This window comes from Cygnus olor, chromosome 14, assembly GCF_009769625.2.
Source record: "Cygnus olor isolate bCygOlo1 chromosome 14, bCygOlo1.pri.v2, whole genome shotgun sequence".
Taxonomy (NCBI): Eukaryota; Metazoa; Chordata; class Aves; order Anseriformes; family Anatidae; genus Cygnus; species Cygnus olor.
Window position 1 is genome coordinate 18389032 of NC_049182.1, and position 144179 is coordinate 18533210.

Sequence of the window (144179 nt, forward strand, 5' to 3'; positions counted from 1 at the left end):
CAGGCTTTGGCTCCTAGTTTGAAGGGAAACACTGAATTGAATTTTTAGAATCTATGAATGTGCATTGTCTTTTCAATACAAGCACACATATTTATTTAGCAAAAGCATGAGAAATTTGTGTTTTGTTTTGTTTTGTTTTGTTTTGTTTTTCTCTTTAATCCAACAGTCTTCAGCTAGGCTACATTCCCTTTAGCATGTCTATTTGACTTTCAAACAGATTATTACACAAGCTACAATTTTTATAGATATCATATAAAAATATTAACTGGAAAGATGTCTCTATGTGCTTGTGTCTCACTTTAGGAATGAAATGAGAAGTTTTTGTATGTGTGTGTTGTAGGTAAATTAAGGTCAAGCTTCTCAAAGCAAAATGATTGAATCTGTAGCTAGGCTTATAGCACATCAGAAAATTCTAAAGAAAAATAGTGATGTCAGGAAAACTTCTATCTCATCAGATAGAGATTTCAATACGCTAGTATCACAAAGCATGTGTCTGGGAAGATCAATATTTCTAATGTTTTTCATACTGGTTGAATTAAAGTTATATTAATGCTTCTTCATTTCTTATTTCCCCTTTTCTCATTTTGATAAAGGATATGAATTTTATGCAAGTTGAAATGAGAAAATCTTATCCAGTCTTATCATACTGTGCTTTTTATTTTTCCTATGAGAAAAGCAAACTTTTTTAGTATCTATTTTTCTGAACTAATTCAACATTCTGAAATGAATTTTTCAAGGGGGTTTGCTGGTGTGTAAGCAAAGCTTTTAGTTCATGTCTGTTATTCAACATCTTTTAAAGGTCATGAACTTTCTTTTACATATTCAACGGATATATTTTCCATTGTAAATCTTGAATGTAAAAGAAAAACATGCTAATGTGGAAGTAGCAAGTCCAAATCTTCTAAATAAGGAAGAAAGGCACATTGGCTTTTAATTTTTATAAATGAAACAATATATCTCTCATGGGTATAATAAGCTGATTTACCTGTGAAGTTTTTCATAAGATTTAATTGAGTTCTCTTTACAAAGCAATTGAAATTTTTTATGAAAGACAACGCTTGCATTTTAAAATGCTACTTTTTCCCCTGGGCCTTAATTAAGTTTCATCTAGATGGCTCCTTTATTTTTACGTTTTCTTCCATGTATTCCTTAGTTTATAACAGGCTTTTTTTCTTCCAGCTGCAGAAGCCTATGAACAGGCTTCACTCTTCACCTAGTTCTTATCTTGGACATCCCTTTTCATCTCTAAATAACATTTAGAAAAATGAAAAAAAAAATTATAAAAAATTTAGAAAAAATTTAGAAAAAACATCATAAATAACAAATGCTGATTCTTTATCTACGTAGACGAAATCTGACCCCTAAACATGCTCTAGTTGGTTCAGAGAACTGCAGCCTTCATTGTTCTGGCCCTCACAATCACTCTGTCCTTCTGTGGATTGTATTGCCTCCTACCTTCTCTTCTCTGCTTGTTGCTTTGAGCTGCCTCTTTAGTCCCTTAGTGTACCTAATTCAGTAAATTCTTTCAGTTGCTTCTCTAATTCAGTCCTCAGCTGCAGGCTTGATAGGGCACATTAGCTCGATATCGACCTCAGCTTTTGTGTCATATCATGCCTTAATTTCATTCCTCAACTACCATCTTCTCCCACAATGTCTGCATTACTTGGTCCTGCCTTTCCTCTGTTGCATGAGAAACACTTCAGCAAACCTGGAATTCTTTGTTTATCCTCTTTCAAATCCCAGTTTACAGCTCTTCTTCATGATCCTACAAAATCCAGCTTTTGTGGTAAAATAGTTCTTCTGTTTTTCCCCATTCTTTTACTGGTTCCATGTACAGTGATGCCAGCTACTAAAATCTGTGTAGTTAACAAAGCTTTCTTGTTCCATTACCCATGTTATTCATTTGCTGGAGTTTTTTGTAACTATTCTTTCTTTTTTCCTTTTTCTATGTTTTTAGACTGAAGGGCTTTCGGGCATAGTGTGAAGGAGGTCCAAATATTTGTACCTTCAGTGTACGCCAAATATTTGCTGCTATAGATGTGTCATTGTAACTGTTACACATAGAATATTTGACCAGTTCATTCATGTTACATAGATTTATGTGGCTGTGGAAAAACATGGTAGAAATAAAATACTCGTATATTGAGCAGGCGAGTGGATTGAAAAAGGAATCAAAACCACTTTGTGTGTGTGTTTGTATATCATGTGCTGGGAACAGCACCTTTAGGAGGCTTTAGCACTTTGTACTGTACAGAGGCTAAAATTCTTTGATACTGACTAGTTAAAATATCATCTGTCATTTGTGGTTGCCACATTTTGATGACAGGAGAACTGTTGCTGCGTTATGTTCTCTCTGAATATCACCTTTTTATGTAGAAACCTAGGACTATACATTTTTGAAGATTTAGAAAAGCTTTGAGGGTGTTCTCTGTTGATGTGATATGTCATTATGTCATATATGACAAAATCACTGGGATATCAATGCCCTGTCTTGGTCGGGACATCTACATACTCTTGGAACACAAATAATTTTGCCATTAGTGTATGCTTGACAAAACTCTTAACGACCATCTGAATATCCACAGACATATCCCAGAGCTGTAGTAGCAGTCTGCAGTGTGATGAACACATTTTAACAATTCTGCTGAGTGAGGACTTTCTTCTCTAGAATGCAGCTGGAATGGGTTAATGTGTATAATATATCAGTATATATAAATATATATATAAAAATATGTGTGAATGTCTTTATAGTTCAGTTTCTGAGCAGTTTTATCCTGAATAATAACCCTTATCATACCCAAATGGTATTTTGCGTGCTGTTTAGTTGCTTTGATGGCAGTCTAACTTTACAATACAAGGGTCATCTTTTGGTTCTGTGCTGAATAGCTAATGCAGTCTCTGTTCATAACAACACAAAACTTTTTGCTCAGACAGCATTGCAGTGTGCTTTGGTGTCACGTCCTTACTGGTAACTACATGTTTCGCCATGAAATGTCTTTTTGAGTCTCATGTATCTGCCCCAAGAGGAAATTAAAAATCACCTAAATCAAAGCGGTAGAAGCCGATGTGTTGGGTCATGAATGAGGAAGGGCTTATGTGCTCTACTTCGGCTAGTGATAGATGGTGAGAAATGGTCACTCAAATTCTTAACTACAGGGGTGGCATACTTTTCTGTAATTTTTAACTCAACTCCTTCCTTTCTGGAAGGAGGAGGCCACCTCGATCACTCGTTCCTCAGTACTACGTGCAATTCTGCCATGCTTCAAGCCTTCTACAGGCACATGCGGTCTGCTGGCTGAACTAGTATAAAGGATTTTGAGTGACTGAATCCTTAGTTTCACTGGTCTTGACAGAAAAAAAATATCTAAAAATGTTAACTGAAATGCACTTGACCTCAGCAAATTAAAGGTCTGATTAAGGCTGAGACTCATACTGATCTGTATAAAAGCTATTTGGTAACAAGAAAAAGATACAGGTAAAAATTGAATTCTTACATATTTAACATCAGCCACTCTCATTAAATGGAAGGAACTAACAGCAAGCTGTTACATCAATGACCACTGAAAAAAAATAATTATTCGTTGAACCTTCTGGCAGCAGCTGAAATGCACTTCCATGTGAAAGATGATTGAAACTCATTCAGGGAATGGAGACACTCAAAGTGGAGAAGGAAAAAGTTCTCTTTTTTTCCTCGGGATGATTCCAACTCTTTTTTTTTTTTAATTTATTTTTTTAAGAATAAGATAATCTTAAAAATGCTTTCAGAGATTTAGTCTCCAACCATGAAAGTTACATGAGTGAGCCATTTGACTACAAAATGAGACAATGCAGAGGGTTATGAGGATTATAATCAGTTATATTTAGGCAACTGATGAATCCAGCATCTTCAAGATGTCTGGTCCTTGAAGCATGATTTTAACAAACCAATTACAAGAAAACTGTGGAGTTGAGTGCAGCAGTTTTATTGGAAAAAGTCCACAGGTGTGTGCAATTCCTTTATTAAAAGGTTTTCAAATATATTGGACAAGGAGCAATTGATGTTCAGGTTATTCCTTTTTTATACATTTTTATTTCCAAAACTATACAAACATTGGAAAACTTACTTTTTTCTCCATTTTAGCTATTAGTAATTCTGTAATGATAATTAAATATCTCCCATTTCAATCTGCAAACCCACATTTCTGGAGGTGACATTTTACATCTTTGACAATAATTATAAAAGAAGTCAGTAATATTTACATGTGCTTAAGGTTGCATAATTGAGCATCATACTGGTTCTGAAAACCAGTGGGTAAGTGGGTTTCAAGATTCAGCCAGGTGGGCTGAATTTTTTAAATACACATAAACTGCATAAATATGATTTAGTAGCCAAGACACTCTTTGTTCCCTTTTATTTTCAAGGCTATCTATAAACTGTGTGCTAGCTATGGAGTTAGGGTTTGTTTAGTAAAGGTACTCACAGAGTGAAAAGCATCACTAGCAACAACTATTGCTGATCAATGACGAATGGGCAGAGAATTGTATGCATATACATAATATAAAACCTAATATTTCAAAACGAACTTGAAGTTCTTATGTAAAAATGTCTACAATAAAAGCTATTTCCTGACTGGATTAAAGAGGAAAGAAAAAAACCGTTGTGTGAGGAAAATAGAGTTCAAAGAGTTCAACATGGGAAAAAACAATGGAAACACATGGATTAAATTTAGAAGCTGATCTTGCAATGTATAATTACTGGAAATTCAGTTGAAATATAGCAACATTATCAATGGAAAATGAAGGCTACAACTGCAGCAGGCGTGTACAGTACACTTTATGAGCTATTATATTGGCCATACAGATTTGTCTACATGTTATTTATTTGAATCCTTAAGGCTTCTCTAATGTCTTACATGAAAGTGCTGTCTGCTTGGATCTTCCATGCATGAGGGAAAGGGGAAATTTTTCAAGGAAAAATGTTTTTAATCCACATTTCAATTACAATAGCACAGCCAGAGACACAAAATAAAAGACAATACTTTATGGTACCTTTGTTTCATTTATTTTGGCCCCCAGAAGATGCATGCACTAGACTTTATGTACTACAAGGTATTGAAATATTTACAGCATTGTACATGTGCTCTTAAAGGGATGGCAAAGGGAAAGGTCTGTTTTTATTTTGGTGGGAGTAGAAGTTACTTTCCTAGCTTAATAATACCTATTCAAAGTGAGAGATGACTCTTCCAAAAAGAAAAGCCCACAGAGAATAAAGCTATAGCATAATTATAGCCAATGTTAACAAACTGTACAGTACTTTACCTGGGAATTCTCTCTGTCACTTCTGTTTGAAATGGCAGTGCCAACTATTAAGTGATGTTGCCATGCTCCCCTTGCCCTGTCTGCTCTGTTTCTCTATTCCATCAGGTATAGCTGTATATTACCTATTTATAAGATTTTTATTTTGAATTATTTCAACATGTTGAACGGACATTTAATTCACAACAACCTGATGGCAATTTCTGGACAAATGATATGATTGGTATTTACTGGGTTATGGCACTAAAGAATTCAGACCACTATAAAGCGTGTCATAAATACTTCAAGTGGACTTAGGAAACCATCTCTCTAAGAAATTCAGTGAGTAAGGCTCATATCACTGATTTCCTTTTGCATTTAAAGGTAAAGATATGATACCCAATACACCAGGTTAAACAAACAGAAGGCAGTTGGGAAGAAGATGCGGGCATAGGAGTCCATTTTGGCAATGCGGATATGTATTCTTCCATGTCTCCATGCTCCTGTTCGACAATCCTCAAAGCAGCAAAAAAAACTAGCACAGTCCTTGCCATCGAGACACTCATACCCATATTCTTCGTCCCTTTCTTGGAGGTGTGTAGCATTGTTCATTTGAATAGTAGCTGATCGAGGTCGGATGTCAATTGTAGGTGCCTAAGGTGAAGTGGCAAAAAAGAAAAAGATGGCAGGAGGGAGAGACTCTGTTATTATCACCAGACCAACAGGGAGACGGACTGATGGGCAACACATGAATGATGGTTCTGCGTGGGGTACATGGCAAATTGCTAAGAAGTTCTAATGGTAATATTACCTTGAACTTGTTAAAATCAGTTGCATCATACACTTTAATTTTACAGGAAAGCAGCACAAATCAATATCAAGTTAACAGTTGTGGACGATTAGCTTTAATGCCGAAGTACACAATAGAGGTTGAAGTAAACATTCAGGAACGTAATTGGTGGTATTTTGAATTGATTTTGTTTTAGACTTTACATAGCTGCTTGATATATGAACGCAATTTGGGTGTTGCACGTGGACAGCACTGAAATAATCAATTGGAAATGCAGGATTATTTTTAATATAGGGCTGGTTCATGTTTAGACATGGGAAAATATATATATGGAAAAAAAAGGCAAAAAGTGAATAAGGTTCACTTTTGAATAAGGTTAGGAGAATCTTGATAAGACTCTCCAGCAGTTTGAATACATGCAGTTCACCATCTACTAATGTTCATCAACTAGAAGATTCAGTGTGTTCCAGATTTTATGTGGTAAGTATACATATACATATATTTGGAATGAATTGAGCAAATTAAACATTTAAAATATGATTAAGCAGTTGGTAAACACTAGTATGAAAAGTCTTATAATTTATTGGTGATAGATACTAGGGTAAAATTACAATAATTTGATTCCATGAGTATGTAAATTTCTTGGCTTTAATTTTTTTTTGTTTGGTTTTTGTTTTTGGACAAAATCTCTGCATTTCTGAATGAAGGTAAGATTTAGATGTAGAACATAGATATATTTGCTAATTTGCTAAGAATGTGTTGATCCATTGACAGCATTAATAAACATATGCATCTTAAACCCTTTCAAAACTCTGACTTTTTTTTTTTTTTTTGTATAAGAAACAGCATTTGATGATGACAATGAATTTTGTTCAGGTCAACATCAGACCAGATTTGGTTTTATAATTTGAAGCTAAATAGCAAAGGTTAAACAGAGGGATCAGAGCTGAGTTCTAAAAGGGTGTAGTGCAGGTTTCTGGTGTAGCTGGTGGCATTGGATCCCATGGGCAATTGAGTAAGAGACAAGCAGAAAGGTTTTCAACACATTAAACTCTCTTAATTCATGCAATCCAATAATGTTGGTCACTCTTGAACTTAGGGTAAGTTCAAAACCATAGTGAATCAGTATTTGGGCTGCTGAATCAACTCTACATATTATTTAGAAATACATAATCATTCTACTTAACTAGGAAGTTGCCTTGAGTAGAATGGATGTCTACTTAAAAACAAACAAACAAACAATAGCACTCTCATGTAAGCTCTAATAGTTAAATTCAGCAGTTGCATGCAGTGAATTTCCATTCCAAAAAACTTTATACCTTGAAGGAAAACATCCGAAGAAGCTTTCATTTTGTAGACAGAAAAGAGAATCAGAGGATTTTGTTTTAAATTAAAGAAAGAAAGAAAAGAAAGAAAGAGAAAAAAAATGTAAATTAAAAATATGTTTCTAAAACATAGTCAAAAAGAACTAAATTTGTAGAAAGGTTGGGGTAATAGCCATTTCAACAAGTATCTATGATATAAAACCCCACATTTTTGTCTTGTCACTGACTCGTAGCTACATCTGGGCCAAAGACAGAACATCAAACTTCAGTTGATCTTTTCATATTCCCGGTAGATTCCAATCTTTTATGCTGAACTGTTTTAAAAGAGGAAACTGATCACAATTTATGAATGTAAGTTTTAGAAGAAAATCTCTTTACCTGCAGACTGGGTGCTGAAGACTCTACTCTTAAGATTTCTAGACTCTTGGTTTAGGATTTGGGCATCTGTTATATTTCTGTTTGTCCCTAGATGGTCACAGATAAGTAATGTAAAGAACAATCTCTAACTCAACTCATTTTGAGTTAATCTTTGCTCTTTTGCATATGGAAAACATAGGTGCACACGAACAGCAACTTATTTCAACCTGAGCCAGGCCAGAATGTGTCACCCTCCAGAAGTGCTTATTTCTTTTGACCAAAAGAGAGCCTATGATGAAATCCAAATTGAAAGGAAGGTGAAAATTCTTCCATTAGGGATGTTTTGCTGACTATTTATCCACTACAGTGTACATCTGCTATTCTTTTTTTAGCGACTTTCTCAAAAAGCTTCTAGGGGTGAAATTATAAAAATAACGTGTAATAAAAGGGATTTTAATACATTTTGTTGTATTTATTTATATTTGCTATATATTATAACTGAGAGAATATCTTAAGTCCTTGAAGATTTTAGCAAAGCAAATCCAAGTGGTTTCATTTTTTCCCTAGATGTTTGAAAATATTCTTAATTAATATAAAACTATTGTGTCCTTCACATTTTGCAGAGGCATATTTGGCTTCTTTGAAGAAGATTGGGTTACTTTTTATTCCCTCTAGTATTTTACACTAATTCTTTTCACCTCACAGGTTCTAGACAACACACTTTTCTTCCCTTTTGCAATGGGTTGAAGTCTGTTCCGGACAAGACAAGCACATATTTCTACCTATCTGGGAAAGATCCCAGACCTCTACTGAGGGTATTTCCAGGATTTTTTTTTCGCTGTGGCTATTATTTGGGTGCATGCTACACAATAAAAAAAAAAGTATAAGTAACATTGCAAACTGTTGCCAAATCACCTTCAAAGAGAGAGAAATAGATGAAGAAGGGAGAAAATACAAGAAAAAGAAGATAAGGAAACAATTAAAAGGAAACAGATGCTAAAGGGGGAATTAGAAAAAAGCACAGTCCATAGGTTGAATATAAAAGATTAAATGTAGTCCTGATAATAAGAAAAACAGAATCACATCAATAAGACAGACATAAGTTAATGGCAGAGAATATTACTAAAGTTAAAACAGAGAAGCTGACAGTTCTTCCATAAAGGTCATAGCAAGAGCTCTTTCTATAACATAAATAAGGGTTTTGGGGATAGTTGTGATTTGCAGAACAATTTGGCTAAAAGGGCCCTTATTCTAAGAAATTAGTTTCTCTGGCATCCATACAACTAATATATGAGCTTTTAATTATCAAGGTGAATGTTTTTATTCATAATAGTACAAAAGAAGAGTATATATATAATAGCAAACTCTCAGATGAAAGTACAGGTGTGAGGAGGGATGTAAACCTAGTTGAATTTTATACCTTGCTGGTAAAAAGATACATACTGGATTTTTCTTCTTTTTGTCTTTATCCTTGCTTGGCTTTCTGTTGCTGACGAAGTAGTGCAAAGTTCCATATTCCACCAGCGCAGAGAAAACAAAAATAAAGCAGACTGATACAAAAAGATCCATTGCCGTCACATAGGAGACTTTTGGAAGAGATTTACGAGCAATTGTACTTAAGGTGGTCATTGTCAGGACAGTTGTAATGCCTGGTAAATAGACAGAAAACAACAGAAATGTTATTACTTCCTGTAACAAAACAACTTTGCCAGTTGTCTCTGACTGTTTCTGAAGGATGCCTGGAGTTCTGACATACAGCAAAAATGTCAAACAGCACATCCCAAGCAGTGAAATGTGGATACAACTGAGAGCTTCAAGGATTAACAGGGAGTGTGAATCATTTTTGCATAGTCACTGAGAGTGCTGCCCTGCAAAATACGTTCATTAGTTGGATTCTGGTTCTAAGAATGTATTTTATTTATTTATTTATTTATGGAGTTTATGTAGTTTAGGTTTTAGGCATCATTAGTTTATTTTTAACTGAGAAATTGAGTTTTAGGGTTTGTGTACTTGTCTACTTAGAGAGAAGAGAACTTCTGTCAGAGTGAGAAGTCAGAGCAGAGAATGGAAATAGGTCTATCACTTCAGTTCATTCTTCATTGTATTCTCAAGGCCCATCTAAAACTTTCCATGCTGTCAGGTTAAGTTTCATTTATTGAATTGATATTGGTAATGGTAACAGTGCCAGTAAGAAACACATTTACAGCCATTATATGAGAGAGAAATTCATGAAAATTCTCAAGAAAGCTTGTAACCAAGATGAAAATTTAGGAGAGGTTGTGTATATATCTGCATATGTGCCACATAAAGAAAGAGGACTGTTTCCTTTCTCCTCATTCAAATGCATTCTAAATGTTCGCAAAAGATGCTAGCCACAAATTCCCACACACATTCTTTGCTGCTGGTTATTTAAGTGATTTGTAAATAAAGCTGGATGGGAGAGTCTCTCAGGGCTCTTTGTAACTGCCATGCTGTGAGGTCAGATTTCTTGCAGTGCCAGAGGAGTGTTTCTTCTGGCCTTTGTAAGTGATTGTAGTCTATAACTGAGAGCTACAATGATATGCCTCACCTTCCCTTCTCCTTTCAGAACATTATTCCCTGTACTGTCATGAGAAGAGCATTAAAAATGCATCAGAACATTTAAAATCCATCACATTTTTTAGGGCAAATTTCATAACCACTGACTTCACCTCCTCAGAGGTATGAATAGACTAGTTCTCAACAGTGACCAATCTGTATTGTACATCTAAACAAACAAACAAAAAGAGCTGAATGCATTTATTAATTATCTACTTTTTTAAAGCTGATTTTATGACCTTGTTTTAGTGTGAAAAGGCAATAAAACATTTAAAACATTTTTGTTATGGGGGCCACTGCTTCTCTATTCCTCTGGTTCTTTCAAGGGAGCTCTTTAAGCAAAATGCTATCCTTAATTTTTTAATCCAGTGCTCTTTGCTGCATTTCTGTGAAAAAATATAACTGCAAAAGGAAAAACTAAAATGACTTTTATTTGCGTGACTTTAATTGAGAAGTAGAAAATCGAGTGTTTCTACCTGTCTTCACAGTCAGGTTTCCACGTTGTTAGTTCTTACAGATCCAGCTGATTTGTACAAGCAAGTGAATTTGGTAGCTCTTAGTTTATTTGTGCAACAGTATGCTAACTGTGTAGAAACTGCTAATTCTGATTAATTGCATGTCACATTTACATGTATAGGATTTTAGATACCACCAAATTCAGTAGATTTTGTGGTCTGAAGGCTACATTTGACTTTTGGTCCCTGAAGTAGAAGTCAGGTATTACACTCCTTCTTTCAACTGTCACACAGAAAGATTGTTTCATTCTTGGCATTTATTTTATTTGTATTGCTAGCCACTATGATATAGAAGTAGAGCAAATAAAACTAATGCATTGTTGTGCCTAATCCAGAAATGTTTTGGTGTTTATAAAATACTACTGTTATCAGAAAAGGGGCAAAAGCTTTTATTAGAGGCAATCTACAATACTTCTAGCTAGGGTCTGCCATAGTAAAATGGAAGAGAGAGAAATATGCTTTAAGCTGTTGTTCCTTGGAAATGATTACATCTCTCTAAATGATGAGAATTTGTGAAAAACTGTCTTTTCTCTTACATTTAGAAACCTCTATAGAGGTGTTAACTGAACATCATAATGCTTGAACAAAAGCAGGAAGGTAAAACAACTCACCCAGTGATGTTCTGGCTGGAACTGCATCCTTGTTAATCCAGAAAGAGACCCAAGACAGCACAACGATAAGCGTGCAGGGAATGTAGGTCTGAATAGTGAAATAACCCATTCTCCTGCTCAGGTTAAAGTAAACAGACATGACTACATAGTCTCCTGTAAAATAAACACATATTGAGATAGGATAATACGTTTAAAAACAAGTCATAGAATTTCTAGGTGCTAGGTAGGGCTTTCCTATTCTATGTCTGAAGTATATGTAAGTCATACATGTAACTACAATGTCAGATTGCAAGGGTAATCTCCCTTGCATACACAGCACAGCAGGCTTCTTCCTTACCATGTCACTCATCATAACATGGAGATGCCTGGATGGTCCTCTTGCAGCAACTGACTGACTGCTGGTGGTCCAGCACACCAGTCACCATCCTGTCCCTGTTAGCATACTCTCAGCTCTGCTCTCAAATAATGCATGCTTTCAGATGTACTTTCTAAATTATTCAAGTCTCAACTATTTTTCAGGGCAAGGTTGTCTCAGTAATTAATTTTTGATTTGCCTGCAGATCTTCTTTTGTACTATCTCCTCTAAGAGGATTGGAACCCATGTTTGCCCAAAAAGTACCCAAAAAGGCAGGCTATATATTACTCTGGTGTGCATACCACATAATTTGCATTCAAGCATTCAATAGCTTTGTGATTCTATTCTGTTTCTTTTTCCCTGTCAAACTATTAAATAAATTACATCTGGATTCAGGATTAAAGCAATGCTTCAGGTTTTGATGTATTTCTTCTAAACTAAAAAAAACACCTTAGATCTCATCTTTTCTTCAGAATACAGCACTCCTGGGAAATCTTGATTGCAAAAGAATTGCAAAACCCCAGGCTGCAAAAAACTTCATTGCAATTCTGTGAAAAACAGTCCAGAGAGAAGTCTTGAACTGAAACAGAATAGGATTTATAAATCCAGAATAAGATACTTTTCCACAGATATCAAAGAGACTCTGTGGATAACGTGTATTCTGCTTAGATCAGTACCATTACTTAACAGTGAGTTTTCTGTTTTCAGGCATAATTAAAATTTTTATTTCCCCAGAATAATCCCTTTAAATCTAGTCACAGAAGAAACTTCAGAGCTCATTTTTCAGGTGGTGCTTTTTTTTTTTTTTTTTTTTTTTCTTTTCAGAGTGAATGTCCCTATCCCAGGGATTAACTGGTTTATAATTTGTCATTATTATAAGAAAATCAGAAACTTAAAAAAGCAAATGGTGTATGTGTGATTTACAAGGCAATCTGGTTGAATATAAGCAACCAGCTTTAACAATTAGGTGTTGTCTGATTATCCCCTTAATTCACAGATAATCTTGTGTTTGTCCTTCATGTACAATAAACTTCAGCCATAAAACTGAAGCCAGAATCATTCTTCATCTCTGTAGGTCATCTGTTAATTTCCTAGAAAGTGACTATTTCATTAATTTGGGGAATTAATTTTTATTCATTCACCTTCATATATGCAATTTTAATAATTGGTATTTCAAATTTGTATGGTATTATTTCTTCCAGGTATATTATGGTAGAGATAACTCAAAGTAGTAATTGTATTACTTCAAAGCAAAGTCTCAAAGAAAAGGCCGTTTTCATGTGCAGTGTTGTTATGTTACTTTAATGAGACAAAGAAGTACCAGAAGAAAAATGGGAAATATAAACCCAAACATATATGAGAATGTAAAAATTTACAAAAGATAAGCTCAGCATTGAAATAAAATTTGGCTGTTTTCTCTCTGCTTTTACTTCTTTTTCTCAAGTTGTAAATGCTATAGACCGTCTTGTGGAGTAGCTGAGCAGATATATTGGATCCTAGGTAACTACTTCTTTCCTATATTTTGTCCATATTTTTTGTCTTGTACTTGGACAGGTCTTTTTGGTGGTTTTAAGCACTCTTGCCTTGTAGAATCTTTTCCTCAAAAGAATAGAAAATATCAGGATCTATTACAGAAGCCAAAGCTGCCGCTCAGAGGTGTTATAGCCACATCCAAAACTCAGCTGAAACCTGTGCTGAAAAATTCAGCAGATAAATCCAGCTGACATAGACCAGGGTGTTCTGCGAAGGCTTATGTAGACCTTCCATGTTCAGTAACACTGTATGCAACTCCAGTCAAATGCTGGTGTGAATAACACACAAATACACATATGTATACAGAGAGAGAGAGTAGCTTCAGTCCTTCCATTTTATAGACCATTTTCACAAACACTGTTTTACCATGTTTTCTCTAGAAAACCTTATGCAGATTATCTTGGCTCCATGGAGGTTTGTTTGGATTTTTCCCTTAATACAAGTAGTGTTTTTGCATAGTTAAGCTATCAGAGTAATATTTTACAACCTTTTATATATTATTTTAAAATATATATATATATTTTTTTCAAAATATAAAACATAAGAGCTTTAAAATGCTAACTAACTTGTAAAGGCCTTGGTCCATTCAGCAGCAGTGAGACATTACTTTGAATTCTCTATTAGCTCAATGACATGCTTCCAGTCCCTAATATTCTGTGATTCTGTGAGGACAATCCGTTTACACAGAGCAACAGCAGTGTCCTGACAGAGCATTTGCTACACAAATTGGAGACAGTCCAGGTGGAAATGTTTTGCATATAAATGAACACAATTCCCACTGCTTTTTTTATTTTTATTTTTTGTTTATTTTGTTTTTAAACACTGGACTTCTTAACCAATTATGTTTAGAAATAGTATATCTCTACTAAAATGTTCCAAAAGTTAAAAGTAATGCAATTGTTCTAGATTTTGTTCATCTCTCACTAATGTCATTGCAGTTACTTTTATGGAAGGACTTTGCTTCCTAATGGATGCAAAAGTAAAACAAACAACAATAAGAACCCACCACCACCAAAAAAAAAAACAACAAACCACTCCAGAATGATATGCACAGGAAATGTTTTTTTATCAGCTCCTGGAAATTGTAGAGAAAGCCCACAGAATTATTCTTACAGACCTTATTTCTTATACCTCGTAGAATCTGAAACATTTTAGTGAAAGCTCAAGGAATCAAAAGAACTCATAGATACTCTAATAGGCTTTAATATATCTATGAATGGAGAAGTAAAATCAGAGGAACTCAGAACCTCAGTGTCCGGTATAACTTGCCAGGCAGCATGGAGGTGACCAGTCTGAAGAAGCATTTAACGATATGTAAATTCTTTTCAATTAAATCTTGCTTTCTAATCTGAAAGCCTGCTGGAGCTGCAAACATTGTTGTGTTGTGGAGTAAATTCCGCTATTTCAGAGAATCTTACTAAAGAAAGGAATAATGTTAATACCACAGAGGAATTTTATTTATTCCTTACCTTGCTTGGTTAGGATTTTGGGAAGTTGGATGTGCTGATGATTTTTCTCAATAACGAGCATATGACAGGAAATGCCATGATGAGGCAATGCAGTAGTTCTTTAATGTACTGAATATATCTTCTAGCCTTTAACTAATATTAAACTAATTGTAAATAAAGCAATAAGGAAAACAGGAGTAAGTGGTGGGATGCTCCAGAGAATCATGGTGTTAGGTGTTGCCTAGTTTATGCAGGTGATGTAATGGTGTAACAGCAGGCCTTCTAGATGCTACACGGTTTTGAATAAGACAATCATTCTGGCAATAATAAAATATGTAACGCTATAGAAGCACACAAATTAATGCAAGACCAAAGACATGCAATTTATCACCTAATACCAGTTGTCGTAGAACACATGGTAAAGTGTATTGAGTCCTCTGTGGAACATGGACTTGGCAGTACATTGCTTTAATCCCACTTGTCATGAGTTAAAACCATTATCTCTTATAATGGAATCTTGCCCCAGCCATGTTTTTATCCAACTTTGCTCTTTTCTGACTTTATTCATGGTCTTCTCTGCTCTTCACCTGGGACCAATTTAAATGCTCGTTGTTATTTTCAGGTTGTCTCTGTGCCTGAGGTCATTTTCACTCCTGGTATGGTGCCTACATGAAGCTGTCAAGCTAAGACTCTATTTTAGTCAAAACTGACCAGAGTTGATACTTAGCACAGTGTTTTTCACTAGCCCTCATTTGGTAAATTGATATTTTTTTCATTATTACTTCATCCTCTTTCCCTGAGCTGTGGCTCTTGTTTATTCAATTTTTTCTGCCGCAGCAAGAGAGGTTCTCAGACTGCCAGATTGCTGTTTGGAGGACTGATAAACTTTCGGACTTTTCTAGAAATGACTGATAATGCAACCTGACAGTATCTTGGTAACACAGCATAACCAAGTACTTAACATTTGGCACCCTAATTAGAAAATTATGGATTTAGCCTTTCACTAGAGATCTTATCATCCTTCCCATTTTATGATGTATATACATCATTGTATATGTCTAGAAAATAGGTAGCTTTTTTTTTTTCCTTTTTTTTTTTTTTTTTTTTTTTGAGAAACACTCTATTGCCCTTGGAAAAAATAATCTTATGCTGAAGAGCATAAAAAGTCATCCTTCATATATTTAGACATTGTTCCCCTACCCTCCACATGAATATGCATATATCCTCTATTCATCTGTGTGAGTACATGCAGATAGATAGGCATAGTCTGAAGGTATGCTAATCAGTTGAGCAATTTCTTCAGTAACATGTATTTGAATTTTTAAACCAGAATGCAGTCCCTTGGGAAAACAGTATTCAGATCATACTTATATGCATGTATAAATACTCATATCATATTTTCTACTAAATGCATATTCCTGCTGATTATGTTCAGATCAGGAGACGCAGGGCAGGATTCTGACTTGAGGCACAGCCTCCTCATGCTGCTATTCTGAATGGGAAGCTGAAGATTTCTCTTGGCAATAATCCTTGTTACATGTAGAGAAAGTGCATGGACCTTAAATCACATCTACAGTAGGATATAGTTTGAAAGGGAGATGCATAACATCAGTATCAGTGATTACGACCTTAGTAAGCCCTTACAAAAGGTTATATTTCAAAGGGCCTTGTACCATTCTAATTTATACAGTCTCAAAGCAGTCTGAGAACTTTAAGCTCTTCCTTCCATATACTTGTGTGATACGGTGATTTGAATACTTGATTCAGGCTCTGTTAGACATTAGGGGAAGTGAATTCATGATTTGAGGAACCATCTGTGCATACATCCTGGCCTAAGTCCCAAAGGTTCAATAGAAGGAATTAGTCGTGCCAGGAAGCGTAGCTGGGGGGGCATACGCTGCACTTGGCTGATTTAATCAGCACAGTGGGTGTGATCCTTCACTGCATCCTGGTTGTGGAATTGCTTATACCTGTGCAAAGCAAATGGGAAATTATACCTATTAGTACTCTCTTTATGCCTGTTTAAGTGACTGTGCAAAGTGTGAGGTACTGGGGAAACAAGTCTCTAATTTGTGCTCAGAAGTGATTTGGAAGCTAGTACAAATGGTAGAGAAAAGAACAGCTTTCTAACATCCCAGGAAATTGGTGCCTTAATTATAGTTCAGGTAGCAACACTTACAGCCCAGATCATCTCACCCTTACTATTATAAGATTCTGTTTTCTCTTGTTTAAAACACCACTAGTTTTATATTATAAAAAGAAATGCAGAAAAGCTTCAGAAATTTTATATTGGCCACCTGACCAAGTTATTCGTATGTGTCAATTCATTCTCATAGTCAGTTTTGGAGTGGAGAAAATTGAATGTTTCATTTCTGTTAAACATATGGAGTTTGCAACAGGGAAATTCAATTAGGCAAAGGGCTGGCTTTTTTATATGTTGGCATTTCTGTGAAAATGCTTCATGGCTAAGTTAACAGTTTGGAAAACAACAAATGTGTTCACAGACATAGGAAGTTCTTTGAGAAGTTATAACACCTAGTTTTGTCTAGCTCCATGCTACCTCTGTTTCGTACCAGGCTTCGTGCTACCTTGAAGAGCACACCAAAAACAGATGGATGCTCACACAATGAAATGTCTCTTTCCTTCTCAAACCTTATTTGTTCCTTTAGACAGTGCAATACCTGAAATCTCCAGAAATTCTCTGAGTGCTGAAAGCATATAGAGCATGAGGTCCTTGCCTCATGCTGACTCTGCAGTAGAAGAGCTCTTCTGCCCCAAGAACTAGAGGTATTCTATCCCAGGGTCTGAAAATGAGTTTCCTGGAGTATTCGACTACATTGAATATTTTTGCCTGTGTATAATTTTATGAAAATATAGCTCTGTTTTAGTAATTCTAATAATATTTGTAATTTAGCACTTTTCATCCTTGCATGAAATGTAAGAATCTGTGGAGAAAACAAATTCTATACCAGAATATTGATGATGAATCAGTAACTGGCAGAAAAAATTCTACCAAGTAGCTTTATAATGTCTCTTAAAAATTTGAACTCTTCCTCTTCCAGGTGCATTTTGAAACTTTTTATTAAAAAAAAAAAAAAAAAAAAAGACAGAAAAGACAGTGGTATTATGAGCCAAAATCTCCCAGAATTTTTCATATAGGCCATAATTTGTTCTTTAAGGTCTGATCAAATTACTGGCAACTGGGATTTAACATAAGTCACTGTTTATGTAGTAAGTAACAGGCACGATTTTGTTCATGCAGCCAATAGCAGCCACATGGTGCATACAGACCCAGACTTACACCAGCTGTCCAGATTTCCACTGTTTTTTTTTTTTCTCTTCTTAATTTGAATAGAAACCAAATAGAAAAGAGCAAGAACCTGTAAAAAATTTGTTTGGGAAACCATATGAAAATATAGATAGAAATGGAACCTTTTCTCAGTTAACTTATATAAACGAGTACATAAATACATGACTTGTTATATATGGAAAACCCTTTTTAGTTCATCTTTCTGGATGGACTGTATATAGGAAAAATGCAAACGAAAAAAATCGTGCCACAGGAGGGCACTGTCACCTCAGAATGGAAATGAGCAACGATTGTAAGTCTGCCAGTGGAAAACTGAATCTTAAAATTTTCTATGATTATTCCTCATATTGATTTATATGGCCACTCGAATGGCCTGACTTCTATGGCTATATTAATACAGGAGCACTTATAAGAATATAACTAATTCTTGTATGATAGAAATATTAGCAAAGTAATATCACCTTTGTGCTACACATAATGAGTTTAAACTGCATAAATTGTTAATGAAGAACATCCATGGCAGCAGAATTTATTTTGTTTTGCTCATAAATAACTAATAGAAACATCACTGTTCTCTCTCTCTCTCTCTCACTGTTAACATGGCCAAAGGTCTCATTTTCTGTTCGGTGGAGATCACAGCTAACACTGTTTCGTTTTTGTTTGGTTTTGTTTGTTTAAGAAAGAACAGATAAAATGTAGTTTAATGGAAAAGACGTGTTTTCTTGTTTATAGTCATGGTACATGGAAATACCATTAAAAAAGTAACAGTTCTATATATACCTCCTTTAAGCTAGGAGTTGTAGTTGTAAACTTCTTGCCAGCAGCACTCTAGGTAAGCTCTCACTCTGAATCAATCTCAGTAAAAAAGACGCAAGGGAAGGTCACTCATATTGTGATGTATTTGAAAGATCAAAATTCAAACCCATGTCAGACTGTGGGCTGTACAATAGAGCTCTAATCTTGGATGAAAAATCATGTAAATAGTTTAAGATTGGTGTACGTGTTCTGATTCATCTTCACTTGGCTTTTGTCCCCATCTCTTTTCTTGCCTTGACAGAGCCTGTGTTTGGAATACTTTCTGGCATTTTTTGTTTTGGTTGAGGGTAGCAAGTCAGCCTGAAACTGCAATTCAATGATATGTCTTGCACTGTTACGGTGATATAAGGAAAACATAGTATTCCTTTCTGAACACACAATTTTCTATGAGTATTCAGATTTAACCTACACAAATGACTCTCTTGTATAACATCTAAAATGACACATTTTGATGTTTTTTTCTTTCCACTGGATCAGGATGTTCTTAGGTCTGCCTAGTTCAGTACTAATGAAATAGAACTTCTAAAATTGGTCATTTGTCACATGAGGAGATGCTGACATTAGCTTCTCCTTGCGGTATGTTTTTACGTATGTCATAGTAAAATCATTTGGGCCAAAGTCTTTGATCACAGTGTCACATAAATGAATTTTCAGCAAGATAAGACAAATTTAATCACAGTGCTGATTGTAAGCAGATATTTATGAGTTTTATCAGTGTCCACAGCCAGAAAGAAGAGACTCTGGGGAAAAGGCACAGTCAGACACTGTACCCTAGATATCTGACCATGACACCTTCTCATTATCTCATCCTTTGCCAGATACCTTTTTCATTGTTACTTTACTTCACAGTTTTTGTCCTTTCATTGACTCATTTTTGGACTGCATAAGTGCCAGACAGCTTCAAAAAATAATTAAGTCTCTTTTCAAAACATTCTCTTTCCCTCTGAGGTTTAACAGTGAAATACCAGTATTGTGTCACAGGAAGTCATGATGTGAAATAAAATACCTTGAATGTTTAGCCTGTGGGGCAAAGGAAGAAAGAAAGAAAATCTGACATGGCATTGTAGATATTTGCTTGCAGTAGTCTTGAAGCACTCAGAAGCAGTCTCATTCTCTACCTGACTGCTGGCGGTTGCTCTGCCTGGGTGTTATGTAAAGGACAAGGCGATTCATGGTCATCACTGATCCAACACGGCAGCTGTACTAAGTGACTTCCATCCCAATTCTAAATATCCATTTCTAATCTACGATTATAGCTTGATTATGTAATGGGGTAAAACAACATTAAGACTTTCACAAAGCTTGTACTGTAGTCCATTTATATAAGATTATCTCTGGGTTTCAGATAGCTGCAAGCCTGGTTTCCAATTTATATTCCAAAGGATGAATCCTAACTACATTGAACAGCAGGATGGAGGGCAGAAGGAGATCCCCTGTTTTGTTTGTTTGTTTGTTTTTCTCTGTTTTTAAAGAGTAATGTGTATGTCTGTGAATGCATCTGACGTCAAACACCTTGATTTCCTCCAGGACCAGGGGGAAGGGGAGCTGAAATTAGTTTGCATTTGTGCGAAATGACAACCCCAGCTGATGAAACTCCTGTAAAATGAGATGAATCATTATAGCTATCCAAGCAAATGAAATTTCTTTATGTATGACATGACTTTCTGCCCAACAGTTCTGATTTTTTTTTGGTCCTTGGCCACTTGTTCCACTTGAAGTGCTGTTTTCTCAGTTCATTTGACAGAATGTGTTCCACTTCTCATTAGTTTCTAATTATAGGAGGAAAAAATGTAATGATGCTAGACAGTAATTAAAATCTTTTATTGTTGTTCCTACTTTCGCTTTGAATTCACAGAGATAAGATTTACCCTAAGATATTTTTATAGCTGAAAAATATCAGTATGTGGAAGTGTCTTGAGGGACTGAAGGTAAACTTAGGTGTGTATGTTTCTAAGGCTCTCTCTGTGAATAGTTCAAATCTGAAAGAAAAATGAACTAAGCCTATTTTTATTTTTTTTTCCTAGTTGACTTAATTACAAATAACTGATCTTTTTTGTTTGTCTTTGAAAACAGCTAAGCTACTACACTGGCATTATCAAACACAGGAGGATTTTTAGTGTGCAGGATTAGTGTTCAGATGTGGTAGCAGCATGATGTAATAGGTTGCAGCTGCTGTGAGGGAGCCATTATGCTCCACTGTGTAAATAATCTGCAAATTAAAGAACCTTCTGCTCCTTTTCCGCTCCCCTCTTCCCTAGGAAGCATCAGCCCAGCTCAGCATCCCATCTCTCGGCAGTTAGAAGTGGTTAGGTTTCTAAATAACCTGTTTGATTTATTGTGGTACAAAACAGGATCAGATAGATGAGGAAATGTGAGGCTCACAGAAATCTCAGGGCAAATGAAAAAGCAAAAAGCCACAATTTCCAGGTACCACAACCAGTTGGGATGCTGTTCTGTGCTGGCATCCTGTGTCCTTGGATCTTTTGGATGTCTGGTTGTTTTCTGAACAGCCAAGTAAAGGCTGTCCCCTTCAAAAAAACAAAACCAATAAGAATAATAATAAATTAGACCTATAGCTAAGGGCTCCACATTTGTTTAAAGTAAGGATTTGATTCATTTGGAATATTTGAGCTATTATCAGTCTTATAATAATTTTTTTTTTTTTTTTGAGAGGCAGTGAGATCATGTGATATGAACAAATAAGAAATATGTTTTATCATATTCCATTCATTTCAAGGTATCCAGATGGTATACCCATTTTCTGAAAGTATCTGATCCTCTCTGCTCTTAAATACAGGAGATAACTAGTTTGTTTCCATTCTTCAATGCATGAAATACACCACATACCTGGTACTTTAGATCAGTCACGCTATCAGGATTATGAAACTGCTTGAAATAAGAATTGTCAAAGCTATGTACATTTTACGTTAAAATTTTCAGCAGTTTGTGTCAAGGAAAAAAGTACAAGTTGCTTGTTTTTTATTTTACAGGGGTGGTAATGCACAATGTTTATATTCTACCATGGGTCTATATTGGGACTTTCTAGACAACTGTGTGAAGGATTTGTGTGAAAAGGGAGTGTGGGCAACTCCAGGGATAATAAGAATCATGTCAGATGTAACAAAAAAAAAAAAAAAAGAAGAAAAAAAAAAGGTAGGAATGAAGTTGAAGAAAATGGAGCTTTGATGCCTAGATTATTGAGGCTTTAACAATTGTTAACATTAAGTACCTGTGAGAACAAAGTTAGAAGTGAATGGTCAATCAAGAGAGACAGAGAGATCCCAAAGGGAGTCAGATCTCAGGTGAGCTAATTCCTGTCATAGTGACATCTCAGCTCAGCTGACGTTAGGCCTTGGAGCTCTGTTGTGGTCAAAGGATGAATCTACGGACAGAACTACTCCAGCCTCAACAGGAAGACCCACATGCCATCATGCCACTTATGTGCCTACTGCAGACTTCCTGAAAGTCTTTCAGGAGTGGTTGAAAATTAGATATAAGTAGATACATTCAATGAACTCCACAATAGAAGAAGAAAAATGATTTATTATGTCTAGTCTAAATAACAGACTTACAGATGAGTTAGCAAACTCCCTGGGATTAGAAGTATTTCACAAGCTTTGTGCATGTCCTGGTTGCTGAAGTGACTGCACAGGACTAATGCAGCTCATACAACAGTACTGCCTGGATTTGCTTTTACATCCTCCTAAATTGTCTTGTGTGGCAAAGGTCATCCTGGAATTCCTCTGAAGGCCTTTCGTTCTGAGAGAACAGAAGAGGAATTTGAGGATACTGTACATTTAATCTTTGGTCTTAATGTTTCCAGTTATTTTCAGAGCCAGGAGACAGTATTACATAACCCGAGGCTGCAATAAGACTTGATGTTTTCTTCTACTTCCTCTCCAGAGGAGAAAAGGCATGACTGCATGGAGGCAAAGTTCTGCAGGGAAGCTATGGTTTTCACAGATTCGTTCTGTCTTAACCACCCCCCCACCCCCCCACCCCCCCCGCAGCAAAAGTAATATTTATAAAAGAAAGTGCCACTTGAACACCAGCATCTTGCTTCCACTGAACGCACAGGCAGATCACTAGAAAGGCAGTACAATAAACAAAGAGCCCAGGGGATGCTGGGAGGAAAACAACATGCTTTATTGCTCAACTTTCAGCACTATATTTATTTTAGGATCTTAATTTCATTTATTTTTGGCTTTCTTTAAATATTTTATAAGGTTCCATCAGCACATATTTAGTTTTAACCCCCCAGGAAACCAATCTATGTAACCAAGAAAAGACTAAAACTCACCTGGGTGTGAGATACCGCAAGGCACAAAAGGAGCAAAAGTAGCCCAGATCAAAAGCAACTTTCTCCAGAGCTCAGTGTGATCAGCTACCAAATGTCAGGGGCTTCAGAGAGCTAGGGCTGCTCAGTAATAAAAGAAGATGACTTTGAGCACAAGAAGCCAACACCAATACATATTAAAAAATAAATTGGCTCCTTGAAAGACAACATAGCCCAAAAATATCTCAAAGCAGGGTGGATTATTGGTTAGGACACTGAAGCAGCAGGCAAGATATCTTAGGTCTAGTCTCAAGTCTTTCCATGAACAACTGTAGGGCTGTAGGACAACTATTTCTCTTCTCCCAGCTCATCTTTCCTGTCATGGAGGTTTTGGAACATTTGTGCAGTATGTACTTCAACATCTGACAGATTCCACTCTGAACTTAAGTGAAAATATTTAATGGGAGTGGCTGAGGGAGAAAAATTATTATTTGATGTCATTGCATAATATATGATTTATATTTTTTGTCTATTTATGCTTATTATATGATAATTTTTCTCTGCTTTTATACCCCAAAGAAAAGTTCATGTAACAGAATTTTGGAGAAGAATATAGATCCTCATATACTAGGGCTTGCAAGAAATAAGAATATTAAAGATGACGCATGATAGTTAAATTATTGCATTGTCATCTAGGACTCGATCCCTGAACCTTGTCTTGCCCATATTCACACTCTGACTAACCACTAAATAATATGGCATCTGCAATGACTATAGTAATTCTGAACTTCCTGATATTTCTGATTCTTACACAGTACTCCTGTAGGTGAATGGTAACCAAATCATACATTTGGAGGTTAATTAAAATTTAAGTAATTAAAAATTTGTATTAGAATTTCTCACTTTAAACTTCTATTTTTTCCCTCTGTTGAATATTGACATACATATATATATTATATATATTATATAGCAAATATTATATATATATGTATATAGCAAAAAGATAACTATATTGCTTACAAACGTGTGGTTTTGTCTTAGAGATTCAGTGTTGAAAAGCTTGCAGAGTTCTGCAGGGAGTCCTCTCCGTCAGCTTCCACTTCTACTTGTTGGCGTATTAAATTCCTCAGTAACTGTTATTTACCCTAATATTCCAGAAGATACAGTCAGGAAGAGAGGATGTTCACAGACCTTGTTATACTGTGTTCTAATGCTAAGTTCTTGTTGAAGATTTTCCAGTATGAGTGTGTAGGAATTCCAGTGCATATCTTAGTATTCATTTGCATTAACAAGAAGTAGCTGAATCTGTTTCCTTGTTATATAAAGCAAACACCAGAAAAGTAAATTGTCAATCCCAGCATAGGCTTTTTAGCATTCAGCACCACTATGCTAGCGTGGAAGAATAAGAAGGAAAAAAAAAAAAAAAAAAAAAAAAAAAAAGAAGTAAAAGGAAAACAGGAGGAAATGGCAGTATTTAACCTGTAGCATTTGGAATTTGTTAATGAGGATTTTGTTATGGAGCTGGAATAATCAGCAGCAAATGCAATTTCTGTTGAGGAAAATTTTGACCAAAAGTGTTGCATTTAAATGCATTCTCCTGTATAAAATAACGATCATCTACATGTCACAGTGTATGGTTGTGCAGACATATATTCAAGCTATTGCTACAAGGATCAGCATGGGCACAAGAAGTGGCATAGCTGGGACAGTATGCTGTTTTATGCAGACTGATCATCAGCAGAAAATTAGCCCAAGCTCCCCCTGTTCAAAGGTTTGTCCAGTTTGTCCTGGGCATGCTTGTGTATGTAAGGGGAATGGAAGAAGTGAGAAGAATGAGTTTGTGGGTTTTCGGTAGCTATTTGTGAAATCAACTCATCAATGTTTTAAGAATTACAATAACGGTGTACTATGGTATAATCTTGCTCTTACTGCCCATATGCAGTAGTGTATGGTCTATTTGCATTCCAGGAAAGCAAACTTTGAGCTCTTACTGCTTATGCTGCATGACATCTTTCTCAACCTGCCCCCAAATGTGCTTGCAGTCAGGGTTCCCAGTGTTGGTACTACTCCTTTGTGGGCTAGGTAATTTTTCTTTCATGTTTCTTTCTAGTGCCACATTATTGTCTGTGAAAAGAATGACTATCTTTTTGAGACGTGAACACTGGTAGAATGACCCTCAGAAACAGGTGACTGTAAGAAACACGTTTCTTAGACTGTCCAGTACAAGGAAGCTTCCCAGCTATGCATGCAACCTACAGAGCTACTTCAGTTTTGAGTCACTCCCCCAGTGACGGTAGTGATAGGTCCCATATAGATTATTTTTGAGTCTTTTTAAAGTTGCACAAAAGTGTATTTGGCTTTCTCCCTCCAAGGAAGCTAAGTTACAGTTAGTTCTTACAAATAAATTGAGTTTGGTTGCATTTAACTTGCACAAATAAAATTAGAAATTAAAATTGGCCAATGGTTAGTCTATACTCTGAGAGTGGTCATTCTGGAGAGAATATATAATATATAGCCAATATAGGCATATCTGCATATATGTATTTCAGCTTGCTTCAAAGCTCCCATCCAGAATATGGCTCATAAGACTTCATAGCAGAGTAAACACTTTGGATTGGTTAGAGATCACCTTCTGACTGAGAGAACAGGTGAGACTTGAAAGAAATCAGTTACCTAATCTGAAGCATAGGAATCCTGAAAAATACTCTTCCTTTGGCTACTACAGAGATATACATTGCTCAGAAGAGCAATACATTCTTCTTTATCTTGCGTGGTCTGGGAATGGGAAAATGGGAATAATAGCGCACTCTGTCTCAGGGAATGTAGACGTGTTGCCTATCTACTTTCTGAGTACATGCTGTCTCACACAAGTAGGTTCTCTCCCACGAGCTGTAATTTTGTCCATGCTTATATGCAAATGTGCTATACTAGGGCAGGTTACTCCCCCTAATGTACATGTTTCAGGAAGGTATGCACCTGTCTCAAGATATTTGATGACTACTTGGATTTAGAACTCTAGACTTATTAAGCTCTGTTCATGACAAATTATAAAACATTGTTTATTTCTGTTATATCCTTGATTTCTTAAAATCCTACTCAGACTCACAATGATTTTTATGAGAAGAATATGGATCTTTATTTAGGTTCACTTGTTGTTTGAGAGTAACTTTTTTATTGTCAACTTTTTGTAAACATCTTAACTTTCTTAAAACCACTTTTAGCATCCAAGTAAACCATTTACCCCTGAAAATCATTTTTTCCAGTGAGAAATGTGGAAGAATTTGATATATTTTATTTCATGTTCTTAAGTAGATAAATCCATTATATTGCTGCAAGAGATTACTCCAAGTAATTTGGCTATTTGTTACTTCAGAGTTATATAACTATTAAAATAAGACATTCTATTCTGAATTGCATTTTTTACAACTACTTAGAACAATTCTTAAGTAAAAATATCACAAATGCATTTGTGTTCCAATTTGAGACAATCCTCTAAGAAAGGCTATTGGGGACTAATGTTTGAGAGGTAAACAGCAGCATTGTCATTCTCCTGCTATCAATTTGCCTGAGGACAATGCCTGCTCTGTGAGCAGATTCCAAATTGTTTCTAGTTTCTTGAGCGTTTTGTCTCACAGAAACCAGGTGCAAACCTTCAGCAATGTGCAAATTAATCTTGTTCACAATCACAGCTAACGTCACAGCAGAAACATACACTGACAAAAGGAGGTGTTGCAAATTAGTCCAAGGTGTGATTGTTGGGGACATGGAATGGAAACAACTAGCTCTAACAGAACAGTTATTTATATGCTAAGAAAGGATATGGCAAATGTGTTTGGGTGTATTTTTAACTTCTTGAGTTTTTTAGGAGGAAATTATTGACATTAAGTAGAAAGTAGAATCTTTGGAGGAAAAAAAAATAAACTGTCAAACCCAGAATCTCTCCAGCCACCAGAAGGAAAAATAATAATAATAATAAATTTTTAAATCAGAGAAAAAGAAATGAAGGCACTGAAGCAGAAGGAACTAGGTTATGGTTAAAATAGTAAATAAGTAACAAGTTTAAAAAAGTTGGTCTTAGAGATAGTGATAGAGACAAACTATGAAAAATGGCAAATGGTGAGATGATGTTCTAAAATTACACTTAATACCAAGTGCAAGAGTAAGGCCACAGGTCTGCATGCAACAGGCCTGAAGAGAACAGGGCTGAAGAGGATGTTTAGTTTGAAGATCATGCCTCAGAAGAAATAGCTATGAAACATGAATAATTTATAACTAGTATTGCCATTTGAGGTCAAACAGATCAAGCTTAGGATGTAAAAAAAAAATTTCTTTAGAGACTACAGATACCATCTTGAAGTTTCAGTTACCAGCTTTGCAGGAATAAAGGTAGAGCTTCTAGGTGTGTGTAATCACCCTAGTACAAATCCTACAAGGTATTTAAATGACTCGCCCTTTTCAAGAGGAAACCTTTGAGGATCCATTTATTTCTCAGATATATTCAGGATAATGTTCACAGCTACTACAAAACAGGTTCCCCTGGGATTCCATTCCACATCACAGTGTGAATACCATCATGTTGTATGTTTTCAGGCCATGAAGTGTAACCTCTTAATCTTTTTCAAAAATGTGGGGTTATAACACTGTGAATCCCATGGGTTATGTCTTTTTCAAATGTTAAAAGAGGAAAGTTTTAAAAAGTTATGTCCTGCAAAGCTTTTAAAAATGACCTGGCAATACTGGATCTAAAACACTGTGTGGCATACAAAGAAGGATGCATTTGGAGTGCCCCAGGACTGAGGTGTGGGAACTGGGGACTGAGAATTACTACGTAGGCTGGACCATACCCTATGTATAGGTGATGAAGGTGCTGGAAACTAGCTCTCTGTAAGGTCTCCTAGACTGTTTTTTAGAGGAACAGAAAGAGCAGTGAGGCATTGGAATGGGTTGCCCAGGGAAGTGATGGCATCATCGTCCCTGGGGGTGTTCAAGGAAAGGTTGGACCTGGTGCTTAGGGACATGGTTTAGTGGGTGATATTGGTGGTAGGGTGATGGTTGGACCAGATGATCTTGAAGGTCTTTTCCAACTTTAATGATTCTATGATTCTATTCTATGATTCTATGAACATCTGCTGTGTTTGTAACTCCATACAGAGCAAAGGCCGTGACGGGAGCTAGGCACCAAAAAAAGTTAATATGGACAAAATAACTACCTAATGGTTTTTGCATTTATCTTTCTGTGGAGGCTGCTATCATAAAAGATAAAGAGTTGAGATGTGAGGCTGGATGCTGAAATGATAAATTGGTTGTTCATATCTCACAGGTATAGCTTGTTATAGAGATTCTCCATGAGGCAAAGTCGGTCACCAAGTTACTTCAGATGCCTCAGATTCCACAAAAGCAAAATAATACAATTGTAAACAGTAACTCCTTACACTCAAGAAAATATTTGTTTTGAAAAGAGTTTATTTCCTGGAAAGGGGGGCTGGCAGTGGTGGGGGACTGGAAATGGAAATGCCACCCAGTTTACCTTGAGAAGCTAACATTCCCACCTGGCAAATACAGCACTCCTCTTCCCCAGCGCTGTACGCAGCAGTGGGACTCCTTGTGGGTTCGGCTCTGCTGGCCCCATTCGCCAGCAACTTTGCCATTCACATCTGCATACAGCAGGTGGGAGAGAAAGACTAGCTGGAGCCAACAGAGCATTTAAAATACTTCAGTACAGTGAAAATATATATATATATTTTTTTAATGACTAGTTTTTACTGTGGAAATGACAGCAGTGTTGTTCCCAAATTACATGTCAAAGGGTTCCCAGCCAGATGAATCTTAAACATTTTATTATTTCTAGTAATTGAATAAGTTCAAAAGAAGATGACTGATGGTAGTTTTTGCAACCTGGTATATGAGGTAGGTTCCTTCCTGTTTCTTGATCCTAACAACTGTATGTGAATAACTTTTTAGGCAAAGCAAAGTGAATGTTTGAAAATATGAACGCAGGTGTAAACTAAGTTCTCCAAGCAGCTCTTGGTGTGATACAATTTGTTGTTTGGTTGTATTACCATGAGGTAGAAACCCTGATTTTGGATTCAAATTTTACTATAAGAGAATTTATATCAAGAAGAAGCAAAGTTTGTATCCCCCAAGTTTGTTTTACCAAGAATTAAAGCCTTGCCATATTAAAAATTATTAGTCCTCATTGCCCTTTCCTAAAAGGCTAATACTTCATTTCAATTTATTTTTATATAGTGTCTTTTAAGTTTTGTGCTTGGGTAGTACCTGTGACACTCCATTCAGATAGGAAAATTAATTATTATCATACATTTATCTTTGATTTTAGCTAGTGAAGTTGGAATTCATTTGCCTTACTTATTGAAGTGTAGACTCTCTACATGAAAAACTTTAGCTTGGGCTGAATTTCTTCCTCTTAAGAGGTGCTAGAGTCAAATATTATTTTGAGAACATTTGCTATGCATTATTTTTGTTCCCCCCTCGGGTGTGCTAGAGGATCTTCATACACTTGTTCAGTGACTATTAGAAAATGACTATTTCTTTAATTCACACACCAAAGACAAATTGTTTATCTGAACTATACATAAGATGATTTCCATTTTTCAACTTACAAACATTAGGCTGAAAACTCTGTTTTCCAAAAGCCTCTCAGTAATTTCCCGATTTCAGTTTAATTTCTAATGTTCTCATTGCAGTATTTTTGCTCGTAGACCTTGAGTCCCATCTGGGGCCTGAAATTGCAATGGCTTGTGAAATTTAATTAAAAATGAAACAAATAACGAGTAGGGATTTTTTTAGAGCTTCAAATCTGGTACTGATTAAGCTTTTGGTGAAATTTAGAGATGCATATTGGCTTTTATCCTGTTCCTGTAAGAGAAATCAAGGCTATACTATCTCAGCACCTCATTGTTTATAATTCTGAATGCATTGATCAACTGTAACTATTAAGACAGAAGTTGCAAAGTGTCAAAAAGACATGTAGAGGGATCAGAGAGGCTGTCTTATAATGCCACAATGCTGCTTTCTGCAGCTGCTCCATACATTTCTCCTGCCAAGAAAGGGTAAGGCATGAATTTGGTCTTGTTAGACTCCAGAGAAACTAAGAGAGCACCTGTGAGGAATGCTTCAGCTGCTGAAAAAGCTTAAATTGGGATTTACATGTCCATTAGGCAGTAGGGAATTCTGCCATGAGATACTAATCTGTAAGAAATCAGCCTTCTGCTCACAGAACTGTTCATTTTTCATTTTTAATTCTCCCTAGACAAAATCTCCTATCACACTGTGAAACAAAAATCCATTTTAAACTTTTAAGAAGGTGACCGTAAGAAAGAGTAGGGCCAGAAAGAAAGAGGTAAATTGAGATTTTTTTCATCCCAGTTTATCAGCCTCATAAGCAAAACATTATTTCCAAGGGGTATGGTTAATCCTGGAGCCACCTACTGAGGAAGGGGTGGGCATTAAAGCTGGCAAACTCAGCAGGGGAATGTCTGCTTGTGGTCGCTTTTGTACTGAATTGTTTCAGAACTTAACCTCCAGGAGCTGTGGTAGCTAAATCGTGAGGATGCAATGATTCATCCCCCTGCACAGAACATGCACTACCACCTCTAATGGCGCGCTGACCGGGCGATCTTAGATCAGCCAGTTGGTAGGAAGCTCAGGGGCAGTCTTAGTCATTACCAAGCTCTGAAATAAGGCTACCTTGACAGCTGAGACTATGTCCACACAGAAATTGCCCTGTCCTCTGGGGGATGGGAGGTTACAACCGTGCCTTTTCTCTCTGGGGCACTGGTGGGATTTGCTCTCCACACACAACGTTCCACAAGTTGACAGAAATTTCCTGTTTCTGTATTCCGGTATTCAGCAGGTTGATGTTTTCCTTTTGCATTTTTCTTCAGACTTATTTTTCTTCTCTGACTTAGTTTTCACTATTTGCTAGTAATACATTCTCCCCGGAAAGTTCTCTGCTTTTCTCATCAACAGGGACGCATGCTGTCTGCGAATTGACAGGAAAGACTTTTTTCTGCATTATTGCTAAACCTACTGCTACTGTTTTCAACAGTTCTGAGTTAAAAAAAAAATAGGCAAAAGAAAAATTTTTGCTTTTCTTCAAATTCAATAATACTTTTTTTTTTTTTTCTAGAAAGAAAACAAATGGTAACAGTTTTACAAGAACTCGTTTCATAGCACAGATCCTTAGCTCTGTTGCAAACATAGCTGGAGTGTGACATTGTGTTCTCATAAATTACCCAGGTTACTTATGTTATTTATTTAAGATATTCAGTTCCAAGATCTTGGTGTTTTCACTTACAATTTTTTTACCTTTTTTTGGATTATTTCTAATAGCTCTGTTCCAGAATAGTAATTTGCTGCAGTGATATACAAAAGAGCATTTTAGTAAAACACAAGAATGGTAGGAAGGGTTTGGATTTATTTTGTTTTAATAAATGTTACTAGATAACAGTAGAAAATAGTCTAGGAAGTTGTTACTAATTATTTATTGACTTTATGTTTTTGTATTTTGATTAACTAGAGAAGGAACATTAAGAAAGGTCAAATAGTTACTTCTATGTGTAATTTGAATGGGCAAAGTGTGAACTCATTAGGATTTTCTGAGCAGTACAAGGGAAGAGAGTTATTTCTTTTTGTTTTTTTTTTATATTATTTTCTTGACCCATACAGTCACAGAAGATAAGCAACCCTGTATGACTGTTACTAATAAAATACAACTCTTTAATTCCTCTTTATGCTCATATTCTCAAGATTAAAACAGAAGTGATGAGATTCAACCAACAAGAACACATTATTTGTAATAGTCAAGTTTTTTGATCATTTCATCAATTCTTAGAACTATATACAAGAACAAACAGCAAGTTGACAACTAGTTTCATGATCATTCCTAGTCATTAACACTGAGACACACAAAGGGTGTTGTGGTAGTTTATGTATTATATCTTGAAAAATATTTTAAGATTTTCCTATGTAGAGCGTGATACAAGAAAGAATTATTACATAAATTTTATCCTGCAGCTCTTTGGCTTTAATTATGCAGTCTTTGAGAAAGTAGAAAAGAGCTCACTTAATAGACTGTATCGCTTGTGGAGATAAGTGCCATATTTATAGCTTCTATAATGTGCATCAAAATGAGGACAATTATGTCTTGTTTAAAAAAGGCAATGTTGAAGCACACTATTTACAATTAAGAATTTATTTTAACAATAAAAATGAGGGGGTTAATGCTTATTAAACAAAATGATAATGACAAATATGTGAACATTACAACCATCCTTAGTGTATGCTACAATGTTTCTCTGTGAGAATGTGCTGTCAACATTATAAAATTGTTCTATGGAATTGCAGACCACATGTATCTAAAAATATAAGTAGAACACTTACAATCATAAGGTCCTGTGGAGAGTGTTAGTTGTTTATACTTAGTGCACATTTTTATTTAACGCCTTGGTCTATTTTCTTTTTGTTTGTTTGTCTCCTCTTTTATTTAACATACCAAATTACAAATCGAAGCTTACTAGTATTGTCTTTAAACTTAGTGGTGTTATATTAGTTTCATTTGCTTTTTAAGTCAGATATTTGGCTGGATTTGAGAATTATTAGCTCCCATCAATGGCACCTGACTCTGATAGTCTTGTTTCACTGTCTTGTGTATCCTTCTTCCAATCAGACTTACAATTGTATCTATTCAAATACAGTGATAACCTCCCCCAACAAAACAGCACCTTAGATAAGTAGGTTGCTGAAAATGCAATGTAATGCTATGGGAATGAGAAGCTAGAAAGTGCGCTTGCAAACTGAAGGGATTTAGCTGCACAAGAACAGCCTTTGAAGCATATGTTTATTATTTAGGACATGCATGTGCCCCAGGCAAATCCAAACTTATTTCAAACGAGCTATCCCTACACTCTACAAATTGTGAACATTAAACTGTCATCACCTTCAAACATCCTTCCTGAATTTGTTTTTCTTCACTGAGAGAGCAGGAAGGTAATAAGGAGAGTGAGACCAAAGGGAAAAAAAAAAAATGAAAGAAATTATCTGAAAATCATTGTACTACAAACATATTTTCTGATCATAAAAAAGGTCTAGAAGTGAAGTATGGGTGAAAAAATCAAGCATCAGTGCTATGCTGACCAATTTACAGGTTACAAAGATTACTTCCTGACTTTATAGCTGAAAGGCTGAACTGCTTGGGAAAACTCCAATTTATTACAGGATTGCTTGAGGTTTAATTATTCAAATTACACAATAAAACATTTATTTAAATCTATAATTGAAACATACCTATTCACTATGAAGAAAACTACTAAAAATGCTTAATAGTCATTTATAGTGATGCTAAAATAATTGCACATATGTTTTTCTTTGACTGCTAAGCTATACAGTGATTTGTTATAATTAGATCTGGCATCAGTTGCAAAGAGTGGCATTACAGTGATTTTCTCTTGTGGTATTGCAACAGTTTCTGTGAAAGTTAACCAGTGGATGAGGTATGACAATTTTATTACCAAACAGGAATTTAAAAAGGGACCTGGGGTGTTAATATTCTTTGTGTCTCAGAGTAATCAGTACCTATATAAATATATTCACAGATATACTAGTGACATCACAGAAATTTGTGTACTAAGTTGCTTGTAGGAAATGCTTTAGGAGAGAGGATTACTCTATTTGCTGATTTTGTCATAAAATAAAATAAAATTAATAAAGTTTAAATAACATTAACAAAATAAAATTTGATATAATATTAGCAGAATAAAAATTGAAATAATATTAATAACAAATATTAATAACTACACATTGTTTTTAGATAATTTATTTTTTCCTAAAATATCAAATTATTCTCTTGTTCTCAAATGAACAAATATTTTTCTTAAATGTACTGTTGTATTATATCCCCCAAATTTTGTTCCTTAGAAAACCAGTCTTGCCTTTAGCATCTGTGCTTTTGCAATTGTCATGCGTTTGGTTTAGTGGAAATGCTGATAAGGTTCCATGTTATCCCTTATTCTCTGGTTCCTTGTATTAATCCTTTTTATCCTTACCCAACCTTTCTAAAGCTCAGTTTACTTTGGAGCAAGCCATGCTTTCAGTATGGCAAATGTTCAGAAAGACAAACTTGCTTTCAGAAAGATAAATGACCCCCAGGAGTCTTTGTTCAATTGGGAAATCAAGAGGTTTCTGGCTACAAGAACCCTTTTCTTCAGGGACAGTCATGATTTCACTTTGCTGGGGTGACTCAATTGACATTACTGAGTCTAGGAAAACCAGGATTAAAAGAGCTGAATTACTGTCACTGGAATGTTAAGAAAGTTTTAAAAACTTCTCAAAAGATAAAAAATTATCAAAGAGGCTTTCAACTCTTATTTATATAATTAGTTAGATGCAGATGAACTTGATTGCCTAAACCCGAAGCTATATAGATACAAGTCTGTAGAGAAAACAGATTCTTTCAGTCCATAGTAATTTAAAATATACTGATTCCATAAGAATAGTGTTTTTGTTTGTTTTGTTTTCCCACCCATTAAATCTCAAAGATCTAACCCTTCACTGTAACAGAAATAACCAACCTAAGTCCTGGTGCTCCAGATCCTTTTTTGCATTAACACCCAAGCATTAGGAGCCCTTCGCTCTCAGTTGCTACTTCCATGGCTTGGCAGTTCTCAGTGCTTGACCATCATGCTCTTTCCAAGGGGTCCTACAGCAGCTAACAATTTTAGGAAAATGCATTTCAAATGGGTGCAACTACACTTGTTAAAGACATGGAAAAGATCCTTTTTACTGTGGTCAAAACTGAACATGGAGTAGAAACCAAGGCTAAAACTTGCTCTTAATAATAAGTATTACTTGGATGCACAAGCTTGCTTGTTGGACATGTCATTTCCATTGAATTCTCTGCTCCCCTGCCTATACTGTTAACGTGCCATGGGTTGATTTGCTGTCATAAGGGTGGGTGTGTAGTGATTTCAAAAACTGCATATCAGATGATGGAAAAAGTGGTGTTTGGATGGATAAAGGAAGTGGAAGGGCAACTGTTCAGATATTCTCAGGTCTCTAGAGGTGCTACCAAGGGCTGAAGCGGTTGGCATAAGAGAAAAAACATGAATGAAGTTGACTCGAGTTCTTCCCAGACATCCCAGGAGAGGCCTCTGTCCTCCTGCCTGTGCTCATTGTCCAGTTCCACAGAAAGCTTTCAGCTTGGCCCTGTCTTCTGGTCTATCTCACAGCTGCAATTTGGGGATAAATGGATCTAAGGGGTTCTGATTTAGCAGTTCAGAAGAGGTGTGCGTGCATAGGTAGGTTTTGGTTGTCTACACAACAGGAAGGAACCAAAAAGCCTGCTTACAGAATGAGCTCATTTATGCAGTCATGTGAATTCATCTATGAATACTCATTTGCCACACAATTAACCAATTTGGATGAGAAAATGTGGAGAATACAATAGGTATGGGAGTGAGGGAATTGTACTACATCTCTACGCTTTGAAGACATCATCCTGAGAGGTAGACTGTTTTCAGCAAACTTTTCAGCGTAACTTCAGCAAACATTTGTTAATCGCTGTGGTTTGATGAATGACTGAACAGACATGAGTATCTGGCGTATCTGAGAAATGTTTGTTATTTACATTCCTTATCCTTCATAAGTAATATGCAGGCATAGTTACCTTACCTGTCTTATTCCCTGACAGCAATGTCAAACCTGTAGGTCACCACCATAACCAAAAATACTCCTCCTCCTCACAGATCATCTGTAACTATTCATAATGGTGGTACGTGAAAGTTAAATAACTGAGTTTATTCTGGATTTGTTTGTTTGTTTGTCTTTTTTTAAATGATACACTAGGTATGGCACTGTGAAACAGTGGTTCATGTGAGTAGTCCTGCATTATTAAAACAAGGGAAAGTTTAAATGTCAAAAGAAAAAAGTAATTTACTCACTGGTGCTTTCTTTCCAGAGAGGTGACAAGAATATTTATATTAATAATAAAATCTTAACATTTGTGAAGGATATCTTAAGAATTTTAAGGATATTAGCTTGGAGCTCTGGGTTTCCGTGGAAGCAGCAAGCATAAAAATAGGCCTTTCAGGCTGTTGTGTCTGCCTGCTGCTTTAAATGTTTCACTCTCCTACAGAGAGTATCCTTTTAGCAAGAATGTGAAAGGTAATAATTTCTTATAGTTTTTCAAAAAACTAGAAAATATTGAGATAAATACCCTCCAAAGCCATCAGGAGAACAACAAGATACGCAGGACAAGCTAAGACACAGTGGGCTGAGTTCTCTGACTTACAGCTTACATCATAGTTTGCTCCTCTGCAAAGTTGGGTACAAAGTATGTTTAAATTCTGCCAAAATCCAAATGTGGGTACTGGTATCTTGTGCCAATTCACTAGATCAATGTCTTTAGACAGGGAACGTTTGTCAGTTTTCAGAAGGACCTACCTGCAATGCCGTATGCTGTAATCAGCCCGTATTGGGCACTGGAACAGTGTGTCAGGCTGGCAGGGATTTCTAAGCGTAGTTGAAATCCACCTATGGGTATGTTTTAATGCCAGGCCTATTTCCCAACAGGGGGAAATATCTTCAAATTTTTTATGCATGTCTCATCGTATTTTGACTTAATAAAGAAATATAAGACAAGGCTCCTGTTCTTTCGGAGTGCTATGAGACCTCTGGGGACTGCATGCCTGCCAACAGTTCAATTCATTACACGGCAACATTAAGATAAAGTATAAAAGTCTCCAAATATGTCCTCTTCCACAAAATAATAGCCTTGACCACATTTTCCTGATAAAGCAGAAACCTGACCCAGATTTATTTATGTAGCTAAATAGATGTCTAACAAGATAAATATTTAATTACCAATTTGATGCTGTTTATCAGATATGAGCAATACAGTATCTCTATTGCACAGCTCTGATTAGCTGTGCAAAATACAGAACAGAAAGAAAATAAAATGGAATTTACAGGTGTTGGCTCACCAGTCTCATGGATCCTGTGCAGCTTGCTAAATTGCTGTTTATTGATTATACTTATAATGCCTGTGTATCTAACTAAAAATTCAGGACTGGCTCTGTGACTAAGGCATATGCAATGTCTGGTTTAAGAAAGGAACTACCCAGTCACAGAAATGAACTGGGAATACCAGAAGCTCCATCTCTCCTAAATAATTACACATTTACAAACTTTGGCATAATACAGTATTCAATAGCAGGATGTCCATTCAAAAACACTGAATAATCAGTAGAACTGCATGTTGTGCAGTAATTTCATGAAATTCATTGAAACTTATTGATTGAAAGAGTCCTTTCCTCCTGGTCTGAGGTAGGATCGCTATATTTCTAGCCTGTTTCATATTTCATAAACCCTCTGATTTTAGCATTTCTACAATCTTCCTATGTATCAGTGTTAATTATTGTTATGGTTTTAAAAGAGTGTTTTACTCTCATGCCTAAATCTTACTTGATTAAAACCAGCTAATTATTTCTTCCTTAACCCTAAGTGAAGAATGTGAGCATTAGCCCCTTGATCACCAGTTATTCTTTCTTCCAGACTAGTCACATCCTTCCAAATATTTGCATAGGTCATGTTCTCTACACCCTTTACTTACTACCATCTCCTGCACTCCCCTCACTTTCTTACAAGGCTGCACTTAAACACTTTTTTGAATTAAGAACAACAACAACTTGGCATCGGTTTTTCACCTAGTAGAACAGATATTTCACTCAAATTTATATACAACACTTGGGGCCATGAATCCCAGAAAAAAAAAAAAAAAAAAAGTAGTTTCTTTGCAACAGTATCACATTCTGTATCCTGGTGTAGTTTTGGACTTTCTTTCTCTCTCTCTCTTTCTCTCTCTATCTTTCAGCAACTCCTGACCTTTTTATATTTGTGCATTTGATTATTTCCTTAATAGCGTATTTCACTCTTTATTTTAAGTAACATATTGCAGATTTTTGAATTTTCCTATTTTATCTTTTTCACAACGCGCTACATCTCCCTATTTGGTAACACTCACTTGTGCATTCTGTATTGCAGATCTTGTACTTCTGTATTGCTTGTTGCATTGCAGTAATAATCAGAAAGATTAAAGCTTATCTTTCTTGTTAGTCAAATCAGAGGTGAGAGAGTGGTGTAGAAAAACTTCCTTGAAGTCCCTCCTAACCTATAGACATTTTTATTCTCTTACGTGATTTTGGCTACACTCTGTAAAATTTTCATTTTGACATCCAAAGTAAAGAAAAGTGGTGGACTTGCTGGACTATTATCTAACCACATTTTTTCCTTGTTTTTAATCCATGGTGAATCTGAAAGGTCAGAAATTGGATTTAAGATAGTTTTTAAAGCAAAGCCAAGAACTATCATTGATTTAAATTACATGTGGTGTGCAATACTAAAAGAAAATATTGAGGATGGAAAAGGATAACTTGTGTTAGAGCTGTCATTTTTGTTTTTCTCTTTATTATTATTGCTTGTTATATAATACAACTTGTTTTCTGTGTTAACTGTCCACTCTCTGCCACGCTAGTTTTAGATTTGTAACATGTGTAGAACACATATCTAATAGATCAGACACCTTTAAATAACCAAAGGCAATATCATGAACTCCGAACATGTAAAAGAAAAACAGTTAGGTCCCTCAGCATTAGGTTTGAGGTAGGATTTTGTAAAATACATAACAGATTGCTTTGTGAGGATTACTCATGAATGTATCCATCTAAACTTCAGGAAAAAAAAAAAAAAAAGCTACTTTTTTTGTCCCCTAGACTTTCCCATTAGCTCGTTCATTTTTTATTGAAGAATCTCAGTACCATTCAGGAATGGGACCTTACACTGTGAGCCAAAAGGTCACATGACAATTGGTAGTTTCTTAGTAGTTGATCCAAGATATGTACTATTTGAGCAATGATTACGGATGTAATTCAATAATTCAATAAATCTTAAAGCCATCTCAGTTTATGTCAGGTCAACTGTAATATTTTACATAACTCAAATAATATGTTTTAACATTCATTTTATTCCAGAGAATCTAAGCTTAATCACTGCTGTTTACACAACATAGGTGGTAATGCAAAAGCAATAAATATATACTGGTAATATATTGCTAATTGTAGAGACTATCTAATAATTTCAATTAAATGTTCATGGAGCAGTGACTTGAGAGTTAACTTTTCTTAGTGGTTCCTGTTATTATGGACAGCAGATTCCATTAGCTAAGTCATGTCTTATTGCTTGATCTGTGACTTTCGCAGAACATTAGAGTCACATTGGGATGTTCTGTGTGGAGAGCAACAACCTGATGATTCTGGATGGCTCGCTTCAGATAAGAGAGACAGACAGGATGGTTTGTCTTTTCCGATTTGCCTTATTTTTCCACCTTTGTCGTGTTCTAGTTCCTTTTTGCTGCTGTTATCAGGGTTTTCTGACTAATAGGGGGCTGAATTCCAACATCTGGCCCTTTCAGTTAGTCTTATATTTCTGCACTGGTTGCAAAGGAAGAGCTGCAGACAAATGTCACTTCGACAAGTTCATCAGATATTAAGGAGCTTACACTCATCGGTTCTTGCTTCCCTCTGCCCTTAACTCAGCCCAGATCTTGAACATTCAGCTATGACATGACAGAAACAGAGGTAGCAGGGAATTTTTAATAACCAAGTCTCAGCCATCCTTTCTGATTCTCTTCTCTGCTCCAGTCACTGAGCCAGCATAGCCCTCAAGGACTTGGATGTGTTAGTCACTGGGAGACAATGAGAATCAAGAGTTTCTTTTAAAATGGAGTAAACATAGATACGGAAAGTTAACTCCAGTTTCAAATACCTTAATACTACGCCCAGGCTCCTCCTGTTTTATAACTATTCAGTCTCATACACTAACATCTCGTGTTCAGGTTTCACTGGGTTCTGTTTTCACCTAAATTTAGTTTGTGGAAGAGTTGTGGGAATTACAGTACAGTCCTCTTTCTGACATCTCCTTAATCTCCTCCACTGTGCCTAAGCTCATATCTCTTCCAAAGCATCACCTGTGGGACTGTCATTAGTTTGTATCTAAACTCCATTATCCACAGCACTGCATTTAGTTGCATAAAGCCTCGTGACTAATTTTGGCTATTTGGGCATTCAAACTCTCGTGTACTCAGGTTGTACACAGGTTGCAAGTAAATCTATTAGCTTGGATTATTTTTCTTTTCTTTTGGGGCAGCTCTGTTAATAATATGTGTATGTCAGAGTAATTTTAGGTAGGTAATAAATCGTGCTGAGAAATATTGTACTTAATATAGTTCCCAGCATGCCAATAAGGCATTTAGGTAAGCAACAAACAGTCTTTGGGACCTGCCAGCTTTATCACAATATTTGTAGGAGGTAGACCATACTCATGACAATCTCTTCTTTTTTTCCCTTCACTTTCTCATTATTTAGATTCTGCACCTGGATCAAATTTTCTTGCATATCTGCAGTCATATACACCAAAGAGTGAAGGAAAATCAAATTTAAGACAACCACAGGAGAACAAACACACACAGGATTGTTTTCCAAGTTTTTGTACTCAGATCTTTAGAGTAGGTCAGGATACTGAGTAGTTTTCATGAGCATTTCTTCTTAGGAGTTGAGGGATGACTAGAGGGACTCTGCTTTAAAGGACATGCTAACTGCTAATCACTTATTTTTGTTTGAGCAAATTAAAAGGTATAGTGTATGTCGTCATATTGAAAATTACTGGTACAACATTATGGTAGCGCTACAAGCTTGAATAGCTGTTCCCTGAAAAAAAAGGTTTTCTTTGCATGGGAAAGTATCTTTTTTTCTTTCTGTGCTTTACTGCTTATTTCCCAGTATGTGCTCACTTCACATTAGCAGAACATTAGAGTGCTTTTGATTCACCACCACAAGATGTGGATGTGAAGCTTGTAGTATGTTAAGATTTTATTGCTTTGTATTTCTGGCCAAAATAAGTTTATCTGAGAATCGCTTAATAAAAAAAAAATAATGAAGAAAAGGAGCAAATAAGGGGAGCTCAAGTTATGGCTAATATAAATCTAGTGATCAGCTGGGGCAGGATGAGATCTTAGGCCATGCTTCAGTTTACTGCTGCCTTTTGCGCTGTGCCTGCTGCAGGGGCAGTCTGAGGTGAGATGCATTGCTGTTTATATTTTTGCTTTGAGATCAGCTCCACCATATCATGTGTAATGGTAGTTATTAGCAGCTATGGCTCCCACGCACACTGCTATCTTGTCCTCTTTTGCACCTGTATTTTTATTTCCCTGGGAAAATGAGAAAGGTCAAATGCTTTCTTGAATAGTTGACTAAATATTTCCTTCAGATAAAATGCCAGAAGGGGCCACAAGGCAAATGTGGCTAATGCTTGGAGGCTTCATTCTGTTTTTGCCCTGCTCCTAAGACCAAACATGTCATTGGTGATTGGTGATGTCATCCAGTGATTCAGGAGTTAGAAGTTGAATTAATTCTCAAACTCTTTGTTTGCACTACAGTGGAATGCACAGCAGGCTGCTCTCAGCTCTAGCGTTATCTCACCCTCCTTTTGAATATAATAGTGATGCTGAACTTTTAGAAATAATTGTGTTATTCTTTCTAATGGATGGGGATATTTCTGAAGTCAAAATAAACACAAATGTCTGAATTTAAACCAACATATTTGTCAGAACAATAAAATAAAGTGAAAGTCAAAAGCAACCTGAAAAGAAAAACTGCTTTCATTAAGAAATCAAAGACAAGGGATATCATGCATGTACAAGAATATTAATATGTAATTCTTCTTTGCATCCTTTCTCATACTCAGTGATTTCCTTTCTACTGACAAATACAAAAATATATGTCTAGAAGAATGTATTTTCCTGCTTAGCTAGTAGGGTTAAAATTGCCATTTTTATTAAAATCTGAGTCCTTCCTCATTTATCATTTTAAATTCCATTACTTGTTTCCAAGGAGATAGAAATATGCAGGAAAATCATCTGAGACTCTGGCTTGCAAGACTGTTCTCTTTAATGAGAGCTGAATGTGCCCTGTTTTAAGGAGCAAAATACACTTGGAGCTGCTGTAGTAAAGAGGTTAGGACTTTGAATTTCATTTCTGTCCAGGCCTAACTTTCTGCTTCTAGGAGTTGGGAACAGAACTGTAAAATATTCAAACCAATATCAGATTATCACTTGGAGGCTCAACTGTGCTGTTTTCTATGCTAAAGCAGGCTAGGAAGTACCTTCGCTCACTTACCCCTTGCAGCAGTAGCTTTCTTCTGCCACTTCTAAGCATTTCTTGGAGGACAATGCAAGAATGGACAATAGGCAACAACTTTTCTTTCTGTGAGTTCCTCTTCAGAAATACTAAACCCTGTATCTTTTCTGTGAAGTGCTAATGCCAAGTTCCAAACAGTCAGAGATTTCCTTCTTTCTAATTCTTTTAATACAACCGTAAATAAATGTGATGGTAAATAAATCAGTTGTCTTACCTGATGTGGTCTTCACTACCTCAGTTGTATTTCTTAATCCCGTAAAGGAGAACTGGTAAAGCCTCCAGGATCTCGTGTCCCCCACCTCCACTGAGCTGCGCTTCCATTGGTATATAATCTCTTCTCTTGGGTAGCCATCTTATTGCGAAGGAAAATACAGAATGCTTTGTTTCATAGTCATTGCTAGGATTTTAATGTATTCTGGGGAGTAAAAATACTATTTTCTATTTCTGGAAAAAACTGGAGAAGCATATTGCAAGTAAATTATATATATATGTATGTTATTTCCCTCAAATTTTTTAATAAGTAGCTCAGCATGGGTCAGGAAAGAGTTATTTTTAAGCACGTTACTTACAGCTTGAAAATTCCAGGGGGCAGGAATGGGCATCCATTGGGAAGTTGTGCAACTGTAGCTGACACTCAGCATCAATTGTCAGCCTGAGGAAAAAGAAAACAGGTTATACAGAACACACCTGAGAAGTTTGTACTGAAAGCTATGTCACGGCAAGTAAAACAAGGGTGGTTACTATGGTGGAATCTGACTATGAAATATGCATATATATAATGAATATAGAAAGCAAAAGTAAACTATTGATACGGATATATTAATTTGGCTATTCCAAACATAGGAAGACATGCTTATTGTCTTTTTTTTTCTTTTTTTTTCTTTTTTTTTTGTTATGTTGGCTCTTACCATCTACTGTACAGTAGAATGAGATATTAAAAGTTCTGTTCCTATGCATCTGAAATGGCAGAATTACTCATGACTGGCAAGTCCCTGAGTGGATACACAGGTTTTCTCCTGAGCAGTGACAAGTCTCTGTGTCACAACATGCCATAATGCACTAGGGAAATGTATTTTACATGAAAAAAAAAAAACCTATTTCAGAAATGATGTGTAAGAGTCCAATTTTAGACATCCGCATCCAAGATAGCCATCTCAGCCATCTTTGCATCCAGTGGAAAAAAAGATTCTCTTGGGATATACTTCGTTGCATTCCAAAATAGACATCTGAATTAAATTGGAAGAGGAATGCACCAGGAAGGTTTTTCTCTCCACTGACTATCAGGAAAGTCTCAATTATAACTCAAGTGATGTAGGTGCTATAGATATTCATCACATAGACACATGTACTTTTGGAAATCCAAAATTAGATTAGATGTATGCCCTGCTAAAAGCTCCACAATTTTTCATTTAATCCCTTCCTTGTTTCTAGTTTATACGTATCCCAGTCCTGACATGAGCTGCATGATACATGGGCTGTAAGCAAATAACCCATAAGAAGAAAAGGCTGTGGACAGGAGGGAGGAGGTGTGGTGGGGAAAGAGCAGTGATGTTTATTTGCTCCTTTTGTTCATATGAAAACTGTAGGTTTTTTTATTTTATTTTATTTTTATTTTTTTTCTGGTTCCTTGGTGTCCAAATGAGCAACTCTGTGGGCTGAGCGTGCTTCCTGGTTCATGCATGTCAGTGCTATATGCAGATGTCTCCCTAAATCTCCCACTGGGTGGATGTGTGTGTGTGTGTGTGTGTGTGTGTTATAGAGGAATGCTGTGGCCGCTAGTCAACAAGTTAATAAAGTCAAAAGGAAACTTTTCTACATTAGGGATTTAGGAACAAAACTCATTTCTCTTGAAACTAAGGGATGATGTGTTTGTGACACAAAAGGAGAGATAATTCTGTGTGCTAAGAACATTGTCCATTCTTTCTCTTCTCATTTCTATCATCTTCAGTTTCATTTGAAGAAAATTATAATATGGATCCAAAAAAAAAAAAAAAAGGTTCTTCCTTCAAGTGTCTTTTCTCTGATAAACAAATTTAACATTGTTTGAATCTGGGATGGGATCAGATTACACTACTGTTTTTTTTTTTTCTTTTGTTTTCTCTTATGGAATTGAGTAGATATTCCCCAGGACAAAGCACCACCAAGCTTTGAATATCACCAAGCATAGAGACTTCACAACCTCGCAACCTCCCTGGGCAACCTGTTTCATGATGTGTCCACTCTCAGTAAGAAAGCTTCTTCTTATGTTTAACCAGAATTTCCTGTATTCCCATTTGTGTTTTCCAGCTGGCTGGCACCCAGTCTGTTCTAATGCATAGGGCTATTCATCACCTGATACAGGACTTTACATTTTCCTATGTTGAAGTCCGTGAGATCCTTCTTGGCCCATTTCTCCAGCGTGTCGTAGTCCCTCTGAGTGTCAGCGCAACCCTATGATATACCAATCACTTTTCCCAGTTTTGTATTACCTACAGACTTGCTGAGGGTGCACTCTGTCCTATTGTTCAGGTAATTAATGAAGACGTGAAGGTGTTAAACAGTATTGACTCAGTACCAAACTAGGGAGTACACCACTAGTGGCTTCTTTCCTTCTTTTGTGACAGTGCTCACAACCCTTTGCACCTGGCAGCTCATGAAGTTTTCCATCCACTTTGCTGTCCAGTTTTTTAGCCTGTACCTGGTTCTTCTCCGCTGAGGGTATGCCTCCCTTGCTCCAGGCTTTCCCACTGATCTTGGGAACCTGGGATTGCTGGAGGTTTGTCTTACCGGTAAAGATTGAGGCAAAGGCAGCATTGTATTCCTTGCCTTTTCTGTGTCCTTTGGGACCAGATCCCCATTCCCATTTGGCAGTGCACCCACATTTTTCCTAGTCTTCCATTTGTTGAGGATGTATGTGAAGAAACTCTTCTTTATGCTTTTATGTCCCTTGCTGGATTCAATTTCAGAGGAACTTGGCTTTTCTAACCCTGTCTCTGAGAGCTTGGACAGTGTTCTGGGTCACCTGTTCCTGCTTCTGCCTCTTGTATGTTTTTTTTCCACATTTGAGTTTCGTCAGGAGCTTTGAGTTGATCCATGCAGACCTCCTTGCTTAATTTCCTGCTGGTCAGAATGGACTGCTCTTGAGCTTGGGGGAGCCAATAAGAAAATCAGCCATCTCTCCTGGAGCCCTCTTCTCTTCAGCCAGAATCCCAGATTTGCAATGATACTATCACATTGCATTTCTGGATGAATCCTAATTGGTGCTTGCTGTGACTCACCTAGACAACTAGACATACATAAATATTGGATAACTGTTTCTAAGTTCTATCAGATATATCTCTTTCTAATGAGGGAAACAGTGGTTTGAAGAAAAAGGTACCAAGTCCAGAGAGACATTGGTGTAGCTAAGTCCAATTTAACATTTCAAAAGTGAACCTGGGATATTCTTTATCAGGCTGACTTTGATTTGCACTGGATTTCAATTCCAATCATTCTCTTATCTCTTCTGGTGATGCAATGTGTAATGAATGTAAAATAACTATGAAATAAGACTCCTTTTTGTAATTCAAACATTTGCAACATTAAAAGGTTGTCTTAAGGAAAGATTCAAAACTATTCATTGAAATGCTAATGAATATACTGTCCTGAAACTTTCTTTTTTTGCCACCCAGTAAAACAAAAACAGAAAAATCCATAACACTTTGAAAATATAGTTTAAAACTCAGAAGGTCTTAAGCCTGATAATTTTGACTCTGTACTTTTATTTTAAATTATAAGGTTTCTTGAACAGATACCTCTTTTATCTACATTTTATATACAATCAAATATTATACCACATTAGAAAAAAAAATGCACCTTGGGTTTCCACATTTAGGAAATATATTATGATAATTGGGAATGTGTTTTTTAAATTAGTAAATGTTGCATATGTAACATTTAAATGTAGGCATGCATGTAACAATTATTTACAAGACTTATAAGGATAATCTGTCTCAAAAGAAAAACTATCCAGGCAAGTGAGAAATCTGGAGATGAGCATACCAAGTTGAGTTTCATGAAAATGTTAGTGGAACAGGGCATATAGGTAGGTATTGACCTAAGCCATAAATGATCAATCATAAAAAGAGAATCATTATTTTCATAAGATATTTGAGGAATGAAATATTTTCTCAGGTGGAACTTAATCTAACTAAGCAGTAATCAGTTCAGAATATGAGGCTTCTGGTGCTTGCAGTACCTCATTTCTAACATCTATTTGATTCAAGGATATTTCAAATTTGTTAGTTTAACCTAATAAAAAGGTAAAAGACAGTATGGACCAAACTACTGGTAGACAATAGAACGTACATGAAAATGAAGATGAATTACTATAATCATGCTCATATTCTTGTAGTATAGAAATGTAACTATTTGGGAAGGAAGACAGAAAAATCTATAGGTAGAAATGAAAACATTTTAATTTATCAATATCAAATATATTGCATGAAAATAATTAAAAAAACTTCTTAATATTTTCCTTTTTCAGGGTTGTACACATAAGTAATAGGAAACAACATTGTTTTTTCCTTAGGGTTAATGTCAGTGACTTGAATTCACAGGACCTTTTCTTTGGTTTTCCCTTGAGAAACTGAAATTAAAGTCAGATGTAAATACCTCAGTGTGTACAACACTCTGCCGTCATTCCAGATCCTGAGCATCCTATTAGGAGTTGTTATCCAATGAGCATCAGCTTTCTTGGAATTTCGGAAAAATGTATCTGGTATCCAGATCTTCCCAACCATGTTGCTGTTTAATCTGAGTACTTTTATAGTGCTGTTGAACTTCAGACGTCTGTCATACCACGTTTGGGCGAAAAATATATCAATTGTATATTCCTGTTGTGTTAACCAGAAATACTGATGAAAACATAGCACTCGGCATTTCACATTACTCCTGATATGCTTTCCTTAACTTCATAAGAAAACAAACAAACAAACGTGAAATAGAGAAGATGATACTAGAACTGATAAAAACAATTTCTTTGTGAATTTTTGAGGAGATTCTTTACCAAAGATTGTTGTTAAACAAAACAAACCAAAACCCTATTTCATTATTTTCCTGCTGACAGGTTGACCTAAAATAAAATAGAGTCATATTTGTATGTACCTTTCTGATTCCGTGTCCCCACCCCTTAACCCACACGTGATCAGGTTAGAGAACAATTACTTATTCCCTTGGATCTAGGACAGGTAAGATTTGAAGTGATTTCGCTAACCCAATTGCCTGTGACCCTCCCCAGTTAATGTCAGAAGTGCTGAAGTCTCACTTTCCCTGGTAGCCAGTCGGCAGCCAGAAACAGCAAAAGAAATTGTAGAATGAAAAAGAGCAATGTAAAATTTCTTGCTACACTTGAAAACTATTAGAATGAAATAGACATTGTGGTGCTCAGGCTAAATCACTTTCTGTCAGCTATATGAAGATAGAATTCAAGTTTTCTTTATGGAACCTTGCTTTTAGGATCTGAGCTTTTTCCTTTTATCTCTTGGTGGCAGGAGTAGTAATATCACTGGTGAATGCCTTTGCTTGATTTATAGCAATCTGGAAGGTCAGTCCTACAAGAGCTAAACTGTCAGAAAGCACTGCAGAATACAGCACATTGATGTGCAAAGAGATGTTAAAACTGTTATTATTCACAGCTCAGTTTTGCTGTCTCATCTAGACTCATAGCTCATGCAGTCCTTACATCTACAATAACAATGAGATTTTAAATAATATAGGTATAACACAACATTAAAACTAATGGAAACCTTGTAATGCCAAAAATGATGGACATTCAACTTTGAACATTGTAGGAAAATGTGGCAATCATTTACCTACCATATTAATAGCATTCACTGGCCCAATGCTATTTACATACATGTCAGTGTGAATTACTGTTGGTTTAACTGTAAGGGAAACAACAAAAATCACTACCATGAATGAAGGTCAAAACCAACTGCAAGAGAATCAAACAAATGAAAAAGATTGTTTTAGTACCTCTGGTGTATGGCTATGGTTGCCTCACATTTAAATGTGCATATCCAATAGTTATAAATTTACAGCAACTTCTCCAGCTTGAAATTAGTTAAACACACTTTGAGACAAATTCTTATACAATTTATTCTATCAGAACATATTTACTTATGCTGTGAGAACAAATACTGAAACCAGCGTCATTACTTTAGTGAGTCATATCTGACTATGTATATTTTGTGTCAAATCGCAGCAACACATCTGACAAAACACTATCAACGGAAGGAAACTTATTCCTCTTACAATATGTTGCATCACTCATTTAACATTATAATGCTGAATGCAATGTGACTGCTGTTGCCTGCAGAGATGCCTGTAGATAAGTAACAATTTCATGAACCCAAAGTAATATTAATACTCAAGGCTCTAAAGCAGGAACAAAAACAGTTGCTAGATTAATTTATTTTGAAATTACTGTAGCTTTATTGTTCTCAAATACCCTGACTAAAACATATTTTTTTCCTAGATGTTTTTTATAAATGCTTACTTTTTCTCTGCTCTTTAATGTCTTGGATTGGGAGAGTAAGACACACTCCTCTGTTCTTTAGACTACTCGCATATGTTGAAGGTTAAACACTCATGTTTTCACTCACCATAAAACGTCCTTGGTTTGTAAGCCTCTGTAAATTTGTTAGAAACAGTTTCTTTCATTAACCTTGCTGTTCTATGCATTCCTCTGCCTGCCTGCCTCATCTTTGAATTCCCTTTGTGTTTTCCTATAATCTTACTTCTGTATCCTCTTCCACAGAGGTATCATCTGGCTGTTCTGTACACACATAGGGCCTTCTCCTATCTACTCAGGGACCCTTATCTCTCAGCTCCCTCAGTAATCAGTGGAGAGGAAGATCCTTGCAAAAGTTTTTCCAGTTAAATAAGACTTCCATTATGAGTCTGAACTTGGGTTTATATAGTTTTATCAGTTGTGGGGGAAATCTAGGGAAATCAAGTCAATCTGCTTGACTGCACTTATCCTTTGTGAAACCTTCTTTCTCACTGTCTCATTCCCCAGTCACTTCTTGCCCTGCTGAGCAGAGACCCAAGGGAATGGCATGGAGCTGGGACAGGGGACGGTCAGGCTGGGTGTTAGGAAAAGGTTCTACACTGAGACGGTTGTCAGTCACTGGGACAGGCTCCTCAGGACAGTGGTCACCGGCCCTGAGTGTGCCAGGGTTAACCTGCATGGTTACAAGTAGCCTGATTCAGCACATCATGATGGTTTTGTTAGGTGTCTTAGGTTAGATTTAGCAATCTTAACAATTTATGGCAGGTTCCAAAATCATGGGTACTTTTTGTGCCAGTGATGTTTTACTACATCTTACTTCGTTTTCATAGCAAATTTCAATGGATTCTGCTACCTGTGTAGTATAATATGGTATGAAAAAGCTTTCTCTTCACCACTGAAAGTTGGACTAAAAAGAAAACCAACATACCTCCTATGTCAGGTCTCAACTTGTTGTCATATCCTTCTAGCAAGCCATTTAAAATAAGAGTGACATCACTCTCATGAACTTTGGGAGTCAAAACCCAAGTCTTATTTGAAGTATAATCTTCATAATCATCATCCCCCTTTTGGGTGGAACTGTAAAAACAAATAAAAACAAAGAAATGCAAAGCCTTGAAAAAGATGAATTTACAGGCAACCTCTTTGGACATGGACAATGCACATATAATTCTGGTTTTAATAGTACTGTACAAAGCATTGAAAAGTAGCCTGCTTTATAAAAGGAGACTCACAGTAAAGATGTCACATAATAGTTGAGGTTACAGTTCACTTTAGCAAAGTTTCCTTTTAATACAATTGAGATCACACTGTCTATTTGAAGAAATTTCAGTGCTTATCACCTTTGGCATGTCTATTTTTTCTCTCACTGACTCAGGTGGGACCTATTATAAAACAAATCTATTTGTCATTGTTATGCAACTCTCCACCAAAATATCACTTAGTATGTACACAACGTTGTTGTATTACTTTCCTTTGAGAGAATGATTTGATGCAACACATTACTGACAAGGCCAATAATTAGATTCATTCAAACATACTGTCACACAGCTTTTCTCCACTCTGATGAACTTGAGCTTATTGTTCATTTGGGAAGTTCAGCACAAATTTTTGCTGGTGTTTTTGTTTTCACTTTTGCTAAGCAGAACCCAGAGAATAAAAATAGTCTACTTTTTTTTTTCTTCCTTTTTTTTAATCTTCTTCTGCTGCTGAGCAGTATGGCAACAGATCTAGTATAATTCAACCATCTTGGTGTGGTAAAAGGGCAAGTTAGGCATCAGAAATCTGTAGACTAGCCTTAATGGATGTTTTCCTTTCTTGAAATCAGTGCCTCCAGTTCCAGAGGAGAACATAGAATCTAATTTAGTATATGGCATCAACAGATATTTTCATTTGAGAATGTCAGCGGTAATCAAAGCTGAATGTTGCTAGCCATTCCATGTAAGGTTTTTATTTTATTTATTTATTTATATATTTATTTGCATAGTATGCTAGTGCCCTCCTTTCCTGACCTGCTTCTATGACAAAGTTTAAACACTGCTGGATATTGAAATTCTTAGTGATATTACAAATGTTTTAAGCAAGACGGTGGGTTTGGATATGAGTAGGTTAAAAGCAGAAATTTTCATTAATATTCCTGTGTCAGCCTGAACCTTTACAGTCTCTCCTGTACAGCACAGAAGTGGGGAAGAGTGCAGAGAAGCAGATTTTATGGGGTCTGGAGCTCATGCTTGACACGTGATTGAAAACAGACACAGCAGACCATGCTTATGAGTGTGATAGAAAAGGAATAAGCAGTCCCAGATGCTAAGAGAACCATTCTGCTAATACAGACCTTCGCTCAGTCGAGGTCTTGCACGTTCCTACCTACAGCACTATCCTGATGCATGCTGCTTAGACCTACCCAGCATGGGTGGCCCGAATGCTTTCCTGTGTTGAGCATCTGGGAGCTGTAAGCCAACTGCACAAATACAGCTTAATAAGGAAAGAGGCTTTTGTTTCTGTCTTCCCCATGAACATAGCCTAACAGCAAAGAGCCACAGCACCTCTTCATATAAGGCTCTTCTTCCTAGGAGGTGCTGAAGGCACAGAGAACTTGGAAGCAGCATGACACTGTGCATAAGACACTGGCAAGTGGGAATGCACAGCGTGCATGAGAGAGCAAGTCTTGCATTACATTGAGTTGAGCTTGCTAGTGAAGCTAGGTTGATTTATACCCTCACTGCTTGTACCAAGTACCACTGACTGCAGCCTCTGGGCACCACCTAACCCATCCTGCATCAGCATTAACATCTTGGAGCTTCAGCTTTCCAGATCAAACAATAGGCAACCCAGCCTTCTCTTTTTGGCTGTACAGACTGAACCTGTAATGTATTACTGGCAATCAAAGGCTGAGTTTTAACTGGCAATGTGCTACATAGTATTCTGCTGGTACTAACAAATGGACCAGGATAATTAAATCGGTGAGGGAAATGTGTTTATTCAGCTGTCTGGGGTTCAGAGATCTAACTGCAATTCAAAGGAACATAACTGAAGCAGGGTTCTCCCTCCTGAAGGAAAGGAAATCCTTCTAAATAGAGTCATTGCAAACAGAAGGCATTAGACTATATGTTTTTAGTCTGCAGAGTAAATAAATAAATAAATAAAACCTTTATGTATAAAACACCATACTCCTGTTGTAAACCCAGTTAAACATCCCTTCTCCAAGAAGAAATGTTTTTCTAAATGGAAAAGAAAAAAGCAAATCAAATACATCCTTTCACAGAGACAATGAGTCCCTGAGTATGAAGGTGCTGCAAAAACATCAGAAGTTAAGCAGCTAGTTAGTAGAGTCTGGTGTACTGGACAGCGTGAAATCAGAAGATGGAAAACCTTGTGCTTGTCTGGGACACTTCTCAAATCTAGAATAACCTTATTGAATAGCAGCCTGAAGGCACTAAAACTTGCATTTCCCTTTGGTAATGATTTGTAGGAAAGAAATAGTTATTTGTTTGCTCATCTGGCATCCCAAGCCATTTTGGCACTCCAAATCTCAAAACACAGCAAATGTTTTATGAGATTAGTGTGAAAGAGAGGGAGGGGAACAAGGCCAATGCAACTAGGGATAAAGGCCACTGAATTCCATCTTTTATCTGAATTCCAAGTGGATCATAAGTCAACATGGATATCCAATTGCCTAAATGTCTGTGTCTGTAAAACTACATACCAGCCAGAGCAACCAGAGGTGCATCTATATCCAGATGAGCAGGGCTTTAGCTGTGCAAGTGCCATTAATATTAATGAAAGTTATAATGACAAAGCCCTTTTCATCTCCTTAAGACTTTCAGATCAGTCCTTCTGATTATATGACCTAAATATTGCAAGTGCTTTTAATGTCCAGAAAAAAAATTTATAATGCCCAGATTACACTTAAATACGTACTGAAATCTATTTTTATTTTTGTCTGCTAGACATATTCAGGTCTATCAATAGAGGTAAGCAAACCACATCTATTTACCTATTTGCAGATTACAGTACATTTTTTGAAAGTTAGTGTTTCAGACACTGATGCAAAATCTCACTCTGAGATATTTCCACTTCTCACATTAGTGTTGTAACAAGACGTGTGCAAACCAATCTGCGGATACCCAGTTTTCCTATTTGTAAAACATGATTCAAGGGGGTCAGAATATGAACTTAAGACTTCAAATAGTAAAGAAATTAAAGGTTAGAAGGTGCTTTTAAAGTTAGAAGGTGCTTTTGAAGGTCTTCTGGTCCAGTCCCTTCTCAGTTTGCAATATGGTCCTGCAAGAGCTTGCTTTCATTGTAATTACTTATATAAAACCATGATAATGCCTGAAATTCTGGAGGGTTCTTTGAATGTGTCAAATTACTTGAAACACATCATCACAAAGCAGATAGAGAGCAGAAAAATGTTAATAAGTATTTATTAGTGCATTAGTTTTTATTTTTAGTATTTATTAGTATTTATTAGTGCATTAGTATTTATTGGTGCATTAGTTTGGACTATGGGAAACTTTGTGGATGGATGACAGCACAAGACTGAGTCACTTGTTTCATTCATTTTGTGATAAAATGCATAAGATCTATAAACTGGTAAATCACTACAATTGCATACAAATGCCATTCTGCCAGTGAGGTTTTTACAATGGCAGGATCTAACAAGTTTTATCTCATGTTTTTTAGCTTCCTCACTATATTAGTCCTAATTCTACATTAAATTAATTGTTCTTTGACTTCTAACATTTAAATAGCTCTTTGGAGTCCTTGCTGGAGAGGTGTAACTTTAGCTCAAACTGCGATTACACCAGCTAAATGTTCAGGACCAGATTCTCCATATCTTTGCTAATGCACACCATCCATACATTTTTTTTTGCAATACCATCTGGGCAACATTTGGTCATCATTCATGCAGAAATTGTCATCTCTGGGCAGAGGTACCTACTGCAGCTAGGAATGGGTTCTCCTACCAAGGAGTAAAAAACTATAGAGATGCTCTATTTGATTGGCATAGCCTCTTTTACAGAATCCTCAGCATTAAAGACATTATTTCTACACTGAAAATATGTTAAAACAGTAGTAGATTAGTTCAGTCAGCCTGAGAAGATTTCTCTGCTGTAAAATTACTGAAGCCTTAGGAAAAAAAAAAAATGTTTTTTTTTTCCTGTCTTCCTTTCTGAATCAGAAGACAGAGCAAAGCCCACCAGTCAAAGGTTTCATTAATGTGTTGATATACTGTTCTTTTAGCAGTCCAAAACCGTGCGTATCCACGTAACAGTTCTGAAATCTATTCCTCCTCTCAGTAGTATCAATATGATTTCTTTTCTTTTTTGCTTTCGTTTCCCTGACAGTAAGATTGAGACCAATGCAAAAATGATCACCTTTTTAGTAAAATTCAGCAAATACATATATTAATGGTACTTAGCTGACTTAAATTATTATCCTTCGGAGTCATTTGGCCTAAATTCTTCAGCTCAAAATTCAAACTAAAGAAGGGATTAACTCCTTCAAAACTACCATGTTTGCTAACTTAAAGTCAGAATTATAACTTTTGATGATCCCTGCTGTTCCACAACATTTCTGTATCAAAGACATTCTTATATAACTTTCAGAAGAACCATATGTAGCATTGGAAAAACACCACCATTTGTCAGTAAAGATGCACTGCTGATCATTTAAAATTACTGACTGCAGCAATAATTTTTCTGTCTAAACTGAGGGAAAGATTGGGCACATCTTGTTTCATTAGTGAGCAATCACACACAAAGGATATGCCTCCAAAATAAGGTAAATATTAATCTATATGAATATGATTTTCACAAATGGTTACTTCATAACTTGAATAATGACATAAGCAGTAGAAGGGAAACGATGCTTTTCTCTGAAGCAGAAACCTGTCGTGATTGGTCAGTCTTTCAATATTCAGATGGGAACTCATGTATTCTGTTGGTCTAAATCTCTAAAATTCCAGTGACTTCAACCAAGTATGCTGATTTATACCTGCTGTGGTTCTGTCCTTTAATTTTTCTAAATTTAGAAAATGAATTTTAACCATTTCCAAGTGTTCTATTATGAAACTTCACACAAGAGTCAATTATTCCTGCTGGAACCTGCTGGCTACTGCACCGCTGTTTGCAAGCAGAATCACAGTGGTCACAGTGCCTAAAGAAAAAGACTTTTAGCAGTACTGAATAGCCAACAAGTAATTAGTTTAACTCCAACTAAAATTTATCTGTCAAAAAAATCTGAACAATTTTATCTTCTATACTAAGTAGGCTATAGAAGCTACAGAGCCTACAGGAAGGATTTAATAAACTACTCACGCACACAGTAAATCTCCACTTATAGCACAAATGTTTTCTACCTCTGAGTGAAGGGCTGAAACAAAGCTTGCTGTTTTACTTAACAGAATTGTTTAACTTAATGAATAGTCAAACTAAATTCATTCTCTGCTGTACATAAAAAATTACTGTAATTTGTATGTTATACATTATTCATGATGATAATACAGTCACTGGGAGGGAAGGACATATTCCACATTCCCACTGCAGATACAGAGATGCTCTATGCATACAAGACGTATGTAGTGAATAGCACATTTGCAGATTACTGTGTCTGTGGAAATCTAACTGTATCTGTACTCTCTCCTGTTGACTACTGATCATATTTTAAGTAAAAATATCTCATTTAAAACAGAATTTTTTTTTCACAAAGCACTATGTTCAATTTTCTCTCCCTGCTCACGTCTGTTCTGTCTGTTTGTAGTGTTTAAACCCCAAAGTTGTGCCCAGGACCAGGCCTCCCACAGAATCACAGAATCATGTAGGTTGGAAAAGACCTTTAAGATCATCAAGTCCGACCATCAACTTAACACCTCCAAGTCCACACTAAACCATGTCCCTAAGCACCACATCTTTACGTCTCTTAAATATCTCCAGGGATGACAACTCCACCACTTCCCTGGGCAACCTGTTCCACTACACTTGGCCACCCTTTCTGTGAAGAAATTCTCCCTGATACCCAAACGTGCCTTGGAGCAACTTGAGGCTGTTTTCTTGCATCCTAACACTTGTTACCTGAGAAAAGAGGTTGACATTGACCTCGCTACAGTGGTACTTATTTCTGTTTTGCTATTTAATGTTCACTACAATACCCAACCATTTTTTTCTCAGAATTGTAGATCACGTAAATGTGAAGATTATTCTCTTCCCAATTAACATACTTGTCAGTTCCCACACCAGAGACAGAAACTGAAGATAATATTTTGCTTAGAATAGAAGATAGAAAATCCAGTTAGCCATCTGAAGTTCCATAACAGGAAATGGAAACTGCATTGGAAGATTTGGGCTTAGAAATCAGACAAAAGTGTTTACTTGTCCTGCTCCCTCCTCTTAGACCTCTGGCACCAGTGAGACCATGATTCTGGTATCTGGATGGAGCCTTATTCCAGAAGAACTAGACCAAACCATGAAATGCTGAGTCACATTGTTTCCAGAAAAGCTTGTTTCAGACTCAGCCTTTAGAGTTTATTAACTGTATTTTGGCCAATTTAGTTAGTCATGGGGTGAAGGAGGCTAAACAAGTTCACAACAGGCAGAAAGAAAATGGTTCTTACCCCTACTTAATGGTTTGGGTAGTTAGATTTTAGGTAGGTCACCCGTGGAACACAGTTTATTTCCTATGCTACTGGTACAGTTATCATTCCATGAAGTATTCTAATCATATAAAATATTCAAAAACTGCTCACAAAATGATCAGACTAAAGTCTTGGAAGGCTAGTGTAACAGCAAATGCTAGTAGCAGCAGTAAATGGCACAGATCTGTGTAGTCCCATTCACAGCCAGGAGTACTGCTTGAATTTTTTTATCCTTCCTAAGTCACAGAGGTACTGAGGCATACAAGGAAAAGTGATTAACATAATACTACAGTTCTCACAAATAAATTGCTATAACCAAAACAAAATTAAGTAGGGACTGAGTACACAAGTCTCAGAGGGAGTATTTAGGACCCCAAAATCTCTAGAATAGCAGAGATGAGTGCTCCCAGCACATGACTTTTCAGTCTTTACAGTATGTGAAGACCCTAGATTGCCAGCAAACAAACAAGCATTTCTGAAAATTACGCCTACTTCAAGATTTAAAGGCTGGCTGGATTCTTTTGAATATTTACTTCGTTTTCTTCTGAATAAGATGGTGCCTGAAAACATAGCACCTAAGTATCATGACATATATTTTACACACCTTCTTCTAATCATTCAGCAACTCATATCATCCTTGCTGGCACTTGTCAGCCATTTTGAGTAAAGCAATCCAATTCTTAAACCCTTTCACTGACGTCTTAAATATTACATGGCAATGAAGCTTTTTTATTAGTCACTGTAAAACTATCAGTTATAGCAGACCAGTTATTCTGTATCTGCCCCAAGATGTGCACTCATATTAGCTACTGCACCCGATCACATCATAAATTTTAGCCTTTGGTAGTTATATTTAAAGCATCTATTTTCCATATTTGCAGATTCTGTAGAATTTGGCTGTAGCAAGTGTGTACAGAGAAAGGTTGAAAATGCAAATTAAACTTGGTTTAAATTTTATTTGCTGCTTATAAGTTTTTGAAAATGATTTTTTTTTTTTTTTAAGAAAACTTTGGGGTCCATTTATTGAGAGTGTTATCCATAAAACTTTTGGCTTATAGTATTTACCATGTTTTCTAGTTTGCTCTACTGAAAAATTGCATTGTAATTTTTGCATTATGCAACTGATTAATACAAGTTGTGAGTAAGCATGAGAATGATTGCCATGTTTTAAATATTTCTAGTATAAACAAAATGGGATCGTGACCAATTATCACTGATTACCAGAAGCAGAGACTAGTGTTAGCAGCCCTAAGAAAGAAACAAAATGGAATGGAGGCTGAAACATAGCATCTAATCTGGGATCAGTTTATCCAGCAGAAAGTTGAGGCACATTGGCTAAATAAATAGATAAAGTATTTCTATTGTCAGATATACTGGACTAGGGTGATGTAGCGGACCAAAATACCATCATATAAGACTTTTGGGCAGGGAGAGGAAATACATACCATCCCCAGGAAGGATAACAAAATGTAGAGGCATGAAACAAACTTTTATAGCCAGTAAGAAAACAGAGTGATAATTATAAAACCAAGCTCACATAATTCATTTTCAATGGCCTGAGCTGGAAGAGCAGTATTTATACTTGTACGAACTCAGATGATTCAGATAAAGTTCTGTAATTTAAGATAATCATTTCATTTTTTTTAATTTTTTTGAGCTGGAATTTTTTTATAAATATGTTTTATTTTGTTTACGTGAGGTTATATAATCTACTCATCTCTCTTTTTACTGTAGTTATGGCTACACATTTAAGTGGCAAGTGAAGGACAAAATTAGGTAGAAATGAACAGTAACTGAGAAATAATTTCAGTATTCTTCTGCATCATAATCTTAGCTTGAATTTAGCTTTGACTTTATTTGAAATTATCTAGGCATATCTAATTGTAAAAAGCATAACTTTGGAATTATTTGAATCTCAGAAGGTTTATTTTTTGATTTACCTCCCTCTTCCCCCTCCCCTCCCCCCACTTTTTTTTTTCATTTCTTTTAAAACTGTTTTATGCATCTCTGCATGTGAAGTCTGAGGCACATGGGGTATGATTGTTGCCTGTTGCTATTACTCAGATCCTGTAGATTTGAGCTATAGCTGGGAGAGCTCAAGAAATGAAGTTAACAACCGTTACTGAAATGTGATCTGAATAGGTATTGTTTAGTGTGAATTCTCACCAATTGTTCTGGCTGTGTTTTTTTGTATCTAATTGTCATCTGTTACTATTATACGTAATTTCTCTTCTCAAATAAGCTACATTTTTTTTTCAGAAAAGATTACTTTAAAATCTCACTGTAAATTAATAGGACGAGCATGGAGCTTAATGCTATTCTCAGTAAAATTAGGAAAACATGAATGCCTTGCAGCCACCTATTTAAACAACATTATCTCAAAAAAAAAATGTTATTGCTCAATTAGGTTTGAAAAATGGAAGAATAAAGATTATTGTTCTGTAATACCTTGTAAGGTACTCATATTCATAGTTTGTCAGGATACTTGCACAATTTTTGTGTATTTTGCCAGCATGGTAATTTCACTTCTGGAATCAATCATTCATGATGCAGTTATCTTTACATCATGATCTGTCACTGTTTAGAAACAAACATGTAAAATGCTGGTAATTTCAGCAATTTTTCTCACTGAATAACCCTCCTAAACTTTTTATTTTAGATTATTTATTTATTTATTTATTTATTTTTATTTTATATGTGAGCTTCAAAATTCAGGTGAAACTGAATATAAATCCTCATTAGACTGAAATGCATCAGGGAATGTTTTCATTCTCATCTTCTATGTCTAAATACACAGCAAAACACTGTAGTGTGGTGTTCCCCGTATTGGGTTGGAAATCAGGAACATTGGATGCTTATCCCACTTAAAGGACCAGTGTCCTTCTTGCTCTACTGAGTCAACTCATTTAACAAATACTCAGCTAATAATATTCCACTGTATAGGGCACTTTCTGATTTGGGTCTGACAGCACTGTGATAAATATTATTAGAAAGGCAAAGCTGTAAGCAATTATAACAACAGAAAAAAAAAATCTTGCCGTGCTCCACCCAGTTTTAGAATGGATTACTTAGCTAAGATGAGGAAACAAATACCTCAAGCACAGCCTCCTCACCTTTGAAAAAAAGCTTTTGTTGGAGACACTTGTTTTTGCAATTAATGAATGGGAAAGTCTGTTTGCATGTGAAAACTAAACTTTTTATTTCATTCTTTCTTTCTTTGTGCATGGTCTTAACAAGGTAACAATAAAAAAAAAAGAGTTTGACATGGAGATTATCACCACATCAGTGCTACATAATACCAAACTCTGAATAGCATATAATCCAGACAGAAATGACAGTGCAATTTGAACATAAAGAAACAGATCTTGAAAAGCTCTACACAGGTCACAGAATAATAATAATAAAAAGATTACAGAGTTCTCATCTTCTTACAAGGCTGAACTAGGGAGTTTCTATTATGGCTTAAGTGCAGAAAAGTGAGAAGGAACTTATTTTACACAAGGAAAACATTTATTGGTGTTAAACTTATGTAAGCATGCACGACTGAAGCATCTCTCTAGCCAAGGATATTACAGGTAATACTTGTTACTAGGAGCCCTCTTGTCCAAATCAATGTCCCTCATTATAAGCTTTTACACTAGACCAGGTTTCTGACTAGGTTACTTTTTAAGTCTGGGGGCATCCTGATCTTGTGTGAAAACAACGGTGTTGAAGGATCCGGATTTTAGAATGTCAATGACCTAAATAAACAGTTCATTTAGACACAGATACATGGAAATGAAATGAGTTTTCTAACAATCCATGGTGTCAATATTTTTATTTTATTCCTTTTAACATGCAATTCATCATTCAAGCTTAAGATATCAGTCAGAATTAAGGAATTCCATCCTGGTTCCTAGAATAGGCATCTGCATTCTGACAAGTTCTGTCCTCAGATTTGCTTATGCCAAATTGAATACTTTCTATGGCTTTCTCAGCAGAGTTCCTTCTGAAGTAAACTCTTCAGGTTTTCTGCAATTTCCACTTCTGAAAAATGATTCATTTAGCTAATTGACTCATCTTATTCAGATATGTTAACACAATATTGTTGAATGCAAATTTGTTTCTGTCACCTGGAGAAACCTTTGGACTACATCTTCTACCTGAATGGACTTTATCTAATCTTGGAACTTAATTGCCTAGGAACCAACGTATTTTCTTACTGTAAATGTGCTTTTTGCTGAAAGGTGTTGGGGAAGTTCTGTCAACTGTTCTTGTAAGTGTATATTATTTTTACAAAATAAATACTCACATAAATGTGCCTAGTTATTTGTGTTTGGTGAAGACTAGGCATGATTGTAAATGGCCTTATTATGAAGGAATAAGCAATCATCATCTGTGTCTTACTGGAAATAAGGTTGCATTGCTGGGAATCACACTTCCATTGCTCTTAACAGCCATGTTATAGCCCATATCTTTGGTACGTCAGGTGTGTCAGATAACCTTAGAATGATTGGGGAGCCAGGCAACAATAAATTTAAAAACAATATGGGTTTATTTATTCATTCTGAGTATATTCTCATTTCTTGCTTCTTTAAGATCATGGAAGTATCATTACAGACATGTTTGTCAGATAGAAAATGTGTCTTGAAGAGCGAGCTGAATGAACAGCAAGTAGTTGCTTGATACACAGCTCTTTAATTAACTCATCATGAAGCTAACTCATTCACAAAATGAGTATAAGCAAATAATGAATATTAAACTTTTATTTTTTAACAATGCTTTTGATTTCACTTCATTTTTAATGCACGGTAACCAGTAGTAACCCATGCAATCCCACTTAAACCAGCTTATATCATGCAAGACTCTGTTTGCACTCATACTCATAAAACAGACTGTGCAGGGGTGGATGTGGAGTTTAGTCCTGATCACAGGTTAGATGTGTGATACATTAAGAATGTAAGTAACAAGCTAATGTCTTTATGTCATCTGCATAGAAGAATAGTCAACAAGTGTGCCTGATTTTTTCCCTATGGAATGCATTCATTTCAATAAAATGGACTATATTGGTTTTGTTATGAAATTCCAATAGAACCAGCCACCAAGGAAAGTCCATCAGGATGGCTCAAGTCAGAGTCTCTTTAATTTTGTAGAATGTATGAACATCCTTGCTTCTGGATAAGGATTGTTAGCACTTCTGCTGTCATATGCACCTAGACAGGTACATATAACCTTTGGCCCTGTCCCTGTAGAGTAGCACCTGATTTTACAAATCTTTTCCTTCGTGTTGGAGCTGGAACTCCCTAGGAATAAATTTTTACACTCACACCCCTCCACCCCCCCGCCAAAAAAAAAGGGGAGGGGGGGGGTCAGAGTGTAATCCTATAATATGGTTAGAACTATATTTCAGTCTCTTATTAATAAACAAGAAATGATCTGTCCCACTCAGAGGGGATGGCTGGTTATGTTTCTTCCCATCACTGAAGGCAACAAAAAACTTCAGTTTCCAGTGCCATGTGAGAAGAGAAACGTAACCTTTTCCCATTGTATATGATGTCCAATGCTATTTTGCAGTGAAGACCTGATACATTCTTCATATATTTTTCACATAAATTTTTCAATGAAATATTAAAGAAGAGAAACTTGTAAAAATGTTGTTTCTTAAGCCCTTCCAGTTTTAAATCACTTTACAGAAGAAAATCATGTCCACAAGCATTCACAGATCAAGCTTCAGTATATGTCAGAAGAGAGCGATTATCAGTACAGATCTGCAGCAGTGAGAGATGTAAACTAATTTTCTATTGGTGACTGTGAGCAAACAGAGTCACGAACAGAGGAAAAAAGAAAGTCTCTGGACTCTCATGTTCAAGCTTGTAGCTATTATGGCAGGGACTGGTTTTCAGAGAATTTTCAGAGCAGCCAGGTTTCATTGAGCAGGATCTGACACATATACAGCTGTGCAGAATTCCTTTCCCTCTTTGCACAGTAAAAAATTATTATGAACCCAAGTTTCATTTCTGCAGGGCTGCAGTTCCCAGCGAAGATACAAAGAATCCCTTAGTGATTTGTCTTTTGGACAAACTCAAACCAAGTGCAAGGAAAGACATTTAGTTCAAGGGATTAGAACAGTTGTTCCTCCACTTAAACAACAGAGCACTTCTGAAGGTGAAACTTTCTGGAGACTGTCCTGGTGATCTCACCCTGACACTGAAGAAATGAAGAAAGAATCTAAGGCTATCTGAGGCAGTCTCACTTTCATTAAAGGTCCTTTAAAGCTGTAATGTGAAAGAATGAATATTCACTAGAGTCATCAAAGTATCCAGACTCCATGGGCATGGGAATCGTCATTCTGTTGTGCTCAAAATCTTGTTTGTGGGCAAAAAGGAAACACACCTTACATAGCAAGCCAAGAATTTATTGTGATTATAATAGGAATCTGAACAGTCTGACAAGAATTGTTCGTAGTCCAGATGTAATTATGTAGAGAAAGAATATGTTTTTGCAGAAAAAGTTTCAATAATAACGATACAGTTAAAGTTGTTATATACCCAGTTTTTAGTTTCTATGCCTCTTCCTGATGTTAGGCTCACCCTTTCCCTGCTCCTGAGGTTGGTGGTTTCGTAACGGTGGTGGTGAGGTCTTACAGTGAGTTGCCACCATCTGGCATCTTTTGCTGGAAGGATGGTCATGTTGATAGTTTCTTCCTTCTCACCCCAAGATCCACTTGGCATCATTTTTCTCTCTTTGCTGACATGCTTTTAAGTCTTTATTCTTCCTTCACTGGTCTGCAGCTCCACATTATATCCAAGCTTACTATATAAGTTGACCTTGTTAAATACTATTTCACGATTCTTTTTATTACCTTGAAACCACATTTGTCCCACTCTGTGGCTCTACGGCCTGTTGTTAGCAATGCCAGGGTACAGAAAAAGATGTAAAACATGTACTTTGGATATCTGTTACATTGAAGGAAAATCTTGCTATCAATTATATTCAACTTGTTATGCAAGAACTTCATTTTTTTCTGAAAAAAATGCTGAACTGTTGATGATAACTAATAATAATAAGATGACTCAGCAACTTTATTTTAATGAGAAGAAACTGATTATGGGTTCACTCAGCTGTTGTCTTATTTCTTTCTTCTCATTTCTTCTATCAGTCTCCAACAAACAAAATGTAAGGCACATAATATGCAAATTTTACCTACCTCTCAAGTTTTTGACATTTGAGTGGGCTGGGCATAATGATCATTGCAAAGCCTATCTTCCCATCCCTTATGTTTAAATGTGACTATTATCGCTAGTCAAAACACCAGGAAAATAGGAGAAATTTCTATTTTACACACATACAAACATATACTTCACAGACTTTTCTTTCTTTCTTTTTCTTTTTTTTTCCAGAAATATTTTGATACACCTTTTTTCACTCCCTGTCATCAATACAGTAGGATTTTATTTTATAAATTGTCATTGCACTGATTATGATCAAGGAAGTCTCTTTTTGTAAAAAAGAATTTTTTTTAAAGGGAAAGCTGCTAGGAGCTTATTTTAAAGGTAGAAAATAGGCATAGGGAAAGATAGATGCCTCATAATTCAAAAACAGGGCAGGAATTGGAACGATAACTGAGTATGAGCAGAAGCTAAGAAAGTTGTCTGAGTGAGTTTGATTAATGTGTGGAACTGGCTATGAGGGTCAGAAATAGCAGTAGATGTAACCATGACAATATTCCAAAAACATACCTAGGAAAAACTGTGTTGGGAACAAAGATGATAGGGTATAACTATTACTGATATATTTCTGAAATTCCTATAGGATATAAAAACACATTAAGGTCTCAGAGATGTACGGTAAATTTCAGGTAAATAGACTTTCAGAATATTTTTAGCAATAGAAAGGTACGGAGTGCAGAAGATACCGCAGAGAATGATGCTAAGTAGAGAAAGACCTACAGAAGTGAAAATGTATTCTTCAGTTTGAAAGATTATGTAAGAGGATATATATTTTTTTTGTCTTCACTGTAGCTCTGTATTGTGGCTAAATCAAAAGATCCACTAAATGTGCTGCAGAGCATTTTTCACACATAAACCCAAACATCCATATGTTCAAGGCCACAAGTTCTAGCACCCAAGCAGCTTTCCCTGGTTCTTTCTGAGAGCCCTATGGAGCGTTCACTGTGGCCATGACAGCGATAAGTTTTAAAACTGAACAGATGCAAAACCTAGCAGTGAAAGGCAGCTGCTGTCATCTGCTATCATCTGATTTTGCTGGCTCATTTTAAACTAGTCCATTCCCAGTTGTGGGGTCTCCATTTAAGAGCAGCAGATACAAATGGTGACACTTATGGGTGACGTACTATTTGTGAGCACTGAAGCTAGGTCCATGGAGATAATTAGGGTATCAGCACAAGCATCATATTATCCAAGAGTAAGATGCAGATGGGTTTCAGAACCCATTTTCTACGGGTGCAGAGAAGGCTCTTCAGTAAAAAATGTAGAACACCTGACAACACGATGGTGCTTCAGAGATCATGTGTGTACTTTTCAAACTGCACGATCAAGATCTATTTAAAAACAGGAAATAGGCTTGAGCAGAAGCCAGATGGGACCATCAGGTGAGGATGGAGACCTGAAAACTTGGAAAGAGGGGAAATCCCTAAAATTACCAGAACATAAGCAGAAGCTAAGGAGGGATGGAGATGTTTTACTAATTATAGCATATTTTCCACAATGCTAAATTCACATTCACTTTTACTTGCTAAAGTTCCAACAGCTTTTTATGAACTATGGATTTATGCAGAATATCTTGTAGGGTATTGAGAAGAAATTTCACTGGAAGCCAGCAAAACAAGACTTTTACATGCAGTTTGTTCTCCTGAATTCCTAGGGAATTTGGCAAATACACCTCAAAATATTTTGTTAAATGAAGAACAGGTGCTGTTCCAAGACTTAAAGTTTTCCAGGAGACATAACTGGAATACACTTAACTGGCAACGTTGGCATTTTTATATATCTCTGTCAGATTTTCTGGGATTATGCTCTACACCCTGCTTAGTATTCTGGTTCTTGTCCAGAAAACCATGTCCAGAAAAACATAGGTAACAGCCACTGTTTCCTGAGGTGTCATTGGCAGACACAACATCTCCCTTAAAAGAATACATTCTTCACGTGCTCTTTAGAGTTTTTGCAGGTAAACTAAAATAAGAAGTCCTATTTAATATATGTACTATTTATGATTGAACATAATTTGATTATTAAGCTTCAATTTCTTTCATTAAATCTTTTTGATACTGTTTTATTGAGGAGCTCAGAGCATTGTGTGTGCAGGTAACAATTGCAGATAACAAGTGTTTCTCATTCTTTAATCTGAATACATATTGCAGTGAATTTAATCACCTCTGCTGCTAATCTGCTACAGTGAGAATAAAGAAATACTGCTTTGGGTACCATAACAGAAGAATTGATTTTAAAGATATAGTAGGTTTCCTTTCTTTTTTTCCTTCCTTAACAAATGTTGTAATTAAAGCTGCAAATTATTTTCTGTTCTAATACTCTCTGAAGCTCTTCATACACTCAGAGCATTTTCAAAGTTCTCATGTGAGCTACAATTCTTGGTTTCTGGCCAATGAATAATTTTTTTGCAAAACATAAAATAAAATCCACTTTTTGAAATCTGTAAGGCTAAAATTATTCCTATTCCCTTTTAAAATCATATCCATATAGGGTTTGTTTTCACACATATAATCCCTAGATAGAGTAGTAAATTCTGGAACTCATAAAAGTAACCATTATGGAGAGAGAGTAAAGGGTTAAAAGTGGTTGGATATAAACAGCAATAGTAACTCGGAAATGCTTCATTTTATTATTGAGAAACTAAATCTCTCTAGAGGGCATGGCACCATAGAATCACAGCATGGCTGAGGTTGGAAGGGACCTCTGAAGATCATCTAGTCCAACTCCTCTGCTGAGCAGGACCACCTAGAGCACATTGCCATGTTGAAAGACAAAAGGAACGCTGTCCTTACTGTGGGAAATAGAAGTATCTTAGCCTTACAAATGTTTTGACATCAAGGAGGCAGAATTGTGGATCTGCATCATGATAATCAGTGGAAGAGAAGAATATTTTCACGTTGCTAATTGTGGCCTCTTAAAAATTGTGCTCAGATCCTGATTAGTTATGCTGGACCTGGAAGTTAAGAATTTGCTCCTAAAGATTTGTGGTGACTTAATCCCATGTGCTGCATTAGAGATTTAGTAAGGTTTTAAGTCATTTTAAGCACATACTTTAAGTCTTTAAAGCAGCTTAGTAAGGTTTTTGAGCTTTTACTATAGAAACCAGGGAGAGAAAATGAAAAAAAATATTAATGATGTAATGCTAATTGTCTTTGCCCCAAAGAGTTTACAAATATCAGTATAGGTTTATTTACTGTAATGCACTCTTTGGCATTAGTTAATTATTTTGGCTCAATAAAAGAGCAACAGTATTTGTGATTATCCTCTAAGGACAATCCTCAAAGCATTTTACTACTGGCAAACTTCCCCTCTTCCAAATCCTCCCCTTCCAAGAAAATGGTGATTCCTTTACTAATTTATGAAACGAAAGCGTAGTACACAAAGAGATTTGGGTTCACAAGCCTCACTGGCTGTAGGACCAAAATGCATCATTTCAGTTATTTATATGGAAGCAAAAAGGTGTCATTTCAGTCTTCAGGTTTACCTACTAAGACAGTTCCTGGCAATGTAAATATTATTACACAGACAACATGCCTCATATCTTCCAAACCCTCTTATCACATCACCACTTCTTCAGCCAAAGTTGCTTACTGTGGTAATGGATTTGCTTTGCATCTTTCTCCTTTTCCTGCATAAATGTGAGCTACCATCAACTTTCTCATTTGTTCTTATTCCACAGCGGCACGCTCCCTTCCCTCTAACATATACTTAATAAAGGTATACACAGCCTAATTTCACTTAATAGAGAAGGTTGCCCTGCATTTTGTCTGTTAATTTGATCATAATAACTCACCCTTCTGAGTCCTTGCGCTGGTTTCCTATCTGCAGTAATGCCAGTCTTCTTGTCAGTATGTTCAAAACACAGTCTAATTCCAGCCTTCATTTCCATATATCCTTCAGTTCTGCTTCCTATTCACAACAGTCTTTCTGGGCTGATAGCTAAAGCCTTTATTCTCAGTAGGAAGTCCCTCTAAGAGCTATCAGAGATTCATCTACAGAGATTCAAGCTGACTGTAAATTGAATTGTATATCAATTATTTGGTGGTATTCTTCATTCACTGACATCTGTCTGTTTGTTTGCCTTTAGTGTGGTATCTATTGGGGCAATGGTTTCTCAGCTGTTTTGAAAATATTGGTCTTTACTACAGATCAGTATGAGCCAATGACCTGCATATAGACCTATATTATTGATTTTTATTTATTTGCTTATTTTGGTCAGAGGATTACCTTTCTGCACATGGAGGCAGTTTGAGTGCCTTAATTTAGGTAGAATGGCTCTTTGGCGTATAAAAGCAGAAATCAGGATATCAAAAGAGGAAAGATGATCGACCTTTATGAACCTAATGAACCTTAATTAACTGTGCTCCCTTGACTCCATCACTATTTGCTATATACCCAATTGAAGTCTTTTAACTGTTAATCTACTGTGTGAGGTCTTTTGTGCCTTCATCAGTGCAAAAAAAGCAGAGGATGTCCTATACCTCTCTTTTACAGGTTGTTCGAGAAATGACTAAGTGACCAATCTCATAACTGACTGATATGAGTGTAATTTAGACTGGTTTGGTAGCTTCCTCTGTCTTTACCAACCATACGCATGGATCATTGAGTGCCAGAAGTGCACCTAATAACATATTGAATAGTATATTGATTAGTTTAATACGGTTTTCTAACAAACATTACCTCATTAATATTAATTGTTAACTGTTTTTACCTTTCTCCCTCTTTCTATCTCTTTTTCCCCCTTCTCTTGAAAAATGAGACATTTTTTTACAGGATGAATTAAGTGAAAGTGCAATTCAGTAGGTAATCCTCAATCTGTTGCAGCAGGCAGATTTCTGTTTCTATCTGAAGATATCTTACTACAGATTAACGAAAGCTTCATCTGACCAGAACATGCTATTTGTGTTACACAATACAGCACTGAATCATTATTGAAGGAAAACATTTTCTGATGTCACCCAGTGTTTTCCAGGGAATTCTGTCAGAGAGTTATTCTGGATATGCATGAGAACCTTTTTAAAACACATTTCTCATCAGTCTATAGAACCATAACTATTTTTCTGTTAAAAAAAAAAAAAGGAGAGTTCAAACAATTTAAGATGATAAATGGCTCAGAGAACAGCTAGACTTTCATCTCAAGGTTTCACACCAAAGTCCAAGATGGCATTCAGTGAAAAATACAATTTCATACATGATTACCTGCATCATTTGGAATAAGCTAATGCAAGCACAAAAAGTAGATATCTTCTCGTTCCATTCCTTCAAAGGCTCATTGTTAGCCTTCATTCCTTTCAGACACTTTTCTTTCCATATATTGATGTTTTATTTATGGTAATAATCTGTATATGTTGGTTTAGGTTGTGTAAAAGTGCTTTTTCTTTAATGTTTTGCTGTCTGTCTGTGAACAGATGAGTTATTTCTTGTAAGAGCAATATTTAGTTTCATATACAATGGCCAGATTTCACAGTTAGGCCTACACATTGTGTTGTACATTACTGATTATGTGTGAAAATGTCCTTCAACTAAATCCGAAAAAATATAACTGAGCCTGTAGATAAGAAAATATGACTTACACTTAAGTGAATTTCTTTCTTAAAGATAACCATTTGTTGCATTGGGATTCTTGTATAAATTAATGAAGTTCTACTACCTGCCATTGCTTTGGAGATATAAGAGGTTAAACTAATGATTATTCTGGGTCCGATCAGCTATATATCATGCCAGGTCTTTTGCATTTGACATGCCAATAGCAGAAACTAAGAGCAAAAGATTGGGGCAAGAATATAGCAATGCTTTTCTGGTAAAATCTCTGCTTCCAGAAACATGCAGCTGGAGATTTCCTGTAACGAAATCTTGTCACTGAGTTCAGTGCTCCTTGATGTACTCTTCTTGGTTTTGAACCTGTGTAAAACTTTAGGCTCTGCAGTTACCTCACTGGCTAGAAAGGTAAACTTTCCTTAAATTTTCACACAGCTGATGATAATTTATTCGGGCGCTTTATAAGAGAAAACAAATAATGCTTCTGTAGTGAACTTCCTTCTGGTTGCTTAGGACATCACATGAAAATGCACTATGCTGTTGAAGTAGTCATTTATATGGGAAGGTGTTTGCTAAATTTCTGCTTATGCAGTCACTGAATTATTTCTCCTGATGGCTTTCAGCAGCATTAAAGCTTCCCTTTTTTGAGAGTAGTTGTGTTAAAAATATTATCCAGTTATATAAATAAGAGGATATCACTGTGTGTCAGACTGAATACCCAATATTCAGTCTGATGAGACTCACATATTAATTTCCTGGCACAACTGTACAAATAACCCAGAATCACACTCGACGATTTTCACCCTCAATAGCTTTCTTCGATCTACCACCTTCAGCCCGCTTTTACCTCAGTTTGTCTCAGGAAGCTGGCAGGTGCTGGGACTTGTGAAAATATGTACCCACTATGTCCCTCTTCCAACTCTTCTATGAAGGAAGATGGAAAAAATGATAGTTTTTATATAAATTTCTCACATTGAAGTAGGTGATTACACATTCTGTTATAAATTAATTTCTAACCATATGACAAATTTAAAAGTAAATATTATTTTCTTGTTTCCAAAGATAAAATTAAATGATATTTTCTCCACCTCCTGGCTTATAGCAAACCTTAATTTCCTCTTAATTGGAAGGGTCAAAATTGCAGGTTACTTCTAGACATAACAGAAGAAAAGATGGACTCAATTCAAACAACAACAAAGCTCTTACTGACTGCACTGGAGCTCTTCGGAGTCAGGAGCTCACCTAAATACCTGTAAAGATAATATGCCCCTCTAGGTGTATATGCTTGGAGGATTCAGACTCTCATGGCCTGCTTTTTGTTAGCATTATAATGATATGGGCTATAATCCAGAATCAAATGAAGGAATGTAATATGTACATTAAGTTTTAAGTCATTAGAAGTCACTAATCATGTTGAGTCTAAAGTCTAAAATCAGTGAATTTAGAATGGACCATTTAAGCTGTTCCTTTTTCATATCACTTGTATCCTTCAGCTAAAATAGCTCTTCACCTTTTCACCTATTTTTTTTTTTCTTTTCTTCATGCTATGGATATATTCACTATGGTTAATCATATTCCCTAAATTCATTAGTGCTCAACAAGTTTAGTTTTAGTCTCAGTTAGGCTCAGTTAGTCTCTTGAAATAGGCTCTTCCTTACCTCATAATAATAATAGTTATCTGACTATGGCAATGGATTTCTTTTTCCTTCAATTTGTGGTTCTTTCCTGTTACTTTCTGCAGGAATTTAGTCTTTTAATTCATTATGAAATGGATGTTACTTTTTCTAAATAAACATCCTCCACCTTTGCGCCCAGAAGCATCTCTCTACTTGCAGTAAAGTTACTTGGGTATCTATTTCTATCATCAGTTGTTACATCTATTCTAAAAAGAGATAAATATACATGCATCTTGGTCTTTTACTGCCTCAAAGTCTCCCTAGCTCTTGTGCAGAACAAGAAAACAAGCTATGCTCTTCAACAGAGAATATCATTTATATCCAGAGGGTCAGGACAAAACCTATGTGAGACTTAAGATCAATGTATGCTATAGTTTGTTGGCTGAAATGGAATGTTACGTTTAAGCTGATCTTCAATACAGAATGAATTTCACCCTGGAAGACAAACAAACAACAACAACAAACACAGCTATTGTAAATCAATTAGCTGGAATGTAGGTTGAGAGCTTTCTGCAGAGTAAAAGCACTAAACAGTGTAAGAAACACTTCTTGAAGATTCTTCTGGAGTTACAATTTAACTTTGGGCTATTTCTCAGTTCTTAGCTCTAAACACATTACCTATAAGAATTCATACTCTGTAGGTCCTGGCTTTTCTCTCAGCAAGAGACTGACTTCATTTGGTCAAGCGTTAGTGAGAAGATTAAACTGGGTCCATGATATGAGGAGATTTCTAAGACTGCAGAGATGTTCAGCATTAGCTGTAGGATAGGGTGTTGATTTCTCAGTAGACATCACAAGGAAAATGCAAAATCAAACCTTACCATCTGTGTCAAAGGGAATTTATAGTGCAATAAATGTCCATAAGGAAAGTACAACACTAGATAAGCTATGAAGCATCAAAACTAAAAACAGCTTCACTTCTAACATCTCTACGTCAATCTTTGTGTGTGTGTGTATAACAAGCCCAAATCCATATTAAGTGAGCCCTCAGCTAGCATCGTACTCTCCCCTGTCATTCTGACATAACCTACCTGTTCTGTACAAGACTGAGTGGGGCTGCAGGTGCAGTAGTTTGTAAAGCAGCAGTTCAGATCGCATTGATGATGCCGACAACCACTACACTCTAGGTATTTTGTTGCATGTTTTCAAAGAACTAATGAACTATTACTTTAATACAAAGTTTGTATCTGTGAATGTATAAAAGTTTTATAGTTAGAGTGGCTGAACAAAACAAGGGAAAGGTACAGGGTGCTAAGCTAACTTAAAATGGGTTAGTGCATCTCCATGTTGCAGGAAAGTGCCATTTGGAGGTCTGGACCTGGGTCCTTAAGCTGCCTCTTCTTTGGAGATTACTTACATGTTATCTAATCTTCTAATAACTCATGCTTTTAAGTCATGATTCAGTTCTTTTCTGGAGCAAGTGGTGGTCATTACTGAGGTACAAAAGTATTTAAGCATAGTGGGATGGAGACCTGCAATGAGTTTCCTGTGACCAGATATGTACTTCCTTTGCCTTCATACATTCACTCCTGTCAATCTTCTTTCCTTTTAAATTTTTGGACAATGTTACAGAGTTTCTTGACATATAACAACTGAACAAATATATCCTCAACAGGAAAACAACATGATCACAATTCAAATCAACAATGTATTTTTTTCCAGATCAGCACTGAACTAGAACAGTTTAAATTCATGACCAAAGACATGGTTTAGATGGCCACTGAGAAGACACATAATATGAATTGCATGGTAAATATTACAATTAAAGATTAGATTCATTTCTAAAGCTGTTGCTAGTTTGTTTATTTATTTATTTACTATTAACAAGTTTTACTTCTCAGATTTTCCAGGATTCAAACTTTTTGAAAGGCTTTCTAATATCACTTTGCATATTCATCAGAGTAATTTGGAATACATGAATATTAGCATGCAAGTTATGGTTAAGTGGAATAGCCAAAAAACAGAAGTTAATTAAAGGGTTTAATACACATTTCCAAACCATTATATACTTGCAAGTAGGGAGAAAATATCTACAATATTTTATGCTCCATTAAAATTACTAGATAGTGAGAATGTTATTTACATGTTCTAGTCTGCTTTGTATCATTGCTTTTTGCAGTCTTTTTATTAGAATCATAGCTGTTCCAAATTCCTTCTCTAAATCAGTTTGTATCCCACCATTACAGCTGATAGCTGATAAAAGTCAGGAATGCAGTATGGCTATGAAAAACCCAAAGGCAATCTCACTCTCCTTGCTACCCCTGAATTTTTCAAGCAGAGTGCAGGTCCTGTGTCCATGCAGTCTCAGCTCTGCTGAAACACACGGTGGTATATAGGCCAGTCAGCACTAAATCTGCAATTTCATAGTACCATAGACATGGATAAAGTCGTCATTTAACAGCATTTAGATTCACAACTTCTGTTGTGGTGCTTCTTTACAAGGGACTATTCCTTGTTGAGAAATTGTCTCTTGCTGAGCAACATCATACTCCAGTAATGCTCCAGGTGACTTCCACAGGACCTCTGACTTAACAGAAGTGCTATGCACTGCATGAAAGAATTGGAAGCTAGTGTATGAATAACTACATCTGCAGGGTTGATACCAAACTGATGTCAGCAACCTTTACAGTAATTCTAAATGACTGTTCAGCTCAGGGATATTCATGCCCCTTTTAATCATTGTTATTATATCATGTATCACACAGTGCAAGAAGCCAGCTGACACTGCTAGTGCTTTACAGGAACAAAACAATTTTATTTATTTCCATGCTGGGTAATTTGCTAAGAAAGATACACTTATTCATATATGCACCAAAGTATTTTAGAGTTAAAATGATTGTCTTGTGCTTTTTTTTTTTTTCTCCTGATCATTCTTGACAGTTTTCAATTTTAGTTATTTAGTTGTAGCATAGAAACATTGTCATTCCACTACTTGGGCACTTCCAAGGAAAAAAAAAAAAGTAGTCAGTGTCCCAGCATCTGGGCATTACTCTGCACTGTGTTCATGTGATTTTTGTTGACAATTTGTTAAAGCTAAGGACTAGACAAAAATAACAAATAAAACCCATATGTAAACAGTACACAGGGTATAGCTTTCAACCTATCTGGAACTTTGCTGGTAAGTGAGCTCTATTGCATGTAATATCCATTAATTACCTATATAGTATACAATAAGTTTAACCAAATATTATTTCCAATTAAACCCCATATTGATATGTGCAAATATTAAAGTATTCTATGTACATTTTTAAAATGTTGTCTCAAACCCAGTATTATGGTGCACAGACATTTGGAATTTGGTTTGACTCATTTTCCATGAGTGTTTCAGTCAAAAGGATGGGCTGCACAGTGCTGTTACGCTGGTTTGAGTGATAGGATGATGGGGGAACTTAACTTTATGCAGTGTTTGCAGCACAGTTAGGAACTTACGAAATTTTGAAAGAAACACTTCCTAAAACTTTAGTGTGCAGAGTTGTAAAGATGTACTGTGTGAATGTGATGAAACTAATGATATAATATTACTGTAAAGGTAATGTACTGCTGTGCTATAATGTGACATTTATTCTGAATTGATTCAAATCATGGTTTGTTGCTTTCAGTGATACCTGAATAGTGCTCTAACTTTCCTCTTCTTTCTCTGATCTTCTGAACTATCAACAATTGTGAAACAACTAATTTCTCCAGAGAATAACTTTTTTTTTGTATTGAAAAGGGAAAAACCTCTGCACAAAATTAATAACCAATTTATGTTCAGCTACTTTGATCAGATTCTGCAAATAGTTAAACTTCTGTGTGTACTGACTGTTGTCAACACATTTATTTGCACGCATAACATGGAGCACATGTTAGTGTTCAGTTACATTGCCCTATAAGAATTTCAATGTCCAAGACAAGTGTCACATAATACAATTATATTGCCCTTTGTCTGAAGTGTTTGATGAGTTTTTAAGAAAGAAAAGTTTTCATTGTGGCTATAAATAAACACTAAGTTCAACTTTCCTAACTCTCTCTCGGTCCATGACTTCCCAAAGCTAACACTAAGGTTTCTTCCACAACAGGAGGAGAAAGGTGTCTTGATTATTAGAAATAAAATCATGTTTTCATGTTGACCCATTGAAAATATTTTTGTAAAGCACTAAAGAGAATTTTCCCCTTTAATTTTAGCTCCTTAATATTACTTCTCTGTCTATATTTTTCCTTAAAATATGATGTCAGGAAGGTGTCAGAGGAAACCATCTTGGGTATCAGATGGTTATGAACAGAAAACAGAACCTTTTGCTGAGCTAAAAGTTCAATTTCTACTACGAAGAGTTTCTTTTAAAGCTTATGAAATAATTTTGGCAAAATTCTGTGGCTGAAAAGTGAGTGAAAAGAAGAAAGTGAATTATAGTAACTATCAGGGATCGTTTTAGTGGAAGTTTTACGGTAAAATAATCGGAGACTGTGTCTGTGTAAAGTGAGCACTTTCCAGTGGGAAAGAAGGAAGAATTACACAGGGCAATACAAACACAGGTACAGTCACCTCAGCTGAAGTCCTTAGGCGTTACTCAGGTGAACTGCTTTCTTGAAATCCAATAAAAGCTCACTTTCCATTGCTTTCTATTCATATAATAATCATAAAGAATTCTTACAAAATCAGACATGCCTTATGCTTGTCTTACTTCTGACAACAAGGTCTCTCTTCTGGTAGGCTCACTAAGTTTTATTTCACTTTCTACTCCATTTTCAACCATTTTACATTTAATTTTAGGGGAATTCTTCACAAAGTTATTTGTTTGTGATGAAAGCTACTGTAAAATCCAGCAACTTTTAATTTCCCTGGCCAGTAATTTTTGTCTTTTATTTTGCTTGGAACTAAAATCCTACATCTGCAGCCACAAAGTTCATTTTTTCTTAAAAAAAAAAAAAAAGGCAAACAAAATGAAGCCACTTTTTTTTATGGCAGTGTCTAAGGAAAAGGAGGGGAGCAGAAAGAAGGTAAATCTGAATGAGGAGCCTGTATGACTACAGCATTAATAAGAGAAAAAGGAGTTGGTACTAACTTCTGTAGCGTGTATAAATGTCAACACGGCTTGTGCAGCTGTGAGGAAAAGTCTATTACAACTTGAAAGACCAGGTACTTTACAACGCAATGCTACTTGCTCATCTAAACTGTTAAATGTACAGTCCAGAAATTTTTGCAAGAATGCCTGGTTCAGCATATTGCTTGGCACTGCAGCAGTACTTACTCTCCCCCTCCACTTTCTGCCCATCCACATATAAACTCCTTCTTCCTCTGCTATTTAGATTTTTACCTCTTTACATTTATGTATACAATACACACATGCAGCATGCTTGCACAGGTTGTCTTCAAACAGTACACGTGTAAGCATGTGGGGCTAAATGCTACTGTAAATATTTGTCTAATCTGACCGGCTATGTGATTTGCACACTCTATTACATCCCACTGCATGTTCCATCAGCATTAAAAGCATCTCAGTAACCAGCAAATGCAGGCAGCAGCTCACTGCCTGCCTTCGGAGGTTTTGCAGAGATCTGCATCCCTGTCCTTGGTCCTAAATCCTTGCACTGGCTCCTTACAGAACAAACATACAACGCTTCGGAGCCCAAAGCCCAGGCACGGCCATGATGTGGCTGCTTAGGTGGAAACAAGCGTGAATGCATGGACATTCTGCTCACAAAACACAGCTGCATTATAACTCCATGCACTCTAGCAAACAATAATTCAGATGGAGAAGGCTTCATTAATATGGCACCAAATTCCATGAAACACCCGGCATGTACCACCATCACACACACCCGCTGCTCACACTCCCTGTCTGTTTCAGAGCAACCACAACTGTAAGAGAAATAAAACATTATAAGATCTCATCTGCTAGGAGATAGATGAATGTAATGTCACTATCTAAACCTCCAGCATTCTCACTACAGCTCTGCGAATTTGCAAACAGCATCTTCACCCCCAACCCTCCTCCCCCCCTCGCCCCCCCCCCCCCCCCCAACAAACAGAATCAGAAAGCACATCTTACCACTGGATGAGAGAGAGGAACACAAGTGCCCACACCATCATTTTGAGAGAAAATGCAGGATTCAAGAGTGCAGTGCTCCCCAGGCTTGTTGGATTTGGAGGAATCATCTCTTTCTCTCTCCCCCCCCAGCCCTGTTTTTTCCCCTTTCCTCTTGGTTGCAGATGGATCCGTCCCCTTCTTTAATTTTTTTTTTGGTAGTGGTTCTCCCCCCCCTCCCTACCAGGTCCCGTCAGTGGGATGATACATTGCGCCCAGCTGCGGGAATTAATATGCGGGGGGGGCAGAAATTAGATCTGCACAAGCCCTTTGCAGATATAATCAAAAAACGTCAGCTCAGGCAGCAAGCAGCAGCTTCCAGATCTAGGGCAATAATATAATTGGGAGAAAAGAAAAGAAAAGAAAAACCACAGATACACAAACACTCGCGGAATAAAAACAGTCAAGGGAAGGAGAAACACATACACATGCACACATTTACAGAACCACTCACATACATGCAACAATCCAATACAGCAGTAGAAAGAGTAAATAAGAGAAAAAAAGAAAAAAGAAAAAAAGGAAAAAAAAAAAAAAAAGAATGAATAAAGCAATGGAGCTTCTGCCTGAATGCAGATTAACTCCGAGGTCAAAGTGGAAATGATGCACTCTGCTGCAGCAGCACAGATTAACACATGCGTGGTGTCAGCCGTGGTGCTTTTTAACCTTTGATTACACATATGCAGGCAGCCTGGATTTTCGTTTTGGAGGCAAGAAGGATTTGGCAGGCATAAAAAGGGAGGTTGGAAGGAAAAGCTTGCCCTATGCTGCTGAGCATCCTCATTTTTCTAAACAGCTTGGAAATCGTGATTGCAAAGGGAAAAAAATAAAAGGATGGATCGGGGGAGTGGAAAAGGGAGGGATGGTTGTTGCTAAGTAACTCAGGAAATGGGGAAAGCAGCATTGGTGGAGTCAGTATGAATGAGGTGATTTAGTGTGTGATAGGATTAGGGAGAATATGCAAGGTCTTCATCTCCCCTCCCCCTAATAAAATCCGGCTAGACCAACACAGGAAATACTTCCTGGACAAAGGGGAAACACTAGGTGGCTATAAAAGCTGGATCTTGCCAAGTTTTGGAACCAGAATCCCAGGTTCCATTGTACAAACATGAATTTTAGCTGCTATTATGGCAAAAAAAAAAAAAAAAAAAAAAAAAAAAAAAAAACACAAAACAGAGAATCTCATGATTTCGCAGAGGCAGAGCACCTCATTCTAAAACAGGCACTTGGACCATGACCCACACTAATAAATTTTGGACCCCCTTTTTTTTTTTCTGCGTAAAAGCAAGGCAAATATCAGCATTAAGCTTCCTCAAACCTGCTTACAAACCAGAGCTTGGTGTGCAAATATAATCATCAGGAAATGGCAGCTGCAACCTGATACTGTTTCAGTTCAAAACCCACCCCTCTGAAGCTCAAGGGAGGAAAAAAAAAGAAAAAAAAAAGGAAAAAAAGAAAAAGAATTCTTTTAAGGAGTGCTCAAATGGAGAGCAAGTGAAATGCTTCTCACAGAATAAAGGTAGCAACATTTCCATCTCTTCTGAGAGTAGCCTGAACCAAATTTGACACTTGGACCCTGCTCAAACCTGCCAATACTTGGGCTAATCTGGTAACTCCCAATGTCCAAATGCAGAATGTAATTTATCCATCAAAAACAGATAAGTACACTAGTTGCTTTCCTAGAGTCTCAAAAAACAAATATCCAGCCTTCAACCATCATATTTAACTACAACAATAAAAAGGCGATCAATGTTATTAGTTGAAATAAATGCATCTTGGAAATGGCTTTTATCTTCTGTGATAATTGGAGCCCGTATCTAACACTTTCACTGCATGTTTATCAGCGTTTCCAAGCAAAATACCAAGTTATGAGCCTGTTTCTTAATATTTCCAGTCAATGGCCTTATTCTTAATTCAGTCACTTCACCAATCGATGAAATACAGCTACTTCAGAGATAAAAAGCTATCAAGTATTCCAAATGGTCTCCACGTATCTCTCTGTGTAAGTGTATATATGTATGTATGTATGCATATTTAAATATTAATATTTGCTCATAGTTAATTTCATTACCTGTGAACATGACACCCTTGTGATTTTACTGCTGTAGTCTCTAATCAGTTATCAAAACATCCCTCTGAAGGTTAACAATGCTGTGTATGTTCTGATTAGGGAGTCAAAATTGCTTATAGTTGATCTAAGCATCTGAAGCATGCAAATGTTACTGTCTTAGCTACAGCACCTCTGTCTCATGTAACATAGGAAATATCAACTTTACAGTACAACTTATTTACTGAAATTTGTCCCATAGCAAAATGTTTCACACCCATCCTGTCTGAAAACTTCCTACAAAATTGTTCTGCAGATTTACTCCAGAGGTCCAGCTCATTATGCTCCTCTAGAGAGGCAAAGAGCCTGCAAATAAAGAAAAACCTTCTGGTGCCAACTCTTAAATTTCTTTTTTTTTTTTTTTGGGGGGGGGGGCTTGGTTTTTTTGTTTGTTTGTTTGTTTTCCCTGGGCTTCCCATCACATGTAGGTTATCTCAAAAAGAGTTAGTGTTATATTAATCCTCCACTGCTTGGAGTTCATTAAGATGTACAGAAAAATAGCCCACTGATAATATTATTCTAGTAGGTATGGTATTAACTGTACCTTTCTATTTACATTATTAATTGGATATCAGTGGTCTTTCATGTATCATATTACGATCTACTGTTCACCTCACTTTTATTTTCAGATGTATGCTGTTGGCCTTTGGGCATCAACTTAGGTAGTGGGAATTAGGGTCTTTGGCATCTTGTACAACCAGTGGACCATACAAAGGCCAAGTCACATTTTTCAGTGCTCCTTGATAGTAGATACAGAGCTAACATCATTTCAGTATCAAAATATTTGACCATGATTCATAAAAATTACCCACCAATAATCAAGGAATAGACAATTTGCTTGTAACTCCAAATACAAAATCATCCTGCAGTTCTTTTCAGCCTTGGCTTGGAAGAAGAGAAAGCAAAAACAGATTTTACCCTTAATACATTTCAATATTATAATCTCTGGTTATGATGATATCCCTTGCAGGGAAAAATATTGTTTATCTATAGTAGATGTAACTGCTCCAAAAAAACAAAAATCTTGTTGCTGTTTTCTATTTGAACATGTGGTCTTTGAAGCACAGGCTTCTGCTTTTTGTGCCTACAAACTCAAATCAGACAGCAATCTTTTGGAACTTCATCATAATAAATTATCACAAAGGACCAAATTTACATGAGGACACTGCCTAGTGTCAAATGTTTCTCTGACACTTTGTATGTGATAAATCAATCCCACATATTAACTCATCCCTGAGCACAAATGTGGCATGTTCACAGCAAATGACTTAAAGGTTTTGTATGGAAAAAATGTCTTATGAAAAATAATTAAACACAGAAGTGATTGTTCCAAAAACATACTTCCTGTATAAGACTAGAGCAATACTCACAAGAGAATCCTACTGTTCTTTGTCAGACATCTTGTTCATTTACAAACAGGCTCCCAGCTCCCGTTGTTTTCCTGAGCAGTCTATATCTTTAAGCCCAAAGAAAATCTGTCTCTTCCTTACCATTAAAATGATTTTTCCTGTGTATCAAATATTGCATCATATGTTACCAAAGAAGACAAAAGGATATATAAGAAAAAGCAAATGAAATATATATATACACATTAATGAACTCAGGTCAAGCCATCTACTCATTCCCTGCTCCCAAAGTAGTTTCTTCCATGGCTAAAAGCACCCCCTTTGGCTTGTGGAAAGTATTGGGATGGGATGGGATGGGATGGGATGGGATGGGATGGGATGGGATGGGATGGGATGGGATGGGATAGGACTGGACAGGACAGGATAGGACAGGACAGAACAGAACAGAACAGAACAGGAAAAGTAAAGTACACTGCCAATGTAAATAGATTGCCAAGTTATCCACAGAAAAGATAAAATGCATTTTTTCCTATCTGGAACTCCTTTCTGTTTCAGCTAGTCATTCTTTGTGTTACATTAGACAAGGAAAAAAAAAAAAAGATAAAATGTTCTTAAAACTAATTTGCTACCTTTCAGGTGGCATAAAATTTGAGTAAGAGATAACATTGGCTTTTATAGGTCATGTTAAAGATGGTTTCTCAAAGGCAAAATAAAAAACAAACCAAACCAAAATCAAAACCAAAAAAAAAAAAACAAACACCAAAACTTCTTGGTAGCTAAGCTGCCTAGTGATGATTTAGGAGACACTGTCAATTTCATATCACCTAATCTTATGATTCTTAGAAAAATATATGAAATGTTTCAAGTTATTTTTATCCAGAAATAAAATATCTTAGTTACAAAGATCAAGAACAAAGTAAAACAAAAAAAGTCATTTGAACTGCATGAATCTAAAACTTTTTTTTATTTTTTATTTTTTAAAAAAGACTTCCTTAAAGCTAAATATAAATTTCATGGTAGTAATAGCAACACTGATAGAATTTTGGTTTCTTCCAAGATCCTCCTAGCATAGTGAAGTCAATAAAAAGTGTTCCTTAGATGACATTCTAGGCTTTGATACAATTGCTGACTTCTCCCAAGGCCCATATTCTAAAACATTTTCTGTTTACTAATAAGTATATACATTTTTACTAAAAATGGAAACAACTAGAAATCAAATGAATCTTGCAGAACAAATTCATCTCTTAGAAGAAAGATAGCTCATGGTTTAAGTGGCTGTTACTGTACGTATGTCTGTGATTGTGTGTGTGTGTGTATGTGTTTTTCCTGATAGGTTATTATCTCACTGATAAAGAAAATTCTCTACTAGAGTACGAACTGCTAGGTCTGACTACTTACTGCCAAGTCAAGGGACTGTGGGTGGAGATTTCAACTGGAAGACCTAGAGGTCTAGTTCACTTTTAATTCATTTGCACAAAATATTCCTAGATATTTTGTGAAGAAGTCGTATGTATGTGGACTGAAGAGAAACTATGCTTTTTAGTGACAGACTGAAATCATAGTTTAGGAACATTTATTTATTTAGCAATGGAGAGGAAATTTTGGCCATTTCAAAGAGGTGTTTTTTTTTTTTTTTGGTTTTGTTTTAATCAAGTCTAACTAAACATTACTGCAATTAATCCATTCATAGCAGGGCTAAGTAGATGAACTCAAAACTACAGTGCTTCACGTATATACAGTCCTCTCTATTTTGGCAAATGTAACTTAAAACTAATTATTTATTGTGACATAACTAATAATAATCATTTCGTAATATTAAATCTCACTACTACTTTCTCCTGGTAAACACTGAATGTAGTTAGACAGATTGCATATCATTGTGTAGAAGATGGATATTCTAGATTGGCAAAGTAGGACTCCAGATGGATTTTATGTTTTAACTGAGAAAGTAGAATTTAAACATCATTTCAGTGCTATTTATTACAATTAAGATGATTCACTTGAGCTGCTAGAATAAAAGAAAACTGAGATGAAAAATGCAAAAATAATAATTTTTTCAAGAAAGCAATCAAGCTGGGGTCAACTTTCAGGGTATTCAACCTACCAATTTTATTTAAAAAAAAAAAAAAGATCTTATGCTACTAGGGAAATGATTATCTATGTTTCTTTTTTATATTTCCTTATGAGGTTAGCAATAAAAGTTCTATTTTCTAAAATACGTACATAGTATTTCATTTTTTATGCAAATTGATTATTTTTTTCAGAAATATTTAAGCTGTTTCATCAGGTTTCTATTCTGAGCAATTGCTTCCTGAGTATCTGACTTACAAGAAAGAATGCTGGTAACCTAAATGTACCGAAAACACAATCCCAAAATACTGTGTTTGTTTTTGTGCTTTGATCTTGTGTTTAAATATTAAAGAAAATATGTTTTTGGCTAAGAGTTCTCTTACTGTACTTAGATTCACAAGCTCCTGCCAGGAAAAGCCTTAACAAACATTATTTTTTACTATAAATATCTAGCATTCTTTTATCACAAAACTCTTTCAGTAGACTGCATTCCCCTTGTCCCAGCCAGTGACCCTGTCAAAGCTTTCTTCTCATCCTGTAATATAACCTTGAAGACCCAGTTCCATTACACTAACTCCTACGTGAAAAAATCACCATATCAAGAAACTTTGTAAGGAACACAATGATGGTTCTTTTCTAAACAGTACCATTAATGCCTAAGAGAAATCTCAACTCCACAAGAGTTTCAGAAAAGCATTCTTATCAGGAGCTGTATGTTGTTACATATTCAAATGTGTATTAGTCTTTGGCAAGGTTTCTTGCACGTAGTGTGTTTTGAGCGTGTTTATACTGTATAATGAGCTTAGGTCAAAACCCTGTGTTCAAGCTCTAGCTTTCTCCCTGTACCTTGTGCTAAATGTCTAAGATGAAGACCAATGTTTGTTTTTTTTTTGACGGTGGTCTCTGCTTCTTGTAGTCAAGCACTAAACTGAAGGGGAAAGGAGAATGTTAGAGATGTCCTTCTCTCATTTCTGAAAAAGCAAGGTGTAACAGCCAGGTAATGCTGCTGTTGCCTCTGGGATTATGCTAGAGTCTGTTCCCGGAGAAACGAGGGAACCATTTGTACTTCCAGTGGGATGAGTTCTGTTCAATCATTTCCAGTACAGTTGTGATCAGTGGTCTTCCAACCTACTTGTGTACTTTTCTGGGGAAGTTATCTTTCAGTATATGTATGGGATAAATAAATTTGTAACTGCATGTATTCTGTACTTAGCAATGAGAGAAGGAAGAAATGCAACATATACATAAGCACTGAATAGCACACGGAAAGACATGAAAAATGTGGGGAGACCATTTTGAAAGGGTACTTTCAGTAATTGTTTTCTGATATGTATATGTGAATATTGGAGTGAAACCAAACAGGCGTTCTTTAAATCATCTAAGAAGCAGCACATATGCTAGACCAATTTGATTGGGGGGCTACAAAGAAAATGAGGGGACTGGAGCATCTGTCATACAAAGAGAGGCTGAGAAAGCTGGGCCTGTTTAGCCTGGAGAAGAGAAGGCTGAGAGGAGATCTTATCAATGTATATAAATACAGGGAAAGGGTCAAGAAGATGGGGCCAGACTCTTTTTCAGTGGAGCTCAGCGACAGGAGACGAGGCAACGGGCACAAACTGAAACACAAGAACTTCCATGTGAATATGAGAAAACGCTTCTTTACTGTGAAAGTGACAGAGTGCTGGAACAGGTTGCCCAGAGAGGTTGAGGAGTCTCCTTCTCTGGAGATATTCAAAACCCGCCTGGATGTGACCCTATGCAAAGTGCTCTGGGTGACCCGGCGTGAGAGGGGCTTGGATTAGATGATCTCCAGAGGTCCCTTCCAACCTCAACTCCTCTATGATTCTGTGATTTTTTCTTTAGTTGTTCAACTCAATCTTTTCATTTTCTTTGTAGGCTGTGATTTTTATACCTTTTGAAAATTAAAAATTTAAGATTTTTTTCTGATTTACTCTTACAAGAAAAAAAAAAAACAACACTCTTGAGGATGCTAAATTCAGTTCATTTAAATTGTGCACACATACAATATTATTTTTATTTCCAGATGAAGAATGAAGCATGTTTCATTCATCTATTGGATTGCCCTAGTCTATAAAAGAGCAGCAACACCGAATACTTGGTTTCTGCACAAGAAAGAAAAAATAACTGACCTCAGCTATCTGAAGACTTCTTTCAGAAGTATTTTATCAGTTTTTCTGGAAATACATATATTTTGTGGGGAAGAGTAAAGTCTGCAAATTCCTGACAAATGGCTACTACAAAAAGCAGCTAGAAATACATGCTTATAATAAAGCCCAAATTTAAGTCTCACAACTTTGATGAGCATTAAGAGCATGTTTAACTGCTGTCTCTGACATCATCATCTAAGTCCACGTCTTTGCACAGAGAGGTGTAGCCTTTTCTTTTTCATTAATTCAACAAAAGGCCACTACTTTATGGAAAACACTTCAGCCTCAACTAATGTCAATTTTTAGAACTTTAATCACTATTTTCTCATTAAAATTTCAGTATTTTGTAGGATCACATTCCATAAAGTGTACACACTGGAAAACAAATGCTACCTGATAACAATACATATATGTTAGGAGGCAAGGAGTACACATTTTAACTCTTTAGACATTGTGTATGATGTTCTCACGAGCAAACTAAGGATATATGATTTAGTTCTAGAAATTTTTTCTCAAAAAGTTATTTTCAATGTGTTTCTTTTAAATTGGAGGTAGGTACTCAGTAGGATTTGTCATGTGTTTATTCTGGAGTCGATTTCTAAATATTTTCATTAATGAACTAGATGATAGTATAAATAATATCATATTCAGTAAGGATGACAACCTGGGGCTGGACGGGATTGGGTACTGTAGGGAACAGGTTTAGAACTCAAGAAGACCTTCAAAAATGGAATTTGATTAAAAACAATAAATTATGATGAATTTCAGAAAGCTCAGAAGGAACAGACAGAAGTCTTGAAAAATGTTTTTGACAGAGAAAATAACAACAACAACAACAAAAAGTGATGTAATGCATTTTTTTTCTGAGAGGAATTCTGCCAAGTTTCCTAATCTGTACTGGTGGAATGAGGAGGGGAATAGCTGGTATTTCTGTCTCGTATGATAGAGATTTGTCACAGCTTCTTAGGTTAATTATCTTTGAAGAAAACAGAAAAAAAATAATCATATGCTAGGAGTTTCAGAACACTGAAAGAGCTTGCTTAGGTCAAATATGTATACAAAGTCTTTTCAGTGTTTTTTCCCATGACTGATACAAAAGTGCTGTGTATAAGTTGTAGCTGAAGGCTTACATTAAAAAATGGTCTGAAGCTAAACAAAGAATTTCTCAGATAAGCTTTTAAACATAAAAGTAAAAAGTCAATATCCTACATTTCTTTTTATCTGTAAGAACTGATAGAAATTCATTCATTTAATAGGTTAAAGGGCATTGAAAACACTTGAAGCCACTAAAAAAAAAAAAAAAAAGCATTTTTCACAATTTAGCTGAGAAAAAAATAATGAGGAAAATGACATATTAAAAGTAATGAGAAATTAGGCATATGAGATTAAAAGCAAATGGAGAAAAAATAACAGGAAATTGGAAGTATTGCTTACAATATCAAAAGAAAATCAGAAAAAAAAGTGTTTTCCTAGGATGTTATGTAAAGCCTATAGCCTCTTTTCACCTCTGCCTCTCAAGTTCTGTTTTCTGACGTGAAAGTCTATTGCTAAGTAATGATTTTCAGGAACATAGTCCTAACATAAACTTTAACCTTACTATGTTTCACGTTATTTGGTCTTGCACTACTTACAATGTACTCAGATCTGTAACTGCATCACTTCAAATTGCCGGGGCTGCAAAAGACCTAGAATCCTTTTATTCCCCCTTCCTTTTCCTGTCTACTTTTTTTTTTTTTTTTTTTTTAACAGTGAATAGTAGCATTATTCTCTTTTACTGTCCTCTTTTGCACCTATAAATGACATGAATAATAATATAAATAACAGGACCATATAATAATAAAATAGAAATGAGATTGGAATTATCCCTTTTCCATTGAACTGTGGGTTGTGTGATGACCTCAGCTGCAGTCTAGATTTGAGCCTTTACCTATATTAGCAGATTTCTGTTTCAATGTTTCTCTATGGTTCCAGGTGTTTAATAACACAAATGCCCCAAAACAGTGATATAGTTCTATATCATCCATATATGTCGCTTAGTAAGTCAAACGTACACAGAAAGAAATGTCTCCCCTACTAGCTACTACTGTTTATTTTCTCTGATGAAATGAGGCTTGAGGAACTGCTACGAGTTCATACAGTGACAGCAAGTACAGAAATTATAGGGATTCAGGATTTTACTCTCTTCAGCACTACAAAGCTCTCACAATCAGGACTGAGAGCACAAAATGTCTCTGAAGACCTGTCATATAAAGATGTAATTCAGCATCAGGCTGAAAGCTGAGGTCTGGGTACACTGCTGGGATGTACTCGGACTCAGGTGGGAAAGGACCACATGGGTCTCTCATCAGAAGCAGTATCAGCACAAATTCAAACCAGGCTTTGCCTGGCTGGGCCTAGAAAAGCTCCAAGGACAGAAATTTCACAAACTCTCTGGGTAATTCATTCCAATCCCTAATAGTAAATTATTTTTTGCCCTGTTTGGATTAATGATCCCTTTCTTCAGTGCTGCCTTGTCAGCTACCTTGCTGAAGGTCCTGGAGAGCTGCTCCATGTGCCCAAACCTTCCCTTCCTCTGGCTACATTCATGGCACTCTGGAGACCCACTCAAGTTTATTAAAAACTTTCTGTCTCTGGTGCCCCAAAAAGGATTCAATGCTCCAGATGTGGTCTAATGAGTGCCAGGTAAAGGGGAATGAAGACCTCTAATACTCGTAGCCTTTATCATTTCCAGGGCATGTTCTTGACTCCCATTTCTTCCTACTCTTCTGCCCATCAGTCCCCAACCCTTACCTTGGTTGGGGGATCAGTCCATCCCATGTGCAGTATCTTGTATTCGTTCTTGTTGAATTTCACAGCATTCCTGTTCTGTCATTTCTTCATTTTATTGAGGTCTCTGTGAATGGCAACACATTGACAGCATGCCCTAGTTTGGTGTTGTCCTCTAACTTGATGAGGGTGTATCCAATCTCGTCTAGTACTGAATTTTATTAAAAATAAAATGTGAAATGTGAAAATGCTAGACAAAAATAGCCTGAGAAAAACTATAATCAATATTTCTTCTATGTTAAAGAAAAAATTATTCTTGGGTGCCCACTTTGTATGCTATGTGATCTGCACAACTTCCCCTGGTGGAAGTAAAAAAAAGATAATTGTAAACTGCTTTCAATTTCAGAAGTAGCTAGTTCTGTTTTCCAGTTCTTTTATTGTAAAGGCTGTATAATCAGAGGGCCTGATTTTTATTAGAACTAATGAGTTCATGTATCAACACAATCCCATTAGAACTTCAGTAAATTAAATTGATTTTAGAGCAAAAAATGTAAAAATATTTAAGTTCAAATAAATTTAAACATATAAAACACTAATGTCTAGTCAGGTTAAGATAATTATTGTTAGAAATGGTAATCATTAAACAATTGTGCTATTAAAATTGATAACATCATAACCACATTAGGCAGCATTGCCTACTTTGAAGTCTGAAGGCCTTGAGATGTGTTATTGCAGGGACTTGGACTAAAGCAAATATTAATTTATAGATTTTTAAAAAAAAAGGTGAAACAAGAAAAATGGGATAAAATTGTCCACTTGAAAATAGTGTTCTGTCCTCTGACATAGTACTGATGTGCTAGTGAATTGATATTGCAAGAAACCATTAGGAGGAAGCTTTCAAGTACTTTTTAATTATTGGGTTAATTTTACACTCTCCCCTTACTTTAGAAAAATGTCTCAGAAGCTAAAATCAAGACTTATTTCCTTAAAACATTTAATTATTTTCATTCAGCAAATATTGGTTTAATTTTTCATATCTTTCCCAAACAAAAAGCCAAGGAACTAATGGACTGTGCACTTTCATCTTTGTCAGATGATGTCAACAACAGTGATCCCAAAATGAATCCAGGAATAAAGGGCAATCTGCTGTTTTTATATCTGTCTGTCTAACAGCAGGCACCAGCATCTTTTTAAACTAGGAATTCAAAATAAAATGAAGTGGCTGGTTTTTTTCAGAGATGCTTTTTAATTAAGATCTGTATAATTTCAGAGCAAACCCCTCAGTAACAGAAGCAACTTGTTGTGCCTCTAAGGTAGCTATTTGCATAACCACCAGCAGAACAATATTTATTTTTATTTATTTATTTATTAATAATTCATCAGGGTCTATGAAACAGACTAAGAAAAACAGAGAGAGGTGTGGCAAAGCTCACAAGTTCAGATCCAAAACTGAAATTTCACAGACCTTGGTGGAGATGTGGGAAATCAAAAATACAGAAATTTTGACAATTTTGACTTGCATTAAAGGTAATTAGCCTACTGTTCCTGACACCATTTGTTTTTGTTGTTGTTGTTGTTTGTTTGTTTGTTTTTTAGATCTGAAATTTCTTTCTTTCCAGTCTTGAAATAGATAAGCTTACCCTATTGCCCAGAGTTTGGCTTTGAAGTACCAGGCAGGGAAACAGGCAGCTGCACCATCGCTTCTTAGACACCTTTCTCCCTGAAGGATGAGAAGGGCAAGGCTGTGCCCCTTTCTGCTAGCTCCCACGTATCTCCACTAAAGCTTCACTGGTGGGAGGAGAGAACAAAAAGTGGCCTTGTTGCAGGCAGAGTGTGTTGCTGAGATATGAAGGGTTTTAATTAAATGCCACAGTTTATGGTGCATTGAAAGATGCACTCTTTATGAGTGTAATTTTCCTTCTGAAGGTAAGACCATTCTTACTCTTGGTTAAACAAACATTGTTATTTGAAAATGCTCCACTCAGGTTTCTTAGGTGTTCATTCCCATCTGCTGCTGCACAGTGGAAATAGAATATGTGGACAGCTTTCCAGTGAGGAAAAAAACTACTTAACACTGTTTGAAAGAGACAACAGATGGGGAGACTATTTCTCAAAATAATCCTCCCTAATGGACATTGAAGTCACAATCCTGCAGAAAGAAAGAAGGAGAAAAAAATCTCTTCACAGCATCTGTGAAAGGCAATCCCGGGAAAACAAATAAATTAGGCTCTTTTAAACGGACAGATGAACACACATGACCCAGAGTTATTTATACATAACAACATGTTTGCTTATTTATATACTTTTATTTTGTTTATGGATGGTTTAACTGAATTTTCAGATGTGTTCTGTCAGATCACATTCCCAACCCTGATTCTTTTACACTGTTCAAAGTAGGGACAGAAAATTTGCTTAAGCAGCTGGGGAATTCTTGGCATCTGGATCCCAAAGGTGCTGGCCAAGTTTAGGCCAGCCATTTTGCCAGTTATTCTTGTCTTTCTCCCCAACATAGAAAGCAAAATGTTAAAATAGAAAATTCTTTTTTTTTTTTTATTTCTTGAAATGCCACCCATATATGCAAATATTTCTCATTACTTCCGTTCTCCTCTTGGCAGTGAATAAACTATTAATTTGTAAAACTTCAGAGAGTTCTAGCTCTGTCCCCATTCATTTTTACTGTAATTAAATAATTTTTTCTTTATTCTATTTGTTGATCTGGGCAGTGTCTCATATATTCCTTTGTAGTGTCTAGAGGCTAATTATAATACTCATTCTGCACCGTAACATTCATTACAGATGCTCTCTAACATTTCAGCTCTATTTATAACTAGACCTTTCTTTTTTCTTTTTTTTTTTTTTCACAGCTCTATTTTTCAAAACTCTTGCATATTCAGAATTGTATATTCATTGTTTGATTGTGTGTGTTAAATTGTATGGAAATAAACATCGATTTTCCCTGTAGCAAAATGTCACAGAATGAGCTTCATTACTGCTAAAATGAGTTAAACTAAGGGAATGCAACAACAACAAAAAAAGTATGCTGAAAATAGGAATAAGAACAGATGGCCTAAGTTAGCATTTTTAGATATTATATTACATAAAATGGTAGGAGGAAAACTAAAAAGGTAAATTGCAAGCTTTTTAATAGTAGAAATATTCTGTTGATATTCTCTTTTCCAAGCTCATCTACAGTAATGAAGTAAATAGATGGCTTTAATAAACGGCAGTTATTCTCTCTGTCCTATGTGGAAACTGAAAATCTCAGTGCTAAATACTACCAGTTTCAACATGAAAGTGGTTAATCAGTTAAATTGGAATTGCAAGGATACTCACAATGAGTATCTGCTTTTTGTGGCTTTTTAAGACTTTTGCATGTATTTGAAAGAAAGTATTAAGCAATTATTTTACATGATCAGATCTGCACTATTCATTTGCAAATCAAATTCACAGTAATAACCATCAGAGATACTCTGCCACAATGTGTCTCCAAAGCAAAAAGAAGTGTCTCTAGTTCTTGGCTTGAAGCTGTTTACTGCACTTCATGCTTCATTTCTCCAATATCAAGCTGTTTATTTGGGAGCACAGTTGCTACCCAAAATTTTGTAACATTGCCAAAGAACTTCCAGTTGTATTCAGGCAGCAGTTCTTATTTTACTGTGCAAAAAGAAAAACAGAGTAGACTCACTTGCATAATCTACACTGTAAAAAGTTGTTCAACATAGTGGCTGTGACTAGACAAAAGCTTTGCCTTTTTTACATTGCGTAAAATGGAAACTGGACAGATCCTCAGAAGATCGTTAAATTGTCATTGGCATTGTATTAAAACACAGAGCTATACATTTAAGATTCAAAAATGCAGATCATGTTCAAAATGTAGGAGATATACAACGATGGTGAAAATGGTCTAGGTAATGGTTTGGTAATGGTTAATAGTCTGCTGGACAAATTTTCAGTGAAATATTTTAGTTGCCAGTATGAATGGGATCTTTGGATGCATAACCTGGGGCAATTTCTTACTCATAAAACACTTTGGAAAGATATTGAGTTACTGGAAAAGATTTGAAACAGAGATCATGGGAATGATCTGAAGACAAAGTAACTTGTCCTAGAGTGAGACATACTAAAAATCCCCTCTGTTTTATCCAAAAGAGAGTTAAGAAGGGGGACTATATGAGAATCAAAAAATGTTCGGAAGAAGGGGAAATTTCTGATAGCGGAGGCTTTTAAATTAAGCACATTAAAGACAGTGGTAGGAAGCTGAAGCTATGGTACATTCTTACTAAAAGCGAAGCATAATATAATGATACGGATAATTAACTCATCCAAACCAATTTATCTTAAGGACAGTGAAGATTCTTTTTCACTACTATCTATTTTTATCTTTTTTTCAGGATTATAGCTATGAAGAGACATAACTATGTCATACTATATAACCTATCTATGACAGTCAGGAAAGGATATTACTAAAATCTCACCTGGTTTTTATTTTGCTAAATTACAGAAATGTATACAATCCCTTACAATGCCTTATCGAAGAAGTATCCACTTAATCCATGATTTTTATGTACTTCAGAGATAGTAGCAGGTGGCTCAGAGAAAAAATGGAAAAATTTTGCAAAATAATCTGATAATAAGTGAATGTCTTCCTAAATCCTAGAAATTGATCATGAACTGAGCTGAGGAGTGTTTGTGGTTTTGTTCTAGAGGATAAAAGACAGAGTTATTGATCATTTTATTACTCAGGTACCTATCTGAACTACTTTGAATCCTGCTCATAGATCTGAATCCTACACGTAATTTAAAATTATTTTCTCAAAATCTGGTGGAAAGGTTTATCGCTGCCAGTTCCTGTATTTTAGCTGATGAATCTGTAGATACCTTTTTTAATTTTCATAAGTAAGGAAGAATTAAACACATGAAGCACTTTGTGCTTCACATTTGGGAAGGAGAGCTTTTTGTTAACAAACAACAGTGTGTTAATAAAAATTGTGCCTTCCATCACAGTGGAAGCTTCACTAGCAACAACCCACAGTGCTCTGGAAGCTGTGCTCTTTATGGGGAAATAACATGTCACCTACAGCCCTCTTCCACTAGTCAGTCACAAAATTTCAAGTGAGCGTCAGCTCTGTATGTTATGTCCCGGCTGGGCTGCATTTCTCATCTTTGTGAACCTTCCTCCTTTCTGAGTGTCTGAGGATGTCTCCTTGTCTGCAGGAAGGTGAGGATTCACCAGCCAGTGATTCACCACTTCCCCTAACACCTCTTGATTTGTCCCCAGCCTCCAACCCCTTCCCCACCGAGGTGGCAGGCCCTTTGCACAAAGCTGCACAGGAAGATAACTCTTACACGTATCTCCTTTTGCTGACTCTGAGCCCTAGCTCTATCATACCTGAGCACTCCAGCATTCATCGCTTTGATAACCGTTTCTTTCACCACTTTCCAATGAGAAGAGCTTAGGGCTGTGTGACAGGAGCTTTGGACAGAGTTGGGGCTGTCCTGCCGTCCCCATCCTGCCCTGCTGCCTGGCTGGGGGCGGGGCGGCCATGACTGCGAGGCCCTGCCCTGCCTGCCCAGGCCCCAGCGATGCCCTGACAGACTTTGTGAGCAGTTACAAGTGGCAGTGAAATCCCCAGAGGAAAGTGGTTTTATTCATTTTCTGACTTCATCTCATTTGTACTATGAGGAACAATTATCACACAAAACAGGATGCCAGTTAAAAATTTGCTTGTTGGAGATCGTGTATTTGTTTAATTTTTTAATATTTCATTTAATGGGGATAAGTACTGAATGAAGCAAAGATTATTTTCCATATCAATACACATTCTGCATTTTAGGGACTTGTCTTAGATCCATTACTGCATGTTTGCAGCAGTAAATCAATTAAGAATGAAATTGTGCTAGATATGAGATTTTGATTTGTCAGAACACTCTTACATATTACTTATGTGCCCAAAACATTTATGAACCTCATCAGCTAGGATGAGACTGGTAGTAGAATGCAAATTGTAGTAGTGCTGCTGATGCTTAAGAAGACTAGATGCAAAACTGGTCAGCATGGTCAAAACAGGTACCAGGTAAAAACACAATCAGGAGCATCAGGAGCATCCTGACAGCATCCTGACAGCACTTGGATTGCATCAAGGTCACACAGGAGCTGAATGATGGTCTCAGGAGTCACATGTCTCAAAACATAGGTGCCCTCACCTAAAATTAAAGTTCACTTTAGGCCTTCCAATCCTTTTCTAAAAATGGGCAAACACACTGAAAATATATATAAGAACAAAGGATGAAGAAAGGGGAAATTAAATATATATATAATTTCCGAAATATGCATTTACCTACCAAAAAAATGGAGCATTTTAATATATCTACTGTGCCCCAAAACACAACGAGTCTTAAGGTAAAATCTAGTATTAATATCAGATGATCTTCACTCACTTATTAGCTAAGAAATTTTTCATTCAAGACATGCTTTCTCTCTATTCCTGTCTAAAGCAATTTTTATATAAGTATTAAACATATTTCACTGATCCATTTAGTTTGGCTACAATGCATCTTTTCAATTAGAAAAGATCCAAGCAGCTGTTCAGAATATATCCATAAACCTCTTTATGGCTATGCCTACCTCATATGGAAAATCAGATATTTTCGTTATAGTCACAGCTTTGAGCAGTGAATATAATGTAAGGTGCTCCCTTACATTGTAAGTAGTCATTTTCCTTTACCTTTTGATGTCGTTGCCTTCCAAAAAAAAAAAAAAAAAAAAAAAAAAGTCGTTTACAAAAAGCTATTCAAAATGTTATAGGAATCACAGTACCTTCCATGAGCAACTATGGTTCATCTATGCAAAGAGCAATGAATGCTTATTTTATTCTTGATATAGGTTTATGACACTAGAACTATATCATAATTATGAAAAAAAATATATATTCAATCATTCTTTTACATACAGATGTTCACCTCTATCTCATGGAAGACGGATAACATAAATCTTTCATTTCTAAGAAGGATAATTTTATTTTTTAACAAAACAATTCTTATTTAGGGCAGTGATGGAGGGGAAAAACTGAACTAAAGAGTCAATCAGAAATTTCCCCATTGTAATTGAACCATCTGGAAATAACATTATCTGTTAAATATCACGGTTTGTGGTAGAAATGTTCCCATAAGCTTCTTTCAGACTCTTCTGACCCAGCAATGTATGTCAACCAGAGGGAGACAGTCTCTTGTGGAAACACCATAAACAGGCCTCAAGGTGAGGTGAAGAGTTGTATCATTGTTGTAATCATTGTATTAATGAATGTAGAATCAGGTCTGGGTGGAAGGAGGCCTTTTTAATGGTCAGTTATCATCCATACAGTAATTGCCTAAATTATGTTAGCTGTTGTAGTTGTGACTTGCTTTCTGAGAAGAATGCTGCATTGTAATAGAACATTCATATCATGACACAAAAATAATATCCAATGATCTTTTACACACTGTCTCATAGTTTAGGAAGTTAATTCCTAAATTTACTATAATTTAAATTAAGATTATCCCTATTAATTGAGCAGACATTACAGGAAAACTGGTGAAATAAAACTAGATAAAAATCATGCCATGAAGATTTTCTGCACTGAGCATTTTCTGTATCTGTGTTTCTGGAAACTTTTCAACCATTTTGCTGTATATGTATGCATCAAGTAGCTGCTAAAGTCAGGAAAATCTCTGCTGCCAAATCAAATAGTTTTTTCTTTTCCTGTTGGCTTGCACTGATTTGAGCTAAATCATACTGCTGTAAATATATTTATAATAGGTTTAAGGGTTTATAAACACAGTGACAGTAAATACGCATAGCTCTCAGTTCATCGACAATTAGGCTGTCTACTCTGAGCAGGAGAAGGGAGAGTAACAGACTGTCTTTGCGTATTCTTGGTTATTGACTGCATAACACTGGTACCATTTTGCTTTTCCAGCTGCCTTTTGACTTCCTAACTGCTGTTTAGCTTTATTTTCACTCTCATCTTTTTTATTTTCCCTTGGTGACAATACAGTTTCATTAGAAATACATAATTTGACACTATTTTGAAAATAAGGTTCAGTAATGAGAACAAAGAAGACATGTATTAACTACGAGGATGTTTCATTTAGGGCTAGAATAATGAAGCTTAGCAATATAGAGATTTTTTCCCATGATTAGTTACCATTCTCACTTGGACTTCATTAGAAATTACATTGCAAACGGCTGGTATTAAGCTGGAGGCAAAGAATGGAAATTTTGGCAATATTTCAAAATACCCTTCAAGAATCACAATTAAAAATTATTAGTAATATAATAAACTTGTAGTTTATGTGCATTGGGAGTAGAAATTGGGTATATCAATTTTCATGACAAGTCACATGCTTAAAAAAAAATAAATATTGGTACATATTCAATTATATTGGTATATGTTCAATTATAGGAATCAAAATACTTTATGAGCCAACTTTAAATCAATGTGTACATGAAACATTCACAATGAATACAAAGGACTATATGAGTTGACATAAATACATTCATCTGTTAAGTCATTTATGGTACTTTTTCTGTTAATTTCTTCACTTTCCGCACAGAAGGATTATATTCTACTTTCTAATTACATTTATTCTTTTAAATTTGTTATTTTTTGTTCAGCAATGAATGGAGAAACCTTTGTATACAGCTTTTATTCATAAAACTGTTTCAGGGATGGTCTCGATTCAGCTATCTAACAAAAAATAAATTTCAAATTAGAATTAAATTAAAGCAATTAAAATCTTCATATAACTTGAGAGTTTCTTTTTTAATATATATTATTATTATCAAATGCTTGAAGAAATGGCATAAACAAGGAAGAGTCAGATTCACAAGCTGACAAAAGCACAGGGAAGATCCTCCCATTCTGTTCAGAGAAAAAGAAACAAAAAAGAAGGAAGGAAGAAAGGCAGGCAGGCAGGCATGTAAAACTGTCATTTATCCAGCATTTTCTAACACCTCGGTTTACTTCCTTCTGCTGCATGAGGATATCTGAACGTAGAGCACCTACAAAAACCTTCTAACCAGTGCTCTGTGGGGTAACATGGAGTAAGGTGCTCACTCACCGTTTCCCCTATTAAATGTCATGAATTCTTTCAAACAGTTACTAAGCTGAAATCTGTAGTGTTGCTATCAGGATGGTCTCATTGTTTCTAATCCCATACCTGAATCAAATAAAATGAGAAAAATGATTAGGACTTGGATCACTTACATTCTGTGGAAGTGTCTTTACCATTTTTCCTGGTAAATACCAGCTTATTATATAACTCATTTCTGGGGGTAGCTGGTCAAGAAGGAAATCAATATGGACAAAGATGTTCTGCTTCTAGGCTTGATCCAAGAGTAACACATAAAGTAGAAAACATACAAGTAGGTGAGACATGACATCCTTTCAGGTAATTTGGGTCCTACCTCTTCTGGCACAGATTTTGTGTCTCATTTCCCCATCTATAAAACACAGTTAAAAAGGATGTTTCTCTATCCCTTCAAAGTATATTATAAGGTCTCTGAGGAAATAAACAGTTCGTGATATGTTCATGAACTATGTATGCCAGTTCTGTTCTCAGGTGTGAGAGCACTATTACAGTGCAGGTAAATTAACTACCAAGAACTTAGATTAAGCTTCTGAGTGCTAGAGAAGTCAACTGTCTACATTTTTCCTCTGGTGCATAGGATCATAGTGGCTCTCTCTTTAGCTCAAAATCAAGCCAGACCCTCTTAATAAACCTATGACATCATGACAGGAGTTACTGTATGCAGATTTGCCACTTGTAATCAAATCATCATTTCCTCTATCAGTTTGGTAGCATTATTAAGTGACACTTACAAGTAATCTTGATGATTAAATGAGCTGTTCTTCACAACAAGCACGTAATTTTCTGATTTCCATGAAGAATACAAATCAAGACATAATGACAGAAGTTCTGTATTTGGCACTTTTGTACCAGGCATAGTAACATTGGTTCAGAGTTTTACTTCCTTTTTTGCCCATTTCTTAAATGTTTCTATTAATTGTAGTATATTTTCCTTAGCCTGTTTATTTGATTGTGAGGAGTTATCTTGCCACTAGTGGCAAGCCTGACAATGATGATGAGCAAATATATTTGCTAGTAGAAAAGGAAAAAAAGGATGGCAAACATGCTGATTCAATTAGTCCTATTGGTTTCTTTCAGAGTTGTCAACCTTCATTGTGATATCAGATGGTATCTCTTTTTTTTTTTTTTTTAATTTATTCAACAAGCATTATGTGAGCAAATGGAAAAATTATTCTTTTCACTCAGGCAGGCCTCACACTCATATGTTATCCACACTATGTCTAAATGTTGTTCGAAGCAAGGAAAGTCTCTCTTGTCACCCTTGGTTGAAGATGTTAACAAAACATGAGAGGTATTTGCTATTATAGCATCTTTAATAAATCACAATATGACTAATTTTCATTGAAAACAGAATATATGGTCTGTTAACCCATTTAGTTGTAATTATATATATGAAACAACAACAACTCAGTATATGATGGACTTTTCAAATATGTGTTTATTTGTTTTCCTTTGATGCACAAGTGTTGAATTTTACTGTCTGCAAATAAAGGGTTTTAGCTGCTACAGTGATGCATTCTATTTATTAGCTTGGCAAGTAAGACTCAATCACAGATGGAAGAAACCTGGAGACATTTTGTCAGCAAGTAAGCACATTCACATCTTCATCTGAATATATATTTTATGATCATTGAGAGCTAGATTCCTTATTTGTAGATGTTTATGTGTTTTGTTGTTGTTAGAAAAGATAGAATTTCTGTTTTTAAAAAGAAAATGATTTCAAATTGATTTCTCAATCAGATTTGAGAACTGATTCCTATCACATAAGGGTCATATACCTACAAAAATGCTAGGAAGCTGTTTGTTCTAGATTTTCTGAACTATATATCCTAAATGTTCATGCCTGTAGCAATAACATTTGCAACATTTATAAACTCAAGTTTGTTTCTGTCATTCAGTATTTATATTAAAATAAGACTGTCATGTTTACACAAGATACTTTCTACTAAACAAACCAACAACCAAAAAAAAAAAAGGCAATGGAAATGGAACATGTGGAATACAATCTTGACCTTGTCTGATTTCATTTATTGCCCCTGTTCTAGACATCTAGTGAACCAGCCATATGTTACAAGAACATTTACAAAGGTAATTGTGATTGTGACAGTGCTCACTTCCAGTATCTGCAGGTAGTAACCAAATAGTTGAAAATACGTGACATTGTGCATCCTTCAGAGAAGATTAATAACACGCCTCATGTTTAGGTGGCAGTAGTGAAATTATTAAGTAGATAAGCAGAGGACTAGCAATCTGAGTGGAGCTCTCCTAATCCAGAAGTACAATAGGAAACAACTCTAGCTTTACTAGCTCAGACGATTGCATACAAGAGAACAATTCAGCCACCTTTATTAACGATTTAAAAACCTATACAATTCTGTACATTTATAGTTTGATGAATTTAATAAAACAAATTATGCATTTTATTTATCAGTGAGATTTTTCTTTTATATCATATAATCCTAAATTACCCTATTAATCCTATTATCCATTAATCCTGTTCATCTGCACACCTTTACACCTGTTTGTAGATTTCAATAACAGTATCTTTCTTTTCCTTTTGCTTGCTCAATCCTTTTTGCTTTTTCCTAAGAGACTTTTTTTTTTCATAATGTATTAACACATTCAATAATATATTTCAACATAAGCTTTTGAAAAAATCAAGAAATGATGGAAGGAATTTCCAAAGTGTCCTGTCGTACTCAACAAAGAAAACTTTTATCAATTCTAAATGCTTTATTAAATCTATGAGTTCAGGACTACTCAATTACTAACATCATCAGTTCTTTTAAAAAAAAAAAAGAAATATATATATATTCTGTTCTGTTGGCCGGGAACATAGTATTATTGTTCAAACATCTACAGTATGTTACTTGATTGTTCTTTTTGTAGCTCAAATTCAATTTTAGATTATGCTTAAAATTGTCTGCTCTATTCTTGGTATCAACTGCCAAACAAATGATATTCCGGAAAACTGAAACTGCTAAGCCTCTCATGCAGACTTTTGTTCTAAATGTTATCCCTAATTTTAGCACTGTTAACATTGTCATCTTGCAGTTATACAGGGGCATATACAGCATGACCTGCAACTAATGTATCTGCGAAGGATTTTCCCTCCTACAGGCTTCTATTTCAAATGCTTCATGAAATCAGAAGGTATGTAGAATTTATTCTAAGCTGGTAGCCCACCTACAACATGTCACTGTGGATTGCTGAAAAGTGCTATTAAAAATGGATTTAAGAAGGTGAAGAGGATAGGAATCATTATTACATTTGTTGTGATGGAATTTGTAAGCTGTTCAGCTTTATGAGTCAGTTAAAAGCAAAAGAGAGAAAGAATGTAATATGTCAATCCACAGCTTCAACAAAGTAATTTCATGAGTTAGTATTTTGCCAAGTGCCAGATGGTCAGTGGCTTATCTGAGGGCTTAGATAATTTATTGAAAATCACATTTATTTGTTTCTATCAAATTCTAATTTATGAACAATTTGAGGTCTTTCTGTCTTCCTGTGCAGTGAACCATAGAATCACAGAATGCTTTGGGTTGGAAGTGACCTTGAAGATCACCTGGTTCCAACTCTCCTGCTGTGGGCAGGGACACCTCCCATCACACCCGGTTGCCCAAGGCCCCATCCAGCCTGGCCTTGAGCTCTTCCACAGATAGGCCATCCACAGCTTCTCTGGGCAGCCTGGGCCAGTGCCTCACCACCCTCATAGTGAAGAATTTCTTCCTAATATCTAATCTCAATCTACCTCTTTTAGTTTAAAACCATTCCCCCTTCTGCTATCCCTCCACTCCCTGACAAAGAGTCCCTCCCCAGATTTCCTGTAGGTCTCTTTTAGGTAGGCCTCTATAAGGTCTCCCTGCAGTTTTCTCTTCCATAGGCTGAACAATCCCAACTCCCTCAGCCTGTCTAACAAGTAAATGAAGTGAACAAGCAAATGAAGAGATTTTACAGTGTCTTTGGCAGCTTTGCTCAGTACTTGGACAGGAATTCTTGGGGTAGTTGAACTTGATGGTAAGACAGGATATGTTGAATGCATAATGACTTTCCAGTTCTGAATGATTAGCAGAACTCTAGCTGAGAGTAGGAAAAAGAGTTGAGCTGGGCCTGACTGGTACAAAATTCAATAGCATATCATTCTGCAGACCTTGACAAGACCAGAAGTTCTCAGTTCAATAAAGAAAATGTCCTTCTATGCAAGGACAATTACAACATTCCAAACGGTAACGCAGGTGACTGTGCAAAGGATGGAGGAAACAAAGAGGCTCCATCTGACCTTTCTTTTGCCACCCCAACAGCTCCCCCTATTTTTTTGTTTTGTTTTGTTTGCGTTGATTTGTGTTTTTGTTTGTTTGTTTGTTTTTGGTTTTTATTTGTTTGTGTTTTTTTTAGTTTCTTAACTCTTGTTGCTAAAAAGGGGGTTGATTTCTTAGAAGCAAGGGAATAGCACTATTAATTGTCACAGATGCTAGAGGTGTGATACAATTGCATAGTAAAATGTGGCAGTTCAGAAAGCTTAAGTATCTGAAAATTAAAGTTCTGGACCCGGGATAAACTTTCAAGAATTGAGCACAGCTACGGAAGGTATTGGCCAGACTCATTAACTTCTATTGCTTCAGAGTTTATTCCTGAGCTCATTCTTAAGAATCCCATTGCATAATAATGAACATTAATGGGGTTTTCTAGATGTGATTTTCTCTAACTAGGGGATTTGAAAGAGAAACAGAAATGATCTTCACAATGGTCTGAAACAAGTCCAACCCACAGAAAGCGTAATTTCATTATATCCTATATAACTGTTGTTCTCTCTCCCTGCAATGCCTTTGTTGCCTGAGTGTTTGCTCAGGTGAACTGTGCTCAGATAATCTTCAGTTTTGCTTGAGCCTGAGAGGTGATGTACAAGGAAGGAAAGTACAGAGTTAGGTAATTAATTACTCTGCTATTTAAATTGCAGGGAACTTCTCTTAACTGTTGGTTCTTTGGTACCACTGGGTAAATAACACTTTTATTTCTCATTAAGATGAAGACAAAAAAATAATAATAATCAGCATACAAACAAAAAACAAACAAGCAAACAACAAAAAAACAATCACATAATGAAATATGAAGGGAGGTTGAATAGCCAAGAAATAAGGCATATTATTGAAGAAGGTGAGCCTGATGTGAATTTAGAGTCAGTATTTAGGGCTGGCAAGAAAGAGAAATTAGAAATAGAATCGATTTGTATTTCATAATAAACAACAAACAAAGTAATGCATTGGAAGTTACTTAGGAAATCTAAGAACTTGACGTATTTAAAGCTACCTTAATGTTTAGTAAAAGTACTTCAGGGCATGATATCTCTCTGTTAAGGCAGAATCTCTTTTGGTGTGTACTTTCACTGCTTTGGATTTGGGATTAAGATTTTACTTTATCTCCCAGGCACTAATATAGGATGGAAAAAATATTACAGAGAGCACTATGGGAACTGGGAAAGTAACTGCTTCTAACATTTATTGGGGCTCCAATACTCTATTAAATTGTATGTGCAGATGGAATGTGCTGTCTGTCACAGGAAACCCATGACATTTTTAATCTTAGCTCCATATTCACAAAGATACTATCATCTAATAGTATATTGATCTGTTGAAATCAACGCGATTTAGATTGCAAGCTAATATTGGGTATTTGGAACAAGCATCTCTCCTTTGGTCACTGGGAAGTCAACAGCAGAGAATGTAGTTGAAATCAGGCTCCCCAAGGCCTAAACTGAAAACGTGACTGCTGGCCTTTTCCTTTGAAGTCTAAACAGCAAAACTGCAGTCAAGAAATCTTAGCTTGAGAGAAAAACATTGTGTATAAGTAGTGGGGACAGATACAGTCTCTAAATCTTTGTAGGAATCAGGTCTGGTAGCTTTATTTATGTTAGAGCACATTGCTTATTTTACTGTCATTGTCAGTCCCTAGTACTGTTGTTGGGCTTGGACATACGGACTTAAGTGCAAGAAACCTACTAATGTTCTCAAAAATTAAATCCTGCACTTACCGCAATAGACTACTGAATGAAAAGAGGAAGAGTTGAATTAGATTGAATTAGACTCCACTGAATGTCTTATATCATAGCAAACAAACAAACAAACAAAAAACACCACAAACCCTACAGTCTTAGATCTAATAAAGAGAGAGGAATGGAGAAAATGTGCTAGCTCTAAAATTAATTATTCTAAAGGGCAGGGGGCCTAAATGGAAACTGTATGGCTTTCCATAGCAATATAATAACCTGCATGACAGTACTGTGCCCAAGAGTAACAGGAGGTAACATTCATTAGATACATGATTAATGGAAACATTGATAATGCCAATGAATCTATCATATATTTAAAAAAACAAACAAACAAAAAAAGCATTATCAAAGGCAAGAGAGAAAAATAAGTAAAAAAAAATGAAAAATCTGCTCAGAATGATGTATTACTTTACCATTCTGTTTAATATGTATTCTGGTACTGGTTTTAGAAGAAGCACTGTGTGCCAGTTTGGGGTATTTAGTGTGATATTTAATTTAAAGCTGTGATTGACTTCTGGAAAATCTAACAAGCATTTAGTTTCATTTATTAACATCTAAAGATGCAGTATACATCATCAGTGGTTTTAATTAATGTTCCCCTTCAGTAATGATATACAACAGTTAGGTGACCTTGACAAGAGAACATTTCACGCTACTAAATAATAGACATCCAAAAGATTATTTTGATTTCTGTTTCTGCCTGATTCATTCCTTTCACAAAACTTGTTCTTAGTAGAATAAAGCCATGCATGCAATAAGGTAATTCTTTGAATTTTAATCCATTTTGCTTTAACTTTTAAATTGAGGTTTAGCTTCCTTTGAGGGGGTTTATTGCTAGATATTAAAGATCACTTCCTGATGAATTGTTTTTGTCCACTGATTGCTTGTGCTCCTGAATTTTTCTTATGTTTTCCACATAATTCTTGTAAAACACAGACCATAAGTTGCTAACATTAGTAACTAAATAGTACCTATTTATAAAACAAGCTGTGTAAGTACTTTTCTTAAGTAGTTTGGAGGAAATTATTCATTGAATTTAATCAAGAGACTAAAGGGAAAAATACATTTGTCTGCCACTTAACAGAGAAATGATACAAAAGTGGAAAAATATTCTGTAAGGTAGAGAAACATTCAATGAAAATATTTTGATGGTTAAGGATTTGATTTAACAAGTAGTGTGTAATACAGAACTTCAAGGAGAGATAAAGGTTAAGTATTACAGGAAGAGAACATTTTGTCTTGAAATTTTATTCTTTAAAGTATACAATTTCAGAATTTCAGTCCATGGTCAGTTCCAGTTATGAACAGTATGAGACTAATTCATCGTAGAGTTATTATTTCTGTGCTAGTCACATGAAATGGAGAAACCTCATTCTGGACACAAATGTACTGGTCATAATTTTCTTCTTAGAGTGGATTTTTTTTCGGCATCTAGGTACATTGAAAGGCTTGCAATAAAAACACCATGAATGAGAAGACACAGCACTGGCCCCACTGCATTGAAAATAAATTTCAAGCCTTCCACTTTCAACTTGGTCATCATCTGCTGAAATAAAATGTATTAAAGATTCTAGGCCAAGATTTGCTTTTAGTTATATCAGGATTTGCTTTTTCCACATTTCCCAGGAAGCTATTTCTGAATTCATATAGGTTTTGCTCTATTTACAGTTCTTATTTATTTATCTATTTATTTAGTGGTAATGTGTAAACAGTAAACAAATATCAGTGATAGTATTCACTTAATATCAGAATGTACTCTGTCCTCAGATTTTTCCTCATGTTCTTTCACCAGTGTAAAGTTTAACGTTTTCTTAGATTAGCTGTAGAAGTTCCCAGTCGTGTACCATGAGGTTGCTTTTTCTAACAAAGTTGATAGAAGCCATCTCCTCTTATTCTCTCTTAAAAAAGAGATGACAACTCTAAAACTTATTTTCCTTTTGGCAGTGGATAATAGGGCCTTTCTCCATATGTGATTTACTCCAAAGATTTACTGTGAACCAAATGTGGAATCAAGGAATGTATGGTGAAATCATTAGAGTTCTTTTTTCTACATTTAAGGCTATCTTGAATTTGACCAATTGAAATTCCTTTTAGTATCTAGCAAGTAGTTTTGATTAAAGAAGAAGAAAAATAAGGAAAGTTCCTTAGACAAACTATAGGGGGCCAGGATATTCAGATTCAAAACATTGAGGAGGAGAATTCATCAAGAGGAATAGTAGAGAAAATGACATCTTTTCACATATACTTTAATTACTGCTTTACTTTCAGGGTCTCATGAATTGAATTTGTTCAGGTCATGGAATAATCTGTTCCTTTGTGATGAATTATAAGATCAATATGAAATAAAGATGAGCTCTTTTTGCTAGTTAGATCTTGAAAATGATGTTTCATTAGAATCACTTGTTTGCTTTTGTATACACATCAGTCCTTGCTTTTACTGATTACTTAATTAATGACACATGGGGTGAGGAAGGTACTTTGGAAATTGCACCCGTAAATACTCTTGAAACTGAACCCCTGGTCATTTTTGATGAAAGTCATCTCTGTACAGTTCTGATTTATAGGAAGACGTTAGGGAAATAGAGAGGGCATCTTCTAAGCAGCAGTCTCTAATTAAGAGGTCCTGTTTGCAATTGATTGACTGTATCTTTAGTGAAAGAGTGTTCTCAGGTGTTGGCTCTTTGGTAAAACTTCAGTCTATGAAAGTCTGGTATCAAAGTAGGCTACTTAGCAGATAAAAATCTGGGCTTACTTGCTGAAAGGAGAAGGAGGTAAGTCTTGTAATGTGGGTCTTTAGAGAATTTGTCTCAGAGGTGATTAAAAGGAAGTAAATGATCAAATTTCAGTTGTCATTTTATGTTAGTTGCCATGTAATGGATAAAACATAGGAGCCTATAATAACAATCTTTTTGTTGACATGTTTTACTTATGTTATTCTTCAGGTAACCTAAAGGTAGTATACAAGCCTATCTTCTTTATATTGAGTGCAACTGGTACTTCTGATCATGACTAGTTTCTTTAAAGAATCATGTATTTGTCTTCACGGGTTTGTCAAGAACTTGTTTTTCTTTTTCAAGTAAAAAGCCTAATTTACTGTGATTTCTTAAAGAATGTTCAGTAATAATACACTTCTGGGGAAAAAAAAGGTAGCAGAATTACTTTGTGTGTAATAATTTACAGAGTAGCTTTTAAACTTGAGAAATGATCATAGTATGAGCAAGATAGATTTTTCTGTGGATTTGAAGTTATCTATGCCTACTTGAGCAGTTTCTAGCCTGTTGAGCCAAAGTGATTGTATTGTGTTAATAGAGTTGCATATTGAAAAGGCTGATAACGCATGCATTCAGAAGACATATTGACATGGTAGTTCAGTATTAGTTGAAAGTCTATAGGTAGCTGAAGCAAATCTTATATATTTTTATAGTGAAACCACTTCTAGTAAGGAAAGCTAAAACAGTTATTGTATCTACTGAAGGTCCATGGAAAAACTCTCTAAAATATTATCTTTCAAATATCTCTAATCTCTTTTAATTTACATTACTGTCTCTAATCTACTGTGACTTCTTATGCTCCTTGAATTTCATAGGGAGGCAATCAAGATATAACTGAATGTTTAGTGCTCCTTGCTCTTGTGAGGTGAGGGCCAAGTGAAGGCTACTCCTTTGATCCACAATGAGTAAGTGAAATTTAGATCTCACTTTTTGTGGCTGTTAAACTTACAGTAACAGCTAAAACATTCCTCAGTGTGACCAGTAACACTCACTCATACTATTAAATAAAAAACAAATAAAAAATGATGCAGTCACTGAATAACACATCACGTGGCTTGTTCTCGCTAGGTTGTTTAGCCACAGCCTTTATGTGTAATCAAGCAGTAGAAAGACTGACCTGTGGTGGTGGATTAACCTTGGCCAGCAGCCAGGTGCTCACCCAGCTGCCCCTTATTAGCTGGATAAGGGGAAATGGGACAAAAAAAAAAAATGGTGGGAGAGACTGTTTATGTTACTGTCACAAAGAAAGCAGACTCAACTTGGGGAAAACAATTTAAAAACTTAATTTATTGCCAATTTAAGTGGGTAATGAGAAATAAAGACCAAAAAAAAACCAACAACAACAAAATAAAAACACATTTTCCCTGAAAATCTGCTTCAGTGGGTGTTTTCTGTGGGCTGTAGTTTCTCTCAGGAGAAGCTATTCCCACACAAATCCTCCACAGGCTGTTTCTGTCAGGAAAACCTGCTCAGATGTGGGCTCCCCACGGGCCTGCAGTTTTGTCAGAAACTTCCACCTACGCTCCAGTGTGGCTATCTGCTCTATTGTGGCCACTTCCTTGGGCCACGGGGTGGTCTGGGTGTGGGCACCTGGAAGCATTTCCGCAGCTTTGCTGCTTGGGTCAGTCAGAACCAGGTGTGGCCTGTGTGGCGTGGTCCCAGCCTCTCCTCACAGAGAGGCCTTTCCTCCCCTGCAGACCCCCCATTGCTGAAACATCGGCATCTACACCCAGTACACCTTGTGGCTTTGTAAATAATGCTGGTCAGCTTGAGATAAGGAGATAAGACATCCTTTTTTTTTTTGATCCGGTGATAGGGTAAGTAATTCCCAATATTAGAGTTCAAGACACTTTCTTTATACCAAGCTTGTTGGCCCATAAAGGAATATCCAATTCAATAACAACTTCCTCTTGTAATTTGCTTTAATTGTTCTTAAGGTTATATTATAAATTTTAAAAAGTAGAACAGATGAATATTACCAGAAATATAGTAAGTCAAAACCAAATAATTATCTTGGATTATCTTTCTGCAACTGATGGTTTAAAAGCAGAATGGTAGGCATATTTCATAAAGAGAGTGGAAATGGGCAAATATGATGCAAACTTATATAAATTAGGTGTGTAATATTACTTTGAGAATTTAGTAGCATCATTTAAAAAAAGAAGTGAAATTTAACTTCTGGATTTTGTGGTGATTGATTTACTATGGTTTATTTGAAATATTATGATCTGTCTATAAAAATAATGATTTGTACGTTTATCCATCTTTCCAGACTTTTACAGGGAATGGGGGGAGCAGGTCAGCTGTTGATTTAGAAACTGCTTGAACTCTAATATCTCTGCAGGGTCTGTCCAGCACAAGCACTGTAACTGTTATGCTGCCTGAAGCTATCCAAATGTATGGGCATTGAAGGAGCTCAGTAATTTTGCTGTAACTTTTGTAAATACTATGGATGAAACTTAGTTAAAGCAGCACCCTTTCTGCTCCCATTCTATTTTTGCACTCATTTTCAAGTGTTACTTAATTAAGAGTAGGTATCTCGCCAAAGTATTTCTAAGTGCCTGCAGTTTTCATTGTAACAAGTTTTAAGTATGATGTTTGAATTATATGCATGAAATTGTGTTCAAATGTGTTAAAGAACAATGCAATAGATGTTCAGCAGCATTACTGGAGTGTGCTTCCTGGAAGACTGGCTAGCATTTGAGGTATGAGATTAAGATCAATGCGTTCAGGTTTAACTCCCATTAAAACACACTTGTTAGCTTTAATAAACCAGTGTACTGCTTTAGTTTAGTTATCTGTCAAGTAGGCATGATAGCATCCATCTTAACAGGTTTTTCTGTGACCTCATGAAAAGAATATATTTTTCTTCAAATTTGTTTTAAAGATGTACTGCAGCAACATGGCCCAGTAGCACTACAATAATTTAATAGATACAATGTGGAGGGAATTCTGTATCTAAGTGGCTTGACAAATATACTTCGCAATGTAGATCTGAAGGAAGAAACTTCAAAACTTAGTATTTCTACTGAAATAACATCTGATAATGACTGGGACAGGAATATTCTAATTATAAACAGTTTTAGGAGTATTTGATTAATTATATGAATGCATAAAGAGATCTAATATTTAATGTGGCATATTCCTAATTATTTTAGATTCAAAATTCTGTTTTTTAAAGAACTGAAAAATACATGATATATTCTCTATCCTGTCTTTGGCAGTTAGGTAGGAAAAGTAACTTGCTGCACAGGACAAATTAATCATTTTATTAAAAAGCATCTGTGGAAAAAGACAATAGAAAACTTAATTTACCATTTAAGGAATAATTTTTTTGAAGCTTTTAAATGATACCCCTACATGTAGGTTTGGAAGCTTAAAATATTGAACACTATATTCAGTATTCTGAAACATGATTCATCATTTATGATGGTCTTAAAAATCTGTGTAGCTGTCTCTTTTGTTTTTGATTATGTTATGCAAGTAGCTGTGCCACAACTCTACTTTTTCTTGGAACGCATATCGTCATTACTGGACTCTGCAGTAAGATTTTTGTAAAGAAAAAAACATTTTCTATCCCATGGTTTTAAATCTAGTGTGTATGCAAGCTGGCCAGTGTGATACACAGCAGTCATAGAGTTACACATTTTAAATCCTTGCAAGTTTACAACCAGGGTCAAGTTCAGGATGATGAAAATTTGAAACAATTTTATAGCCACTGCCAGAGAATACATATTGATCTATCACTCATGTCTAGGGATCATGACCATTGGTGATCATGATCATCAGCTGTATCTGATCTGATACCATTCATATTCTTTGGTTTTATAAAGGATTATATCCAGCCATTAGAGTTAAGTGTTCTTGCAGAATCATCTCAATATCTGAGCAAGTCTATATTCATTTTCAGCAATCTTCTCTTGACTTTAATCTTCTGTCACTCACTTCCTCAGCACTTTTTTCACGTATATTCTCTTAAACATTTGTGCTTTTATTTTTGTAGCTCCGTGTCATATATCCGGAGGTTCTTTTCTGCAAACATTCTTTTCAACCTGCTTCTAGAACGGCAGTCTGACATAACTTCACTGCCTGAATGTGAAATCACAGCAAGTTTTCTTGACTTGTCCTCGCAGATGACTCTACTGCCTCTTTAGACAAAAACACCTAAGATAGCCTTATACTGGTTCCTTTCTCAAAGACTACAGCTCTTTCATCTGCCTCCCATGCTTCATTTTTTGTTCCTATTTTCATATATGCACAATTCTTCAAACTTTTTCAGGGGCAGTTTTCTGTCAAATGTGGATTTTAAATTTTACCAAACCAGCTACAGAGTACAGTAACAATTGTAGAGGAAAAAATGTCAAGGTTAAATATCCTTAATTATATCACAAAATATAGGGTGGTTATCTAAAATGCTGTAATTACTCATGATCTTGCTGGCTAATACTATCCCATTGTTATTTTGTGTCTTCAAGGCATTTCAGATTCAGAACCTATGAAATATGAAGCAATGTTATGTAAACATATTTTGAACTGAGTTTGAAATGTCATCTGTAACTGTCTTTATCGCTGCTCATTGAGACAGTCACTGAGTAGTGCAAACAATTCCAGTACATCACTAAGCTGTATTATATCTAAGCCTCTGTGTAGGTTCTCAGGATGCTATATTTTATCATTCTCTGTCAAAAGCTTTCAATTGTCAAGAAGTAGCAAGGTAATGCTGTCCTCTTCATTTTGGAGGGTGTTTGCTAAATCAAAACATTATAATTATTCTAGTGCTCCTGTGACTGGACCTTTTACTTCCATGGTACTTGATGTTTGACAATGACACTACGTATACTATATAAATCTAATTAGAGAAGAGCCCTGATTACAGAAAGGACTGGGCTATTCTTTTAACTCGTCTCTCAAGATACGATCTCTCATTAGAGCTGTCTTTGTGAAACATTTATTTAATTAATGAAAATACAGGGTCTGAAAATATTACTAAGCATAAAATTAGCCTGAATTTCCAAAGGAGTAGTAGTGAATCAAGGAGGAAAAATAGCACCTAGGCAATCCACATTTTTCATAACTTGTCATGCAAGAAATGATGTTCGCATTAAGTTGAATTACATGAATTATTTATAATAACTAACCAAGTATTTGTATTTTTTAAAATGAATGGGGTACCTAAAAGTAATTAACACTGTTGTTTATATATACCACCCCCCCAAAAAAAAAAATTGTTAAAATTTCATTAAGAATTTACTATGAACTAACAAGTACAAATAAATTCAGTTGCAGAGCTAGAACTTAACTCATTCTTTCTGTCTTTGCCAGCATAGTAGCTGAAGCACTTTAAAAAGGATTTAATTTGCTACTGACTTAAAAATAATAATAAAAAAGTCCAACAGGATATATATGATTTATGGATATTTATCTAATATGACCATTCTTATATTTGAAATTAGATCTTAAAGTATAACAGACTTTGTTCTTAACTTTCTTGCTGTGTCACTTCCTCCTCATTCTGTAGAAGACAGAAGCACATTATAAGTGTTTCTTCGTAAAAAGTATATAGTAAATAAAAAAGTAACTTACCAGGTAGTCAGATTTTTTTTTTTCCTAGAGTTGGATATTATAGCAGCTTAAAAGGAAAAAATAAATAAAGTAACAGCTTCCACCACTGCAGAATGTTGTTTCAGTTTTCCTTGCTATTAATACATATTCTGAGAAACTTAACGCAAGCTTCTTCAAACAAGAAACTTTGAAAGTTGCTGTCTTATTGGACGTTTTAATCAGACTGGGCAGGTTTTATGATGTATTGTATCCTTTCTCCAAACAGTAGAGTAAATGCTGTTTTAGAGAAAAAGCTAATGGTGCATGACTGCCAAGTGGAGCTTAAATAAAATGAAGTATCGTGAAAATCAACATGCAGTTGGACATAACTGGCAAAACTGAAATGTTTATGAAAACTCTTCTAAAAACAATTAATGAAATTTATCTTTAACTTCATCTATACATTTGGTAGCTTGGCTTCACAGAGCATTTGACGCTTTCTTCCTTAGGTTATTTTATAGCACTGAACTATGTGCGTTGAGGTTTGTGTGTCTCAGTTGACTGTATGAAGGAGTTTAAACCTCCAGCTTTTGTACTTTGACTTGCGTACAGTTACGTATCTAAAGGGACTTGCAGTAGGTGCTTTGAAGCTTATTACTTTTGGGCTTTTCCATCTTCATGAGATGTCTGATTTTGTCTTGGTCAGATAAGCAATAGAAGATGTGCTGGGTAGTCGTACCTGCTGAATAATAAAGACTACCCAAGTCAGTAGTATTGAAATTCTGTTCTGGTCCTGAATGTTGTCTCACCACTGCATCCAATGTACAGTGATCTTGTGTGCAGGAACTAGGCTTTGTACAGCTGTTTCTGTGTTTTCTTTGGAAATGAATTCAATTTCTTTCAGGATACATCTCCCAGAAGCACCTTTATATTAAATTTTGCCATTTCTATGTCATTGAGGCATATAATAGAGTTAGGAAGCTTAATGGATGTCAGACTGATACTCTAGTATTTACTGCCATGCCAGGATATGCCATTACTTTTTTTTTGCGGAAAATATATTATTACTGTGGTAACACAAAGGGTATGGCTCATGACTGACTCTACTTATGTCCTATAATTTAACATTTTTATGTTTCCAGCATATGTTTGTGACACTTTTTTAGGGCTGGTATGTTGTGGGCAAGTCTGAAAGTATGCCCTGAGACAAACAAATGCCAGCACTACTATTAAAGCAGTTCTGTTGCTTTTCACCTGTCTGTTTTCTGAGAGTGATGATAATGTAAGTTGTAAGGTTCAAGACACACATCTTCAAATGTTGTCACTCTGACTTTTAAAGCCATGTCCCTTTTCACTAGGTAATTAGTTTGAATATAACTAGCTAAACCAGAATCCTATATAGGCCAAATACTGAAAGAGCTCCTCCTAATGGAGCTAACATCATGCAAAAATAAAAGGAGGGGGGAGGAGAGGCTTGGGAAGGGAGTAGAGGGGAACTTCCCAGCATTGTTACTCTATTTCCTAATCTGAATCATCTCATCGTGTTACTGAAAAATTTTGGTGTGTATTTATTTGAAAGAACTTTGGAATACTTCACAAAAAAAAAAAAAGTATTTATCTTGCAAATGATTTTAGAGTGAAATCCATATTTGGATACCTGGAGAAAAGCATTCAAAAGGTTTTTCAGGTGTGTGTGTGTGTAAGTTGGTGCAGTTTTCCTTTGAAAAAGTCTTGCTGGAAAGATTGAGTGACATACTAAGCTTATCACAAATGTTTCCTCTTTCTGACTACATTAGTATGCAGGAAATTAAGTGCAAAGCTATTCTTTTTGCAAAGACAGTCTGTATGCAGTGAGCATTTACATAATGGAAAAATGGCTGGGCTAAATTCAATATTTGGCTCACAATGCAGTTTTATAGATTCCAGTCCTATTTCACCTCTTGAGCTGAATGCAAACAGATGACCATGTTTTAATTCAAACAGTCGGCAATAAAAGAATGGGCTCACTGGGTACAGCAGGCTGTGGCAGGTTGATAGGGAGAGACTTTTTATTTTTGTTGTTGTTGTTTTCTTTCATTTTAATATAGGGCAAAGTCACCTTGAAACAAATTTGAAATCACAGCTTGTTCAAGTAAACTCTCATTGCAATCTAATGAATTGTCATTAAATGATATCTATGGGCTGTGAGTGAAGACTGATACTTTGTCTGAAAGAACTATGGTAAGCTTTAGGGGCCATTTGAATCAGTGGCGCTCTGCTTGGCAAAGAAACAGATGGCAGTTACGGCAAAAAGGAGTTTTCTGTCATAAAGTTACTGCTGGGCACTTCAATCACAGGTGTAAATGAGAGCTCCCTGGAGACTGGTGTTTCACATCCAGCTGCAGTGATCACGGAGGGGCTGTTTTCACAGGCAGACATCATCACAAAGTTGCCCCTCTCCTGTGCTGAAGGCTGTCAATAGAAATATACATGACTTTATGGTGACATTCTCTACCCCTTCTCAAATCCTGTGACATAAATTATTATTCAGATAAAGGCTATATTTAGTTTGTGCAGTGACAGCCATGTGAGATAAAAAGCAGATGTAATGCAAGCCAAGTCTGTTCTCTAACTTTTTCCATGGGTATTTTTAACTGCTTGGCCAAAATGTGTGCATATGTTTGGTTCTTGCATGTTCCAGAATGGTAGCTGTGGTAAATAAAAATGGCATATGTTGCTAACATCAAAATTTCAAAACAGCTGGTAATTTTCAGCTAAGGCACAGTAGGCCTGATTCTATTTTTTCTTTCTTTGAAACCCAGAGAACTGACTGAGCTATAGCAGTATATGAGGGTCTGGTCAGCTCTCCAATGGTTTAATAATTTAAAAAAATAAAAATAAAACAAGGTGAAGGAAGGACTAAATTCAGATCAGGCAGATGACACCATTCCATCAGCAAATGGCTTTCCAGCAACACAGCTCTGGGACCTAGAGAAGTAATGATAATATATTCTTTACAATCTGAGTCAGAAAAATCATTAAGAGGTAGTCATGAAGTATAATTTTGCTAGCATTGAACAAGGGATCAGCACAGCTAATATACATTTCTTTAACATTTGTTCATAGCAAATTTTAGTCCTTACAACTTGCCAGATCTCCTGAAGTGAAAGGTTCTCCATTCATGAAGAGTGACTTACAGTGGAGTTGATTTATTTTATTTAAATTACTCAAGTCTGAAAGGCAAATAAGCTGCCTCTCAAATTGTTTTGGGAGAAGGCTGTTTCTAACAGAATTAGGGTAGCTTTTGTCATTTTAAGAGTCAATATATTCAAGGTGTCTAGATGAACTTAAATTTAACACTTAATTCTTAGTCTGATTAGCCTACGTAAACCATTCACTAAATAATTTAAAATAAACAAATTTGTATAGCTTAGAGGTAAGTTCAATTAATTCATCTATTAAATTAATTTAAAAGAATGAATTAAACTAATATTTGCTGCAATTAACTTGTCCAGTTCTAATAGTGAAATGGGTCACTTCAAGCAGTTCTAGAATAGACAGTACATGATTTACTTTCACATCAAAAAATAATAGCGAGACCTACGGACTACAGACTTTCACCAGTATTTAATTACCATGTATTTCTCATGGGCCAGTTCATCCTATGACAAACTTAGTATCTTCTATGGAGCAGTGTGACTTGGCAGCATGAAAAAATAGGGGTATATTTCTTTTTTCAATTTCTATTAGGACAGTTTCCTTTTTGCCTTTTCTCCAATTGGACTAAGGTCACTTTCCTAGTCTGCCTTTTTGATTTGATCTTTGTTATTCCTCTGCAACCTTTCCTTTCATCAAACATCAATCATTTCTTCCCATCTTCTAAGCCGTCTGAGCATTTGAATAACTTGCTGTTAGACCACAATAGGGCGGGGAAACTTATTTTTTCTCAAATGTTGTTGCAGACTTTGAATTCAGAAATGCACAGGCATGAGAAAACATGGCTGTTGATTGCTCTTCCAACAATAATTATCATTTTGTACATAGAATATTATCCTTTTGTGGTGTTTCATGTAAGTAATGGTATCTTCCCTCAAATAACATCCTGACTGCAGAGACTGGCTTTAGGCCAGTCAAAAATAAATGATAATAATCCAATTCACACAGGCAGTGTTAAGGTATATGCTTCTAGCATCACTTCCTGCATGACAATAAGTGACATTTAGACCTTAAAAGTTGCTATATCACTCTTTCATAAATAGTGTCCTAAATGGAGATAGCCACTGTTTCAGCTTTGAATGTGGTAGAAATAAAGTTGCAACCTTTGACTCTGAATGTTCCAGACAAAACCTTTTGCAGAAAGTGTTTTGTGCAGTGTGATTTCTACTGAACATCTCTTCCTCATTAAACTTAGTAGAAATGTCTGCAGTAAGATGTGGTGGGCTTGGCCCAAAAAGGGCAATGCAATACATTAGACATATGAACTAAGATCAAATTGTCTGTTTCTCCAAAAAGCATGAGCTGATTAATAACACTGCAAGTTTTATATCCATAGAAACACTTAAAATAATTGTGCCATTAGCTTGACAAAAGCAGTGAACCTTTTAAAGGCTCCAAGTCTGCATCATTTTTTCCCAGAAGTCTACAGTTTGCCACCTACTCCTGATGTGATTGTTTGCCGTTTTATTTCATCTTTTTGTTCCACTTCTGTCACTTTTGTAGATGATAATGACGCCCCCTCAGCCCACTCCAAAGGAGTCCTGCTTTATCCAGTACATCCAAATATGAGATCTACATGACAGAAATTTGACATAACTGTCAGCTGAACATTTTTCTTTCTGTCCATGGCAGATAGTGTCAGGAATATAGGACTGAGAGCACACTGGAAAGCTGCTGAATTTGTTGCTTGATTCACCCTGACCCAGGCTTTGGAGTTTTATTGTTTGTTGGTTTTGTTTGTTTGTTTATTTGTTTTTATTATGGTGTAAGAGGCAACCTAGTTTAAGAGCAGTGAATGAGGAGTAAGGCACCATGCAGTATAGTATTACTTCTCACTTGATCTACTGTGAGACCTGTATAGGCCACTCAGTTTTCTCTTCATCTGTTTATGCGCTATGTTTTTCTTCCACTTATTTAGACAGTCTAAAGCTGGAAGTCTGTATGGTGTATAGGCTTCAAAGCTGAGTTTTATCAGAGCACTGACAAAAGTTTTGGAAACACAATTTGGTGAGGTATGATACAAGTAAGGCAAACCTCCCATAGATTTGTCCATTATATCTTCTAAGTAAATCTTCAGAGTTGCACTCAGGATAGTGAGCCAGTGGCTTTGTTGGTTAAAACAAATTCTGCCAGTCTCCTTTTGGGTCCCTAGGTAAACTGTATTCCACTAAAGACAGGCCACATCTGCTCAATTCTTCCTTCAGCATTTTCCAACTGGGGCTTTTTTTCTACTTGCTGGGCCATTTTTCTAATTCATTGTAAAAGCTGAAACAGTGATCAGAAAGTTAAATGCCATGAAGCTAGTCCTGTATCCATTCTACAACTTGAAGGGAAACTGGTTCTTGATCGTAATGCTGCCAGTTTTTCATGAATGGAGCAGGAATTTGTGATTGAAGAACAAGTACAGCTGAAGTAATGTCAAGATACAGACTCCATAGCACCTTGTGCAAAACCTGGGGTTAGTTCATCAAAAAAAAAAAACAACTTTTTTGTTGTTTGATTATGGATTGGGATGTTTTTAAAACATCTAAATAAGAAGAAAACCAATAAATTGCAAAGCAAGGCTTTATACTAAGTATTACTGAACATTAGGTAAAACTGTGAGATGATGTCATTTTGAAATAAACCATCCTTATCTGTGTCTTGACCCTGTTTTGGGGCATTCCCAACAGCTCTGCAGTGCTGCTGGCCAGGCTGAACCTTGGATGTTGATCCAAGTTTGCAGCTCAAATGTGACTTAGCAGATGCTTCTGTTTGGGAAAAAATACATGTAGTTGTCGTCAAATTTGATTAGTTTAGCCCTTCTCAGAACATCTCCCCTGGTTTTTGAAACAGGCTTATAAAAGAAACAAGCATATAGAAAAGTGTTTTTCTGTGTGTGGCTTTTTCAGGTTTTCAAACTATAGCAATAGCTACTTCTGCAGCGCCACACTGTAGGATTTCTGGTTTTATCCCCAGATTTGGGGGGGAATGCACTCCAAAGAAGAGAAGCATTTTAGAATCTCATCTGTTCTTTGGCAGTTCGTCATAATGTCAGGAAATTATAACTTGTTACAAAGTAAAAACTTCCTCTTCCTGCCAAGTTCTGTATTTTTGTCAGATCCTGCTTCCATTTTATTAAGCAAAGGGAGGTAATCCAGTCTTATTTTAAGACTGAAGTTCAAGACTGCATTTAGCAAAACAAGATGCTAGTTTTTGGTGTTGTGAATACTCTGACAAATCAGGATTACAGCGGGGGTGGTGCGTGTGTGCTTACTGGCTGACTGATGGTGATAGTTACTAGCCCAATTACAGTAAGCTGGAGTTTTCTGGAAGACTGCAAAATACCTGGGGACAATTCTGCACCAAGCCGTGTTAAAGGTAGTAGGCAACAATCTCCACTGCCACGTGCTGGGGGAAGGAGCAGGTACTGTCTGTGCAGCGCAATGAAACAATCGTATGGAGGTGACTATCACATCTTTTTAAACCCACAAAATAAGGATTAGTCACTCATTTTTTTCAGCACAGCTCATTCTCTCCTCTGTCTATGAGATGACAGCTGTTTGGTATTAGAGACAAGTCGTCATGTTTCTAGTAGACGCCAGAGAACACGTTCTAAGAATAATGATTTCTCATCACGAGCAACATGCCAACACCTCTCTACACAGGGATGCTCCAGCTCAGATTCCCTTCTCATCTTTACTTTGACTTCTTCATCACGATCACTGCTGGCTGCTGAAATATCAGTGAACTGATCTATAGGAGTCCTAAAGGTATTCAGTGTCACGAGTAGGCAGAAGTATTTGATTTGGCTGCTAAATGGGGTTAGACTGCTAAAGCCGAGCTGGCAAAAATGCAGTAACTGTACGAAGATTCATATTGGCTAGAAAAGCCCCCACATACATTCAAAAGAAAGGAAAAAAGAATTAATTTAAGTGAAAAAATGGTGCTGTATATTTTTATGGAAATAGCTGCACAATTAAGTGCTACTTGAAACAGTTTTCATTACTTATTCTTCTGTTATTTTTCAGCTCATTTTACTGGACCTTTTAAAAGTGTTTCTTTTATACATTGTAAAACTCAGTGTAACTTCTCTTGAGAAAAGGAGTTGGGAAAGCTGTGAATCACTTCTGAAGGTAAAAGGTAGATGGAACTACTAACAGAAGAGAATTGAGCTGATGTGTAAAATTCTGAACACTGAGGAACTAATCCTCCAGAAATGCTATATGTGGAAAATGGGACTGCACAAACCCAGGATGCAAATCAGGGACACTATTTTGAAGAGGTTAGATAATTAACCTCTAACTAACCTACCTTGGGAATGTGATTCTCAGTACTGTAATATTTTTGGTCTTTTTGTATGCAGGGGAGTGTTTGGTTGTGTGGTTTTTGGTGGTTACTTTCTTTAATCCAATCACTGAAGATTCTGAAGAAAAATTAGAGGTTCTTAAAAAAAAAAAAAATTGTGCTTGAGGTAAGCTATAGGGCCTTACTGAGATATTTTTGTTTTACATAGAGCCAAACCTGAAGGTTATGATAGTCCCACTGTACTCTGAAGTCATTTAGTTGTGCTCACTCATTTAGCTTTCCTATAATTAAAAGTGGAAGGACTTTTAAGAGACATTGCTTGCTAACCAAACATTTCAACTAGGAAAATAGATCAAGAGAAAGCAGCCCCAGAACTGGACAGTACTAAAATCCTAATTTATCATACATGCCTATTTCTAAAATTTTTTGGCTGATCAAGGATGAGAATAGTAAACTATGTAACAGTACCCTGAAACTCTGATTTGTGGCATAACGTAAGATGATGCCAAATAGCGTTGTTATTGCTGGTTGCTTCTTTCTTACGAATGGCAATAACTTCCCATTACAAGCTGGAAAGCTTTGAAAAGTACACACACACACACACAGAGAGAAATCCATCCTTTGTAACACTAGCAGCTGGCTGCCATGTGAGTGCTTGACTTGTTTCTTTAAAAACGTGATTTATTTGGAGGAGATTTTTCTGTGGCACTTTGTTCCCCCTCAGGCTATCTCTGAGTCCATAGCACTGGAGATGGTGGTTAATGAAGACAGATGACATTCCCAGCCCCCAGGCTACTGTTTTGATTTCTCAATACTAGCCTTTGCATCTGGGAGTGTCGAGCAGCTGAGACATTCTCTGCCAACAGCAGGGTCTTTGTTTTCTTTCCCAACGGTCTTCCTTAATGGTAGTGTGGGGAAAAAAAATGTTTGTGTTGTAGGAGCTTTCAAGGACAGTATTAGTTATAAATGCAGTGTGGAATGCGGCAACGTTCAGCCTAATAAATGAACATGAGCATGCCATTTCTTCCTTTCTTGTATAGCTCCTATAGTTACTCAATATACAGTGGTGCTAACAGTGGATAAAGACTTGACTGGGAAATTAGGTTTCAAAATAAGTTTTAAGAAGCTATGCATATGGGATTTTTTTTCTTATGTGAATCCTGTTAAAATATTTTATTTTTCCAAGAGGGAGGCAGACAATGTGTTTACACAGCAAACATCACAAGAAGGGTTTGTGACTCAAGTGAATGGCTGGGATTTGGTTTGGAGGTTAATCAACTTTTCAGGATCTCACTGTTGGCCACTTAATTAAGTCACTTGGTTCTCTCACAATGCGTATCCCATTGGCGACTCAGTTTGGCTTAGATAAAGTTGTAGAATTTATTTTAAAAACAAAGTGGATTTCTATGAAGTGACATAATTAAATTCATTTGCACTTGTCTCATTTGTCAACATGGAGGGAAGGGATGCCATCCAGAGGGATCTTGACAGGCTTGAGTGGTGGGCCTATATGGACCTTAATGATCAACAAGCTCAAGTGCGAAGTCCTGCACCTGGGTCGGTGTAATCCGAAGCACAGATAGAGATCTGGGAATGAGTGGATTGAGAGTAGCCCTGAGAAGAAGGACTTGGGGATGTTGCTGCATGAAAAACTGAATATGAGGTGCCCTTGTTGCTCTCTGCAACTCCCTGAGGAAGGGAAGAGCAGAGGGGGTGCCAGCCTCTTCTCCCTGGGAACCAATGGCAGGCCACTGAGCTGTGCCAGGGGAGGGTCAGACTGCACATCAGGGAAAATTTCTGTACCCTCAGGGTGGTCTAACACTGCAACAGGCTTCCTAGTGAGCTGATTGATGCCCCCTGTCTGGTGGTGGGGCCTCTTCTGGAGGCATTCAGATAATGACTTCAATAATATGCTTTAACTTGGTTGGCCCTAAAATGTTCAAGCAGTTGGACTTGATTTTTGTAGGTCCCTTCCAGCTGAACTATTCTACTCTAATTTGATCCAACTACAAATACACAGATATAGTTGTGGTTCCCTTTTGGTTAGGGAAAACATAAATTGTTGTTTGTACAGATGTTTGTATTTGACTGTGGTTTTATGACCTCATCTTTATTATTATTCCATAATATTCATATTCATGTTGCAGATAGTATCAGAAAAACTGCACAAGGCTTAATTGCTAGAATATTAATGAGAAACAAGCACAGAAATGTAAGTGAATGCATTTAAAATGTGAACACATTTAGAAACATTAAATTTCTAATTGTTTTATAAAATGTAGGGTTCAAATAAAGATGGAATTCCTTCTGTAAAGATACCTGCTGTTTTCTTTTATAATTTTGTAGCTTTCTCTTAGCTTCTGTTTTTCTGAGTCTTCTGCTGTGTTCTAATTGCATATGGTTTACTACTATAAGAAAAGAACACCTACAAAAAAAAAAAAGCATGTTTCAAGCCATAGAGAATAATTGCTTGCTCCCTTAAATCTAGAAACTTCAAAGTTAAATTCAAAGAGATAAGAATCTTTGAAGAAGGACCACTTGAGAAATGTGAAGATCATTCTACCTGTTCCTACAGAGATGTGGGAAAGTTGGGAGTAACATTACATATATATGCATGTAATCATCTTTGAAGCATGAAATCCTCTTGAAGTCAATGATAATATATAGCTGACTTTAGTAGGATAAAAATTTTCTGCACTTCTTGAATTCTGTAGTGGAAAAAGTCCACCTCAATTCTGTTGGGGAGGGGAGAAGTATGAAGTTACATTTCTCTGAAAAGAAACTGAATTACTTAAGTAGTAATTTCACTATTAGAGAGGAAAACAACATGGTTTGGATTCTTGGTTTCTTTGGTCTTATCATAATGTTGAGTTGTCAATTGATAAACTGGCTAAATTTCTTCGAAATGACTTGGGGGGGGAAAAAATGAAAAAGGAATTTTGCTGGTGTTTGTTTTTAAGATGCTGAATTTCATAGGATTGCCATGCTGAAATGGTGGCTCTCTTCTCTACTTTATAGCTTCTTAAGGAATGTGGCAGAGTGAACTAGAATTAATAAACCAAGAGCTGCTTTATGCTCTGTATCTGTAGTATAACAAGATAAAATCAGTGCTTTTAAAAATATATATTTATTTTGGGAAAGGCTGCATCTATTTGAAGAGGGGCAAAAGTCACAACATCCACATGCATATCTTAGTTTTTTTCCTCTCCTACTCTTGAGAGGGAGCTCAAATTTAACAGGGTCACCTACTCACGCAACCTACTCACCACTGCTGAACGCATTTTAAAAATCTTTTCCTCCCTTCTTTCGTATTTTAAGATCACCCTTTCATAATGATAGGGGAATATATATATATGCTTACGTATGTATTATCAGTTTATAGCTAAAATGAGGAAAAACAGAGCTCTGTCTTGTTTTTTGTTTTTTTGTTGGTGGTGGTGTTGTTGTTTTTTCAGAGATAACCAGTGAGGTTCTCACAGGAATCACTAAGGCAGAAAGAAATCCAAATGAAATTGTTACAGTAACATTTCCTGGTACTACTTTCTTAAAACTTTGGAACTTTTTTCCAATACCTTCCACTGAAACCTAAGATAGATTTTTCATTAATTCAGGAATTTTATTTACAATGGAAATTGTTGGCAAATTTTAAACAGGTGCCTCAAAAACCTTAGGAAAGGTATCTCTAAGAAAGTAGGTCTGTACAAATAAAGTTTAAGTTTCAAGATGTACTGTACTACTCTTTTGCAAGTTCCCTGCATAAACTTCTTAAAGACTGTTTTCCAGGTTCTGTCCCCATTGCATTTTAACTCTCTTCTCTCCCTTTCTTCTCCTCACAGGAGAGGATGGGCTTGTAATTCTGAAGTTTGGCATGACCTTAGCAAGCTGGTGTGTTTGAACTGACTAGAAATGAGATGCAGTGGGGTAACGTCCATCTATAAGAGTGCAAGAAAGTCATATTACCAGAAAATTCCCCTACACTGAAAAAAACAAGTTGAGCTATGTTAATGCAGGAGATGAGGTTGAGAAACGCGGTGAAGTCAATGGTGTTTTGCCTGCTTTGGGACTGCAGGGAGCAGCCCTAGTACCAGCAGGGAATAGTAACAATTTGAAAAGGGTCACTGATTGCTCAGCTTTGCCTAAAGGATTCTACTGCAGATTATAAATAGGACAATTGTGCATTGAACTCATGGAATTATAGGCATCAGTTACACATTTGTGGACTTCTAGTGAAGGCAAGATCACAGTAGATATCCTTGAATATGGCTCAACCTCTTCCAAATCAACTGCCTTAATGTTGGTGAAATCTGTTTTCCCTTCCTCTACAAATACAGAAGTATTGAAATAGTATATATAAATTCTTTGGGATCAAAGTAATGAAAGACAGATACACATTTGGGCCTTTATATACTCCAAGAAATAAACAAAAAAAGCTGTGCCCAGCTGCTGCCTCCCTTGGCCTCCTGCCCAGGTGTTGCCTTACCTCGATCAGGTGTTGCTGGATCTCATGAGAACATGCCCGTCTTATAGCAAGGGATGAAAGCATTAAAAAAAAAAACTATTTTTCTTTTTCTCTGGTGGAAATTGTGTTTGAAATTAGTTACACTGTTTGGAAATTGAGTGCAGAATAAGCACATGCTCTGATTCACTCTAGTCTGGTATTTTCTGTGGCTGCTTTTTGTTAGGTACAAGTAAACATAAAGCACTGTTGTGGTTTGTTAGTCTTTTAACAGCCACTTTCAGTTTGTGTCGGTATGAATTATGATTGTCAGTTCAGTGAAACTGAACTATAAATCAGACTTTACAAAAAATAGTCACTTTAATACACTGTTAATTTCAGTTGCCCGTCTTTCTGGCTATGCAATATGCTGGAAGCATTTTCCTTACCAGTTATCACAGTAGTCTGAGCAGTTTTTTCTTTTGTTTTCCCCAGGCCTGTTTAAATCACTTTAATTGAATTATTGTGATTCAAAGCTGGTAGTGGATTTGTAAATGAATCCACTGCAATTAAAGGAGCTGACTTCTGTAGTATAGATCCTTCTATGTGCAAGTAACTCAATGTTTCTTTTTAATTTATATTTCTTAAAGGCTGAACTGCCTGTTAGTGACCAGAAGTTTTCGCATGTTGTCATCTTGTAAACCAAAGTAACACTTTTTTCAAAATGAAAAAAGTTACCCAAGTCAAAATGAAGTAGTAGACAGGAGTGAAAACACCTGAAGAGAAACAAGCCTGAGTATGAAAAGAATGTTAACATTTTTTGTTGAACTTTAAAGTTATTGTTTGTATCTTATCATGAAGGAAAGAAAGTTTGCAATCAAACATACAAAGAAATTGAAAATGAGCTGATAATATCTACTCATATAGCATCAATGTGTTTTATCTGCCTAGAACCTGCATCTCGTAATTCCTGCAAAACAAAATGATTGTCATTTTATTAATTCAAGCATATGTATTAAAAAGGTACAGCTCTCCAAAGAGCTACAGAAACTGGAAATAGATTCACTAAGAACTCCTTTGTCATACTTGACTTGTATAAGGTAGCATACCGTGTTATGAATTGCAAGTTATGATAGAAAATCAAGATGGCACACTTGAAATTGGTCTTTAAATTTTACATATTAATAAATCAAGAGCAAAAGTAGTAAATAAAATATATCATGCTTGTGTGTGTTCTAATGAATTCCCAAAGCAATTATTTACAGATCTATAGTTTCTAGCATTCTCTTGATCAAGGAGAGAACAAAAAGCAATTGCCTAGCAGAGTTTGTATATGAGACAAAATGAAGAGATAGTAAAGGAAGCATAGTAAATCTCACCAATAGAGGATTATCTGATTTCTTTAGATGACAGTTATGAAAGAGCAATACATACTTTATTTTATGAGTCTAGTAATACAGGCATCCCATTCTTGCAGAATTGGGTATGGGTACTGGCTCTGAAAAGTGCTGATTTAAGGGTTGTGGTAGATTATGAACTGAGTAGGGAGAGTAACTGGTAGTCAGAAGAACAATCATCTCTTAATGCAACTTCCGTGTGGTGACTAGATTGCACTTTACCTCTCTGTCACTGTTGGCAAGCAAGAAGCCTCAGTAACAAAACAAGGTATACAGGTATAAACATCAGGCTCTTGAGTGGCTGCAGTTAACTCTGAGAAAAGAATATCAAAGCTTTAGGGCAAAGCAGCAGCAGACGACCATAAAATAGGAGTAGCTGAAATGAAACTTTGTGCTGGGGGAGCCATATTTATTTATGAGATAAAAGTTGTTTGCTTATGGAAAAGAAACAAGCTTTTTAGGAAAAAAATGTTGCAAATGAATACAGCCAAATATGAATAGAATATGCTAATTGATTTGAGTTGAAGGACACATAACGTTGACTTGTGTTTGCCTGTGGAAAGAAAGGTAGCAATATGAAACCTGGTCAGAGTCCATCACTTGCCTCCCTCTTTCCCACTGTCCTGTTGACTGATTGCTCGGTAGTTTGTCTAGTATAGAAATGGCGTGTCTGACATCCAGCTCTGTGTCTTTTCCTGGAAGAATCAAACAGAGCAGCAGCTAGAGTAAATGCTTCCAGGACATTGCTTCAACTCCTAGGCATCAAAACAAACAAGGCTGTCTCTAATCCTTCTCTGGGTTTAATCAAAGTATAAAAAATTGAACACCCCCCTGAAACATCAGAGAAAAAGTGTTTTTGTGTTGTGGCTATTTAGGTATTGTGGCTTCAGAGGAAAAGGTGAAGCTTCAGTGTTTCTTCTGTTATGTCTCTGTACCATTTTTGGCTAATGTTCTCTGTGTAGTAGTCAGGTGGTCATCACACCCGGTGGGCTGGCCATCAGTAACGTCAGGTTTATTAAGAAAAATACCAGATGGGAATCAATCTTAAGTTAAAACACAAATAAATGAAAACATTTGGAGTAAAATTGCCGTCTTCCTTGAATGGTGGAGGGCAGTAGGTATGTCCTTGCTGCAATGGTTATTGTTGGGTGTTGAAAGGGAAGAGGGAGGTCGTTGTTGAGTGTAATTGCAGCTCCTCAAGTTCTGATGGCAAGAACACTGCGAACGGTGTGTCCTTCTTCACCTTTCTGTCAGGGGAGACTGGAGCCTATCCTATATTTAGGGAGCATATGCAAATTATGTGATATAATCTGCATGATCAATCATTATCGAGGTACTTGTTTTCAGAAATGATGGCTAACAGTTTGATTACGAGTGTAAATCCTAATGCAATACCACAAAGTGAGTTTTAGCAAAGGAACTTGTGTTATTGACGGGTCATAAGTGTGCCTGTTCCACGCAGTCCCTGAGCTACCCTGGCAGGGGGAAAGGGGAAAAAGGTTGCTGATTTGGATGCTGATACCTATTCTGCTTTAAGTTCTGAATGGGCCAAGGTATGGCTGGAGCATTCTGCAATAGGTCCACGTTTACAGCTACTGATCACAGAATCACAGAATCGTCTAGGTTGGAAGAGACCTCCAAGATCACCCAGTCCAACCTCTGACCTAACACTAACAAGCCCTCCACTAAACCATATCACTAAGCTCTACGTCTAAATGTCTTTTAAAGACCTCAAGGGATGGTGACTCGACCACTTCCCTGGGCAGCCCATCCCAATGCCTAACAAACCTTTCAGTAAAGAAGTTCTTCCTAATATCCAACCTAAACCTCCCCTGGCGCAACTTTAGCCCATTCCCCCTTGTCCTGTCACCAGGCACATGGGAGAATAGACCAACCCCCACCTCGCTACAGCCTCCTTTAAGGTACCTGTAGAGTGTGATAAGGTCACCCCTGAGCCTCCTCTTCTCCAGGCTGAACAATCCCAGTTCCCTCAGCCGCTCCTCGTAAGACTTGTTCTCCAGACCCCTCACCAGCTTCGTTGTCCTTCTCTGGATTCGCTCGAGCACCTCGATGTCCTTCTTGTAGCGAGGGGCCCAAAACTGAACACAGTACTCGAGGTGCGGCCTCACCAGAGCCGAGTACAGGGGGACAATCACTTCCCTAGCCCTGCTGGCCACACTGTTTGTTATGCAAGCCAGGATGCTGTTGGCTTTCTTGGCCACCTGAGCATGCTGCTGGCTCATATTCAGCCGACTATCAACCAATACTCCCAGGTCCTTCTCTGCCAGGCAGTTTTCTAACCACTCATCTCCCAGCCTGTAGCACTGCTTGGGGTTGTTGTGCCCCAAGTGCAGGACCCGGCACTTGGCCTTGTTGAACTTCATACAGTTGGCCTCAGCCCATTGGTCCAGCCTATCCAGATCCTCCTGCAGAGCCTTCCTACCCTTGAGCAGATCGACACACGCACCTAACTTGGTGTCATCTGCAAACTTACTGAGGGTGCGCTCGATCCCCTCATCCAGATCATCGATAAAGATATTAAAGAGGACTGGCCCCAGTACTGAGCCCTGGGGGACTCCACTAGTGACTGGCCTCCAACTGGATTTGGCTCCATTCACCACAACTCTTTGGGCCTGGCTATCCAGCCAGTTTTTAACCCAACGAAGCGTATGCCAGTCCAAGCCAAGAGCAGCCAGTTTCTTGAGGAGAATGTTGTGGAAAATGGTGTCAAAAGCCTTACTGAAGTCAAGGTAGATCACATCCACAGCCTTCCCCTCATCCACCAAGCGTGTCACTTGGTCATAGAAGGAGATCAGGTTCGTCAAGCAGGACCTGCCTTTCATAAACCCATGCTGACTGGGCCTGATGGCCTGGTTGCTGTGTAAGTGCTGCGTGACGACACTCAAGATAATCTGCTCTATGAGCTTCCCTGGCACTGAGGTCAAACTAACAGGCCTATAGTTCCCTGGGTCTACCCTCTGACCCTTCTTGTAGATAGGCGTCACATTTGCTAGCCGCAAGTCGACTGGGACCTCCCCTGATAGCCAGGACTGCCAATAAATGATGGAAAGCGGCTTGGCCAGCTCCTCTGCCAGTTCGCTCAGCACCCTCGGGTGGATCCCATCTGGCCCCATCGACTTGCGTACATCTAAGTGCTGTAGCAGGTCACCAACCATTTCCTCGTGGATAGTGAGGGCCACATCCTGCTCCCCATCCCCTTCCACCAGCTCAGGGTACTGGGTACCCAGAGAACAACTGGTCTTGCCGCTAAAGACTGGGGCAAAGAAGGCATTGAGTACCTCAGCCTTTTCCTCATCTTTTGTAACTAAGTTTCCCCCCGCATCCAGTAAAGGATGAAGATTCTCCTTCAACCTTTTGGTGTTGATGTATTTATAAAAACGTTTTTTGTTATCTTTAACAGCAGTAGCCAGATTGAGCTCCAGATGAGCTTTGGCCCTTCCAATTTTGTCCCTGCACAGCCTTGCAACAGCCTTATAGTCCTCATGAGTAGCCCGCCCTCTTTTCCAAAGATTATAAACCCTCTTTTTTCTCCTAAGCTTGAACCACAACTCTCTGTTCAGCCAGGCAGGTCTAGTTCCGCACCGGCTCGTCTTTGGGCACGTGGGGACAGACCGCTCCTGAGCCATTAAGATTTCCTTCTTGAAGAGTGCCCAGCCTTCCTGGACTCCTCTGCCCTTCAGAACCACCTCCCAAGGGACTTTGCCAACCAGTGTCCTGAACAGCTCAAAGTCAGCCCTCCGGAAGTCCAAGACAGCGGTTTTACTGGTCCCCTTCCTGGCTTTGCCAAGAATAGAGAATTCTACCATTTTGTGGTCACTCTGCCCAAGACAGCTCTCAACCACCACATCTTCCACCAGTCCATCACTGTTTGTGAACAGAAGGTCTAGCGGGGCACCTCCCCTGGTAGGCTCTCTAACCAGCTGCGTCAGGAAGCTATCTTCCACGCTCTCCAGAAACCTCCTAGACTTCTTTCTCTGGGCTGTGTTGTGCTTCCAGGATATGTCTGGGAAGTTGAAGTCCCCCACGAGAACAAGCGCTGACAATTTTGCAACTTCTGCCAGCTGCCTGTAGAACTCCTCATCTGCCTCCTCATCCTGGTTCGGTGGTCTATAACAGACCCCCACCAGGATGCTTGCCTTGTTGGCCTTCCCGCTGATCCTAACCCACAGTGACTCAACCTTATCAGTCCCAGCCTCAAGTTCCACAACATCAAAACACTCTCTAATATAGAGAGCCACACCACCACCCCTTCTGTGCTGCCTGTCCCTTCTGAAGAGCCTATAGCCAGACATTGGAGCACTCCAGTCATGGGAGTGGTCCCACCACGTTTCCGTGATAGCAGTCAAATCATAGCCTGCCTGCTGCACGATGGCTTCCAGTTCCTCTTGTTTGTTACCCATGCTGCGTGCATTAGCGTAGATGCACTTCAGTCGGGCCATTGTCTTCTCCCCTGGCCTTGCCATTGTTCCCCCTGGTACAGCTCCAACAAGCCTAATTTCAGCCCCATCCCCCTTCTTACCTAGTTTAAAGCCTTCTCAATGAGCCCTGCCAGCTCCTGGACTAGGATCCATTTTCCCCTTAGAGATAGGGACCCGTCTGCGGCCATCAGGCCGGGTGCCGAGTAAAGCGCCCCATGGTCAAAAAAACCCAAATTTCTGTGTTGGCACCAGCCTCTGAGCCACGTGTTAATCAGGTGGGCTTTCCGTGTCCACTCTGTACCCCCCTCTGCTACTGTAGGGATGGACGAAAACACCACCTGTACTCCTGCTCCATCCACTAACCATCCCAGTCCCCTAAACTCCCGTTTGATAGCCTTCAGGCTTCTCTATTCAATATTATCACTCCCAGCCTGGACTATCAAAAGCGGATAGTAGTCAGAGGGGCGAACCAGGTTAGGAAGCTTTCTGGCAACTTCCCTGACCCTGGCCCCAGGGAGGCAGCAGACTTCCCTATGGGTAGGGTCCAGCCGACAAATAGGGCCCTCTGTTCCCCTGAGAAGGGAGTTGCCTACAACAACTACCTTTCTGTCTTTCTTGGTGGAGGCAGTCTTGAGGCGTGGAGTCGACCTCCTTGCCCTAGGTATCCTCCTGGGTAGACTTTCTACCTCATCTTCACCCACCAGTCTCTCAAGCTCTAGGGCCTCAAACCTGTTGTGTACGCACACCTGGGAAGGTGGGGGCGGTGGGGGGGGCATCGCCTGCGAGGTCGAGCAGGGACCTGTCTCCATTCCTCCTTAACTCCTAGGTCCCCTCCCTCTGCCCGACAGGGCAGGGGGTCCACCCCCATTTGGGGTGTCTCACCCTGGTACCTCTGCTTCAGGCCTTGCAGGGAGTTGCTCCACCAGTCTATCTCTGATGATATAATGGAGCAGGATTTAAACTCACGGCCTGGTTCAGTGCTATGGTATAAGTACTCCAGGCATAGAGATGAAAATTAAAAACAAATTGAAAGCAGGTCACCCAGGTAAAATGAGCTTTTGCTAATCTGAAATATTTCATTAAACTTCAGGCTTAAAAATTTTGTCATAGAAGATATCAGAGTTTGTGCCTATGGCATCTATGTGAGATGGGATATTAAGGATCGTGTATAATACTATTGATGAATAGATTTGGTAGTATCACTCACATTTTTGAACAACTATGTGATTTGTATTAACTATCTTTTAGGGATTATAGACAGCTAATTTATACTTGCCTTTTTAACTTTAAAAAAAGAAGGTGCAACTGGTATAAAAGTATTGTTTTGTTTTGTGGTTCTGAAAATAGTTGGGCCTCCTCAACTCAAATATTTCTCTAATGTGATTAGAAAACCTTCAAATGTAAATATTTATAATATGAAGTTATAGCAAATTTTACCTTTTTATTTTCTAACTGTATCCTCTCCACTTCTTTTAAACACGCTTAAATTCTGGATTATAAACTAATACACTGGAACTCAAAATGCTAGAAAGATAGTTTATAGTCTCTCAGTAACGCAAACATTCTTACTTAGAGCACTAAGTTAGGTCTTAATTATGGTAAAATAAACGATTTATTTACTAATTCACAGTCTACCATAATTTGTTACTTTATCTCACTAAGAATAATTAAGTTCCATCCAAACATCCTATCGGTTAATCCTCCCTAGAAAATGAGCTCATTAAATATGTGTGAGAAGGGTATTCTATGTCAAAATTTTTCTCCTGGTTGAATGAACAAAGCTTTATTTGTGTTGCCGAGTTTGGAACATCTTGAGTTTCGTGGTGACACTTTAATTATTACTATTGATGCTACGATTAAGGGCTCAGTGAATCAGCACGGTAAGACAAGGTCTGTACCAAACTTTGTCTAGTTGTTGCTTTCAAGATTTTTTTTTTCCTATCTGTTGCATGGGAACACATGGAAGGAGGGGGCTAACACAGACGTGGTTCTTAAAGCACGGAAACTTATATTTAGGGCTATTGTTTTCAACCTAGACAGGTGATCTGAACTGCAATTGCTACTCTGACAGCTTTTCTGCTTCCATTTGATGACTATGCTGGTTGTAGAGTAGTCTTTGGTGGCCAAATTCAGAGTGCAGAATTTCTAGAATATAGTAATTCGAAAGGCTACTGTGTGATCTAGTGAACAAATCATTGCAGAAGGAGAATTGCAGGTCTGAAAATGAATTTGGTGATTACAAAATTTCCAACTCAATAGATTAACCCTATAATCCACTTTTTTCTAGTCATACCAGCCTTCAATAGTTCTGACCTTTGTCTGGAAAACTCAGTAAAACCACACAGTGCTTCAGCCTGTGCTTGTACAACACCTGCTGCAGTGCAGAATGGGCTGTGGTTATGATACAAATATAATATAATGATACAAATATACATATATTATATATATATATATATATATATATGTATGTATATATGTATATATATGTATATATATGTATATATATATATGTATATATGTATACATATGTATATATGTATATGTATACATATGTATATATGTATGTATATATATATGTATATATGTATATATATGTATACATGTATATATATACATACATATATACAAATATTATGATACAAATATAATATAATATAATATAGAGGAGAAAGGATGAATAATCTCAGGGATTAATTATGAGTCATTTGGGAGGAATAAGTGGCAGTTCCTGCTAACCCCACTTTGAATGAATACAAATATTATGTTGTCATATGTCTGGCACTCTTAATTTTAGGAATTTTCAATTTCAGGAATACCATATTCCTTTTATTTTTGTTCTTAAAAAGTGCATTTCACTTATTTCCTTTTTTTCTTTGCATATGCTGTCTTCAATATTTTAAGCTATTTCAGAGATTCCTTTTGAAGCATTTTTTTTTTTTTTGAAGTCATTTAATTTTTCATTCCTGGATGGCAGTTACCTATAAGTTTCAGTAGATATTTCTATTATGGAAAACTGGCTATTTCTTTCCATGCCGGGCTTAAAAAATCAATAAAGTAAAATCAATAAATCAATGACAAAAATTCGCAGTGAACTAACAGCTTGATTACTTACCAAAATTGTTTTCTATGGCTTTTTGTTCCCTGGTCTGTTTAGACATCTGTTGTATGGAATCCTGATTATGAACCAATCTGACAGCTGTCACTCACAAGCTACTTGGAGCGTAACTGTGCAAAGAACTTAGTTCTTGTTGTATGTTGAAGAAAATGCATTAGAACTAACCTTCACTTCTGTTACTTTTAGGTCAAAATTAGCAGAACTGTTAAATTTGTAGTAGTATCTGTGATTATGTTTTTAGTTATGTTCATATTCTGTAAAATACATGATTTAAAAAAAATAGGGAAAGGAAGTCCCTGAAGTACTAAGTACTAAGTGAAGTACTAATTTTGCATTTATCAATAAGTGTAGGGAATAGAAATAACTATTTAAAAAAAAAAAAAATTACTTGGGACAGGGAGAGAAGAACAAAACAAGAACAAGTGGTATGAATTATATATCCTGGGTGTGACAGATACAGTATTGTATGGAGATGACGCTGGGCGATGCTCAGATCTGCTTCTCATTCTGATATTGATCTGTTCTCTTACCTGTACGTCTGGTTCTTCCTTCAGACTTCCTTTTGCTTAGTTAGTGCTGGTTTCTTCAAAACCTGTCGTTGAAAGAGTCACTGTACCAACAGAGCTACAGCATTGTCTGGGGGCTCTGAGCTATATGGAGTGCTAACAAAATAAAGTTCCTTCCAAGGGGGGCCAGATGTCTTTCAGATATTGAAAAAAGTATTTCCAAATTTCTTAACTGTGATTAACTGATCATTGACCAATATGACGTACAATGAGGGCTCCCAGACCAGTTTGCTTGTGTGTTTCTCAGCAGTCTGAATTAAGAAAAAATTAGCGCTTCCGGGTTCACGCTTGGCCTGTTGAAAAGATGTGGTGATGAGGCAGATTAATTTCCTTCACTTTGGATTAGGATTGGGAGCTTTCTGATAAGCGATAATTCTACCTTTAAAGAAAATATCCCAGTGGGTGTATTAATTTGAATTTGCTATATAATATTTATCTGTCTAGTTAACTGGCTTGATTATCACTTCATAATGAAACAGGTAACATAATTTTCTGTTTCATTGTCTGACCTACTGTACAGACTTTCCTTGTTCTTGCCACTGCATTTTAAACTTTCCTGTTGGAGACGTCTTTTTTTTTTTTGTGTGTATTTTAATAATTGATTCTGATTAGTATTACATAATGTGATGTACATTTAGGTATGCTGCTCAGGCACTCCTGGGTCACCTCTTTTTCATTCCTTGTCTCAATTTTCTCATTTGGGGTGAACAGTATTTCTGCATTTATATCATAGTGCTGTAGGTGGCAAAATGGACACTACCATCAATACTTTTTCTTACTTATATTCCCTTTCTGTCTCTCTGGAGCTTTGCTTCTGATTTTTATGTTCCTCCTCCATGACAGCAGTGCATTGTATTCAAGCCTGTACATTTTCAGTAGTAACTCCCAAATCCCTACCCTGGTCAGTATGCAGCAGCCTAAGCCTAAATGTCACATCAGAATCTTTCTAATTTCCATTTATTTTACTTTTCCAGTTCTGGCTTGGAGGTTTTCCTTTTATGGCTAAATGAAAGGATACTACTACCTGCAATCATCTGCAATTTCCATCATATAAACCCAGGAAGTAAAATGATACTGTAATCCACTTCCAATCATATTACAACAATCCTCATTAATTGAGGCTTGGTCTTCAATCGCCTCATAAGATTATGAAGATGGATTTTTGCTTAAAAACTACCACCCTAGTTGAAAATATTACTTTGCTGAAAGCCTCACTTGTGTGCTGGAATTGGGCTGGGATACAGTATTTTTTCACGCATGACTCAGCAACGTACTCACAACCTGTGAACTGTTTCACGTTACTCAAATCTCTGCTCAGTGCTGAGGTGCAAAAAGCCCACAGCTATAACCCACGTAATTTTAAACTCTGAATGCATAAGGGTCTAAAGTTGGATGGTTGAAACTGATTTTCCTAATTAGGGCTGCAGTTTCTCATTAGATCTTTTGGCCAGGTAGGAGGTGATAGTGGCAATTATCTTGATTGAAGTGCAGCTTTTTCTTTTTTCTCCAGATGTCTTTCTTCCAAATGAATCTGGAATTAAATTCAATTGTATGCTGGCTCAATTCCTACAATAACAAAAGTTTTATGATGTAGCTGGAGAGGGGCCTGATTACTTAGATAAAATCACTGCTTAGATCTTGGTTTCTCAACATGAACTGAAAATGAAGACATACAAATACGTTCCAGGACTTTACTATTTAGCCGTACAGTAACATCTTCTGATTTCTTTACCAGGGAATGGGATTTTGTTCTCTCTTTCTGATGCAGCCTTTTTGAATCTTCAGTTTCTTGCACATAGGGCTTTTTCACTTTATAGTATTTTTTTTTCTAGTCAAATCTTTAAAATCCAGTACTGTGCTGCTTATTTTCCTTGACAGGCCTCACTGCTCATTGTTTTGCCATTTGTACATAGTATGTTTTTATACTATTCCAGAATCACAAGGAAGACTTAGCAGAAAAAAATCATTTTATATAGCAGAATATATCCAACACTTACAATAAGTTTTATTAATTTCAGGGAACTGATTTTTTTTTTGTCAGCTATTCATTTTCTGTGAATCATTTGATACTGTATTAATAATACTACACTATCAATCTTGCATTTAAGTCATCGTATTTAGACTTTCACATTTCTTTTCATAGCATATTCTATCCTTTATTCACTTGGAAATAAAATTCTTACAATTTCTCATCAGTTCTTTTAGAGCACGAATATATTGCTCAAAGTCAAGTACATCTGTATCTTTAAAAGTCTGCAGAAAAAAAAAAAAAAGTGAGCACAGTCAGATTTTGATATTCCAGTATTTAACAAGCTATTTCTCATAGAATCATAGAATGGCTTGGATTGGAAGGGACCTTAAAGATCATCTAACTCCAGCCCCGCTGCCATAGGTGGGGATGCCACCCACTATGGTGAGAAATGTTATCCTGTGTTATAATACTAAGAAGCTTATTGGTTGAAGACCTTATATAGCACTGTTGTGGTTTAGCCCGGCTGGCAGTCAAACACCACACAGCCGTTCGCTCACCCTCCCCCCTCCCTCTCCAGGATGGGGGAGAGAAACGGGAAAGTGAAGTCTGTGAGTTGAGATAAAGACAGTTTATTAAGACAGGGAAAAGAATAACAACAACAACAATAATAATAATAATAATAGTATTAATAGTAATAATGTGTACGAAATAAGTGATGCACAATGCAATTGCTCACCACCCGTTGACCGATGCCCAGCCTATCCCCGAGCAGCCGGCCCCCCCCTCCACCCCGGCTAGCCACCCCTATATATTGTTCAGCATGACGTCAGATGGTATGGAATACCCCTTTGGCCAGTTTGGGTCAGCTGTCCTGGGTCTGTCCCCTCCCAGCTCCTGCTGCATCCCTAGCCTGCTCGCTAGCAGGACAGAGAGAGGCTGAAAAGTCCTTGGCTTGATGAAAGCACTGCTCTACAACAATTAAAACATCAGCATGTTATCAGCGCTCTTCTCATTCTAATCCAAAACATAGCACCCTGCCAGCTACTAGGAGGAAAATTAACTCTGTCCTAACTGAAACCAGGACAGATATCCACCCCTTATTCCATACCATTTATGTCATGCTCAGGTTACACTCTTTCCAATACCTTCTAATTAATCACCATTTTCATCTATTATATATAGCAACCATGGTAGCGATGACATACAGTGTTATATGATAATTAACATACTATAATTCAACTCATGGGCTATTCTCACCCAGTATTAGGTCTCCTTGAGGTACACACCGGACCTCCCCATTCTTTTGCATTACCCACCAAGTGCATCCAGGTCCCTGAGCAAAAGCAATCCCACGAATGGGCTTGCCTTTTCCTGAGGCAGGAGTAGCCCAGACTGTCTTACCCAGCATGTTTCTTACGTGCACTACAGGAACTTTATCCCCTTCTACAGTGCGTAACAGGTTTGATTGGGCAGGTCCAGCTTGGTTGGCAGATCCTCTAGTATTGACTAACCAGGTGGCCTTTGCCAAATGTGTTTCCCAATTTTCGAATGTCCCAGCACCCATTGCTTTCAGTGTAGTCTTTAACAGTCCATTGTATCGTTCAACTTTCCCGGAGGCTGGTGCATGATAAGGGATGTGATACACCCACTCAATACCATGTTCTTTGGCCCAAGTGTCTATAAGGTTGTTTCGGAAATGAGTCCCATTGTCTGACTCAATTCTTTCTGGGGTGCCATGTCGCCATAGGACTTGCTTTTCAAGGCCCAGGATAGTGTTCCGGGCGGTGGCATGGGGCACAGGATATGTTTCCAGCCATCCCGTGGTTGCTTCCACCATTGTAAGTACGTGGCGCTTGCCGTTGCGGGTTTGGGGGAGTGTGATGTAATCAATCTGCCAGGCCTCTCCATATTTGTATTTCAGCCATCGTCCTCCATACCAGAGAGGCTTTGACCATTTGGCTTGTTTAATTGCAGCACATGTTTCACAATCATGAATAACCTGTGCTATAGTGTCCATGGTCAGGTCCACCCCTCGGTCACGAGCCCATCTGTATGTTGCATCTCTACCTTGATGGCCTGAGGTGTCATGGGCCCATCGGGCTATAAATAATTCACCTTTATGTTGCCAGTCCAGGTCCACCTGAGCCACTTCAATCTTAGCAGCCTGATCCACCTGCTGGTTGTTTTGATGTTCTTCAGTAGCCCGATTCTTGGGCACATGAGCATCTACACGGCGTACCTTTACAACCAGGTTCTCTACCCGGGCAGCAATATCTTGCCACAATGCAGCAGCCCAGATGGGTTTGCCCCGGCGTTCCCAGTTGTTCTGCTTCCATTGCTGTAGCCACCCCCACAGGGCATTTGCTACCATCCATGAATCAGTATAGAGATAGAGAACTGGCCACTTTTCTCGTTCAGCAGTATCTAAGGCCAGCTGAACGGCTTTCACTTCTGCAAACTGACTCGATTCACCTTCTCCCTCAGCAGCTTCTGCAACTCGTCGTGTAGGACTCCGCACAGCAGCTTTCCATCTCCGATGCTTTCCCACAATACGACAGGACCCATCAATGAACAGGGCATATTTCTTCTCATTTTCTGGTAGCTTGTTGTACAGTGGGGCTTCTTCAGCACGGACCACCTCCTCCTCTGATGATATCCCAAAGTACTTGCCTTCTGGCCAGTCCATAATCACTTCCAGGATTCCTGGGCGACTGGGGTTTCCTATTCGAGCCCGCTGAGGAATCAGTGCAACCCACTTGCTCCATGTAGCATCAGTTGCATGATGTGTAGAGGGGACCCTTCCTTTGAACATCCAACCCAGTACCGGCAGTCGGGCTGCCAGGAGGAGCTGCGCTTCAGTACCGACCACTTCCGAAGCAGATCGAACTCCCTCATATGCTGCCAATATCTCCTTTTCGGTTGGAGTATAGCGGGCCTCAGATCCTCTGTATCCCCGACTCCAAAACCCCAGGGGTCGACCTCGAGTTTCCCCAGGTTCTTTCTGCCAGAGGCTCCAGGTGGGACCATTCTCCCCGGCTGCGGTGTAGAGCACATTCTTTACATCTGGTCCTGTTCGGACTGGCCCAAGGGCTACTGCATGAACTATTTCCTGTTTAATTTGTTCAAAGGCCTGTCGTTGCTCAGGGCCCCATTCAAAAGCATTCTTCTTACGAGTTACTTGGTAGAGCAGGTTTACACTCAGACTGTAATTTGGAATATGCATTCTCCAAAACCCCACGACACCTAGGAAAGTTTGTGTTTCCTTTTTGCTAGTTGGTGGAGACATAGCTGTTATTTTGTTGATCACATCCATTGGGATTTGACGTCGTCCATCTTGCCATTTTATTCCTAAAAACTGGATCTCTCGTGCAGGTCCTTTAACTTTATTTTGTTTTATGGCAAAACCGGCCTTCAGAAAGATTTGGACTATTTTCTTCCTTTTCTCGAAAACTTCCTCTGCAGTGTCACCCCACACAATGATGTCATCGATATACTGCAGGTGTTCAGGAGCCTCCCCCTGCTCCAGCGCAGACTGGATCAGTCCATGGCAAATGGTAGGGCTATGTTTCCACCCCTGGGGCAGCCGATTCCAAGTATATTGGACTCCCCTCCAAGTGAAAGCAAACTGTGGCCTGCACTCTGCTGCTAGAGGGATGGAGAAAAATGCATTAGCAATATCAATCGTGGCATACCACTTGGCTGCCTTTGGTTCCAGTTCGTACTGGAGTTCTAGCATGTCCGGCACTGCAGCACTCAGTGGTGGCGTGACTTCGTTCAGGCCACGATAGTCCACTGTTAGTCTCCACTCACCATTAGACTTTCGCACTGGCCATATGGGACTATTAAAAGGTGAATGGGTCTTGCTGATCACTCCTTGGCTCTCCAGTTGACGAATTAGCTCGTGGATGGGAATCAGGGAGTCTTGGTTGGTGCGATATTGCCGCCGGTGCACAGTTGTGGTAGCGATTGGCACTTGCTGTTCTTCAACCCTCAGCAACCCCACAACAGAAGGGTCCTCTGAGAGACCGGGCAAGGTAGACAACTGTTTAATGTCCTCTGTCTCTAAGGCAGCTATGCCAAAAGCCCAGCGGAACCCTTTTGGGTCCTTGAAATATCCTCTTCTAAGATAGTCTATGCCAAGGATGCACGGAGCATCCGGGCCAGTCACAATACGGTGCTTTTGCCACTCATTTCCGGTTAGACTCACTTCAGCTTCCAATACAGTTAACTGCTGGGATCCCCCTGTCACGCCATAAATACAGATGGGCTCTGGCCCTTTATAGCTTGATGGCATTAGAGTACATTGTGCATAGAGCCTTATACTTCTTTGCGTCAGACGTGCCAGGCCATCGAATCCACACAGTCCAATAAACTCGGTTGTCCCTTTCCTCCCCCTGGCTGGAGGCAGGGCCCCTCTAGTCCTGGTCAGAATCTTCGTTTCTGTGTTTAAAAGACTGCCTGCTAGAAGTTGGAGCAGCAAACTTTTCAGAGAACCCCTTTCTCCCGATTGTTTTCTTTTGCAACTCACGTACCCGTGCCTCTAGGGTCTCAGTAGATTTTCCATCCCATTTTCTCATGTCCTCTCCATGGTCACGTAGGTAAAACCACAGGGTGGCGCGGGGTGTGTACCCACCATATTGTCTTCTTTGCACGGATGCACGTTTACCCCTAATAGCCGAGACGCTGGTTTGTACAGGTGGGGAAGAAAATACACTCTCTTTAAGTTGGTGGACCTCTTCAAAAAGTTTCTCCAAAGTATTCTCTTTTAGTTGGTGGCCACTGGTTCGTTCAGGTGGGGGGGAACATAAATTCTCTTTAAGTTGGTGGAACTCTTCAGAGAGTTTCTCCACAGCCAAGACGCAGGCCTGTAGGGAAGAGGAGAGATTTCCTTCGTACTCCCGGAGTTGTTTAGCCATGTCACCCACTGTGGGATCTTCACCGTTTTTCCAGGTTATTATTGACAATGTGCTGGCCCATGTTGATGGTGCATTCCATACAAACTTCCGCCATATGGGTCAAGTACACTGGACTTCATCTGGATCTGTGGATGTTTGTGCGTCGTCTAGGTCCTTATAAATTACTTCCCGTACGGCTAATTCCCTCAGGTACTGAATTCCCTTCTCCATGGTGGTCCACTTGACTGGTAGACATACAAGTTCTTCCTTGTAGGGATACCTTCCCTTCACAGCTAACAGGAGATGCCTCCAGAGGCTGTGAGATCGTGCTCCATCTCCAATTGCTTTGTCAATGCTTGCATCTCTAGCAAGGGATCCCAACCGCTTGGTTTCCCTGCCCTCTAATTCCACACCATTGGCTCCAGTGTCCCAGCACCAGAGCAGCCAGGTGACAAGCTGTTCACCTATACAGCGACCAAAATCTTTTCGCACATCTCGTAGCTCACGCTGGTATAGGGTTCGGGTAGTTACTGTTGATTTTCTGACATCCTCATCCTCATCTTTATCGTCCTGCACACTTGATGGCCCAGCCTCGTCTTCTCCACACCCAGACTTAGCGGAAGACTTTCTGCGTTCTAAACGACCTGAGTCTCTATACCATTTTTTCACCTTTTCTATAGGGGCAACTTGCACTGCTACAGCTCGCCTCTCCGACCCAGCCACAGGGTCTGCCACAGGGGTTGGAATACCCTCTGCAGGGGCAACTTGCACTGCTACAGTTCGTTTCTCTGACCCAGCCACAGGAGTGGGAACGGCTGTGGGAGCTGGAACGGCTGTGGGAGCTGGAACGGCTGTGGGAGCTGGAACGGCTGTGGGAGCTGGAACGGCTGCGGGAGCTGGAGCTGGAACGGCTGCGGGAGCTGGAGCTGGGACGGCTGCGGGAGCTGGAGCTGGGACGGCTGCGGGAGCTGGAGCTGGAACAGCTGCGGGAGCCGGGACGGCTGCGGGAGCTGGAGCCGGGACGGCTGCGGGAGCTGGAGCTGGAACGGCTGCGGGAGCTGGAGCTGGAACGGCTGCAGGAGCTGGAGCCGGGACGGCTGCGGGAGCTGGAGCTGGAACGGCTGCGGGAGCTGGAACGGCTGCGGGAGCTGGAGGTGGAATGGCTGCAGGAGCCGGGACTGGAACGGCCGCAGGGTCTGTCACTAGGTTGATAGTAGCATCAATTGCAGCTCGATAGGCACAAGCCAGACCCCAGCACGCCACAGTGATTTGTGTCACTTTGGAACTGCCAGAGTCATGACACCTTTTTTTCAAGCATTCTACCAGTTTTTTAGGATTTTGCAGTTGTTCAGGGGTGAAAGTCCAAAACACTGGAGGTGCCCACTGCCCTAGAAACCTGCCCATATCCTCCCACACTCCCTGCCACTCGCAAATATCCCGCCTCAAGACAGATCTCCGGATGAGATTCCTAAGTAGTTGTTTAACCTTAAACAAAACCTGAAGCGCATTCAGGAGACATAACAACAAGAACATGCTGGTCTGAGTATCCCAAGGATATTCAACATCTTGGAGAGCTACCGTAACTAGCTCGGGGGATAAGAGGGTGGTGAAGGAGGAAGGGAGAGTGAACAGGTAGGAAAAAATATCTTCCCCTGTCCCCTCCAGAGATTGACTCCCTGATGAAAAAAGGCAATAGGTGTAATTGCTAATAGTTTCTGAGATATGGTTTCCGAAGTATAGAGTCGACGACAGTGCTGAGTACAAATACCAGGTTAGAGTCATGACCAAATATCTCATCATTTCATAAGCCATCGTTACACCACACAGTACCATAACAATCTTAAACCAGGGCCCGGAAAGGATAAACAGCACGACAGGGAGCACATACAGAAAGTAACTTGCTATAAAACTCAATTTGGGAAACAGACACAGCAGACTTGAGATTAAGGCAATCAACATTGTGACTAGCAACTATTAAGCAGGTCGAATACTTATACCAATTTTAGTTTAACACACTCTGGTCAAATCTGTCAATATCTCAACCCTTCGAGCCCCACGTTGGGCGCCAAATGGACTGTTGCGGTTTAGCCCGGCTGGCAGTCAAACACCACACAGCCGTTCGCTCACCCTCCCCCCTCCCTCTCCAGGATGGGGGAGAGAAACGGGAAAGTGAAGTCTGTGAGTTGAGATAAAGACAGTTTATTAAGACAGGGAAAAGAATAACAACAACAATAATAATAATAATAGTATTAATAGTAATAATGCGTACGAAATAAGTGATGCACAATGCAATTGCTCACCACCCGTTGACCGATGCCCAGCCTATCCCCGAGCAGCCGGCCCCCCCCTCCACCCTGGCTAGCCACCCCTATATATTGTTCAGCATGACGTCAGATGGTATGGAATACCCCTTTGGCCAGTTTGGGTCAGCTGTCCTGGGTCTGTCCCCTCCCAGCTCCTGCTGCATCCCTAGCCTGCTCGCTAGCAGGACAGAGAGAGGCTGAAAAGTCCTTGGCTTGATGTAAGCACTGCTCTACAACAATTAAAACATCAGCATGTTATCAGCGCTCTTCTCATTCTAATCCAAAACATAGCACCCTGCCAGCTACTAGGAGGAAAATTAACTCTGTCCTAACTGAAACCAGGACAAGCACCAACTATAAATCAGTCAAAGAGAGGTGACTGCTGCTTTTTTACAGTGACAGACATGCTATATCTCATATCACACATGAATTAACTCTTTTTGGCAAGGTAATTTTGGTCATATGTCATAATATCTCTCAGAAGGAAAAAAAGCTTCTAAAAGCTTATTTTTTGTCAAATACCAAGACACTTAATTAGAGATAAGGTGTTCAGAATGGGGTGGGGGCAGTAGTTACTTATTGCTTTGTGTTTTATTGTCTACTTTGAACAGGTCAGAGTTAACTAAGCATTTTTTTTTGTATTTAGGCCATACACAGTTGTTACAAGTCACAGCCATGATGCTCTGTTGTCCTGGGACTATTGCTTTCTAATCCTGACACAGGTTGTCTGCAGCTACACAATGTTTCCACAACCTCTGTGTTTTTTATCCAACAGTCCTTATAGCATAATACAATCCATCATCTCAGTTTTGTCCCGAGTCCATTCCCTATAGCTAGTCCTTACAACTCAGCAAAAGGAAGAATGAAACAAAAGCATGTAATTAAAACTTTAGCAAATTAGAGGGTATCAGAAAGAAATTCTAGTTCAAGTAATGCCACACAGAACTGTGTAATTTTGCCAACATGGTGTGAGACCCAAATTTGTTCAGACAACCCCATTTTAGTGTTTCTTACGAGATAAGGATGAGATACCTGGTGATCATATGCTCAGCCATCGTGTTTGGCCACGTTAACTTTCATAGTTCAAATGATTTGACTCTACCTAGGTGAACATAGCTTGAAAAACAGGTTTTGAGAAAAATCAGAAGACCTTCAAACCCAATATACCTCTAAGACCATTATCTTAAGAAGCAAGGAGGAAGATGGCAAATTAGAGTAGTAAAGCAGAATGCAGAGCTCTACCTCTATTGTAAGTTGTGATAAGCCTTTTAAAGCCTTTTAGAATCAGACTTCCAGGATAGGGATGTAATTGATTCACACATATGAATAACTTGCCAGTTTTCTCCATGGGAAATTGGAACCGAGATCTGGGGTTACTCATGGGGTGCTACTCTAAATGCTAGCTCATTTAGAATTGTGGTCACAGCTCAGACCACAGATTTAGAGAGATTCTCCACAGCTGTGCCTGTGTTCACAGTTTACTCAGCCAATGCATTCACAGCAAATCAGAGGTATACTCTAGCTGGGTAGAAGAAATGGTGTTGGAAGGTAAATTGGCCTCAAGGGTTGTCATGCCTGTGTCTCAGTGGCACTGTGCAGTTATACTCAAGCATGCTCTTTGTAGGTACTGAAGATACTTAAATATACTAAACAAGAATAAACACCAGATCAGAAAAATTACTTTTGGGGTATCTTACACTGTTATCAAAAGGTTAATAATTACAACCTGACAAATAAGGAAGGTTTTCAGGTTATGTGTTCTGTTGCGCCGCTGAATTCTATGAAAAGAAATTCATAAACTTACTAAATAAAATTTAATCAAAATCACCATACTAGCAGCTGCCAAGTAGTGGGATGTTGTACCTGACCTGAAGTGGATGCTAAACCCCAAACTTTCCATTTATTTCATCAAGTTTAGTAGGAAAATGGCACCGTTTACACTTCTCAAGAGATTATGTAAAATAGCATAATTTGCATGAAGGCTGTTGTGTTAGTAGGTAACTAGACAATAAAGTTTAAGCAAGTACAAATGAACACTGAAGCTAAGGATGAGAGAAGAACCAGTTGAAATTAGGGAGGAATTTAACACACACACGTGTGTGTATTTATATATAATATCTGTATCTCTATACTTATAAACTATTAACAGTATTCTAATCAATTGATTACAGGGTTAGTGTTGTTTCATTAGGGTTGAGATAGCCCAAATCATCCCCTAATCTGAGCTCCAAATATACATATTTAATACTAAGGTATTTTGACCAAAGGACATTCTGCCCTTGGCTAATTCCCAGAGATGATGCAAATTTGCCTAAGGGTCAGAATGTTTTACACTTCCTCTAATATTAGCCATAGAAATACCATAGTGTATTTTGTACAGATATACTCTACCACTTTTTCCCTGAGCAAATAATGAGGAGCAATGGAGGAAAAAAAAAAAGTATATCTTATGGCAAGTCACAAAGAATAAGAGCTTATATTTACTGAAAAGCAGCCTCACAGTATCATTCTTGGAAGACTCCAATGC

General features: G+C 37.1%; 1 protein-coding gene across 2 annotated transcripts; it reads right to left on the reverse strand.

The window, feature by feature from the left end:
* Positions 1 to 3780: 3780 nt before the first annotated feature.
* On the reverse strand, positions 3781 to 77927 carry GABRG2 (gamma-aminobutyric acid type A receptor subunit gamma2). Of its 2 annotated transcripts, XM_040573361.1 has the most exons (10): positions 77069 to 77923; positions 49913 to 50061; positions 48288 to 48355; positions 47085 to 47305; positions 43022 to 43104; positions 42667 to 42804; positions 11450 to 11602; positions 9190 to 9395; positions 7384 to 7407; positions 3788 to 5928 (listed from the first exon to the last, which is right to left on the reverse strand). In XM_040573361.1, the coding sequence occupies exons 1-10, from the start codon at positions 77173 to 77175 to the stop codon at positions 5653 to 5655; spliced, it is 1425 nt and encodes a 474-aa protein (XP_040429295.1). In that variant the 5' UTR covers positions 77176 to 77923; the 3' UTR covers positions 3788 to 5652. The 2 variants fall into 2 exon arrangements, with proteins under 2 accessions (XP_040429296.1, XP_040429295.1); XM_040573362.1 differs by lacking the exon at positions 7384 to 7407 and having other exon boundaries at positions 3781 to 5928; positions 77069 to 77927.
* Between the last annotated feature and the right edge of the window lie 66252 nt (positions 77928 to 144179).

Bases quoted from the DNA above. Each gene is read 5' to 3' on its own strand.
- GABRG2 (XM_040573361.1), bottom strand. From the start codon at position 77,175: ATGATTCCTCCAAATCCAACAAGCCTGGGGAGCACTGCACTCTTGAAT. The intron at 50,062-77,068 runs GTAAGATGTGCT...TTGTTTTTACAG, and splicing joins TTCCTCTCTCTCATCCAGTG to TTCCACCCAAAAGGGGGATG. The intron at 47,306-48,287 runs GTAGGTAAATGA...TTAACACAACAG, and splicing joins CAGTGAATGCTATTAATATG to GAATATACAATTGATATATT.